This window comes from Acomys russatus, chromosome 3 (assembly GCF_903995435.1).
Source record: "Acomys russatus chromosome 3, mAcoRus1.1, whole genome shotgun sequence".
NCBI classification, from domain to species: Eukaryota; Metazoa; Chordata; class Mammalia; order Rodentia; family Muridae; genus Acomys; species Acomys russatus.
Window position 1 is genome coordinate 48,326,772 of NC_067139.1, and position 114,868 is coordinate 48,441,639.

The window sequence follows — 114,868 nt, forward strand, 5'->3', positions numbered from 1 at the left end:
CACCACATCAGACCAGAATAGTGCTGGAAGGATACCACTGATGCTCATGAAGATTAAAAAAAAAAAATGCCCAGGTACCACCAATCACATCACTGGCAATCCAAAGTATTAGTTATAATAATATGGTTATTATTCTAAGCTAGTAACCTTCGGAGCCACTTGGAACCCAGAAATATATAATCAGAAATTTTAAAAATACATTTTATTTACCCTTAAATAAAGTTTAATTAAACTCCTTACCCATATTTAAAAGATGTGTATCTCATATACAATAAGGTAGGTATCTGTCCAGCTCCTTTTGCCTAATGAAATTCTAAAATTCCTGGCCTTTTTGCCAGGGCTCAGCCCTAAGGTAGTTTTCTTCAGCACAGTTATTTCACAAAGCATAATAAAAAATCAATCCATTCATATTGTGAGTAATTAGGTCCACAAAATGGATTTAGTTCAAAAGATACAAAAGCGTCATACCTGGATCAATGGCTTCTCCATCAAACACAGTCTCATACACAGTGGTTTCCTTTAAAAAATAAAATAAAATAATGTTCACATTGGCAATAAAGTCAACCTGTTATAATTGCTTTTGTCATGTGCTGAAAACATTAAGCAAATGACTTATAATGATTGGTTCTAATTTTCATCAAATTGACATAACCTAGAGTCACCTCAAAAGAGTCTTCATCGTGGGTTTCTAGATCATACTGGGCTATGCCACTTCTGGGAGACTGTGTTCATTCTGTGGGAAGACCCAGTCTGAGAGGGAGCGGCACCACTCCCTGCATTGAGACACTAGGCTGTTAAGAGTGCAGACAACCAGGTGAAGCCTATGCCTCCATGCATCTATTGCTGCTGACTGTGGCTGTGATGTGACTAGCTGCTTCAAGAAGCTCCGGCCAAGCAATGACGGACCACAACCAGGGGTTGTCAGATAAAATGAACTCTTTCTCCCATAAGTTGATTTTTTTTTTTTTTTTGGTCAGAATATTTTATTACAGCAACAGAAATAAGACCAGGACATAATTTCTTGTAAGGTCTCCCATCTTTCTACTCTGTAGAAGAGCACCAGGTTAGGGTCTAAAACTTCCTATCAGTCTTACCTCCTCTTGGCCACACCCCCTACAATGAGCTGTCTGCCATGACCTCTGTTAACTCAGACACCTCCCTTAATGAGAATCTTGTATGAGAGGCATTTAAGTCCACAAAATGGACTTAATTCAAAAGATACAAACACATCATATCTGGATCAATGGCTTCTCCATCAAATATCTCAGAATACCACTAAGTTTGTAAATACTTTAGAGGTAGTGAAGTAAAGTGAAATCATATGGATATTAATCCAAATTGACCAGTATTATAAGAGCAAATGAGGACAAAGACAACAGTCTGTCCTCAAGGCCAAGCAGTCTCGGCAGAACCGTGGGCATCTCACTTCTAGGATTCTGACTAATACATCTCTGTCATTAAGACACCCGATCTGGAAACACCAGAGAACTAATTCAGAAGATTGGACGGCATCAGCCTTCTTACCGAGAAGTGGGGGAGAGGAGCGATGAGATGAGGCAGCCTGTGAAACATGGCCATGGTAGGGATTTCCAGTGTGCATGGGAGGCAAGAGGAGAAAGCTAGGAGATGAAAACTAAAGATGCCTTTACTTGTTCTATGGTGCACTGTGGATCCAAGATCTTGCCCTCCTTGGTATATTCACATGGATAATTCAGTGACTACGCTTTGGCCAGTTTGAAATAGTGTAACTTCTCTGGGGGTTCATTTGCCATCTGCTCAAGAGTCTAAGGTTAGGAATTTACCCAGGTCCATCATATGTATAATGTTCAAATATAGTTTTAAATTCTAAGTAGTATGAAATAATGTTAGATTTACATTTGCCTAGAGTAATTTTACTACAAGCATATATATTTTACATAAATTTTGCCCTCACCAGGTTTCTAAATTTTCAGCTTTAAGTTTTAATCTGAAATACCAGCTTTGCAACACATACTAATTCAACAAAAATGATGACCTGAAATTATTTTATTTCTTTTCTATGATATTTGAAGAGATTTTACCATATGATTACAAGGAAAAAATGTTCAATATGCAATAAAAATAGACAAAAATGCACTTACTGTTAATACCTCTAGTTTTTTGTTTCTTGTTTCTGTGATAATGTTTTTTTCTTTTTGATTTCTATCTCCTGTTTAAAAAAATACAAACAAATGAGTAAAAAAATAAGCAGCAAATATGCGTAGGTAGCATTTTTAAATGATATAATGTGTTACAAAACAACTCAGGGTTGAGGTACTTGCTGAGAGGTTGGTGCCCACATGGTAAAAAGAGAAAACCCAAATCCCTCCAGTTGTCCTGTGACCTCCACCAAAATAAAACTTAAAATAAAGGTGTGGACACTTCAACAATATACACACTAAAACCAAAATGCTCAGTATGGCCCCTCTGTGTGGATAACACACAAATTTTTTATACCATCCATACTTTTAAAATAACACCAAGGATGTTTGGAAAAGGTTTATTAAAACTTTCTATTTTGTAGTGTCCATGCGTGTGTATTTTGTAGTGTGTGTGTGTGTGTGTGTGTGTGTGTGTGTGTGTGTGTGTGTGTTCATTTAAATGAATTCCGTCAGAGTTACACTGATTGCCAACCAAAAGTTGCAGCACCAACTATGGGCCACTTCTTGTCCAGTTGTTGGTTGAAGAAACCTGGAGACCACTGCCACTGCCCTTGGTTGCCTCCACAACTTGATGGTGATGGCGATGCTCACTGCTGAAGTCATCTACACATGGAGAAATCAAGCTGGGACTGACTAGGAAGCCTCTCCCTGCTATCTAGTTCCACAGTACCTGAAGGTGCTATGTAAGCTGCTGGGGGTATGAAGTTGTCACCAGTAGTACTCAGAGGTAACCCTGTGAGCCACAATAACCCCCAGCTTGGCAACGGTGCAATAATCCCACAAGTGTTGTGAGATAAGCAATTAATTGCTTTCTGGTTGCATTCTAGGCCAACTCTACCAAAGGAGAATACCTGGCACTGTAAATCTAGCCTAGACCAAAAGGTCAGGAGCTCCCAGGCCCCGGGAGTGAATCCACTACTACCTTCTGCCAAATGGGACAAACAGTCCTCTATTCCTCTATACCAATAAATTAGTGCAGAGTTTGAACCTTAACAGAGAAGTTTCTTTGTGCAATGGACAGTGAGTGACACAAAAAGATACACAACCCGTCGAAGTAGAGGGAATACTTCTCAGTGGAGTACTCTGCGACAAGTGGAATATTTATATCAAACACTCCTCCCAAGGCTCAGGGACAATCAAGAAAGAGCAGGAAAAAGATGAGAAGAGCTAGAGGTAAGGCAGGACCTAAGCGAAGTCGTGCCTTCTGGACATTACAGGAGCACTGTATGAGCTCACAGCAGCTTTGGCTGCCCAAGCAAGATCTGTACAGGAACAAGCCCCTCCATACTCAAGCATGGGGTGAGGAAGGGGCTCACAAGCCATTGACACTTGATGGCTTCTGGCAAAGGGAGTAGCAGCTGTTGTTTTCGTTTTTAAGAGTGTGGTTCCTGGTAGGTCAGATATTCTCATAGAACATGAAGTAGGAAAGTAGTGGGCAGGTAGGAAGGTGACTCTCAGAAAATTTACAATGAGAAACGGGAATGACTATGATTAAAATATATTTCAAGAAATTCTCAAAAATTAACAAAATATAGTCTTAAAATAAACATTTGAAAAATTTAAATTATATAATTAGCAAATTATTTCTTACCTACAACATATTTTATCCCTCTGTAGAAAAAGAAAATTTGACAAAACACCAGTTAAATTATGGCAATATATATTCAAAGTAAGTTTATTCAATAGTTAACATATGACTATTATCATATCTAGTTTTTTTTTAAGTAATTAAGCGGTTTTCATTATCTGTGTCCATCTGCTTTACTGTACCATTTAAAAAAATAACCTGTGTGGTTAATGAAAACACAATTCTAATTCTAAAGTGTGCGTGTTACTCTGTGTGCACGTGCATGCATGTGTGCATGTGTGTTACTAAGATTGAATCCAAAGCCTTGTTCATGCCAGTTAGATACTTAATCAGTGACTTATTTTTTTTCTTTTTTCTTTTTTTTTTAAATTTTTTTTATTAATTTATTCTTGTTACATCTCAATGTTTATTCCATCCCTTGTATCCTCCCATTCCTCCCCCCCCCCCCGCATTTTCCCATTATTCCCCTCCACTATGACTGTTCCTGAGGGGGATCACCTCCCCCTATATATTCTCATAGGGTATCAAGTCTCTTCTTGGCTACCTGCTGTCCTTCCTCTGAGTGCCACCAAGTCTCCCCCTCCAGGGGACATGGTCAAATGTGAGGCACCATAGTACGTGAGAAAGTCATATCCCACTCTCCACTCAACTGTGGACCATTGGCTAGATCTGGGAAGGGGTTTAAAATTTATATCCCTTCCTTTAATTACCTTTTTATTTTTATAAATGGCCTAACTTATGATGGATTTGAATCTGCAATCCTCATACCTCAGCCTTGAAAAAACCTGGGATTATGGGCCTGCATCCCTAGGCCTGGCTCCACCTTCACTTTTGAAGCTTTGGTATTCTCTATCCTGAAGAATTATATTGGTAAATGGCAACATAAGCAGTTGGTGTTTTCTATCCATTTCTTTAGCCTAGATGAACTTTAAAACCAATCTATTGTGTGGAGAGGGAACTGATACATATTACCTATCTGTGCTTAAATTAACTTCTGGTGATTGTCAAACATCTGTCCATGAACCCACTTTGCCTCAAAATAATATGAGATGTTAGTTTGCTCACAAATTTATTAATTTTAAAAGAATTCTCACAGACAGCACATTCTATAATGGTGCTGCTCTTCTGTTTGGACAGGTTTTGTTTTAGGTGGTGGTGGTTGTTGTTGTTTGGTAGGTTGGTTTTGTAAGATTTATTATTTTATTTTTAATTTGTGGGTAGGTTTCCATGGGCCCTACAAGTCATATTCTTTGTATCTGGAGTTACAAGGGGTTGTCACCTGCCCAAGGTTGGTGCTAAGAACTAAACTTCTAAACTCCAGTCCTCTGCAAGAACAGCAAGAGCTCTTAACTTCTAAGCCACATATTTCTTTGTTCAGTGGGGTGTGTGTGTGTGTGTGTGTGTGTGTGTGTGTGTGTGTGTGTGTGTGTGTTTGTCAAGGTCTTGGGTAGCTAAGGCTAGCCTCAAATTTCCCATGTAGTCATTGCCTTCACATCTTACATGCCACCAAACTAACCTCTGTTGGGTTTGGTGGTTTTTTCTTTTTTTAAACTACAGTATAATTACATAATTTCTTCTTTCCTTTTACTCCCTCAAAGCCTACCAATATGCCTCCTTGTTCTCTTTCAAATTCATAGCCTCCTTTTCATTACATATGTGTATGGGTTTATTTTATATACAACCTGCTCAATACGTATAATGATACTTATCTGTATACATATGTTTTCTGGGCTGAACATTTGCTATTGAATAACCAATTGGTGTGTTCTTCACAAGGGAAAACTATTTCTCGTGCTCTTGGCTTTCCTTAGTTGTCTGTAGTTCTTTGCATAGGACTGAGGCCTCATGAACTTTTGCCCCACCCCCCAACCCAGGATAGCATGTTCCTATCCAGTTCATGAGTCCACACTTGACTAAGACAGCATAATCCCTAAACACATCTAAATATTTGTCCTTATCCCCACAGAGAAGTGTGGTCATCACCCCTCATCAGTGAGGCATCCCTTTGCAGCTGAGAAAGACCATTCCAGAAAACCACAGCCAATCAAGAGGCAGAGCTGTGGACCCCACTGCCAACTCCTGTATCTAAAACTCAGAGATAGTTGCAGAAGTATGAATGTGGAAAAGATTGTAAGAACCCAGGGATCAGGGAGGCTGCTGTAAAACTGTGTCTCCTAGGAACATTGCCACTCACTAAAGAAAGCCACCCAAGTATTTCAGGGTAGAGTGGGTTTGGGAAGTCTCGTAAAAGAGACCATTGAGTTCTGTATCCCCAGTATTGTGCCTCTCTAAAGCACACTTATGCAGAATCACTGACAGTTAAGATTACCAAACTTTAATTCATTTTAATTCTTCATAGCAAAATCTTAGAAAGAAAGGGGGAAAAAAATCACATACTTGGGTTTCGACTTGGAAACTTCCTTGGCCATTTTCTGAGAGCAGTTCTTAATGTTTCCACATCTCCAAAGCAGAAAGCACATCCAAGAAAGCAATCCAGCAAAGAAAATAGCCATCAGCGTGAAGATGAAAGGAATGTACCAGTCACTGTTTTTGTACGTGTTGATAGCGGTGTACACGATGGTCAGACCTTTTCTTTGCTGGAAAATTATTTCAAAGCAGACCATTAGTTCCTGCTTTCAAAGCACATCTGTTTGCACAATGTAGCATCAGTACAGAGCCACCGTCTTAACACAGACAGTGGGATATAGACTCCTACATATGCATAAGAACCTAGGTAACAATGAGAAACATGATACCAGAAAGAAAGCCACCAAATTAAGAATGTAGAGAATAGAGTTGCATGAAATGGCCACTCTGTGATCCAAAGCAAAGCATGTCTCTTCTCTTCACCTGAGTCCTTTGACCTATAAAATTAAGAGACTGAGCTGACTGGCATCCCAGTCCTTTTAGGCTTGTGAGTTCCTGTTATCTACTCCCTTTTGTGCAGCTGGAAGTAACGGTGTGTTCTCAAAACTCAAGTACTCGAAGAAAAAGACTTTTTAATGTGTGTATTAAAGGCCAAAACACAGTAAAATACACTCTAAGTCCTAGAAAATAGGAGCTTTCCCCCTTGAAAGGCTGATACGTCATTATGTAATTCAGCAGAGGCTTCCCCTATCTGCTTTATCAGTGATAAGACACTAAAAATGTCTGCTAAATGTTGTAGAGTTGGAGTGAAGATTAGATAAAATGATGGCTATAAGACATGCAGGGTGATGCCTAGCACATCATAGGTACCTACTATTATGAGAGCATAGTCTTTTAAAGTGTCCATTTGCAGTGGTTTTTAGTGGTTGGAATTCACTGAATACTGTTTCCCTCCTATTGAGCAGGACCTTCAGCTTATTCAGCCAGCAGTTTAGGGTCCTCTACAGGCAGTCTAGGGGTCCTCCATCTGTGTGTGTAATTTTCACTGATTCCTGTGCACATAATATGTTCACAGATGCACAGTGCCCAAGAAAGCCCAGTGGTTGTTTGGGTTAGTGCGAAGGACTAAAGGCATAGAAGGGAGAATGGTGCCCTGATCACTCATTTAGCATTTCTGGCTGACATTTGACTCTGCAGTAAAACATTTACAACACAAAGTGCCAAATCACATTCTGAAACTCTTTACCTCAGAACTGGTTGGAGGAGGTGGTGTGCTGGTTCGTATCACGTAGATATCTATGACGGCAGTTCCTGTCCTGGGATTGATGGCTTTGCCGTGTTTCAGGTTGTCATCAAGCACATGCACCACAAGATGGTACTGCTGCCGCAGGTCAGCTCCAGACTCAAAGTTGAAAGGATTCTTCACAATTAATTTTGGAGTATTCGAACCCTGACTTGGGTCTAATTGAAAATGAAGGTTTTCATTTCCTTTTAAAAAATATAATGGGAAGGTTAGAATTATTTTATAATACATCAAATGGTCTCAAACTACCTTAAAATGATGTTAAAACACAGAATGTCTTCATAGTTGAAAATTTGTATTATACTGTAAATTTCCATATCTACAAATAGCTTATAATAAAGTTGAAGTAAAATAATACATATTAGGTAAAATGTGCTTTAAACTAGGTATATTAGGGTAAGCCTATAATCCCAGCATCTGGGAGGGAAAGGCAAGAGGATCAAGTGTTCAAGGTCATCCCTGGCTAAATAGAGAGTTCAAGGCCAACCTTGGCTACAAAAGACCCTGTCTCCAAAAAAAAAAAAAAATGATATTTAAAGGTTAGCATGATGTTTCTAACCCACACACATGGCCAGCAAATTTCATGTTAATATTTGATTATTCTGATTTTTTCTCTTTCTTTATTTTATTGTTATGTTCAACTTAGCCTAAACTAATTATGTCTTTAAGAAGTTAAGTCTTCTCCAGGGCCTTGTATACCCTATTATAAAGAAGAAGAACATATCTCCCTTTTTTTTATCCACACAGCTTATCATCTAGCGATGGGTGTAAATATCAAACTAGTCTCCATAATCTATCAACAAAGTGTTTGCTGATGTCCACACTCTCATCCTTTCAGATGAGCAGAAGCAGGCTTGAGCTGCGTGAAAAAGATCTTATTGTCATGGCCAAGGTGAATGCAAAGACAGTGTTTTCCTGCGTAGACTTTCTTGCCTTATGATTTTATGTGTTGACAGTACCCAGAGTAGAATGAATAATGAGCTGTCATGAATATGCTCCATATCTATCTTAGCTGGCTCTATGAAACCATTTCTAGGAATAGTGTCTAATACGTGGTTGGTCTCAAATAACCACAAATCTCCTGTAGATGGGAAGCTGGTGACTATAACAGTCATGTGACTCTGGGTAGATCTAATGACAATACAGCCAAACCCATCTAGCCTTGTGAACTGGTAACATCATCATCGTCATCTGGAAAGATGGCATCTGGTCTCAGCTAGTTCCATGGATAGCAAACTTAGTTCCTTGTACTAAAATCTGTAGCATTTTCTCAAATTCTGAGTCTCTTTGAACTCACAGAAGTACTTAAGTCATTCATATGTGCAGACATGAAAGGGTGTTGTGCGGAAACAAAATACTAAAGCTACGAAATAGTGTGGCCTTTAAACACAGCCCCTTCTAGGGTTACATATCATGCCTGACGTTGTATAGCTAATGTCAACTTGACATATGTTCGTGGTTAAAAGAAATAATTAAAGTACCTACCAGAAGCCATTTCAAAGCGCATTTCAAAATCTTGTGAATCTCTGTCGTGACAGTTTAGTTTGAGGCCATTGACGTTTGTCCCAGCAACAACGTTGTCAGGGATAGTTGCTGTATATAGATAGGGTACGCAGACAGGTGCTTCGTCATTCTCATCTTCAATGTCAACAGTGACCTGTCAGTGATGAAGGAAAAAAGAAACATCGCATCCACACGACGAGACTATTTATACACAGGAGCGGAAACAAGCATCTGGATGGGCAGATCACCCAGAATTATTAAGTTAAAAGTCTAAAATGTTCTGAGCTTCCAGACATGTTCTTAGAGATATGGATTCTGGCTGTCAATCACTGGCTGGTGGCTTATTATTGTTGGGTCAGCTGTGACATTCTTTGTCCCCTCTAGGGAGAATTTGGGGCTCATTAGATGAATCACTATGGAAAGTACAGTTATATGAATTATAACAAAAGCAACACTGAAGTATACTGCCTCTGAAGATGAAGTTTGCTGGACTCTTTGAACTGCCCGTGTTCAGTGGAAAACACACCCAGAAGGAGCGTGCTCTAACTTAGCTAAGGACCTCTTCTGTACCATTTCCTCAAGCACAGTGTTTGTCTGACCTTAATTAAGGCTGTTATCAACCTTTTCCTAATTAAAATACCATAAACCAGAAAGCTGTGATTTATATGGAAAAAGATCAAAATATCAAAGGTTTGAAAATGTCAATGATCAAATACCAATCAGCCTACAAAGGTTTCTGCCCACCTCTCTGATGACTAATAATTTTCCAATAACATTAGAAGAGACTCCCTGGTGAGTTTATATCTGCAAGAATTATTTTTTTTAATTTTTATGGAATGTTTTAATAACATAGTTAACTTCTTGGAGGAAATTCTGCATTTCTTAATGTTACTTCTCTAGATTCAATACAGATAAATATATTCAATATGAGAGATTTTTAAATTATATTTTATTTATTTATTTGTATGTTTTTAAAACAGTATCTTTTAATGGGACACATTGCAGGGAATGAGTGCTCAGAATTCATCCTATCTCTTTGAGCTGAGTGACTTCAAATAGGTTCTATAGCATCTAAGCCTTATAAATAAAATGCTTCCTTCTGTGAAAAAAAATTAGTGTCTAAAACTACCTTGAGGTGAGAATGAATTAGATAATTAGAGCTTATCATACACAACACTTGGCCTTCGTTGGGTTCTTAATAAAAATCATATGAAGATGAGGTGATGATGACAAGGATAGACATCTCAATGCTGGAGACTGAAGACCTATCATCTTTTTCTATACTGGGAAGCAAAATTCATTGGCATCACCATTTTGGCACTTGATATATCAAGCTCGTCAAAGGCATATGTGACAATATCTTTCACTTTTTGTAGCCCAAGATGATGTACACAAACACTTAATAAATATTTATTAAGAGGAAGAAAGACTGGACAAATTCTGCTTTACATTCAAGCCAACATAAATTCTTTTTACAAGAAGAAGGTTACTTGAAGTTTCTGGGTTTTCATCTGTAAAATGGGAGTGATAATTGCAAGGTGTGTCATCTTACACTATGCGGAGAAGGTGTTAAGTGTCTATAAGAAAACTAGCCAAGAGACCTCATTTTAAAAGTCACGCCCGTGATAATCATCCTAGGACGGCCTTTGTAATTCCAGCCTCATGGCTGTAACTTTAGCTCTGTGAAAGTCATTCTAGTCATTGATGCAAATAGGCCTTATACTTATCACAGAACAAAAAAAAAAAAAAGACCTACTAACCATACAAGCAGGAGGAAGTACACAAGGAACAACTGATGTGGACTCCTTACAACTGAAGAAGTCCTGACTCTGTGACTCAGTTTCCTCATCTGTAGGATGAATGTGAGAGTAACACTTCCTACTTCACATGTTAAAGTATCCACTACCTCACATCTTGTCCAGAAAGGTTCCTGTTATTCTTTTGGGAACACATATATGCCAGAGAGAGAAAGTAGCCAGATCCTTCTTCCCCATTCAAATTTCCAAAGCTAAGTTCAAACAAAAGTTATTGAACAATTGAGAAGTAGGAAAAAACCCACCAGCTTCTCCATTCACTGCCACTACCATGACCCTATCACTCCAATGTGATCATTAGAATTTAATACATTGCTCAGTCACATAGGCACGAAACCTGTGCCTCTCTACTCACTGTGGTCACTGCAGTGCGTGGATGAGCTCTGTCACAATCCACAGCTTCCACCGTGAGGTTATATTGTCTCACTGTCTCATAGTCTGGCTGAGTGGTGAGTTCAATCATTCCAGACAAAGGGTGAATCCAGAACCTTCGTGCAGCCTGGCTGTCTCCCTTGATTATCTTGTATGTCAGGCAGTTTGGTGGGTGGTCCTCATCAATGGCAGTCACTCGTCCAACTTTGTAGAAGGCTGCCAATGTTTTACAGAGCTCATTTTTCTCACATATGCACATTACTATGAAGGCTTACCATGCATGTGGTTTTTCAAATAACAACCTGAAATTTTCCAAGTGGTAACCTAAATTCTTTTAGGTAATGATAAATGTTTGAAGGCTAAAACTCCACATGATAGCAGATTGATTTACAGAGAATCCCCAGCCACTTGAGACCACTGGTTTCACTCATATGAAACAATTTAAAAATAATTTGTGATGTTAGTAATTGGTTCATCTTAGCATCATGCTAACGTTAGTGGCAGATAATGTTCATGAGCCAGACTCTGAAACTAGAAGACCTTGTTTACAAATCTCAGCCTCTCACCTGCTAACATAACAATGAACAGTTTTATAGATCCCTTGACTTTTTTCTTCTTTGCAAACTAAGTTCAATAACAATATCTACCGTACAGATTTGTGAAGACTGCATGAATTAAAATACATGAAGCACTTGGAGTAACAGTAAAGCCTAGTGTATAGTAAGTGCTAAATAAGAGTTATTTCTTATTTGCACAATTCCTTCACTGAATCTTCCCAGCAGCCTTATGATGGTAGTACTGGTATCTCCATCTTATAGATAAGGAATTGAGACCCTGTGATGTTGGTTTGCCCAAAACCAATGGTATAGAGTCGGGCTCAACCTGTGTCTGCTATTTCTACAGTCAGATTTTAAAATTACTTCACAATACTTCCAGCTAATAGTTTTCACAAATAATCTTTCAGAAGAATGGTAATTACATTACATTAGTTACATTCATATGCCCAAATTCTTTGCCCTTCCTGTGTTCACACTATAGCCATGCAGGCAACCATAGCACTCTGGCTTGTAACTTGCTTTGATCAAGGAGATATTAGTGAACCTGGTGTAGACAAAGGTATTAGAAGCATTTGTGAGATTCAATGGACTTTCCTTTGATACATAGTGCATGTGCACATACATGCGCATACACACACACACCTGTTAGCCTATGAAAGTCATTCTATTATAACTCTTCCTTCACTCTAAGAACATACTCAGGTTAGCCTGAGGATGAAAGGATGAGGGAGAGGCCAAAGCCCTTCCTTTAGTCATCCAAGCCAAACCAGAACAGAGCTGTAAAAACCAGCTGACTCTCAGATAATCCAATTCTCGGATATCTGAGCTGGAAAATGTTTATTGCTATGTTACTCTCATTTGTATGGGATTCATTACAAAGCGCACTTATGGCAATAGATTTTGATTATGGCAGGCTACTCTTCAATCATCTTATACTTCAGTCAGAAGCTCTGATGCATGCTTATACATCGCTCATCAACATGTGCATGGGTGTTTCCACTGAGCAGTGATGAAGAGGAAAGCATATCATGTGCCATCCCCATCACTCTCAACCTCAAAGAAAATTTTCTTGTCTGGCATGTTCCTTTAATCAAGATTCATCTCTTGTAGCAAATTATTAAGTAGGCAGTGAACACAGCTTATGATATGAACAACAGAAGAAGCACATTCACAGCAAAGAAGATTTCTTATTTTATGGCAGTTCCAGAAGAGAATGAATCTATTTTTTGAGTGAGAGTATAGCTTTTTAATGGGGTATCGCAATGCAGAAGAGAGAACCAGTAAAGCTAATCTCTGTCTTACAAACCTGGAAAGTGACGGGACCATTTCCACATTTAACACCTGGGTAGGTTCAGTGCAAAGTCTATTCTTTTGAAGGTGTAAAATCAAACTTTCAATAAACTCTAAATATTATCTTGGGCATCTTTAGCTGAATTTTAAGTAGAAAAATTATGAAACTCTGAATGCTGCCAAATCTCATCAAAACATACTGGAAATGAAACACATTCTCCCTTGTGACGCGCAAGTCAGCTGATTCAATTTCCATGTTTCTTTTAAGTCACTACTGATAAAAGGGCTCTTTTGCCTACACCTACTTTGCTCCATAGACTTTTTGTCAGTTTATCACATATCATTTTTCACTTTAAATATTATAAATATCCATACTTACAATTTTTCATGTAATTTACTAGATAAATTTGAATCGCCTGTGCTAATTAACTCACTATTTGGGGAGGTGCACTTTTTCTATTAATGTAGGTTTTCATTTTGTTTTGTTTGGTTTTGAGCTGGCCTGGAACTGACTGGAAACCAGGCTGGCCTCAAACTCACAGAGATCCACCTGCCTCTGCCTCTCAAGTACTGGGACAATAGGCAAGTCCTACCATGACCTGCTCCTTAATGTTGTGTTAAATATCCTCCAGGTCTATAGATATTCTCAGGGGAGTTTGTGTTCAAAGCAGTTATACATTATCAGCTTTCTCCTAAGGGTAGCTTGAGTTGTGGAGGTTTTGTCTCTTCAGAAAATACCTGTATATATCTACATATCTATATCTAGATGACAGATTGATGATAGATAGATAGATAGAGAGATAGATAGATAGATAGGGGCCAAGAATTTGAAAAAAGAGCAAGAGGAAATATCTGGGGGGTCTAGAGAGAAGAAAAGGCAGGGAGACATTATGTAATTATATTATAAAAAATAATTCAAGACTATGAAACAAAACAAACAAAATCCAAATGCTCTAATTCCATTCAGCTTGTAAACCCTAATAAGGAAGACCAAGCTCTGCTTTTTTTGTTGCTGTTTCAAAAAACAAAAACAAAACAAAACAAGAAGGAAGCAGTTTGAGCACCTGAAAACTGCTGGCACTCAGGGGACATTAGTAGTATAACTACCATTGACAGTGGAAACATGGCTGTTTGACATCAGTAATCCAGGTACAGGAGCTACTGGGCTGGAAAGATGGCTCAGCAATTAAGAGCACACATTGTGCTTGCAAAGGGTCCAGATTCCATTCCCAGAACCCATGGTTGGTGGTTCACATTGCCTGTAACTCTAGATTCAGAAGATCAATCACTTCTGGCTTCTGTGATCTCCTATACCCGTGTACACATTCCTGCACAGACACATAATTAAAAATAATGTAAATATTTTAAAAGAACTCTGATATGTGACAACTAACATACATTGTATGGCCAACATTCAGTGGATGTGAGTCTATACACAAGCCTCATTCCAGCTCTATGGTATAGTTATTACCATTATTTTATAGGTGAGAACTCAAAAGTACAGGATTTTGGCTCTAGTTCATTTCTACAAAGATCTAGAAAACCTGGGTTTGTATTCTTAGCAACACACACACACACACACACACACACACACACACACACACACTCTTACATACAGAGATAGATAGATGATAGATAGATAGATAGATAGATAGATAGATAGATAGATAGATAGGAATGGAAGAGGAGACATGGAGTTTCCTATAGATCATTACTGACATAAGCTAAAGAAAGGCATGCCAACTGCTCAGGGACATCAAAGCTATGAGATGAGACCTGAGGCTTTGAGGCTGTTATTCAGCTTGTCGGGCAGTCCCAGAGCTTCAGTGGTGCTGTACACAGAATGCCTGCAGGGGCCCCTGCTGGTTAGTGTGTCCCCAGAAGCAGATCCTTCCTGGAGCACAGATCCTGTGCCTTCCCCTAAGCACTCCTGAGGCATGCCTTCAAACACTATGCACTTACTGACTGTTCCAAATCTCAAGACTCTTTTCCCACGGCAAAGATATTTGGAGTGTTCAGAACTTTGCTCTGGCCTGCTCCAATAGCTAACATTTTAGAAAAATTGCTGATTTTTCTACTTAAGTACAAAAAATAAAAAACAAAAACAAAATAATGAAGGAGTGGAGTTTTAAGAGAATAAAGTCTGGGTTCTTTTGATGAAGTACTTATGACAAATGAAAACTACACCCTTAAATACATCAAGATACAGCTCTTCCATAAGTAAGATTCTGGCATCACTATACCAAACAGCTTGGAGAGTTTATTTTGGATATTTACATGTTAGGAAGTAAATAATTGTATTTGTCAAGAAATGAGAAAGCTTTACTACTACAAATATCTTTATACTACAAAAACTTGCTCCTATGCATTTACAACAGAACAGAACCCTCAAAGGTACAAGAGAAGCAAGTTGCAGAGACAGTTTAAAGCCAGTTTCCTTTGACTCTGGCATTTATTGTCATTCTGCCACTCCAGGACATGCTTACAAAACAGTCTAACTTGATTTCATGGCACAGTCAGTTCTATCACTTGTATTTGGGTCAAGCCTGGGGACTCACTATCCAGAGATTCTAAGAAAGGAATGTGTTCCCATCTTAGATGCCAGAATCACAACTGTAACCACCGCTGTATTTTCCAAATAGAATGAGGCTAACCATATATCCTAACTCATATCTAATTTAGAACTGGGAGAAAACCTTAGCCATAGCCTTGACTTTGGACCCAAAACCATGACCCCAGTTGTTTGTGAGATAACCACATGCTTCTACTTCTTGACAATTACTCATGTTTTTGGTGAGGAATGAAGTAAAGTCCGTAATGTGCATTTGTCCACCACAAAAACAAATCCTAAAACTGACATCAAAGCTTAAAGTAGGCTTTGAGAAATCATCAGGATGATATTCTGAGAACATCACCAGTGAAAATAAACTTCCATGGAGGTCTCATGTCCCACAATGCCCTTACACCTGCTGTTCGGTAAATGCACATGCTCCTTTTCCATTGGTCATTGGTCACTGGTAGGTGTTTCCTTGTGGAGGCTTTAATGTTAAAGAAATGAGAACATTCTTACCTCCTGACGTTTCTGGAACTGAAAATGCATAGTGTGAGGTTTGAAATTTGGGGCTGAAATCATTTTCAGGAGCAATCTCCACAAGGATGGTCACAGTCACTGTAAAATTGAGCAGTAAATTAGTGCTTTTTGTTGTTTTACTCTACAAACAACTGTAACATGTCCCCAATTACAGAATTGGCAAGGGTTATGAATCCACAACAGGAGTCTCTCTACCTCCAAATGATTGGCATTCCCACATTCTGTGTTCTTAGGGGACCACTTGGAATGTGAAATGCCCCTCCCCCCAAAACTCATGTGTTTCAACACTTGGTTCCCAGCTGATGGTGCCATTTGGGAAGGCTGTAAAGCCTTTAGGATGAGGGTTTTCCTTGGAGGAAGGAGGTGGGGCTGGTTTTATAACCTGACTCCTCTTTCTGTTTTGTCTTTGCTACCTGATTGTGGATGCAGTGTAACTGCTGCCGTCCACTCTTTCTGCCACACTTACTATCGTCAAGTGGATGATATCCCTTCAAACTGTGAGCTGGTCTTCCCTTATGTTTTTTCTTGTCAATTAGTTGTGACAGCAACAAGAAACATAAGTCAAAACCCACATGAATTCCATGACAGGCAAAACAGTTTAGCAAAAAGTTCTAAAGTATCATATTTTATATTTTTTTATATAATACAGACATGTGTGAAGTATGATATATGTTTATGTATATTACATCTTTTCTATAAGAAAGTATATCGCAAATTTTATTGGAACAATTATTCCATTGGTTCATTGAGGTGGTTTTCAAATCATTCTGTGATGTCTTGCACTATGCTTTTAAAACTTGAGAGAAATGGAAAGAGTTTCAGAAATTCCATGTTTAATGATTGGAATTAACATAAATTCTGTGGCCTTAAATTAGCTTTCATTTCTAGGAAGCTCAATTTCCTCATCAGTCAATCAAATCAGTGTCCATCTCGTACATCATAGTATGAATATGAAGTCAAAGGAAATTATGGTCAAGAAAAATTTCAAATGATAGCAGGTTAAGATAAAAGAAGTCGCTACTGGTCAGCCAGATTGCTCAGTATCCCATCCCAATGACTTAAGTTCAGTCTCCAAGTCTCACACGATGGAATGTAAGAACCAATGCCAACAAGTTGTTTTCTGACCTGCATGTGCATACTATGGCACTCTCCACACACCCAGTGAAATAATTAAGTGTGGTATAAAATAAATTAAGGATTTGTTACAATTTTTTTCCCATTGCCTGTAAAAAAAAAAAAAAAAAAAGAACTCTGTATTTTGGCAAGCTAAGGTAGCCTATTAGAGAGTTGTTCAAAAGAAATATTTTTTAAGATTTATTTATTTATTATTTATAAATGTTCTGCCCACATGTGTTCCTGCTGGCCAGAAGAGGACATCAGATCTCATTATAAATGATTATGAGCCACCATGTGGTTACTGGGAATTGAACTCAGGACCTTTGGGAGAATAGTGCTCTTAACCTCTGAGCCATCTCTCAGGCCCCAAGAGAAATATTTTGATATTAAAGCATAAAAGAAAACAACTTGAAAACCAGGAAATATTTTAAAGTAAAGTTAGAACATCATGAGCAAGACACTAACTGGGATGTTGGTATTACTACCACAGTTTCACAGGAAAGAGACTGAGATAAACAGAATTAAATTTATGGTCTCATGTTACAAAGGTAAAAGTTCAGGGAGTAGATGCCAGAGCAAGCTGTATTGACTATTAACATCTCTGAGATATTAATGTGCCAACTACGAAGTCCTAAACTAAATAAAAATTAAGGTTTTATGGCAAGACCCTAGGGGCTCCTTCTCTGCTAGTGTTTATGTTGAATCTGCAGGCAAGCCTTCTTCCCAGACTTGTTTACTCAGTGAAGTCTCCTACAGCGGGTTATCTACAGCACTCATGCTCAGAAGACTTCTGCTTCATTGCTTCTTCTAAAGTTCTGAGATGTACGTCAGATAGTAAAATTTAATCTGAGATTTATATGAATATTTTCCGGGAATTCTCTGGCATCCTTCACCTTCTAGCATATTCTACTATACGCTAGCATTTTCAAGGACAGTGTCTACAACTCTCATCATAGTCTCCACAGTATCCATGATTCCTAAGAAGGTTTAAAGAGTACTGTTCCACAAAAACAAATGCTTTGCTTTACAACTCTATATTTCTTTCAATAAATCCACTTATATGTTGCAGAGCAGGGGCTGTTTACAGCTCTGCCATACTAAGGTTTTTATTGCGTCCATAAAGACTCCAAATTGTGTGAATTGGCTGGCCTATAAAAATAGAGGGAACCAAACATGCAATGTTGCAAGCATATTTTATGAGCAATTATTGTGAATATTTTGGCATGTAAAGACTACAGAAGATATGTAACTAAGAAAGATGTTTTCTCTCTTCCCAGTTCAGGAAAGGTTCAAATCTTTTGAGATAGGCAAGTTATTTAACTACAAGGGAAAAAATCCATCCTAAAAGGTCACTTTGGACTATATGATAGTGACTTATGATGCTCTACCAATATCTTCAAAAAAAAATCTTCAAGAATACTTCTGGGGCCGGGCATGGTGGCAGCACTCGGGAGGCAGAGGCAGGCAGATCGCTGTGAGTTCGAAGCCAGCCAGGTCTACAAAGCGAGTCCAGGACAACCAAGATAACACAGAGAGACTCTGTCTCAAAAAACCAAAAAACAAATAAATAAGTAAAAAGAATGCTTCTGAGTGAGATATCATAGTTTGGTTCTTATCCCCAGCATAGCACATCTTCAGGTATCTGTGTAAGTCTATTTACTTTTCTGATCACTGTAATAAAGATACTCAAAAGAAGCCATTTAATGGAGAAAGCATTTGACTCTTGGTTAAATCTGGGAAGGCGTGGCAGGAGAAAGTGGTGGCAGGAGGATGTGCTAGCAAGAGGAAGTAATGAACACTTGCTCATGTCTCAGGAATTCAGGAAACAGAAAGACAGCAGGAAGTGGTGTTGCAGTTATTTTATCCATATGGCCTAATAATGCTTATTATTAGGCCTGTAATTATTATTATGGCAGTATTTTCTAACTCCCTAGCAATCAATCAAGACATGGGCACCCATTACATTTTAAAATAGCCTTAGTTAACCTGAAGCAGGGCAGATATTAATCCCCTAAACTACCTCCCATAGTGAGGCAGGTATGGAATCTCTGCCCCAATCCCATGCCATCTGCTTCTAAAATTTCTATCAAGCTACCTCCCATCCATAATCCCATATACTTGCTAATGTTCTTCATCTGGGCCAAATTCTCCATGCATGCCAGCCATGGGCTTCTCCTCCACCTAATCCATGGTGCAGCCTCCTCCTTCTCTCCTCTCCTCTGGTCTCTCTTCCTCCCAAGATTCTCTCTGTCTCCCCAAGCCCTGGAACCTTAGCCAAGCCTATCTCATTTGCCCTGCCCAGATATAATGGCCTTTTATTGGTCAAACACGTTAGGCTCTTAGGAAAAGTACAGGTGGGGCAGAGACAAAAAGCACTAATCAGCATCAAAACACACCAGACCAACCTCCAACAGAGCAGGGTTAAGACATGACTTCCAGGACCCACCCCCAATGAGTCCAGCAAGAGCCACTTGGCAGAAGTTCCATAACCTCCCAAAGCAGTGTCACCATCTGGGGATCAAGTGTTCAAACACAATCCTATGAGGAACATTTCATCTTCAGTCACAGCAAATCCTTTACAATTCTTTTATCAGTGAGTCAAGAAGGATTGAAAGCATCCTAAATATATTGATGACAGTTCAAGGTTAAGTTCCATTTGATTAAAAAAACACACAAATTTCTTCTATAAGTCCACCCTTCTGCATTCACAAAAGACAAAATACTTTCTTATTTGTCTCAGATAGAAAATTAGAATCCGTTCAACCCAATGATCAAGGCAACCACCAGCAATGATTCAGAGTTCTTACAAGAGAAAAAAGAAACAATTGAACATCACCTTTATCCCTAAAAACTTGAGTTTTCTCCCATAACTTTTGATTTATCCATAATTGCAACAACTGCAAAGCCATTTCAACACAGTGATTTCCATGTATAAGAGAGACTTGGTATTATCGGCAAATGTAACCTAAAAAGTCTGAGGATATTTCTTCCCAGAAAAGTCTCTATAGCCAAAAAAAAGGGGAGTCTGTAACTGCTCTGCTGATGTGTAGTTGTGGAGCAAGCACCCACCCAGACCCTGTAGGAAGCTTGCTGTATGTTTTCATTTGCACAAGAGTAAATGAAGAGAAATAGTTATCAGGCAGTTTACTTGGCACCCCAACTCCTAATCACTCTGCCCTGGATCCTCTGTGCTTCCAAAGAATAGCAGCTCACAATCTGCAAAACTACAACTATCAAATCTCCAAATGCCAAAAAGTTTATAATCGTGCAGTCTTGGTAAGACATATCTCCCTGCCCCTAAGGCTCCTTTACCATAGGCTGGCACAAAATTATGGGGAAATTATGACAAGACCTTGGGTGAGAGAGCAGCAGCCATGCCCTGCACGTTCTTCAAGTTCATGAGCTGTAGAACTTAGCAAGTAGCCCATTAATTGCATCAATAACAGCTTTAGATCATGCAATATCCTTCAAGTAAAAAAAAATGTTTTTAAACAACCAACTACCTATATGTTTGGGCTTCCTGTTGTCTGTTATCAAAGCTCTTTCCAAGTCTGAGGTATTTGGTATTATTTACCATAAGTAATCAAATAAATGTTAAATACTATCAAGAATCAAAACTTGAACTCACACAGCATGCTTTTTCCAATACCAACATCTCTAACCTGACCAGGATATGAGTTGCATATTATTAAGGTGCTGCGAAGAGATGCAAAGGCTTCCCAGTGATGGAAACTTCTGCCACCAGTCTATCTCATTCCCCAATGTGATTAATGCTGATAGCACACTGAGCAACCTTGAAAAGTCTGTGGTGGTTACCTGTGTGAGATGGATGTAGGTCATCAAATACGGAAATCATCATTTCATAGATATGTCCAGCCGCAACCACCTCTGGGCTTTCATAATCCAGCTCTTTGGTAACCTTATAGAACAACACTATTTCAGAAAAAACATCCCAAATTTTTTTCATCTGGTGTGTGTGTGTGTGTGTGTGTGTGTGTGTGTGTGTGCACCCACATCCATGCATACACACACACACACATGCATGTGCGCTATGGATTGTGTATAGTGGTCAGAGGACAACTTGCAAAAGTCAATTCTTTCCACATTGCAGATACCTGGGATGGAACTTAAATAGCTAGGCAGGCACCTTTACGCAGTGAGCCACCTCACTGACACTGAACTAAAACTTTTAATGTACATGTTTAAAAAGTCAGTCTGGAAAAGTTGAGTGTATGGCCATTCTTATTTGACAAGGAATAACATCTCAGAATGCATGAGTTGGAGAAGGGCTGATAAATATATATATGAGCATTTCAGTGAAACAACAGGACACCACAGATCACTTTCCAGAGTAGCATACTTTTGGAGGAAATATTCCAGCATAGAAGAAAATATAGATTATAATGTACATTGTATGCTAATTATGCTGCCATGGACAAAGGATCTAAATATACTCAGTGAATGTTGTATGAAAAATTATGATAAGAAGGTAAGCTATTCTGGGTCAGGAGAGATGGCCCACTGGCTGTCCATTGGCTAGATCAGAGTAGGGATTCGATGTTTACTCCTTGTATTGTTCTTGACCATCTGCCCTTGGTGGGGAGGCCTGGTGGCACTCAAAGAAAGGATAAGCAGACTACAAGATGAGACTTGATAGTCTATGACCATATAGTGGGAGAGGAGGTCCCCCTCGGTCATAGACCTAGGGGAGGGGAATAAGGTGAAAGAGCGAGGGAGGGAGGAACGAGAGGATACAAGTGATGGGATAACAATGTAGTTGTAATCTGAATAAATTAATTAAATAAAAATAAATTTTTTTAAAAGAGCACTGGCTGATCTTCTAAGGGTCCTCATTTCAACTCCCAGCTTCCACATAGCGGTTCATAACCATCTATAACTCTAGTCTCATGGGCTTCGATTTGCTATTCTGGTGTGCATTTATAAAACACTCATATATATAAAACACACCAATAAGCAAATAAAATGCAAGATACTCCTATTACAAGATATCACTTCAAAATATTTTTGAATACTAATTAGGTTTTAGTTAGAGCTATAGATGTTAGGACTCAGACAGTAATATGGGCCCATATCTGAAACTTGAGAAAGTCTAATACAATGCTATGAGCATGAAACCTTCGTTTGGCAAAAAAAAAATGAATAAATCCATATAGCACCAAGAATTTCAGGGTTCAGAAAAAGTGTCTATTTTCAGAACGCCAGTATATGACTCCTTTATCATTCAGGGAATTACGCTGAGTACCCTCTGTGAACCAAGCACCATAGCAAAATTTGGTTCACAAATGATAACCATTTGACAATAGTTGTAAATCTTATGACCTAATAGGATCAGCAACCAAATAGACCATTGTACATGTAAAATAAATGTTTTTACAGGTGGCATGCAACCTGCATGATTATGGTGGTAACTCTTAGGAATAAGTGCCTTTTAATACTTACATGATAAATATGCAAACACTGAAGTCAGGTAGAGGTGGGTGATGGCTGTAGTGATTCATTCGGCGATAGAGCAAGCATATATGAAGGTTTGGGTCTTAGAATAGTGCTTACAAATCCTCCATCTTTACGCAAACTTCATTTTAAAGATGGCACTTTGGGTTTGCATTGCAAAGTGAATATCAATCCAGTATGCACCTGGTTCTGTGCTCAAGTGTCCAAAGTTTACACTCATGTAAGAACTTACCTTGTAGCTGTAAACTTTGTCAAGAAAATTTGGGGTCAGGGTAAGAGAAAGGGTTCATCTGTGGGTTTCTTAGATATAATCTTCTGGATAAGGACAGGTAGGGAAAGGGTAGTTGGTGATACTGGGCAGGGAGGTTAGGATCTAAGGATGTTATCATGGACTGGCACTCTGAAATAAATGGCATGGAAATTGGGAGTTAAAAAAAAGAATTTTTTTCTAAGGCAGAATCATGTGTAGAAAAAAAAACCCTACATTTTAATGCTCTGCCAGTAGAAAGTTTGACCCTCTAGAAGAAGAGTTGGCTTCAGTTACTTCCAGTGCCAGGAGACCAAGCCATTGTCACATATGCCATCATACAGAGTCACCTCTAAGGACACCAGAGGAGTTTTTAGCTTCTGATTTTCCCAGTTAAATAGGAAGTGACTTGGTTGTTGCTCACTATAAAAAGGAGAAAACGATAGCAGGAACAAGATAAAGACTTGCCAAGACAGCGGAGGAACCCAGAATCCTCCTCTATTGTGTCAGGACTCCTCCTTTGGAACTTAGTAGCATCATTCCATTGGCCATGACATTACTCCATTTCCTTGAGAAAGCTTCCTGAAATGCCTTCCACCCGGGCTCACCTGAATGAAATTTTTGGCATTTGACACTTGCTCAAATAGTTGTCCAGAACCTACTGGGCCAAAGCTCGGAGAATAATGAATTGTGTCAGGAGGTTTGTCAAGGTCATGACATGAGAGCTTTGCAACTACTGTGTCTTCCGCAATCTTCTCTTTGCCCGTGTACCTGTTTAATTGTTCAAAAAGAAAAATCACTTTAGATAGGCATATTCTCTTACAACGTGATGTTTTCCCCTTAAACATCCACTACTTTCTATGAGGTTTATATTGTGTACTGTTAATCCTGGAGCAGATAGGCCCTCCTTAGAGCATCGTTTGGGGGACCATTCCCGAAGAGTGTAATCTGGTATAGCTACTGTGTGTAAATAAGTACAGAAGCTCCTCAAAAAATTTAAAATAGAACTCCTAGGTGACCCAGATATACTGCCTCTGAGCATATACCCAAAGACCTCTGCATCCTATCACGGAGATTCTTCAATATCCATATTTACTGCTCTCGTCACAATAGCTAGGAAATGAAAGCAACCTCAATGTTCAGTGACTAATGGATGAATAATAAAATGTGGTACATATACATGGCGGAATTTTATTCAGTTGTAAATAAAAATAAAATTATGTAAGTTTCAGGAAAATAGAATGGTGTGAAAATTATTATATTAAGTGAGGTCATGCAGTCTTAGAAAGACGAATATTCTCTTTCATCTGAGGCTGCTAGCTGCTGATTCTTATACGGGAGAGTGAGTGTAGGTGTAAGTCACCAATAGAGAGAGGAAGCAGGAGAGGCAGCACTAGGTCTTAGGAAAGAGAGGGAAAATACTAGAATTGGAAAAAGTGTGCTCTCAGGCAGATGGCCAGGGCGTAGGAGAGGAGAGGAAGGACAGAATAGCCCCATGGGAAGAAATACAAACCTCTTACCCACATATCAAAACCCCAAAGTCCTACAGCTCGGAATATTTTCATCACTCTCTTAACATCAAATCCTGACCCTGCATGAAATATTTTGCATCAAGACTTTGTCCATGTTGTCAGATCATTTTTCTTCCATTTACAGTGATTTGAATATGGAGACCTACTATCTTTCCACTTAGAAAGTCACACAATAGATTTTGCATGAGCCATGTTACATTTTAAAAGTTAATCAAGTTTTTTAAAAAGCCATGATTTTTTTTTTTTTTTGATCAAGGACAAAATCTTTGTGTTTGTGCTGTGTGTGCAGGCACATGTGGGTATTCAGGTGCATGTGATAACATGTGGGTATTCAGGTGCCTGTGATAACAGGCACACATGTGTGCCTGTATGTGAAGGCCAAAGGACTATCTTGGGTATTGTTCTTTGGGTACTGTCCACTATTTTGTATGGTTTGTTGTTGTTGTTGTTTTGTTCTGTTTTGTTTCTTCCTTAGTCTTGAACTTGCTAAGTAAGCTAGGCTGCCTGGTCAGTGGACCCCAGGGACCTGCCTGTCTCTGCATCTCCAGTGCTAAGACTCCAAACGCTTCGTACAACACACGGCTGTTTTATGTGTGTCATGGTGCTGAAGTCAAGTCTTTGTGCTTACAAAGCAACCATTTTACTGAGACATTCCCTCACCCCCAGAACAACATCTTCAAACATAAACCTATTCCATGGTGAAGGTCCCTGGTGACAACCACAGACCTATAAAGAGGACCTTTATGAAAGAGCATCCTCTCAGCACTGTGCTGAAATAGTCCCAGAATTTAACCCATTGATTCTTCACAATCATTCTTCAAAGAGTTCTACTGCCATGCCATTTTACAAAGTAAAACAGAAGGGCTTCAGTTAATAACAGTAGGAGTGGAGTCATTATGATCTCATCTCACTTTCAGATCCTGGAAACACAACTTTCAGTCACAAACAGGACCAGCAGGCCATCTCTGAGAAACATTTCTGAGTGACCAGGATTCAACTTGATGATCCACCACATGTCAGAGTGAACAAAAAAAAAAAAAAAAAAAAAAAAAAAATGACAGCCTTTTCTTCTCCCTGCCCACTCTGAATTCTTGCTTCTGCCTACTGCCTGCTCACCTAATCAGATACTGATCACAGAACGGAGGGTTGTCGTTAATGCCACGAATGTAGGTAGCCACTGGAATTGCTGTGCACCTCTGGTCACCATCACATGCCTTAAGAGAGAAGAACAGAGCACTTGCAAACCCAGTTTTCTCCACATCCAGACGAGTGGTTGTGACCACGACCCCCTTCTCTGTAACAAAAGAGCACATCCTGCTAAGACCGGACCAGACTGTGATTTTTAAAACTACTTCATTACATGTGCAGTGACAGAAAGAGAAAGTAAAAATTCTGCCCTGTTCTCTAGAATTAAGGAGCTGATTCAAAGTGCATGCATAGCATTAAATCATTTATCACTAAAATGTGCTATTAATCATATTATGTTAATGGGTAGGAAAACAAAATTGTGTTGGCTTGGGATAGGGTAGACTCTAGAAGAGATCCTTATTCTAGGACTTGAAGGTTGCATAACAGAAGGAAATGTCAGCAAGCGGGAGATGATTCCCTGCAGAGAGAACTACAGATGAAACACTGTTATAACATAGTTTGTTTTTCATAGTCATCCATCGCGTAAGTACAGCAAGTATTTACTGAGTGCCGTTCATACTATACTCAGTGTGGTGCCACAAAACCTCCATACTTATGGATTTTATATTCTAAGCTTGGCTACAGCCCTCCAACATGTGTAGAAAAACAAGAAGCTCAAATGGTATGTTATTATGGAAAGGAGTGTTATAATGTGATTTTTTTTTTTACAGATAATACTGTCTAATGATCAGGGGCTTAAGAAATACAAGGGAGAGTTCTCAAGGCAGACAGCGTACTTGCTGGCTCAGAGTACCAGGCAAAGAAAGAAAAATTGGGGTAGCATGGGGGTGCTGAGGGAAGGCAGTGGTCATTGATAACAAGCCAGGGGCCACAGAAACAGGACCTCAGTGGGGCCAAATTTCAAGTGTAAGCAGCAAATGGAGAGGATTTTTGAACAAAGAATAAATATGGCCTAGTTTGAGTATTCAAAAAATCACTAGTGTCTCTGTGGAGATGCTTAGCAGCTAACTGTAAAAGAGGCAGCCCTTCTCAGAGATCAGGACAGAATCTGAGATCAGAACGTGAGTGAAATCAAGTTCTTTGGGAGGCAATTCGAGCCAATGTGACATGTGGAAGAAAAGCGGGGGGGGGGGGTGGAAATCCCAATAAAAATTCATCATCAAGCCAGTTACCACGGACAGCAACAAGAGCCTCACATCACTGATGAGTTCTGTGAGCCAGAGTAGATCATACTAAGAATTATCCTATAGCAGGGAAAATCATTGTAGAAGTGCTACACCAAGTCCTGAATACCAGGCTTTCTCCAAGTCCAGCCTGGGACTTGTAGGAGAGAAAAGGGAATGAAGCTGTCAGATCCTAAGCAAGATCAAGCTGGGGCACACAGATGCCGACAGCTGGAACCAAGCTTACTGTCTGAGTAGCACAATGACAGTATCTGCTTCGATGGATAACCTGTGTATGTGCTAAAGATAGCCCAACACTGTGCTTCTTGACTCAGCAACCCCAGCTTAAACACTACACAATTTGCGCCCCTCCCCCAGACTGCACGACTGCATGAGGAGTAAAAGACTAACTCTACCAAATCAAATCAGGTTCTCCCTCACAAACATTGGGTCCTAAAGTAGAATAGCATTGAGTTAGGTCTAAGAATAAAGGCTAAAAATGCATATAAACTGTAGAGTTCATCACAGCAGTAACAGTCATGAGGACATGCATCGGCCATAGCATCACTCAACAGACATTCCCAAAGTGTCTAAGAGTTGTTTCATGATGGGCTTTAGCCTCTCTACCTCCCCTCCAGAAACTAGGGGTGGGGGTGGAGGGGGGTCGAGGTAGGCATACAACTGCTCAGGGCAGGACAGTTTTCAACCTACCTTTGTCTACTGCAAAATAATCATCCACTGTATCTAGTTGAAAGGTTAGATCTCCCAGGTTATCTTCATCAGCTGCCTGGCACATTGCAATCATCTTCCCAACTGGAATTTCTTCATCCAGTGTGATGTTGACTTCATGATACAGAGTTGAGTTTGTGGAGGTAACGCTCGAGACCCCATTTTCAATACTGAATAAGCTTGTTTTAAAAGAAAGGTTAATTAGCATGGCTCCGACTTGTTATCATCTCCAGCCTGGGGTGGTAAAGGCACAGCAGACTGGACAGTGTGGTGACACGATAGAAATCGTTTGCAACAGAAATATTCATGACACGCACTGATTGCTTCGCTACAGTTCACACAGCATCCTAAGGCTTACCATGGGTTACCCACTCTTCTCTAAGGGTGCTTGCCTAGGAAGTAAGGACCATGTCTGTCTGTTTTATAGATGTGAAAAGTGAGAACTGAAGAAAGTACATAACTTTCAAAAGTCAATGTCAAGGTGGTTAAGAGAGGGCTAGACTACTCTCCTCCTTTGCTCTAGAACTGTGAGCATGATCACAGTGCTGTTAACCTTCTGGTAAGAGCCAGTTTTATAGGGCTGCTGACCCTCAGTCTGCATCTATAAACTCCCTGATTGTAACAGTGGCCAGAATCTCCCTAAAGAGAAGTAAGAGCTAAGCCAGCAACTCTGATATTATGAATACTGCGTGAATAACACCTTATTTTATTGCAATTTCAATATGCCTTATACAATAAAACTACCTTCACCTTCAGTTTTAAGTAAACCTTTTCATTGGACTCTTTTATCTTATGTGGTTGTTTATACAATGCTTGCTATGTTCATTCTCAGCTAAAAAGAAGGAGAAAACAATGGACGGGAAGACTATGTTTTCAAGGTCAAATCAAATAATAAGTTGTACTTTCTTACCTGCAGGCAAGAGTGGGATCTTTATTGTTGACATTGATGAGGAAAATCTTTAGATTTCCAGTTGCAAACAATCCTCCCGGATCAACCACTTTAATAACCAGTGAAAAACTAAAGGCACAGCCACAAGAAAAGACAGTTAGGACTTCCTGATAAATAGCAGGCATCCACAGCAGTAGACTCTATCAGATGTAACTGACCAGCTACAGCAATTGACTCCTCTGGTTAAGATGTCAGTCCAAGCAGTTATTTTAGCCATTGGAAATGAATGACACTTTGCAAAGAATGAAATGATTCAAATCACCTGATAAAAGGGCCCTAATGTTTAAAAAGTTTGTCAAGCGCAGGCTTTAGCAGAACACTTACTAAAAGTGGAACAGTACAGAGATTAGCGTGGCCCTGCATTGCAGACAGATGACATGCAAAATCCTCAAGTGTTTTTCTTTGTAAAGTTTGTTAATTCATATAAATAGGTGAGGGTGGGGGCCTAGGAAAATACTCTAGCATTTGTAGCAAACAGGTCACTAATAGCAGTGGGTTTGTACCCTCAAAAAAGTGGTTTCTTTTATTAAAAATCTAACAGGTGTGGTGAGACACACTTGCCATCTTGCTAACCAGGCAGGAGGCATGGCGATCCTAAGGGAGACTTAAACATACAATTTTTAAAAAGGAAGAAGCCTTCCAAACAAATTAATCATTGTAAGAAACATCAGGCTGATTATACATTTAATGAGTTTTTATTTCACAAGATGGGGGAGTTGAAGAAAATGAAAGTTTCTTTACTCAGTAACAATGGCTTTCATCCCTAAACTGTGATCGCCTTGCAATCATGGCTTCTAACTTGCCCAGTGCTGTTCAGATTGGATCCCAACAAACTCCAGCTCCAGGTAAACTGAGAGAGTTACTTTCTGGAAAAAAACCAACTCTATTTTAACTTGAAATATATCTGTAATTGACACTAAAATGACCATTTTCTTTCTCCATGCCAATGTACAACCACTTCTCAATATCTTATTTCATAATTTCTCTTACAAAAAGTTAAATGAGGTATGAAAAAATGCTACCAAAAACCAAAAATCCAATCTACCTAAAAAGATAAAGACATTTTAAAAAGCAATTCTAAACTAGGAACACCTCTAATCCCAGCAATCAGGGAGGCAGAGGCAGGTGGATCGCTGTGAGCTTGAGGCCAGCCTGGTCTACAAAGTGAGTCCAGGACAGCCAAGACTATACAGAGAAACCCTGTCTCAAAAGGAGAGAAGAAAGGAAGAAAGAGGGAGGAGAGAGGGAGGGAGTGTGAGAGGGAGGGAGGGAGGGTGCACTAAGGAGGGGAATACGTGGCCATCTTAGCCAAGAGGCCATTAATGCTCTCATTCTGCAATCAGAGCTTCAGTTTTCTACTCTTGGTTCCTCTGGTTTCAGAGATAATAAAGAGAAAAAAATAAAGCTTTCATTTTCACTTAGCCAGAAAAAAATTTCATTTTACAAACTTTAATTATTTTGCATGTGCTAACAACTCTTAAGACTTAGAAATATCTAGGGTATTTTGGTTTGGGTTTAGGACAGTCTCCTGTAACCTAGGCTGGCCTTGAACTCACTATGTATTCAAAAATGTTCTTGAAATTTGATCTTCCTGTCTCTGCTCCCTAGTCCTGAGATTATGGGTGTAGCCCAGCAATCCTGGTTGATGCAGAGCTAGGGCTCCAAGACCCCTTGTATGCTAGGGGAAAAGTCTAGCAACTGAAGTACATCCCCAATGCAAGACTGACAATTATCTTAGTGATCCGTCTGTGGACTCTGAATCTCCTTCAGTGGGACCTGGCCTATATAATGTGTTGGCAGCCACTCTGTGCTGTGCCTTTGCTATCCGAGATGCTGCTCAGGACATCTTCCATTCTCATCTCTCATTGTAGTAAAGCATCACTTATGAAAGGCAGGAAAAATTTTATTAGAATGCCTTGAGAGTCCACTTTGATAAAAAAAATATATATATAACTGAATGGGGTAGCCATTAAATCATTATAAAAATAAAAAGTAACTTCTGCCAGTGGTCACCTGCTTAGCTGATACAGAGGGCATAAGGAAATGGCAGTGACCTAATTTTTCAAGGGTGCTGATTATCCCATTAGAAAGCTGTCCTACATTACAGGTACCCAGAGAGGCAACGTGCCCACTTCTACGGCAGGGTACAAATAAAACTACCAAAATAACCTTCATGCTTCATGGTGATGAAAGCAAGTTACACAGGGAGGCCCCACAGACACCTAAGGAGCAGTGGTGCAATTACAAAGGGGTGCTAATTTCATTTTTAAAACAGTACCAAGAACAACTTCATGTGCGAATGAGGGGAATTTTTTTCAAACGGGAAACTATAGCTAAAGCACCCATATCTCCAGAGAAAACCCAGCACAGCATCACCTTCTCATGCCCCTCTCAAAATCCAAAGCTGTTGCTGTGGAAATCGCCCCAGTGTGGTCGATGGTGAAGCCGGAGCTCTCCGGGGAAATGAAATACTGTTTGTTGGATAGAAAAGAGAAAATAAAGTGTCACAGATGCACAACTGACTCCCTGGTGAGGTTCTTCAACCTCTAAGAACCAATGCTGAAATCCTGGTCTACTCTGTGTGGCTCATCTACCACGGGTCCCATGTTATAGATGCTCAGAAGATACTGGCAGCTGGATGATGGTGGTAGTGGTGGAGGTGGTGGTGGTGGTGGTGGTAGTGATGGTGGTGGTCATGATCACCATCATGATCATGATAAAACTATTCTATTCAACTGACTTTAGATCAGATAACATGCTCTTAAATGCTAAAAAGAACAAATCAAACCTTTCTGATCTCTACATTCTGCATATTACCTGAGTATTTCTTATATACTCAGGTAAAGAGAGTTACGTCAGAAAATGCATGGCAAATGTTTAATGAACTGTGAGATAATCTGTATGGGTAATGAGCATAGGTTTGGGGTGCTGGGGGTGAACCAAGGAGCTATGAAATCCTCAACATCTGCTCAGTTGATTTTGCCTGTGCAGGTACAGACAATGAATGTTTTATCAAGTCTCCCCATGCCTTGCTGACTTTTGACCTCATCTTCTGTTCACCTGTTTTGTTATGTGCTTCAAATACACTGGCATTAGAGTCTCGGCATCCTAGGTCATGGGCGCTGATGTTATCCTATTTCACAAACAGAAAATCCAAGGCTTGAGAAATTCCAGTGGCTTAACCTTAACCCTGCATCCCTAAAAAAAGCTCCTTCCCAATGGAGCAGATGAGGCCAGGCTTCCTAAGATAGGTGAGAGTCAACTTATAGAAAAAGCCAGGAGCACAAAAGAAAAATCCACAAAAGCCTTAATATGAGGGATTAATTATACCAAGTGCTACTGACTTAATCATTGTACATTCCCAGGGATAATTTAATAGCGAAAATTAAACCCAGAAGGACTGCAAAGCAGACTAAAAATCATTTGGAGAAATTAGTGACCTTTACATTGATTGATTTTCTGATGAATCACCATATTCTGACTAATTTCAATTCATACCTTTCATGCCTACCCATCTAAATAAGACTGAGCTGGTTGTTTCCACCTCTGTAGAAGGGTGAGGTACATTAACATGCAGGAATGGCAGGCAAATTCATCACATACTTACTTTTAGGGCAAATACAGGTATAATGATTTCTGACTCACAAGGGAATGACAGCAGATGGCTGGAAACTGAATGGCCTAAGAAGCTTACCAACACTGTCTGCCTATATACAAATACATATGCTTTTTAAGAAGACATCCACATTTCTGTTGGGAGCTACTCAAAATTTGCTATTTCAAATTTAATTTACGTGTTCCTTGCGTGTCAACATTTACAAAACACACACACACACACACACACACACACACATATACACACACACACACAGACATACACACAGACACACACACATTGGAAAGTTGTGCTTGGTATGGCTGATTTTTCACAAAATAAAGTACTCTTCAAAAAAATATCTTGATGGTGCTGATATGAGCAACCTGATGTTCAGGGGATGCTGGAAATGGTGGTTGCTAAGCAGCAGCAAGAGCAATCACTAGGAAAGCCGCCTAGATGAAGAATGCCTTGAACAGGAATGCCGTCTAAGGGATGGGAAATTAACTCTCTGGGGCTAGGCAAATTATATTCATTGTCCTGGGTCTTTTCCTTACCAGGATTTAGTCTGTAGTTGCCACATATTTGTGGAAAATTATTTGGCCATAAAGTACCATCAGCCTCCCCACTCTCAGATTCCAAGGTGTGGGGACATATTACAGGACCTGGGGGGCGGGGTGCAGAGTAGGGCGCGAGCCTTCAGTCTACCTGAACGGACTTATTCAGAATCCACTTTACTCCCTTCTTCAAAAGACTTGTTTACGACTGTTTGTTCTCAAGGTAGCTTGGGAATTAGAAAAGTCAGAACCAAAGTTCAGGAAGAGTTAGAGGCTCCAGTGCTTCCAAAGCAGGTCATGGGCTATGGCTGGAGCTTCCCACACCTTGCATATTAGTCAAATAACAGTAACTGTGTGAATAGGTAGCACAGGGAGAGTAAGAAGGGGAAAGAGGCAAATAATGAAGTGAAACAAGGCTAACTGTTGTGGGAATGGAAAGGCCAGTTAAAGGAGTATTTACGGAGAAGGACAATTAGCATTACTTTTGAAAGCTACATAGAAACTTTCCACAGTAGACGCTTCCTCATAGACATCCACACGCATACATGGGTTTTGTTACTTATAATGGGGGGAAGGCAATTCTTTTTCCAGACACCATAGACCACCAAATAAAACTCCCAATGCCATGTGTAGGCTCTGTGTACTCTAGAGTTACTCACTGGGACGTCCTGCAGACCCTCCAAACACTGTAGGCTAGTGCTGTTGTTCTTCATTAGCATGCAGAACTTAATGGAAAGACTTTATTACTAAAGACACTGCACACTTTAGTCCTGGAGAAATCAAGATGGTACCTACCAGAAAGCTTCATCCCTACTGGCTAGCTTTTATAGTGATAGAAAGTACCATTCAGGCTCCTGGGGGAGAAAAGTAACTAATAATCTTACCCAGCTGGGGATGCTGTGAGCTACACTAATAACTGCACTGGCAAGATATGCCCATTGGTGCAATCATGGCATGAATGTTATGCGAGTAACCAACCACTTTCTTATTGGGTTTGAGGCTAGCATCACTAGATGGAATTCATGCCTGTTACTGTTAACTAGACCAAAGACCTAAAGCTGTGTGTGTCATAAGCTCTAGGAGATGGTTTACTTCTATTATTATGCTAAATGGATATTGTATATTGAGATTGCTCTTATGTAGTTTATTTTCTTTCTGAGACAGGGTTTCTCTTGCAGTCCTGGCTGTCCTGGACTTGCTTTGTAGACCAGGCTGGCCTCAAACTCAGAGATCCATCTGCCTCTGCCTCCTGAGGGCTGGGATTAAAGGTCTGCACCACCACGCCCAGCCTATGTACTTATCTTTATGCCAATATATTAGTGCCGCTCTGAACCCTCATCAGAGAAGTGTTTTTTTCATTAATGATTAATACATAAATTTACAATTGGTCAACATTCAGAGAATTCGTGCTCAATTGCTTATCCCTAAATACGACATTTATGTCATACCTCCTTCCAAAGTTCAGGAATTATCATGGAAGAAAGGGCAGAAAGATTAAAGAGCCAGAGATAGCCAGAGATGCAGCCAGACAGTCAGCATCACTGCACACATGAATTCACAGAAGCTGAGACTGCCTGCATAAGACTTGTACACAACCAAGCTAGACAAAATCCTGGCATTGGATAAAGGAGGAGCTCCTGAAGCCCCACCCCTGTCTGAGGAACCCCACCCCTATCTGAGAAGCCCCACCCCTATCTGAGGAGCTTTTGGCAATTGATGGCTGCTGAAAGAAGGAGACAGTGAGATTTCAGAAATGGAGTGCCTGGTGAGCTGCCCAAGCTGCAGCAAATGGCCCTATATCTATGAACACACTGTTAGCATTAAGTAGAATCAGTTGCTTAAAAAAGAAAATGAGGTGATTTTTATTTGTTGTTTGTTTCTTGTCTGTTGTCTGTCTACTGTGGGGCATGTGGCATGAAGCTCCCTTGGGAAAAAAAAATGATTTTTCATTTACAAGTGGCTATCAATTGGAAATAGCTTCCGGGTTAGGAGTTGGGGCATGCGTCCACTTCTTTCATCTCTAGGATATCATCTGATGCAGACCTGTGCAGGATCTGTGAATATTGCCATAGTCTATATGAGTTCATTTATGCACCAGTCCTGTCATGTCTAGTAGGCCTTGATTCCTTGGTGTCCTCCATCCCCTCTGGCTCTTACACTCTTTCTGCCTCCTCTTCTGCAGGGTTCCCTGAGCTCCAAGGGGAGGGATTTGTTGGAGACATCCCATTCTTAGGGCTGACTATTTCAAGGTTTCTCATTTTCTCCACATGTCTGGCTTTGGGTTTCTGTACCTGTTCACATCTGCTGCAAGAGAGAGCTTCTCTGATAATGGCTGAGCAAAGCCATCTATGAACATAGCAAAATGACCTCAGGAGTCATTTTATTGCTATATTCCTTTAGCAGAATGGTAGTAGTTGTTTTTCCCCTTGGTCCCTAGCCTAGTTATTCTTAGGTTCTTGCCTAGGTTCTTATCCAAGCAGCGTTGAGTATGGGCTATATCTCATGGAATGGGCCTTAACTTAAATTGGATATTGGTTGGTTTATTCCCACAAGCTTTGGGGCACTATTTCCCGAGTGTGTTTTGCAGAAAGGACACTCTTATAGCCTGAAAGGTTTGTGACTAGGTTGGTGTTTACTTTTCCCCTTTGGTAGCATGCAGAGTACCTTGCAGCAACATGAACACTAGTCTGTATGGGGTGAAGATTCTATGTACTCTCCATTCTCCATGTTCAGTGAACTGTATAGATGTTGTCTTCAGCAATTGGGCCTTACAATAAGTTGGTGAAGAGGCACCAATAACTTTGGCAATAGCCTGGACTGTTTGGTGGGGGCTCAAATGAGACCCTTTTAGACAATAACTCAACTAGCTGTAACCCATTTCCAGTACTAGAAGCTTCATTTGGTGACAAGATTGTCCAGCTGGAGCTTTGTCTATCCTGATATTTGGCAATTTTATCCCGGTCGCCTTTGTATATACACATATTCTATAAGGCTTCCAATGTATCAGGGATCTATATGATGTCTCAAATGGGCCTTAGTTCTGGATATCCCTCCCATATTCTCTCTCTCACCCCCCTTCCTCCTTTTCCTCCTCCCTGTTTGATCCTCCATTCCAGTCCACACTCCATCCATCCATAACTATGTATTCTATTTCCCCTTCCTAGGGAGACCCAGCCCTCTCCCCATAGTCCCTTACTCTCTACATAACCTCTGGAGTTCTACAGTCATAGCTTGCTTATCAGTGAGCTAACTGCTAACATCCACATATAAGTAAATACATACCATAGTTGTCTTTCTGGGTCTGATTTCTCTTGCTCACAATTTGTTCTAGTCCCATCTATTTACCTACAATTTTTATCTTTTATTTTAATAGCCAAGTAATAGTCCATCATGTAAATTTACCACACTTTCTTTATCCATACATCCCATGAAGAACAGATAGGTTGTTTCTAATTCCTGGCTATTATGAATAAAGCAGCCATAAACATGGCTGAACACATGTCTCATTGAGTATATTCATTTGGATATATGCCCAAGAGTGGCATATCTGTGTCTTGAGGTAGATCAGTCCCCATCTTTCTGATGAACCCCTAGGCTGATTTCCATAGTGGTTGTACAAGTTTACTCTCCCATCAGCTATGACTAAGTGTTCCCCTTACTCCACACTCTCACTATCATGAGCTATCATTTGTTTTATTGATCTTGGCCATTTTATTCGTGTAAAGTGAAATCTCAAAGCAGTTTTGAATGTCACTTCCTTGACCACTAAGGATGTTGAACATTTGTTCAAGTGCTTTAAGCCATTTCAGTTTACTGTTTGGGGAGTTCCCTGCTTAGATTTGTACCTCATTTTAAAATTGGGTTATTTATTTTCTTGAAGTCCAGTTTTTTAGTTCCGTATTTATTCTGGATATCATTCCTCTATCAGATATGTAGTTGATAAAAATCTTTTCCTATTCTATAGGCTACTGATTTGCATGAATCACAATGTCCTGTGATATACATGCCTTTCAGTTTCATGAGTTGTTTCATGTTCATTGTTGGTCTTAGTGCCTGTGCTAATGGTGTTTTATTCAGAAAAATCTTCTCTTGTGCCAATGAGTTCAAGATTATTCCCCTCTTTCTTTTCTGTAATGTTCTATATATCTGGCCTTATGTTGAGGTGTTTTGATCCACTCAGAGTTGGGTTTTGTGCAGAATGATAAGTAAGGATCTGTTTGCCTTCTTCTACATACAGTCACCAAGTCTGACCAGCACCATTTGTTAAAGATGCTTTCTTTTTTCTAGTGTGTATTTTTGGCTTCTTTGTCAAAAAAAAAAAATCAGGTATTCATAGATGGTAGATATATGTGTGGGTCTTCAATTTTATTCCATTGATCATCATGTGTGGCTTTTTATAAACACAGTACCATGCAGTGTTTATTACTATAGCTCTATAGTACTTGGAACCAGAGATGGTGATACATCCAGCATGTTTTTTTGGTTGATTGGTTGATTTGGTTTGGTTTCCATATGAAGCTGATAATTTTTCCTTTCAAGGTTTATGAAGAATTGTGTTGAGATTTTCATGGGGATTGCATTGAATATATAGGTTGGCTTTAGTAGGATGGGCAATTTTTATGTTAATTGTACTGATTCATGAGCATAGGTGATCTTTCTATCTTTTCATTTTTTTCTTTAAAAACTTGAATCTTTTATCATATATTTCACCCGCTTGTTTAAAGTTACCCCAAAATATTTTATGTGGTTTAGGATTATTGTGAAGGTGTTGTTTCCCTGATTTCTTTCTCAGTTTGTTTGCTACATTGAATATAAAAAGGCTGTTGATTTAAAGTGTTTATCAGCTGTAGTTTTCTGCTGAAATTTTTAGGTCATTCATGTATGCTATCGTATCATGTGCAAACTTTGACTTCTTCCCTTTCTACTTGCATCCCTTCAATTTCCTTCACTTGTTTTTTTGCTCTAGCTAAGATGTCAAGTGCTATAAGAAAAGGTCTGGGCCCTAGCCCAAGGGACATGTCCCAGGAAAGTGGGATAGATGTGAGGACATCCTCTTGGGACTCTAGGTGAGAGAAGTATGGGAGAATGGGGAAATAGAAGGATCCAGAGGGTGGTAGAAACCTACAAGTAGAACATTATGATGGACAGATCTGGGCCCAGGGGTTCTGCACAAACTATGGCACCAATCAAGGACAATACGTGTAGTAAACATTGAACCCCTACCCAGATCTAGCCAAGGGACAGGACATTCTCTACAGATGAGTGAAGAGTGGGGACTGACTTTCACATAAACTCTGGTGCCCCATATTTGACCACGTCTCCTTGATGGGGAAGCCCGGTGGCACTCGGGGGAAGGATAACAGGCTATCAAGAAGAGACTTTATACCCTATAATCATATACAAGAGGAGGAGGTCCCCCTCAGTCACAGTCATAGGGGAGAGGAGTAGAGTGAAAGTGGGAGAGAGGGAGGAATGTGAGGATAGAAGGGATGGGCTAACAATTGAAATGTAATATGAATGGATTAATAAAAGAAAAGGTCTGTGGAGAGTGGACAATGTTGTCTTGTTCATGATTTTAGTGGAATTGCTTTGGGTTTCTGTCCATTTAAGTTGACTAAGGGCTTGCTGTATACTAACTTTATGATGTTTACATGTCTCTTTTATCCCTAATCTCTCCAGGGCCTTTTCTACATCTAATGAGATGACCATGTGGGGTTTTTTCTTTCAGTTTGTTTATATAGTGGATTACACTGATCAATTTACTTATTTGAGCCATCCCTGCCTCTCTGGGATGAATCCTATTTGATCATGGTGAGTGATCCTTTTCATGTTTTCTAGGTTCAGGAGCTTATTGAGTAACTTTGCATTTATGTTCATAAAGAAAATTTGTCTGTAATTTTTTTTCTTTGTTGAGACTTTATGTGGTTTAGGTGTCAGGGTAATTGTGTCCTCATAAAAATAGTTGAGATATATTTCTTCTGTTTCTATTTTGTGGAGTAATTTGAGGAGGGTTGGAACTAACTTGAAGTTCTAGTAGAATTCTATGCTAAAACCATCTGGCCCTAGGCATTTTCTTTTTAGGAGACTTTACATGACTGTTTCTATTTTGCTACGGGTGACAGATCTATTTAAATTGCTTATCTGATCTTGATTTAATAATGTTAAGGGATTTATATGAAGAAAGCTATCCATTTCTTTTAGATTTTCCAATTTGGTGGAATACAGGGTTATAAAGTATGTCCTTATGGCTGTCATCACTGTCTGTTGTTATGTCTCCCTTTCATCTTTCATGTTGTGAATTTGGACCTTTTCTCTCCACCTTTCAGTTAATTTGGTTAAAAGTTTGTCAATCTTATTGATTTTCTCAAGAACGAACTTTTTGTTTCATTGATTCCTTGTACTATTTTTTTGTTTGTTTGCCTCTATTTTGTTGATTTTGTCCCTGAGTTTGATTATTTCTTGCTATCTACTCCTTTGGGGTATTACTTTTCCTTTTGTTCTAGAGCTTTTATGTGTGCTATTAATACACTAATATGAAAGCTCTGCAAGGTTCTGTTGTTGTTGTTGTTGTTGTTATTGATGATGATGATGGTGATAATGATGATGATGTTGTTGTTGTTGTTGTTTCCTTTCTTGGTTTTCAAGACAGGGTTTCTTTGTGTAACCCTGGCTATCCTGGAACTAACTCTGTAGACCATGCTTGCCTCGAATTCAATGTTTGGTCAGCCTTGTCCTCCAAATTGCTGTGATTAAAAATATATGCCACCATTACCTGGCTCCAGGTTTTTTTTCTTTTTTTTAACATATACATTTATATTATACAATAAACTACATACAGCAAGAAGAACCATGAAACAATCAGGAATTATATTGTTACATTCATGGGGTTTTGGCTATTTGTATTTAGCAACCTTGAAGAAAACATCTTTTCTATCTTGGTGAGTCTAAAATTCTGAATGTAAATCAATATCTATTAATTTAAAGCATCTATCTAGACCTAAAAATATCTTGACCTCTAAACAACTAAGCTAAATTGTAAAAGTAAACTATCTTGTCTTCAACCCCATCAGAGATTTGAGAACGAATAAAAAGTAATTACCCAAGTAAACCGGAAGTGCAGGTTAGCAGCTAACAAAAGGAAAAAAATGACAAAGAGAGTTTGCTGCCTAAACAGTCACCCAAAACTCTCTATAACATTTTTAACCACCTTTGATGTGCCCAACAAGTTTAGCTATGCTGTGTTTTCATTTCAATTTAACTCCTGAAAGTCTGACGTATTTAATTCTGTCTTGTCCCATTTTTAATTCAGTAAAGAGTTATTCAGTCTCCATGAGTTTGTAAGATTTCTGTTGTTTCTGTTGTTGATGATCTTCAGCTTTAATTCATGGTGGTCAGGCATGATGCAGGGGGTTATTTCAACTTTCCTGTATCTGTTGAGACTTGCTTTGTGTCCAAGCATATGGCCAATTGTGGAGAACTCAGTGAAAAGTACAGTCTTTTGTATTTGGCGGAAATGTTCTGTCAGTATCTGGTAGGTCCAGTTGGTTTATAACATCTGTTAGCTCCAGTATTTCTATGTGTAGCTCAGTCTGAATGACATGCCTGTAGAGTGACGTATCGAAATCTCCCACTATCGCTAGATGAGGCTAGATATATGACTTAAGCTATGGTAGTATTTCTTTTTATGAAGTTTTTTGCCTTTTTGTTTGGTGCATAAATGTTAAAAAAAAAACTGCAATATAGGGCTGAAGAGATGGCTCAGAGGTTAAGAGCACTGACTGCTCTTCCAGAGTCCTGAGTTGAATTCCCAGCAACCACATGGTGGTTCACAACCATCTGTGATGAGATCTGGTGCCTTCTTGTGACAGGCAGAGTACTGTATAAATAATAAGTATTTTTTAAGTCCTATTTCTCTTCATAGATTTTTTTCCTTTGATTTTTTTTTCCTCTGAAGTCTATTTCTTTAGCTATTTTTTTATTTCTTTATTTATTTTACGTATATGAGTTCTCTATCAGCATGTATACCCACAGGCCAGAAGAGACCATCAGATCACATTACACATGGTTGTGAGCCACCATGTGGTTACTAGGAATTGAACTCAGGGTCTCTGGAAGAGCAGACAATGCTCTTAACCTCTGAGCCATCTCTCTGGCCCCCTTCTTTAGCTATTATAATGGCTACACCAACTTGTCTTTTGGTTCCAATCCTTGGAATATTTCTTCCATCCATTTACCCTGAGATGATGTTTGTCCTTTACGTCAAGGTGTGTTTCCAAGATGCAACAGAAGGATAAATCTTGTTTTCATATCAAGTTTTTTAGCCTGTGTCTTTTTATTGAAGAATTGCCAATATGCTGAGAGTTATTGATTCACGGTGTTTGTTGATTTCCCTTATTTTGTTATTGTGATGTGGGTTTTCCCCTCTTCTTCTTCTTCTTCTTTTTTTTTTTTTTTATTTTATTTGCTTGTCTGATATTGTTTATTCTTTTTCTTAGGCATGGCTATCCTCTTTATGTTGAAGTTTTCCTTCTAGCACTGTCTCATAGCATTGAATAGGGCTTGCTGCTGTTGTTGTTGTTGATGATGTTGTTGTTGTTGTTATCTTGAATATATTGTGATTTCTAGTTTGGGGTTTTTTTTTTTTTTTTTTAGGATTCCTGTGTATGTGAAAACGTGCATGTGCATGCATCTATGTTTCTTATGCTTTTTCTTTGGTTCTTGTTCTTGTTTGGCTGTTTTGTTACATTTCAAATAGTTTGGGTTTTATCTCATTTTATTTTATTATTACTCCTTAGATGCATGTTTTGTTTTGCTTTGTTTTGTTTTAACAAGAGGTAGAAAGGGTGTTGATCCATTTGGGAGGAGAGGTGGGAAGTAAATGGGAGTAGAAGGGGAAGAAGAAATCATAACCAGAAAATATTGCATGAAAAAAATCTATTGTCATTAAGATAAAAAAAAGAGTTGTTAGGAAGGAAAAGTGGTGGAGAGACCTGAGAGGAATTAGAAGGAAAATAATGGGGTAGATTTGATCAAATTACATAAAATGTAGGTGAGATGCTCAAACAACAAAAATAAGAGAATAGAGAAAGAGGAAAACCAAGATTACCGTTTTCATAAAACAATGTTAACATTAGCTAACGTTTGTGGAGTAGTCTCTGACAAGTCATCAGTAATGTCCAACCTTTTGACACTGTGACATGGCAATGCACTCTACAAATCTGTTGGATCTCACTCACAAGTATCCGGGGACACATGCTGCCCCCAGGCCACAAATTAGACACACTAAGACAACCCTTCATATGTACCATCTAGTTTAATTCTCATTATAACTCTGAGATAAGTATTATTAATAATTGTTTTACAGTTAAAGAAAGTTAAGTTTCAGAGGAATTGTAAGACTTGCCTAGAGACATAGAGCCAGAAATCAGAAAGTCCAAATCCTAACACATACTACGTAAATTCAGGGTGGGCTGATGTGCTAACATACGGTGCTTCGTTTGGTAGACTGAGCCAGAGAAGTAAATTCTGGGGAAGGATCAATACAGACATGATTTCACCAGGGTGGCTTTGAACCTGGCCTCCTCTTGCCTCAGTCTACTGAGCATGGCGGCTGAAGACGTGTGCTTCCTTGACATTTTGCCCTGAGCATCTTCTGAAACAGGGGTTCTATGTTTACTCTTGGAAGTCTTGGGGTTTTACAGGCATGGTTTTATTTCCTCTGGAGTACACTCACTTCATAAGCAATAGCAATACTTTTTCAGTATGTTTCCAGGAGCACATAAGACCCTCCTTCTTAATGCTTCTGTGCGCTTGCCATGCATCGTCCCAATAACCGAGTGTTCTATATCACGTCTGGTTTGGTATCTTGACCTGGTGTGTGTCTTAGGGGTTTCCCAGAAACAGATCCTGAGATGGAAAAGAGTATGTAAATGTGTATGTACATGATTTAGCACTGCCTGAAATCTGTGAATCCCAAAGAAAGGGAATGGGTACCCAGGGCACCGTGCCATCTCAGAGTCCTTTGGAGGCAATTCAGCCTGGTCCTTTCCCAGAGTGCTTGGGACTGTCTCCATCCAAAAATGAAAGGGCAAACCTTTTCCATGGTGAAAGGTTCACCCTAGGAGATATGAATTTCCAGGTGTCGTGTCCTGTTATAGCCACAAAAACATCTTCCTTCTAAGCAATGGAAGCTAAATCCTATTGTGATCAGAGAGTGGGTGAAACACAGAAAAGTTGCAGAAGCTATCCAAAGAGATTGGGAGGAGCACAGTTACAGTCCGCTACAATCCTTGAAATGTCCTTTGTTACAGACGCAGAAATCCTACTAGGAAGTAGGGTTAGCTCTTACATTTTGAAACCAATTACTTTATACCTAGCTGACATTTAATTCTGTCCTATGTTCTCTAATAACTATGAGGGGGGAACAACTCTGTTTTAACTTGAAATAGTCTGTAACTGTAATAATTAGTGTGTGACCAATCAACTTGTCCAGAATCTAGGACTCATCTGGAAAATGAGCCTCTAGACAAGCCTTGATTATAATAATTAGGTGGAAATATTACCCACTGTGGGTGATACCATTCCCTCTGCAGGGCTATGTAAGTGGAGAAGGGGAGCTGGGAGGCAGCATGCATGCATTTACTGTTCTCTTGACCTCCCTGCCATGATGGACAGTAACCTGGAATTATAAGCTAAAATAAACTCTTTCACCCTTAAGTTCGTTTCGTTGAGTTTTTGTCATAACAACAGGAAATCAGAACACAAAACAAAACCAACAGACAGCAACAACAAAAGAAAGATAGGGCTGCCTGAAACATTGTATAGAGAAAAAGGTTAGACCAAGCGGGGGGGGGGGAGTATATTATGTTTAATTAGTGATGTCTCCTGCCAGCAAGTGAAAAACACCACAAAATAATCAGAGAATGACGATGTGTAAAGCGCCATTAGAACTCCTTGAGAGACTAAAGATGTCTAAGGTGCCATTTGAATGCCTGGGGAGACCTATACAGTGCCTATGCCTACTGCCAGAGATTTGGGTTCCATTGGGCTAAGAAAGAGATCTGGCTTCTGCATTTGTTGAAAGCTTCCCACTTGATCCTATCGCAATCATCAAACTGTTGATTTATCATACTGTAGCCTAGTTGACCCCACAATTACTTCCCAAAAGTAATTATTGTATTTTAATTTTTAGTTTCATAAAAATTTCTTTTAAACATAGGTGGTTTCGATTCTTTCATCTTTTGGGGCCTTCCATACAGTGTTGACTTTAAGCAGGTCAATCATGAGTGGTTCTTCATTTGCCTCGTATACATAGACTTAAATCGTTATTACACCTTTTTATAGATAAATCATTGCCATATCTTCCTTTCTCTTTACTTTACATATCCTTCAAATAGTCACACTCAGGCAACTGTGTCTTTATAAGATGAAGCTTTAGTTTATAAAAAAAAATCATCAAAATCTATACATTTGCAATTGATATGACAAGCTGATAATAATTTATTGTGCAATTGTTTGGTGTTTATTGCTTATTGCAAAATGACATTAAGCAATGGTGCAACTGCTGGCTATAGTATGTTACAATCTGCCATCTGGTGGAGGATGGTAAAAGATGTGCAATCGTGAAGTAAATACTGAGCCAAAATTGTATTAAGAACATGATTATGGCTTTCTCCAATCATCTGCCTTTCATATGGAAGATTAAAGATTTTTTTCTAGATAATTAAAGCTTTTCCTAAAAATCACTTTCCCCCAATCACACAGTTATTTCAAGCAAAATTGTGTTTTAGCTTGAATAATTCAGATAATTGTCTCCATTCTCAAATTCATTTGGCTATTATAGTCTTATGTTAAATATTTCATCACAAATCAGAACTTTCTGAGAATACTTTATTATGTGACTCCATTCCCCCACTCACTCCACCCCTCAATGGCTTTGTATCACAAGGAAACAAAGTTCTAAGGTGTCATTAGTTACTGAGTACAACTTAAAAATTAATTTTTCCAGTGATTTTGTAAACACTTCCTTGAAGTCTATTATGAATGAAGATCCAGGCCCATGCCTGTGTCTGTGAAATGAAAACAAACACAGCCAATCAATATTGCAGGAATATTGATATGTCTATGCCACCACAAATCAGTGAGATGGAAACAAGTCATGTCTTTACTGTGTATGGTATGATTTCAATGATAGTCTCATGTATTTGAACACTTAGTCTCAGCTAGTGGCACTGCTTGAAGAGAGTTATAGAAGGAACCTTCAGGAGGTAGACCATCACTAGGGGCTTTAGGGCCTTAGACCCTTGACCTACTTCCTGTGTGTGGATAAAATGTGATCATGCCAACGTCTTCCCCACATGGAGGAATCTCAGTGGCTAGGACCATAAGCCACAGTAAGCCATCTCCTCCTTAAGTTGATTTTGGTCATGGTATTTTATTTTTATTTTATAGAAAAGTCACTAATACACTATGTTGATTGGCAGTGGGCTTCTTTTCAATAAATGTGAGCACATTTATGTAGATGAGCACCATCCAAGCAAACATCAAAGTGTGTTTGTTGATTTTCTTTTCTCTTGTTGGCTGTTGGTTTTGTATAGGTAAAATGTTGCCAGATGTTTATTTTTCTATGAGTAATCCTAAAGTATAGTTTGCTTCATAGCTACCCTTGCAGCAGCTGTTCCCTCCCTCCACATCTCTCTCTTAACCCTCACAACCTCCACATCTCTCTCTTAACCCTCACAACAGCACTTCTGAAGGAGTTCCCAACACACTTCCTGCTCCTAACGATATGGCTTCCCTGATTCTTCCTTCAGTGTCAATAGCTAGCTATTCTAAATTTCCCAGGATACCATTCAAAGCACAAGCATTGGGACAAGCTATCCCCATTCGTCCCCACCTAAGTGATGATCAAATCATTTTTTTGTCACACATGCAGCAGTCACCAGCCCAACCCTTATCACCAAGACAATTGTTCAATGCAACTGATCCACCAGAGCCCGCATGTACCCCTGAGAACTCAGCCTTTCATTAGGAGACCTCCGTCCTCTCTGACTGTTCCTTTCACCTTTCTATTTCTCAATAGACTTGAAGAATTCTTTGTACGCAGATGTCTTCTCTACCATCCCCAAAGTTCCAGAGTTCCTAGCACCACGTCTCCCTCTCTACCCTCTGTCTCTGATCTTTTTGCCTATGTTACTGAGGAAAATGGAAGGAGTTCTGGAGGAGTATTTTAAATTACTATTGTTTTTTAAAGCCATGAGCTATTTCCCTGTGTAATAGTTCAGGTCTCTCCCTCTGCAATACTTGGCATCACCTGATTAAACTGAGGAATATAGTGGCTCTTTCTGATGCCAGATTGTCTGCATGTGACAAGGAGATTCTGTCTTCTTCCTTCATGGAGCAAGTTCTCTCTTTAGATGATGGTCTTGCACTTGTTAGTACCCAATAACTAAATCTTAAATTGCCAAGACAGAGAAAACAGCACCAGCATTTAGGGACAATTTTGCACCTGGCCTCTTTGGCTATGTATTCATATTGCTCTTCCACCCTGCCCGGGTGCCTTTGTCCACTGCCACAGCCCTGATTCTAGCAAGCATCATTCTTCCTGTTTGCATTATTAATTTTCTCTCTCCTTTTCTGAATTATCTTCTTCAGCACAGAACCTGGTAATAGTTTTCATTTTTCAAAAATGAAAGTTTCTCCTGGCTCCACGTTTTCCCCCCATTCCTTCTACTCTACATCTTAGGGAAATTATTTTGAAATTTCTTTTTGCTGGTTGTTCCTACCTTCTTCCCCTCTTCTTCCCTCAGGGTGTCCCCAGTCACACTTTCACTCCAGCTACTCCACTGAGCAAAATTCCTTGGTGAGATGGTTAATTTTGAGAGTTGCCATGCAAACAGTGTCCGTGAGGGAGTTTCCAGGCCAGGTTAATTGGTATCAGAAGACCCTACATGTAGGCAGCACCATTCAAAGGGTGAGGTGTTTCACTGACTAAAAGGAAGGAAGCAGGCTATTCGGGCAACTCAGTGGATAAGCATTCTTGCCACCAAGTGTGTTAACCTAAGTTCGATCCCTGAAGCCCACGTGGAAGAGGGAACTTTCAGAAGATGTCCTCTGATCTCCAACACACGCACTATACCATGCACGTATGCATGAGCTTGTGTGAGCAAGTTCGAGGGCACCTGTGCGCGCGTGTGCTTGCGCGCACACACATACACACATACACTCAACCAATACATAAAGTAGCTGAGTTCTGAGGCCTTGCATTGCTGCAGGGACTTGACCGGTCTTGGACAGCAAAAGAATGAAAATAAGATAAACAGACGGACACACTGACAGAAAAGCTAGGGGCTGGTGGACTGTGCTGCACGGTAGAGATATTGATAATAATTCTTTCAATTTTTCAGCTTTTTCAATCTTTCTGTGTGTTCAAAATTTTTATAATAAAACATTGGGACAACCTATAAAATCAAGCAATTTCCTACCACTCCAACTGTTAATATCCTAGACTGTCATTCTCTCTCCTCATGACTGTTATTGCTGTTACCTCAAGTGGTTTCCCAGCTTGTATTTTTGTCTTATATAGTTCTTTTTTATTCATACAGAGGCTTTTTTGTTGTTTCTTATGTAAATTTATAGCATGAATTCCTCCCATCCAAAGAGAACCCCACACCAAGCAAAAGAAAACATGAAGTCCTTTCTTGTATTTCAGAGGGCTCCTGTAAGCTGATGCTTAACTGCACCTCAGCAGCAGCACTCCCCCCTCCCCCCACACACCCACTTTACAGTCATACTGGTGTGTTTCTGTGTTTCTAGTGTCTGAGCAATGCTGAGCTGCTGCTTCTTTGGGACTTCTGTTACCTTCATCTGCAATATTCTACCCAAGCTCTATGCCTGGTGCACGTATGCACTATCACAAAATTATATTCACCTTTCCTCCCACATCTATTACTCTTTTTCCTTTGCCTCCTCCCCATAGACTTACTGTTGATAAAATGTAGACCAATGTATACAAAACAGGCATTTCATAATTACATGCACAATAAAAACTTGAAGAGAATTCAAGAGTGTCTTAACTGTGTTTTGCAGTAAATATCTTTTCATACATGTTGAAAGTTATGGATGATATCAAAACATCTGAAGCTCTTTTCTTGGAAAATATTTCATTTAAAGGCCTTTTCTGATGTTTTATTTAAGCATATCATAGATACCAAGGTACTGTTATCAGTAAGCTGCACTTAATCTCTGCTTTTATAGAGCCTGTAACTTCATGAAAGGCATTTTTTTTTTTCAATTGGCAGTACATAGTTAGGGCTATGAAAAGGCAGGGAAAAACTATTTCTTTTTGTTGCAGTGCCTCAGACTAAAAGGTAAAAGTTCTGAATCATTTCTATTCTACAGTAATTTCTGAAGAGCAAATGACAGTTTGGGATTATTTTCATTTCTTTTTTCCTGTGTTTCCCTCTTTTTCTTTTGAGGCAGGGTCTTTTCAGTGCAGCCATATTGGCTTTGAATTCTAGATACTCCAGTAAAGTTATGAAATTACAGGCTTGAGCCACCATTCCCAGATCTTAAAGATAGCTTTAGTATTTGTCAACATGGGAATAACAGAAAGTTTGAAGCTTTAAAATTATAAATATTTTTTTACAGAGCAATGTAAAGCAAGAGTTCTGTGGCTGCTGATGGTTTGGTTTGCCCAGAAAGCATCAAGAAAGGGAACAAAATGGCCACCACGCTGCCTTTGCACACTCTGTACAGACACTACCGACTCTGAGAGGCAAAGACACTAACGGAGAGGCCTTGGTACCTGCTTCCAGTAGAGCTAAAGCCAAAGACTACTGAAAGTAGGCAGTTCACCTCACCCCTCCTCTGCTCCAAACAGCCCAGTGTAGGCAAAGGGCTCTGAGGAGAGAATTCAGGGCTTAGACATGAAACCCAGCACCAGGCCCATCACAGGCCCATCAAAGGACTGTTCCCACCATATATCATTCTACCTCGCTGGCTCACAGAGGCAACTCTGGAAGCACCCTGAAACCAAGCAAATACTTGTGCCTCAGTGAGACAGACTTGCATTTTGGCCTTACATTCAGTTAGTGCTACCGGCATCACAGGCCCCAACCATATTTTTAAGACTGTGGGGGGCTGGAGAGATGGCTCAGCGATTAAGAGCACTGTCTGTTCTTCCCAAGGTCCCGAGTTCAATTCCCAGCAACCACACGGTGGCTCACAACCATCTTTAATGAGATCTGGTGCTCTCTTCCCGCCTACAGTTGTACAAACTGGCAAACATCATATATATAATAAGTAAATATTTAAAAAAAAAAAAAGACTGTGGGACACTGCAACTATGAGACTTGGGTATCCTAGGCTACAAAGTACTACCACCCAATGCTACCCATACCTAGAGCAGCATAGCATAGTTCAAGACCCCTTTTCCTAGAAACAAGACTAGTAATTAAACTGGAACTTAGTGCTGGGGTGGTAAGATCTAACACTAAGAAGATCCTAGTTGCCCATCATTAGGCCTGCCAGTGGAGTATCTGAAACAGCTCTAAAGCCAAGGGAAGACATATGGTGTGGATAGGTCAGATTTCCACTCCAGCTACCAACACCTGGAGTTGGTTCCAGCTATCTGGAACTGCAAGTCTGCCCCAGCAATAGAAAGTTTCTAGCAGCACAGAACTCAGCCCTCATAAAAGTTAAGCTAGGTTGGCAGACCGTGAGCTCAGGGTGTGATACAGCTTGCCGCTGCGTTGGTGGTCATAACTCAAACATAGGTGGCTCGAGCCGGTATGCCCAAAGGTATCTGCCCAGAGGCACTCACATTCACAGGCCAGTAAACGTAGAGGAGGAATCTGCAACTACTCTGGAGGCAGAAAGAGGCTTACGGGAGTGCTCAACCAACAAGAGTGTTTAGGATAAGCATGAACTTAGGTTGTCTGTGGATACTCGAAGTTGTGAAGAAAACCTCACTACACTGAGGAGTTTCTGGTTTCCACAGGAGTGCCTTCATTTCACTACTTTGCATATGAGTTTTTTGCTAAATTGACTTCCCTCATTTTCAACCATGGTGGCTTCCATTTGAGCTCCCAGTAATCACAAGGTAAAGCATGTAGCCTAGGCCTCAGCCAATCGTTATATTGTATTCTGTCTTGCCACACCAATTGGCAAGGGATGAGATGATGGGCCAGTTAGAGCCAATTAGATATACTACGTCCTGAGATCCTATAGAGGAAGCTTTCATGGGTCAAGCCTGTTACCAGGCTCTTGGGCCTTGATTCCCATCAACTTTCTTTCTTTCCTTCTTCTTTACTTTCTTTCTTTTTTCCTTCCTTCCTGCCTCCCTTTGTTTTGTTTTGTTTCGTTTTTTCTTTGTTTGTTTAGTTGGTTGGTTTGGTTTGGTTTTTTGAGACAGAGTTTCTCTGTATAGCTCTAGCTGTCCTGGAACTCACTCTGTAAACCAGGCTCGGCTAGAACTCAGAGATTTGCCTCTGTCTCCAAAGTGCTGGGATTAAAAGTATGTGCCACCACAGATGGCCATTCATCATTTTTGTCAAGTTTTCTATGAAATGCAACCATAAGCGTCCTTACTTGCAAATATCTAAGGTCCATGTAAGAAAAAAAAAAACCTGTTTACTAATTTTGCCTGAAATGCATGAATAGTAATGGCCTGACCTCATACTTCCAACAGCTGACTACATTTGAGTTATTTAATGTATGTTTTCTCCTATTTGTGAAACATAAATTTTTTAAATATAGATGCTATTCAAAAGATATGGCCCCTTTTCCCCCCAAAATGATTGTACTTTATAACAATTCATTCAAAGCAGAATAGTAAAGCAAAAATTTACATATTCTAGTTTCTAATGCAACGGACTCATCTTTTCTCCCCTTTAATGTTTGTTTTACAGCTGTGCTATAAAATAGAAGTATGTAATTAAAATGTTCAGACCCATAATTAAATGCTTGGCTACAGTATAATTGTTGAGTCTTTTGATGATTCCATCACTAATTACGCCCCCTTTGGATTTCCGAATATCACTTTCTCATAAAAATCTGATCATTGTTAGCTTTCAGTCAATACACTTGACTGAATGGGAAATATTGTTTATTTCCACATATAATCTGCAGGCTACATTGAGTCATCACATTTAGCAAAGATGCAAAAATAATTGAGCTATGAAGTACACTTTTGGCAATTGCAGAATGGCATGACTCTTTTCCAATGACTGTAATGAAACTTTCAGAAATTATTGCTTATTTGGGACTTTTAAGTATCTCCAATAAGTTATTAGAACTTGGGCTTAGTAGAGTACTTTCTAATATCTGAAAGACAATAAAAGCATTCAGAACAGAGCTGGAGAGATGGCTCAGTGGTTAAGAGCACTGTCTGCTCTTCCAGAGGTCCTGAGTTCACTTCCCAGAAACCACATGGTGGCTCACATCAAGCTATAATGGGATCTAATGCCCTCTTCTGGCATCCAGGTGTGTATGCAGATAGAGCACTCATATATATATAAAATAAATACATAAGTAAATCTTTAAATAAATTCAGAATACCACTATAGATTCTAATATATATGCCCTGAGATTTGTCAACTTGCGTTAATTGAATCTTATTGGTGAAAGGGGCCCTATCACATTCCACTGTCATTTTTTCTAACCTCTACTTACTCTCATCTCTTATCATCTTAGAGCCTGGATATATTTTCCCCCAAATCTCATTGGCTGTTTCCATGAACACACTAGGCAGGATTCAGAGTTACCCTTTGGGTCACACATTTGTTCCACCATTCAGAAGGGCAAAGACCCAATAAATGCTGAATAAGATGTGCTCTCTCATATTTCTTATTCCAAAGCATTAATATTGTTCTAGCCAAGATTTTATTAAGCAGAATGGAATGAAGACAATATGCTCAGACTTTCAAACTAACTTGATGTAATAACCAAGGCAGGAACGTCCTGATCCCCAGCAGCAGTACTGCCAGCGCCATGTTACTGGGAAAGGTAAGGTCTCATGAGCTGAGGTGGGCGAGGTCTGTGTGGTGAGCACAGTGTGTGAGGTAGAGCAGCAGGGTGGAGCTGAGGAAAACCCGTCCAGCATCTAGGCAATCTCCAACAACCATGACCACGTGTCGCCTCCAGCCTTACGGTCAAATATGTGTAATAGTGACAAGATATTGTGTGCTTACAGCATATGGAAAGTAAAATGAGAGCTAGATGAAGGTGTGATGCGGGTACTCTGGTATATGAATGGTAGGTACATGAAAACAGGAGGGTTCTCTACGGCAAATTTTAATTACCCTACGATGAAATCGTGAACATGGTTTAGGGCTTTGGCTACCTTGGGGTTGCAATTAGTACAGCATCTCCATCCTTACCTGGTCCTAGGAAGGTGTCTCTTTTCTCCAGCCTTTTGCTTTTTACCAATTTGAGTTTTTATATGTAAAATAGGTTTCGTGTAGACAACATATAATTGAGCCTTTACTTTTCTTTCTCTTTTTCTTTTTAATATAGAATGCGTCATGAATTTGCATGCCTTCCTTGCACAGGGGCCAGCTAATCTCTGTATCTTTCCGATTTTAGTATATGTGCTGCCAAAGTGAGCACAAGCCTTCAGTTTTCTCAAGTCACCCTGACAATCTCTTTGAATTTTTATGTTACTTGAATTAATATTTAAAACTTTCCTAATTGTTTTCCATGAGTTATATTTGTTCTTTTTCCTTCTTTATCATTTTGAGTATTTTCTATTACTTTATTTTTCTCCCGTAGTGCGTCAGTTACAAGATTTTTTTTTTTTAGTCGTTTATTCTGAGTTTCCAATATACATTTCAACTAATCTACAAGCAGTTATGAATGATACTGTATCGCTTTATAGGTGGTTCAGGCAGCTGATAACTGAGCATTCCTCATTCTTCCCGCGTGCACTATAGGGCAGTGTCTTTTATTTCACTGTCCATATGTTATACGCACACAATATCTGTCACTGTTAGATGTATCTCTTATGTAAAAGAAGAATGGAAAGTGCCTATATTCTCCATTTGTTTCTCTTCTTTGACCTTCTTTATGAAGATCTGGGTTCTGATGTGTGTCACTTCTCTCCTCCTGATTTGATGTGTGTCGTTTCTCTCTTCCTGACAAGCGTCCGTGTATACAAATTCTTCAGCAGTTTATGAAGAGTAGACGTGTTAATAGCGAATGTCTGCTTTCATTTGTTTTATGACGTCATTTCTACTTTTAAAAAATTAAATAGATATGTGTCTTTCATCATTAGTATAGTTTAAGTATGTGTATTTTAAGGAATTCAGCTTGATGACTGCATACAAATTTCTTGTTTGTCATGTTTTTTTTTTTTTTCCTTAAAACTTGAAATATTTCATTTTGGTTTCTCTTTATTTGCATGTTTCTATTTTTCCTTTCTTCCCCTAACATAATATTTTTATTAATTATTTGGTAATTTCACACAAGGCATCCTAATGACACTTGCTTTTTCCATTTCTCTCCGGTCCACCCTCTCACCCTTGTGCTCCCCCCATCCAAAACCACCAAGTTGCCCATATACTCATTGGAGCCAAGCTAGGCCCCTTAAAGAAAACTGAATCTCCAACCTCTCCCCACTCAAACCATCAACTAAGAAAAGCTACACTGCAGTGTCTTTAGCAGAGTTATTAAAGACTCTCTTCAATGGCTTCCTGTCTGGACTGTTCCTTAGGGGAGGGGCAGAGGTTATCACAGAAGCCAACTCTCCAGCTCTGTAATTTTTATCTTTAGTCTTCTTCAGGTATGGTGAAGGGTCTCTTCACCCCATCATTTCTTTATGCTTGGTTTTCTGAGCCTTGAATATGTCTAGAAGTATGTGTATATACATTCATGTACATACATAAACATATATAAACATGAATGTTTATTCCAGATAGTAAAAAATTAAAAAAAAAAAAACTCCATTAAAATCTCCCTTTTCTCATCTGGAGAGGGAAGCTTTACATGGACAAAAGCCTGAGCTTTTTTGTTTTGTGTTTTCAAGATAATCCTCCTTCACCCTCCTAGACACATAAGGTGTTCTTTCCTGGTATCCACTGTGACAAACTGGTGGCGTTCCTTGATTTAAAAATCCATGACAGTATGTTCCTGCCCAAAGCTGCTCCCATGTTTGAATTCACTCAGCCTCTAATAATTCATATGTGTCTCCCTAAAAGGCTCTGGCCTTCCACCCCAGGCAGCCTGAACTGGGCTGGAATATTCTAGACTTCTTAATCCCTCCAGGTCTTAGGATAGCAGCTTGCCCAGATGGGCTCAAGAAAAATGATGAGTTGTTGTTGTTGTTGAGACTTTCTTATAACGATGAGTAGTCCCACTATTTCTGTGTCTGAGAGTATTCGCTGCATCATAACATCAGAAATCCTTAATATAGACCCTAGGCCGTGGTGGCAAAGCAGGAGGAAGCCAGATCCTGGAGTTCAGGTGGGCACGAATGCAGGCAAAATCCAGCTTCTCTGCACTAGCATTTGGTCTGAAAACAATATCCTCACCCAAATTCACTTTCAGCATTATAGCAGTGCCAGGGACAAGTCACATTACGTCTGCTTTTAGAGTAAGATGGGATATAATCTTCCTATTCTGTGAGATGCTAGCTGAACATTACATAACATGGCAACACATGATATGCTCGTAGACGATGGACAAATAATTAAAACAGAACTTACTAAACAACTGAACATAGATTAGACAACTCCTATGAGCATTTCATAGCCTGCACATTATGTATTTTAAAAAGCTATGTAGACAACAGATCTAAGATCCGGCGGTCACGTGATCTTTTGCCTCTCTCGTGGTGCATGAGATAGAGTTTGTGCATTATGAAATACCCAATACACTTTGGGAACTGCTAGTCATCTAGGAAACAAGAGGATTTAGAGCAGAATTTAATGGGTTTGCATTAATTTTACAGCTTCCTTTTCAAGCAAATGTCCTTGTCTATGAATTAAAGACATGATGTTTTCACTATCAGTTCATTAGGTTATAGCATAGCAAATAACTGGGTCTACTTTAATGACAGCATGGGGATTCAATCATGTAAACACATGCCTATCGTGATAGTTATTAATGTCATTATCATTATCTGTCAGGCCTCACAAAGCGTGGCCAAGTCTTCTGCACATTAGAGCTAGTTTATCTCTGAGCCAATATAAAGGTTCAAACAACTGAAGGTGGTTATTCAGTCATAGCAGTGAAGTAGCACATCTGGTCCACTCTATTGTGTCAAAGGATATGTGTAGGAGTGTGTCTGAACGGAAGTTTCCACAGCCTTTGTCACTACTGAAATGTCATTCCATGTTTGGTAAAATTCACAAAGAGCATGGTATGGGCCTTCCGAATGTGTTCCAAGAACCAGTTCTTTTCTGAGGAAAGTATAGGGCCAGGACCAGAAGTATTTAATCTGTATGAGCAAGCAACTGGGAGTCCATCATTTGAAATTAATCACTTGTGTTAATTGGTTAGTAAGACATTTGGATTGCATGTTAGAGTCACAGCTAAAACCTATTGGGCTGTCACATATTTTCCATACTAAAATGTCAACATGGTGGGTGAGCAATCATGAAAGAAGCCCAAGGAAACAATTGCTGTATGCTCTCTGCTTCCTGTGTGGCTGCAGTTGCTAGGTGCTGGATTTAATACTATAATCTGGAATGTGTTAATTTGGAGCAATATGCATGATTAGGTTGTTTAATTGCATGTTGTAAAGGAAACTGTGACCTTTCTAGTCCCATCCTGGAGGTGGCATTGTGCCTGGGAGGAGGAAGAGACGAATGTATGTGGGGGATCTTGACAAACATAGTGTTCCATTGTAATTTAAAGCCACGTGGACCCTATCCCAGATGTGAGTGGCCATCTACTATGTAAATAAAATTTTATAAAACTCAGTTGCCTTGAAGAAGAATCCAGACCCTTGCAAATTTCAAAAATACAGTATCAGCATGAATAAGCATCTCACTTTCTAGCCAGTTTGGAAAAGAGATACAGCATTAAAATTTTAAAACATGTTATTCTTGCCTATCAACCCATTAGTCAAAAGCATGCTGGCTTAGTGCTGTAGTCACTTCATGTGGCTTCAAAAATTAAAACACTATTATAAATCCTGCAATTTAGAAAATGTTGCACATATTAAAAACTACTTTCATATTCTTTGTGATGACTGATTGTAATGAGAGAGCCATACACGAGAATTTAAGGTAGGCATGTGGCATTTCCACACTTGGACAGTTGAAATCGCAGAGCAGAAGTGGATAGCGCTCTCCATTGGTACAGTCCAACCATAAGCTGCAGGCTTCTCATTCCAAGTGTCTGCACTCTACAGGGTATTATGAGGCTTGAGGACAAGTCCGAATGTTTTGAAATTCACATGAATCTTAGGAAGCTGGGCTTGTTTTTCTACAGTGTGCACTAAGATCCCTAAGAATGAAATGAAATATCTTTTCTTTAAAAGGATTCTAAGGGTTAGGCTAGGATTGACTACACAGACCTGGATGACTAGAAAGGAAACAATTATCTAGATAACTTCAACCACTTTCACCAGAAATATCCCACTAATTCAAACAAACGTGTGTTTTGGACTTAACTGGGGGTTATAAATAACTTGATTGTTTTATGCCTTTATATTTAAATGCAATTATATTTAAACTACCAAGCATTAATAGGCTTATTCCAAAAGACAAATTACCTCCAACACAGCATCTTCTGGGTCCTTGGCCGATGTTTTGTAAATGATGGTGCCCTGGGCAGTATCTTCTGTGATGTAAATCTCAGTAACTGCCAAAAAAAAAGTACAGTAGATGTGATTCTGTGCATCTCACCAGTATTAAGTTCCCAAACACCTCATTCAACTATTTGTGAATAAAGCATAACAGGAGGTGGATGTAATTAAAATATGTCATGTGCAAGTATGAAAATGCTATAATGAGACTCAGAACAGATAAATACCTTATACAGTGACTCCAGTTAAGCCAGTAGTAACAATAATGATGATGAGAAACAACATTGTATTGTCTAGATCAGTCATGCATATAGGAAGAAGATTTATAATTTTGAATAACAATAATATTAGATAAGTTTAATACTTATCAGTAGCTAAGCACTTAACATCATTGGTGGTTTTTATCAATCTAGTTCTAAGGCTATTGAACCAACACATCATTGTTTCAATTTTTGTTTTCTCCTTATGTGTTCCCTATTTCCATAGTTGATGGGAAGGATGTTAGGGGTTACAACCATGACCTCACACATGCTAAGCACATGGTCTATCGCTGAGCCACATGCCCAGATGCTACAAGTTTTAGCATAGTCATAGGAAGTGCAAGCTTGCACACTTAAGAATCTTTGGGGGAATTAACAAAGCTGAGAAACGTGAGACTCTTGAACCCAGAAGGGAATATTCATACCCATTGCTTCCCCATCTTATGGAGAAAGCAAAATTTCTGGGTACCAGGGAGGTCTTCAAGGCTTATTTGGACCTATACTTCCAACACATAACTCTGTGGATTACCTACAAGTACTCTGGCACCTGGCGCATTGTTTGAGAAGTCAAAAGAGCATGATTTGCTCATGACTCTATGCAAGGCTTCATCACATGTTTGGGGAAGAGAAAGAAGGGACATAAACAGGTATGGAGCACTGATTGTGTGCACACATTTGGTACTTCCAAACACCATATGCACTGGCCAGGAGAGCTGTCTGTTTTCTTAACACAAACTAGAGTTATCTGAAAGGAGGAAACCTCAATTGAAAAAAGGCCTCCATAAATCTGGCTGTAGGGCATTTTCTTAGTTACTGATTGATGGGGAAGGGCCCAATCTACTGTGGGTGGTGTCAACCCTGGGCTGGTGGTCCTGGGTTCTATAAAAGAGCAGGCTGAGCAAGCCATGGGGAGTAGCCAGTAAGCATCACCCTTCCATGGCCTCTGCATCAGTTCCTGCTTCCAGGTTCCTGCCCTCTTTGAGTTCCTGCCATGGCTTCCTTTGATGATAGACTACAATGCAGAAGTATAAGCCAAATAAATTCTTTCCTCCCCAACTTGATTTTTGGTCATGGTGTTGTATCACAGCAATAGTAACCCTAAGACATGTGTCAAGGCAGGATTGATATCTCAGCTGAATCAATGATTTTTTTGTTACTTTTTTTCTTGCTATGACTAAATTCCTGGAAACAAGAAATATAAGGAAAGATGGATTTGTTTGGGCTGATCTGTATAATGAAATTAATAAGGCAAGATTTTCTTTAACCTAGCTAGCTCCCAAATTATTAACCCAAAGAGACTATGATTTATTTTATAAGCTTTGAAACACTAGAGTTGGACAGATATCAACCCTTTAAGCTATTTTGCTATTTCCCAGCTACATATTTCAAGTTACTTGCTAATAAATTGTCCTGTCTGGACTGGATCTGCTCCATCAGGCCATCCATCTTTTTCTTTCTCCTATCTCCCACATCTCCCCCTAATGGTCGTTCATGGAACCATTCCCCAGCCCTGGAATCGAAGCTCCGCCTACCTCTATGCTGCCTGCTTACAGGATCCAGCCTTTATTTTAACCAATCAAAGAGTATTGAGGATCAAAGTTTACTCAACAAAGGCCTACAATGTACCCATCTGTGCAGCAACCAGATCCTGAGGTTCAGAATTCAGCATTTGTATACACAGTCCTAGACCAACTCCCAACACTGATGATTTAGGGGGATGCAGTCTATCTTGGGTGGAAGGGATAGGAGCAGGAGACTCTAGAGCAATGGAAGTGTTCCATGAGAACACATTGCTGCCTCACTTCTCCATGGACAGGAAACAGAGCGGCTTTGAAGGAAACCTTAAGGCCCACCCTCAAGTGATCTGCTTCCCCTAGCAAGGCTCCACCTCCCAAAGGTTCATGACCTCCCAAACCAGTGCCACCAGCTTGGGACTATTGTTGAACTACATGAGTCTGTGGGGAATAGTTCCCATCTAAGTCAACGATGAAGAGACTGAGGTTCACGCAAGACAAGTAACTCAGTTCAGTTTGTCACCATGCCTACATCGGAACCATTTTATGTTGTAGTTGGAACAGGCTGGATATTTCCACAAGGAAGAGTTAAATATTTGACTTCAGAGAATTACAAAGAGGGGCAACCCTGAGAGATGGTGAGAGAGCAAGGAACCTCACTAGATGTGTCCTGAAGCATCTTGTCTAACAACTAGACAAAATTAAGATATTGATTTTGGTAACTATGACGAAACAAATACATGGATAGTTTCCAGTACCGAGCAAATCACTTCACCTAAGTCTATTTTCTGCACATTGGGATTAAGGGAATAGACGAATTTACCTCTAGTGCTATGAATGTTAAACAAAACACTCCACTTAAGGCTTTTAGGATGGTACCTGGACATAGTCAGGCTCCCAAACCTATCTGCTATTTAGTGGGGGGGGGGGGGGGGGGTAGGGTGCAGGGGCATATACATGTCATGTGTATAGTGCTCAGGGAACAACTTTCAGGAGTCAGTTCTCTACTTCAATTGTGGGTTCCAATGGTCAAACTCTGGTCACCAGGCTTGCATTATAAATACATTTGCCGGCTGAGCCATCACACCAGCCCAACTGTTGTTAATTATCAATCTCATTTAGCCTTATAGCCAGAGCACCATGAAAGCACTTAAGACATAGGAAGCCAGGCATGATGGTGTACACTTGTAATCCCAGTACTTGCAGAAGCAGAGGCAAGTGGCTCTCTGTGTGTTCAAGGCCAGCCTGGTCTACAAAGTGAGTCCTGAACAGGCAAGGCTACACAGAGAAAACAAGTAAAAAGATACAGGAAATAGGACCTACATCTATATCCATAGGGCTTTGTTTTCCCAAAACAGACCCTTGGTACCTTGATCTTCCTGGGCAAGAGACCCAATGAAAACAGGTGGCTCATTCACATCTTCAATCTGGACAAAAATGGTCTGGGATGTTGTTGCCCCATGGTTGTCTTTGCCATATATTGTCAAGGAATAGAGTGATACAGCCTCAAAGTCCAGCTTGGGTACTCCAGTGATAAATAGCTAAAATGTAAAAAAGAAAAAGAAAAAGAAAAAAAGAAAAAAAAAAGCACAATAATGAAGGATTAAACAATTGGTTTCATATATATAGCAAAAAAAAGGATAAAGGTATCTATGCAATGTGCTAAATAAATCAGAGTGTGATCCTTTTTACCGTACTGTATTCAAAGTAAGTCTTCATTTGCAGGTATTTTTTTTCTATGACATTATCTCATAATCTAACTGCTTTTATTGCTGGAGCTAGTCTATAATTTTTTTATTTGTTTAATTGGTTTGGAATTGATTTTTTTTGTTTTGTTTTGTTTTAGTTAGTTGGTTAGTTAGCTTTTTGAGACATGGACTCATGCTAGAGCAAGACACCCTTAAATTATTTCATAGCAATCCTCCCATCTCAGCCCTTCAAGGTCTAAGATTACAGCTGTGAGCCGCCACACCTGACAATTCGGTTTTGTTTTGAGACAAAGCCAAAGGGGACCTCACCACATAGTCTAGACTTGATCAAATTCATGATTCTCCATCCTCAGCCCTGAGTACTGGGATTAAAAGCATGCACTTCTACATCTAGTAAGGATATAACTTTAATAATGTGGACACATTTCTTGTGTTCTTAATATGTATATCCTAGCTGAGAATTGGATTATAAATGCATCTATTATAGCACAGATATTAGGCATCAACTATTTCTTATGGCCTAAGCAGCAGCAAGGAAACTTTACATACATTATCTCACAGAGTCGTTTCATCAGCCTGAGTGAGGTAATATGATCACTGTTCATCTCATTTTACAGAAAACAAAGCAGAATTGAAGAAAGTCAGGTAACCTCCCCAGGTTCATATTGCTGGTAACCAAAGGAGCCACAGAGGAAAGCAGGCTCATCCATCTACCTCGTGATCATAGAAACAGCAGCAAGAAAGATCAGCAAGATTACAGAGACGGCATAATTTTGCTAGTTGGCCTTATAGAGGAACCGAACGGAAATCAAGTACAAGATAGCCCTTTACACCACATTCCAAGTGGAAGCAAATTTGAAAGGCTGGCAATCCAAGGCTTGGTAAAGGTATCCCAAGTCCTATTAACACTTCTCTTGTCCTTCCAGAACATGTGCCCATAGCAGCTAGAGAGATCCTTTTCAAGCATTAGTCGATTTTGTCTCTTTTCTGCCACACTCTGCAGTTGCTTCTTTTGTTTGTGATGCTTGCCCTATGACTTTGCAGTTCCTATGGCTTGGACATGTGACTTGCTTCAGCCAATAGCCTATGAGTTGACATGAGTCTAAAACTGTACACATGGGCTCCAGCTTATCTTCTCGCTTTTCTTTTGCACTGATGAACTATACTTCTGCTAATCACTGTTCTTAGGGGCTTGAGAGAACCACAGCCAGGAGGCAAGCCAGCCTAGGGCGGCTCAACTGGGAGGCTCTGAAGAGGTTAATATACCGAGTCCTCTTTTAGGTCGCAGGGGCCAATGCAGAAGGACCAGGGATATATATCTTTGCAGTATATTTGAATAATCCTGATCTTAGGGAACCCAAATCTCCTATACTGAACAATATGCCTGTTTGAATTGTACCCCAGTGGGAGAACTAGCTTTATTAGATGTATCTAATAGGTAGCACTTCCCAACGTATCTCCCAGACCCCACAAGCTCTGTCCTTATTGCAGGCAGATTCCTCACCACACTCACAGTTCAGATCTGGTCACATTAACCCCTCAGTTCCTTCTCCTAGTCTTTCTACAGGGCCTTTGCACAGGACCTGGAATGGCCTCTCCTTCATTTATTCAATTCCTGCCCATTCTGCAGAAAAATCTACTTCAGGGAAACCCAAATAGATCATATGTCCTTGTTTGGTACTCTCACCTATCTGAGAATTTGTACTTCATCGCTCAGGTCATATTTACAATTTTATGCCTGTGTGTATTTACTTAATGAACATGTTCGAGCAAGTAGATGCAGTGAAAATGAGGCGTTACCATGCACCTGACTAGACCCTCAATAAGTACCTGTAAAACAGGTGTGCTTTGTTAGTCTCAAGGAATTTTAGAATATATGACACATCACAGGGACTCAAAGAGTGGAATATTAAATTAACTAAAAACACATAAGAGGGCGGGGCATCTATAATTCCTACACTTGGAAAGCCAAGAAAAGAAGACCAGGAGTTCAAGGCCAACCTTAAGTATATAATCTCAAAAGGTTAAACACTACACTACACACACACACACACACACACACACACACACACACACACACACATACACACACGAAACAAAACAAGCCGGAGAAGATAGTCACATCTAGATCTGTCGAGGCATGCTAGCACCATCTGCCTCCACACTTACATCCCACTGATGTGAGGATCGACGAGACAGCACAAAAGGATGCACCGTGGGGCTGGCATTCAGAATAACAGGATCTCCAAGCAGAGAAGAGTGAGGCGAGAGAGACACAGTGACTGTAGCGACCCGTGTGTGATCAGAGGCATTTTCAAGGAGGGGGACGGCATTCTCCACAACAAAATTTGGAACAGCTTGAACACCTTAGAGAAAACACAAAAGTACACTTTATAAAGATTTCTGCGAGCCAGATGTGGTGGCACATACCTGTAACCCCAGCACTCGGGGAGGCAGTAGCAGGTGCATATCTGTGAGTTCGAGGCCAGCCTTCTCTACAAAGTGAGTCCAGGACAGCCAAGGCTACAGAGAAACCCTGTCTCGGGGAAAGAAAAATAGTTTTCTTCATGGTTTCCCAACCTTTTCCATGTGTGAAACCCAAGAGGAAAAGTGAAGTACACACTGAATGCATTTGGCTTGGTTGGAGTGTTGAGCATCTGAGATCGTTTGTTACTCACAAGCTCACAGGTTATCTTATAACAACTATTGCCAACTTTATTTTGCACTGAAGAAAGTTAAAGACACAGAAATGTCTTTATGTGACAGAGTCAAGCAACTGCAGAGCTAAAATTTTAACCCCACTTTTGCCAGATTAATATCCCATGATCTTCAATGACTGAAACTATTTTATAAAACAGAGTAAACTCCAGACAAGTAAGAAAGTTACACAAGTTAGAAAGTCCAGTTCTCAGACTGCCAATTTGGGGGATGCACCTATCTACAAAGTGATAGCAGTAGTTCTTAGAGTCCAGGAGGGGACTGATTAAGGGGGCACTTTTAAATTTCACATACTCTTTAACTCAGGCTTGAGTCTTGCCTCTTACTAGCTATAGGAAGCTATAGGAACACTTCGGCAAGCAGCACATACTTTCTAAAGCTGGAAACCAGTGCTGTCACATCAGAGGACAAGTCTTTGTCTGAGCCTCACGGACGTCCAGTCACTATTACTTAAGAGAGATGCTATATGGGCCACTGGTCATTATTCTCAATATATATTTCCCATTCAAAGCCATAGCAGTTGTAAATTTCATCTTACAACAACTCACATTTAATTAGACACTGTGTGAAAGGGTGGTGACTATAGTTCTCCAAGTGCCCTTGTTTTCTATGAGTATCATCCACCCTGAAGTGTTGAAGAATTACTTAACACTCAAACTCACATTGCATTCAGAGCAAAGGGCAACTACACATTCAACTGGCCTGCTTTGCTTTTCCCTTTCCCTCTTTCCTTGTTTTTGTTTGGTTTTTTTTTTTGTTTGTTTGTTTGTTTTGTTTTGTTTTGTTTTGTTTTCCTTAATTTCAGCTGCCTCTTGTCTTTAGCTAAGGTAGACTCTGGCTAGATGCTCAGAACTTCTTTGAAAAATGAAGAGTAAGTTGGCACCTTGAAAAACAAACAAACAAACCATCACCCATTCACTCTTAGAATTACCATTTCAGGGCCAACCACTGAGGACCTCATGGAGCCACATCTCACAGGTAGCACTGCCCATCTGCCCACCCAGCCCACATCATCACCAGAGAACTGTGTAAGATCTGTGCACCACATACAGCTAGTACCATGCACCACACAATGCCAGATCCTACCACCTGAAGACCCCCTTGGAGCCAAGCACCTTATACAGGCAGCACAGCCCACCCTGCAGACCCCCATCATGACTACATCCCTCCCACAGGCCTCCTGACTACACACCCAAGATCCCTGCATCTGCAGTTCCCGACCCTGGGTTGAACAGAACTCATTCCACACAGAGCAGCTAGGCTCAGAGACTCACAGGAGAAGAGAGAAGTCCAGCAGGGAGTAGCTGCCCTTTGAATACTGTTCAGACAGTGAATAGAGGATGCTCGAAAGACCAGGGATAGACCCTGAAATCCTCTACACATGCTCCACATAAGAAGATAATGTCTTGGGGCCTGGAGAGATGCCTCAGCGGTTAAGAGCACTGTCTGCTCTTCCAGAGGTCCTGAGTTCAATTGCCAGCAACCACATGGTGGGACACACCCATCTATACTAGGATCTGGTGCCTTCTTCTGGCCTGCAGGTGTAGATGCAGATAGAACACTCATACACATAAAATAAATAAAATACTTTTTTAAAAAAGAAGACAAGGTCTCAAGACATCAGAAGAACGCCTGAACATTGTACAGGTCTACCCATAAAGAGAAAAGATGATCTGAGCAAAAGAAACACACAACTAACACACTAACACACTACTCTTTTTGGTTTTCCGAGACAAGGTTTCTCTGTGTAGACTTGGCTGTCCTGGACTAACTTTGTAGACCAGGCTAGCCTTGAACTCACAGCAATCTGCCTGCCTCTGCCTCCCACGTGCTGGGATTAAAGGCTTGTGCCACCACTGCCCATTTACACACTACTTTAGATGCATAGGTTCTAGCACAGAAATAAAAATAAATGAAAAACAATACAGCATGTCACCCTTAAAAGTTACTAATCTCATAGTAATAAATCCTATTGAAAATGACCGGGAGCATGTTACAAAGAATAATGCTAACTATGAACAATCAATGCAAAGAATATCCTCAAAAAAGAGCTGGATTAAGTAAGGGAGCCACCCCAAGATATGAAAATTATTTCTATAAAGAGAATTGAACAGAGTGTGGTGGTGCATGCCTTTAATCCCAGCACTCAGGGAGTCAGAGGCAGCAGGATCACTATGAGTTCAAGGCCAGCTTGGTCTACAGAGTCCAAGACAGGCAAGGCTACACAGAGAAATCCTGCCTTGAAAAACCAAAAAGGAGAGAGAGAGAGAGAGAGAGAGAGAGAGAGAGAGAGAGAGAGAGAGAGAGAGAGAGAGAGAATGTCCACACACTCCAAGATTCACTCAGGGAAGAGGCATTAAGCAGATGCTATCAGTACATACAAAGTCCATTTTAGATTTTATTATTTCAGTGTGCGGAGACGCAACTGCCATCTGCCTGCCTCTGTACCTTTTTGCTTGATGGTGTTCTCTGGCACTGAAGTGCTGGAGTCTTAATGCACCAGCACTCCAAAGAGGCCTTTCCTTGACTCTTGTAATTTCTGAGTCTGATGCTAAGGGTTCAGAGCTCTCTGCAGCCATCAGGGTTTCAGCATTCTCTCTCCTGTGGCTCTTCTGCTTTCAAGTACATACTTGAGGACACATTCAGTCCTTCATCTCAAGCTCTTTTTCTGGAAAATTCCAAGCCAGAGGTTTGTCTATAGATTTTTCCTCAGGATATTTCAAAGCCCAATTTAGACCTTTTTCTCTATGGTAAAAATATGCGCTCTTAAAGGTGTATGTATGCTAGCAGTATGTGGGGGTAGGGTGGGTGGGCAGTGGTGGTTTAGTAGTGTTTGGAGCTTGTGACAGAATGGTCCCTTTGCCCTAGCAACATTTTCCACCTTCCAGTCCCCACGCTACACAATATCCTGTTATGGCACAACAAACTTTGAAGTTGTAATTAAACTGAAGATTGTAGGAAGAAGTTGTCTTGGACTGCTTGTGTGAGCTTGTTCCTTCTTAAAGATTCTTAAAGTGTAAGAGGGAAGCAAAAGATGGGGGGAAAATGGTAAACAGTGAGAAAGATAAGTCACTGGTGGCTTTTATAATAGAGACAAGGGACATGAACAACCTCCAGAAGCCAGAAAAGGAAGAGAGGTGAACCTATTCCGGAGCCTCCAGCAGGAGTACAGCTCAGTCAAATTTTTCATTTTAGCCCCGTGAGACACGTCAGACATCTAACCACACATGTATGATGTTTTCAGGTACCATGGCACTGGTGACAAACTAGGGCAACAACAATAGAAAATAAATGCATTCATTATTTATATTACATTAAAAACAATTAATGAGTGCAATTTACAGGACTGAGCTCCCCACAGCAGAGATGACGGTGTGCTAAAACCAAGCTCACGTGTCATCACTGCCTTCCTGACAGTCATCCATCAGCCTTACATTTTATTTTGAACAAAAAATCTGGTGTATCTGCTAACCTCTGAAACCCCAGAATAAAGTCAAGTTCACCTACTAGGCCCGTACCCCAGGAGGTAGGGCTGGGAAGACAACTCAGCGAAGACTTGAGTTCTATTCTCTAGAATCCAAGTAAAGCCACCATTATATAAACTGTGCTTAATCTACAGCTTGTCTATAATCTTGACATTCCTGAAGAGAGGTGAGAGGCAGAGACAGGAGAATCCCAGAAGCTAGCAGTGAAGCCATCCTGGCTTATGTAGCAGCAAACAGCAAGCACTCCCTGCCGCCAAAAAGGTTGAAGTTGAGATGCAACACCAGAGGTTGTCCTGACTTCCACATGCCTACTATAGGCAAACACTTGTAATGCAAAAAAAAAAAAAAAAAAAAAAAAAAAGGAATAAAAATGTTAAATCCCATAGAGTAGACCTTACTTTATCTGCCTGACCTCATATTTGATTGCCCTGACTCCGCTCACTCTGTTCCTCTCTAGTCCTCATACAAACCAAGGAGGTCCAAAGTGCATCCTTCCAGGATATTACAACTCGTCCATCCTTTTGTCTTTGATAAGGACTCGCTGCACCTGAGATCTTCTCAGGACAAAGGAGCGTATTCCACCCCACAGCCACCTCCTCTTACAATTCCACAGACTGATTGTTTTCTGTCTGACTTTTACCTCTACTACAAAAGCTTCAGGAGTCAGAGAGTGTTACTTGTTTACTCTCTGCTGTACATCCAGCTTTAAGAGCAGTAGTAGTCTTGCCCGTAGTAGCTACTCAGTTAATCCTTGTTAACTGAATGAGTAACAGAGTAAATAAAATGACTCTCCCTTGCTAATTACGTAGATTATATGCGACACTGAATGCATTTGAAAGCACGTCAGTTAATTGGGTCAGATTTTTATGGTTCAATTCTACAGGTTGGGCCATGTAGCTAGTTGCTTATTTTTGCATCTAATAATGCCTCGTTGACTGTTGCAGTGATGAGTTAATTGATTTTTTACTTTTTTTGTTCTCAGACAGGGTTTCTTTGTGAAGCCTTGGCTGTCCTAGACTCGCTCTGTAGACCAGGCTGGCCTCAAACACATAGGAATCCACCTGCCTCTGCCTCCTGAGTGCTGAAATTAAAGGCATGCGCCACCACACCCAGCTGATTTTTAACTTTTTAAAAGTATATTTTGTGACAAAAACAAAAAACAAAAGCAAAAAACAAGAAGTTGGTTTCACTGTAAAAGCAATGGGAAAAGCAGCTCCATTCCTTGTCAGACATCAGGGATTGGTGGGGACTGTAATAAACTGAAAGTAACAGGAGTGGCTACTGCTCAGCTCAGTAGGGATGCAGGTCCTGCTTTTAGGTGAATTTAGAAACTGATTTCTAAAATATGAAGATATGGAAAATATTATATAAAGTATATGTGTATACACACACATACATATATATGTACGTGTACCACAAGAGCCCTGGGTCAATCACAGTATTCCACACATTTTTAAAATGTCCTGCCAGGGAAGAGAATAATGACATAGGGTCACTGTCTTGGCCAAGAGGCTGAGCCTGAGGACTGTGGGTTGGAGGACAGTGTGAGCTACAGAATGAGACCCTGTCTCACAAATTAAAACAGAGATGCACATTTTTAATCCAGCACTCAGGAATCAGAGGCAGGTGGATTTCAGTGAGTTCAAGGCCACGTTAGCCTACATAGTAAGTTCTAGACTCACCAGGGCCATACAATGAGGCACTGCCGAGAGAAAGAAAGACAAACTTACATAAAAAATTTCTAGGCTGGACATGGTGTCACATGCCTTTAATCCCAGCACTCAGGAGGCAGAGGCAGGTGGATCTCTGTGAGTCTGAGGCCAGCCTGGTCTAAAAAATGAGTCCAGGACAGCAAAGGCAACACAGAGAAACACTGTCTCAAAACAAATTTTTGTCTAGGATTAAAACGCTATCCAACATGTAGTTTAATGTTTTCTAATAATCACATCATTGAAAAATTTTTAAACGGTAAAAAAACTTCCTTTAAGATGATTTTATTTGCCAGGCATGGTGGCACACGCCTTTAATCCCAGCACTCTAAAGGCAGAGGCAGGAGGATCACTGTGAGTTTGAGGCCAGCCTGTTCTACAAATGGAGTCCAGGACAGCCAGGACTACAAGAGAAACCCTGTCTCAAAAAACAAAACAAACAAACAAACAAAAACACAAAAAGCAAAACGAAGCAAAAAGATGATTTTACTTGATCCAAAGTACTTAAAATACCATTTCAATATGAATCTTTTAAATAAAGTATTAGTAAGACATGCTACATGCTTTTTCATGTAAAATAGACTTTGTATTACTTTAACCAACAAGAAAATATATAAAATAAAGTAAAACTTAAATCACCTACATTTTCTTCTCTATCTTCCCAACTTCTGTGTCTTTCTACCTGTAATCTCCAAAGCAATCTCTGCTAAGCTTAGTCCATGTGTCTCTGCACTCTCTGTGCCTGCCTACCTAAGAGCCAGACAGATCGGTGAGGGGTGCTTCCATGTGTACCTCTAAAGTACTCACCCTCCATTCTATAGGACTCATTTTGCCTGTGTGTCAGAGTATGTGGCTGTGACACTGTGGCACAGACATAGTACCAGCTACTCTGATTGTCTGCTAACAACACTTCCCCTAGTTCTTGACATTACAAATTGCCTGCATATGTCTTTTCTGCCATGCAGTTCTGTAAGTAAGCTGTCCACAAGGTGAAGTTCACCTCTGAGGGTCCAGATTTCAGATAGTAGTAAAATGGAGAACTGTCTCCCAGAGAAATTGCCCTGGTTCCCGTTCATAAACTGCATCTGTGAAAATATTTTGGTAAGTAGATTATCCAATGTGGTGCAAGTATGGAGCACTTGAGTTCAAAAGACCCACCCCTCCAAGAAAGTGGTTGGGCAAGTGAAAAAGAGCCAACTGGAAGGCAATCCAACTGTGGTTGGCATACACCTTTAATCCCAACACTTGAGAGGCAGAGGCAGGTGGATCTCTGTGAGTTCAAGGCCAGCCTGGTCTACAAAGAGAGTCTAGGACAGTCAAGGCTACACAGAGAAACCCTGTCTCAAAAAAACTTTAAAGCAAAACAAAACAAAAGAGCTCAAAGTTGGAAACACTAACCTGAGGCAGCAAGCACTACGAAGAAGAAATGGAAAGAGAGCATGATTGGCTCGTGGGTTCTGGCCGCTTCAGAGACACTGTGTTCCAATCCCTGTGTTGGCGGACTTCTTCGGAGATGTTCACGTTCTCGATGTGGAGTCACCTTATTGAGACCACTGTCGCTAGGCACCAGTAAACACTTCCTAATCTGTAAGGCGACACCTTTGCTCTGTAAGGCTCAGGTTCCACCAAAGGGATTTACTTAAGCTAGGTGGAGAAACCTCTGATTCAGAGTGTTAGAACGGGGTGGGGGTGGGGTGGAGGTGGGGTGTTTGGGATGGAGGGGGATGGAGGGGGATGGAGGGTAGAGGTGGGTGCTTGGAGTGGGGATGGGGGCGGGATGGCCAGCATTAGTGGAAACTTTTCAAGAAATGACCTCACTAGGCTCATTAAGATTCAAAAGAATTTGTTTACTGGTGACTCCGCCCCTCCTTGTCCTGTCCTGATTGATGAGTTCATTACACACACACACACACACACACACACACACACACACACACACACATCCCACCCTAACTTAAACTCAAGAGCCAGAGTTGCAGATTTGCATACGGCTTCTGAGTTGCTAACAGACCAGATTAGGGACGAAACGCAAAATCAGCCACTTTCTGTCCAAGAGCCATCCAGTGTTACCAAATTCAAGTTGAAACCTGAGATGGAAGTACCAACTCTAAGACCTCAGACTGCAAACACCTGGCTGCTAGGAGTGGTAATATAAAAATATCCGGAAAAGGCACCAAGAGTCCTCCAAGCTAACTGTTGGCTGTGGATCATATTTCTATACTTAAAGCTTCTCAAAAATGTGTGGTTCAGTAACATGTGATATTTTGCCAGAGTTCCCACCCCTCCCTATTACACCCCATTGTGTGCCCCAAATCCATGCCAGGTTCCTGCAGGGATTCCTGTTTGCAATCTCTGATTTAGGGCTTTCAATCAATTGCTATCTCTATAGGATCAACTGTTGCTATGGTTACTGAAATAGGATTATGCAATCTCAGTTGTGTTCAACAGAGGATGATGTTGAGAGCAAGGAATGCTGAGTTTGAACCAGACTTTGGTCTGCTGTAGACAGCTCATTGGTTTTCAGAGGGACATCTACAAATGCCCCAGGACATGCTCACACAGGGATGGTTCCAAGCCATGCACTGTAGGGCTGTTGAAAAGAAAACAAGGTTTGTGGGAAAGCTTGAATTTGTACTCTTGTCTCCAGCTCTGCTGAATATCCCTTAGTGAGACTACTATGCTCTTGGTTCCTAGTTGTGCGCCTTAGCCTTTGATGGCTGACCATCATGACAGCTTCAAACCTCTGTGCTCTTATACCTACACTTGGCCTACTGTAACACACTAACTTCCTAGCCACACCCACTCCATAAATGTTCTCTGACTCTGAACACCTGTCTGGAGCCCTCCCATCACCATGTAGGGGCCTGAACCAATCACCTCCCAGATGCATTTTCCAGCGGTGTGGCTATCCCTCTTCAGTGCATCTTCTGAGAAGTAAGAAGTAATTTTTAAGTCATCTGCACAACGTCCTTTGGCCCCTACATTCCAGCCACACTGGTCTTTCTGCTCACACATGTACATAGTTGATGTCCACCTCCCAATTCTTGCTTAAATGGTGATTTATTTTTCTAAACTCCTCTCTCAAGTCTTAGCATAGTGTGTCACCTTTTTGCATGAAATATCTCATCTCAAATGTTAACCTCTCTAAGAGGCCTTCCTTGGTCCCTTGATAACCTTTTCTATAGCGGCTTTCCAGTTTTATCTTAGCATCATTTTTCAGTTCCAGAAACAATCTGCTTATAAATGTGCCTAGAGTGTGAGTTCCTCTTCAAGAAGTGTAAATCCTAGCAAGAATTCTAAGTAATTTCTTTCCAGACTGGATCCCATTGCCCAGAATAAGTATGCATGGCCTAGTTCCTTATAAACCCTGCTGAATTCCCTTCCCCTGCTCTGAAGATCAAGCTGAGCCAGCTTTAAGTTGGTTTATAGTGCTTAGCTGGTTTGGCCCAGACTGTTTCTTTAGCGTCTCAAGTTTAGCTTTAGCTTACTTCAAAACTGCTACCTTGTCTCTCATCTCACCTGAAACATGAAGGTCTTCACACAGCTGACTATCTCCTTGCTCAACTTTCAGGCCCAATGACCACGCCCTGCCCCCCTGAGGATGCTCCCATCCAGTGTTGCCTTTCACCTTTGTCATGTACCCTATCATCATCCCTTTCTTACTTTTTAAATAGCACTTACTACATTTCCTGAGGTGAAATTGTTTTTTCATTGTCTTTGTTGTCAGGAACTTTAAACTAGTTCACCGTGTGTGTGTGTGTGTGTGTGTGTGTGTGTGTGTGTGTGTGTGTGTGTGTGTGTGTTTCACTGCAGTGTCCCTGGTGCCCAGAACAATGCCTAGCAACCTCAAATATTTGTTGAGGACTATAAAGCAGACTCCACCTTGATGGGAGGAGTCATTGATTATTCCTATTTTAAACACAAGAAAATTCTGAGGCCCAGAGAGTTTTTTCCTTCCCTTTCCTATGGTCTTGGAGCTTATTAGGTATAAAACTGGGATTTAAACCTAGCCTGACTTCAAAACTGCTCTCTATGTGTGTCCCATTCTTTTTTCCTGGGTATTATATGTTTCAGGATTGTTCTGTGACCTACCAGAAGTCACAAACACAACTGTTTTGGCCTATTTCACACAGGCACACTTGCACACAGAGAGACATGTGCAAGCATGAACATGCACTCACATGAATAAAAATACCTCTCTCCTCCTGACATAAAACTAATCCGAGAGAAACTGAATCCAACAAAATGAAGATCCAATACCTGTCATAATGTGGAAAATCCCGGTTAAAGGAATTTCTCACTTGAGTATATTCATTCTCATATCTACGATTCTTGCCACGATCATCCTGAGTGAGTTAACCCAGATCCAGAAAGATACACATGGTCTGTGCTCACATATAATTGGATACTAATCCAATATGGATGGCCTCTGAGAGTCTTCATTTAGTGGGGGATTGGAATAGATGCTGGGACTTTGTATTGGGACTCCAGGTGAGAGAGGTATGGAAGAATGGGGAAATGGAAGGACCCAGAGAGTCCTGGAACCCTACAAGAAGACCATCAAGGCTGGTGGATCTGAACCCAGGGGGGTCTGCTCAAACTATCGTACCAACCAAGGACAATGCATGCAGTAAACCTAGACCCCCCTATTCACAAATAATGGATGGACAGCACATTCTCCACAGCTGTGTGGAGAGCAAGGACTGACTCTGACATGAACTATGGTGCCCCGTATTTGACCACTTCCCCTTGGTGGGGAGGCCTGGTGGCACTCAGAAGTAGGGTAAGCAGGCTACCAGGATGAGACCTGATAGGCTCTAATCATATGGTGGAGGAGTAGGCCCTGTCTGTCACAGGCCTAGGGGAGGCGAATAGGGTGAAAGAGGGAGGAAGGGGTAATGGGAAGGCACAAGTGAAGAGATAACAATTTAGATGTAATTGAAATAAATTATTTAAATAAACAAATTAAAAAAATAAAAAGAAAGAAAACCAAACCTGGACAGAGCTCCAACCCACGTGACCAAACTATCTCAGTGTAGTACACGGCCCTACTGTGTTGGCTAGGGTTATCTGCTTCCTGAGACATCTTCCCATGAGTCATTTCTTGTTAAGGCTGAGTTTCTACTTCATGAATCTCCTAAAGCTATGACACCTGTATCATTCTCATTTGAGAGATTAGAAAATAAGCACAAACAAGTGAAAGTGACAAGTGATGTGACTCTAGCCACACCATCAGGCTGGCCCCAGAGCCCGGATGTACTATCTGGACACACCATCATAGAACCTCAATGTTATGCATTTTATTCCTCCTTTCGTACTTCCTGCTGAGCTTTGACCCCAGAACTTTGGGGGTGTTAGGCATGGGCTTCGTCCTAAGTCATATTCCCAGCCTCTTGCTTCATCTAAAACTCTTCTCCAAAATATTGAACCATACTAGATCCCCTGAACCAAAATTATCAGCATTATTTGAGAATGTTAGACTAGGCCATTATGATGTCCTATCTCAAATGTACTGAGTTGAAAGGTGCATTTAAATAAGACGTCCAACTAAATGCTATGCACATTGGTGATATGAGTTACTGATGGATACAAAGAAGGAAAGAGAGTTATAGGCTCAATTTTCTTATCCAATATATTTTATTAACAACTTATTAACCGAGTGTACATCGCTTATAACCCTACTAACCAAAGCAATAGGAAAAGAGGATTAAGGAACACTATAACAAAACCATAAGGATTATCAGTTCTGAATAATGATTCTCCTGGCGTAATCAGCATGATTTCTTCTGCTGGAACCTGGAGTAACCAGAACCCGGAACCTCAGCAGGAGCCAGAGCCCCAAAGCCTTCCCTCGAGTGGTTCTCTCTAGGAGCGTCTTGAAGGAGCGATGAACAGCCAAAACTATCCGAAGTCTCCAAAAGCCCCGCCTCCAATTCTGGGCTCATTTATATATCTCCTCCCAGAATCTGGTCACAGGATTTTTTCAGCTGGCAACAATCAAGCTCCTGCATGAGGTGGTTGGTCTTCTAGTGGATTAACCTCACCTGTTCTCTCACAAAACCGTTCTGATCCCACACTTGGGATCCTAAAAAACAGGTTTATCTCTCCTTCAGAGAGTAATCTATATAGGTTTCTTCAGCGTTCCAGAGGAGGCTTCATTTTTTGCATATATATTTTATATATATATTATATATATCAGTCTAAAATTTTATGTATTTATTATGTATATAGTGCTCTGCTTGGTTGTACCCCTGCAGGCAAGAAGAGGGCATCAGATCACATTATATATGGTTGTGACCCACCATGTGGTTGCTGGGAACTGAGCTCAGGATCTCTGGAAGAGCAGTCGGTGCTCTTAGCCGCTGAGCCATCTCTCCAGCCCTATATATACATATTTTTTAATTTGTTCACTTTACATCCCGATTGTAGCCTTCCTCATTGCCTCCCTGTCCCATCCTCCCTTTTTCATACCCCATCCCCATCCCCTAGTCCTCAAAAAGAAGAGCCCTCCTCCCCTAACATCTGACCTCAGCCTATCAAGTCTCTTCTGGATTGCCACATCCTCTTCCTCTGCGGCAAGGGGAAGTGGTCAACGTGTGGAGGCCAGAGTCCATGTCAGAAGTAGTCCCTACTCCCCATATTATGGGACCCAAAAGGAGACTGTGCTGCCTATCGACTACATCTGAGCAGAGGGTCTAGGTCCCCACCATGAGTAAAGGCTTCACCTTTAAGCACCCAGTCCTGTAGAACTCGATAACTCAGGGGGCCAATGAGCGATGAGACTAGCGTATAGCCTAGTGTCTGCTGCCACCTTGTGGTAAAATTCTCACCTAGGTAGGATTTGTTCTTAAGCAGTAAATAAATGCCGAAGTAATGTGCAAATGGTTGAGGTGCTGGATTTTTTAGCCTCGTGCTTTTAAAGGCTTCAACAGGAACTCAAGATTTAATGGAATAGTCGTTTCCGTGACTACTGAGGCAGCCAAGCAGCAGCTGGCCTCCGCGGGCATGCCCCTTGGGCCAGCGTTCACCTGCTTGAAAGATCTAAGAGAAAAGCGCAAACCCTCGAGCCCCTTCCTCCCTTACAGCACACACACGTGGATAGCCAAGTATGATTATCAATTACGATGCGCCTTTTTGTTCTGAGTGTTCCTTCTCTGTGTAGTATTTCACAAGATGCTGTGGAATTTCCCACACTCCTGTCACATGCATCACTGCAAGGCTCTGAAGGAAAACACATCCAGTCGCACAAGTGAAACTAAGGACAGTCCAAAATTTTGCTCCAAACATCCAAAAATTAGACAGTACTCTCAGTCATGGGATGATTTTTTTTTTTAAAGAAGTTTTTTGTTTTTTGTTTTTTGTTTTTTTAGCTCAAGAGCTAAAGACATTCAAAACGGCAGTCACAGCTGAAACTGACAGCAATGGAGCAAGCTCAGCTGTGTGGCTCTGAGCCCCTAAAGCTTGCCTTTGGGAAGATTGGCCAGTACCAAAGAATTCAGCAACCCAAAAGGAAAAGCGGCTCATTCCGAGGGAAGGGGATAGACGGGTATGTAACAAAGACAAATTTCCTTTCCCTTGGTACCTCCGGGGCTTTTCATTAAACAAGATTCATTGTGATGACTAGAGAAGGTGGTGTGACCTTTTAAACATTATAATTTTAGAATCTAGGCTGTCCGTGTTCCAAGGAAGAGGGGTACTGCGTCAGGCAGGGATGCAGAATGCTGTCAAAGTCCTGTTTTGCAGTTATTAAAACCTCAACTGTAACAGGGCAAAGGCTTTTCTTTCCACCTGAATTTGAGTTTTACTGTGTCATATGAGATTAATGTCAGTATTAAGTACATACTTTTTGCCAGTTTCAATATTTTAGTCTTCTCACAGCCCATACCAATAAATACGCAATTTTGAAGATGTATTAATGCTAAAATAACTTCTGCTGCTGAACTGTGTCCTAATTCTGTTTCATCATTGAACACTCTTCAATGAAACATCAAAACAGCCTTAGACCTGGTATTTCTTGCCAAAGGCAACACCATAAAGAGAGGCATATGCTACTGGGAACATGCCATGTTTTAATTTTGAAATTCAGTTTGGCAATTTGGTCTCTAATGTATCTGGGCATTTTTTTCATAGTAGACCCATGAGCCACAGCTCAGAGAAATGCAAACGAAGTGTTTGTCTGAGATGCTGGGGTGTCCCAGATCAAACTTCTAAACGTGGATATGTATCAGGTGAAATATTGCAGAGATGTTCACTTCCACTAAGAAATCAGTGTTTGGGGCTGGAGATATGGCTCAGTGGTTAAGAGCACTGTCTGCTCTTCCAAAGGACCCGTGTTCAATTCCCAGCCACCATATGGCAGCTCACAACTGTCTGTAACTCCAGTTCCAATGCCTCTGATACCCCCACGCTAAAATAAAATTAAATAAATTATTTTTTTAAAAAAAGAAATCAGTGTTTAAGGAAGAAATGATGTGAGCAAATAAATTCATTCCTAACAAGCAAGAACCAAACCAAGGAACCAAAATAAAACAAAATAATTTTTTTTTTAAAAAGGAGAGTTCCTTTCTGTGACAGACATGACAGGAGTTCCCAAGTCCTGGAGCAAGTGAGTTTCTCTAATGTGGTATAAACCAGTGCTGGGTCGGGGAAAGAAGACACAACGTGGTTTGTCTGTTGCTTCCGAGGCTCATTCTCTCTGTAACAGCTCAGGCTGGCTTTGTGCTCAGTCCTCTTGCATTAGTCTCCCGAGTGCTGAGGTTATAGCTTTGTGCCACCACTGCCTGCTTAAAGCAAACTGAGCAGTTGCATGGATGGCATTCAGGATCCATGGCCATTCTGAAATGTATTTCTAGTTTGTGTGAGAGTGGCTATGTACATATTTGTGACCATGTGAGTTATTAAAACATTCAAGCTCCTAAGAGTCTTGGAGGGTTCACAGAAGGTTGATACCAGCTGACAAGTCATCTTTGGGCAAGTAAGGAAATGGAACATTTTCTTCAGGATACTTTATTGCCACCTACAAGAAATGTATTACAACAGCTATGCACAGCCATTAGGATTTGGTGTGAATGGTGACCCCAGAAGCTGCTAATGTACATCTGAGGCCTTGCTCCCAGAAGGAAGGAGGCTAACCCATGAGGCTGCCTTCTTTTCACCCTGAGAATGTGTGTCCTCACTTGATCCTCAGGCTAACAAACTCTGACAAATGTTGAGGGCTTATTAGGATCCAGGTATATAAATTATTTCCTTTTATTCTCAGATTTCTAGTAAGAGTATGCCCATTTTCAGATGAGAAAACTGAATCTTGTAAAAATTAAATAACATGTGCAAGGTTGTGCAGTCAGCAGGTGTTGTTCTGAGTGAGACCAATGGCATCAAACCCCGGTGACCACATACCCACTAGTATCTCTTGCTGGCATGATTTTCTCTGAGGCTGATGGAGCACTGTCTGGCTGGAGGATAATAACACACTATGGGGGCCCCTGAGGTACAGTAGGTAGTATGTGAAGAACATCTCAGTGGTCATGAATTTATTTTAAGCCAAGTTAGAGTCATGCGTGACGTGCACCATGACAAACATAGTATCATGCACGCAGCATAGCAAAGTAATCACGTCATGCTACAGCTGCGATTTCACGCTTGGGGAAGGAAGATGTATGATCACACAAAAGCTATCATTTATAGTTTTGTTCATAATAGCAGCCAAATGGAAACAATTAGAATGTTCTTCGATGAGTGGATGGTTAAACACGGCACAGTAAATCCATATTGTGGTATATCACTCAGCAATGAAAACAAAAAGAAAAGAAAAGAAAAAAGAAAGGAAACGTTGACCCCAGAGAATTATATTAACAAAGCACATACACCCCAAGGCTGAGGGTAAGGATTGCTAATACAGCATTTGTCTAGTATTCCACGGCCTGGAGCCCATCCCCCTGTCCCACAAAAAGAAAACAAAAAACAGAAACAAACAAATGTTAGAGGCTTGAAATGCCATACACTGCATTGACCCATTTTGATGACATTCTTGAAGGACTAGTAAGCAGGCAACTGGAGAACATGTGAGCGTGTGTTCATGTGGGTGTGCAGGTGCCTGCTAGCTAGTATGGAGGCCAGAGGGGGACATACTTGTCTTCCCCTATTGCTTTCTGCTGTATTCCCTTGAAGCAAGGTCTCTCATATCCCGGGACTTGCTGTTGTTCTGCTAGTCGGCCCTGCTGGCCTTCCTGTGTCCTTTCCCCCACCAAACATTTTATGCATGTTCTAGGAATCTGAATTTAGGTCCCCATGTTTGCACAGCAAATACTTTACTGACTGAGCCACGTCTCTGGCCAATTTTTTTTTTTACATCCTTAATGAATTTTTGTTTGTTTGTTTGTTTGCTTGCTTGCTTAGATGGCATAGAGCTGTGTCTACCAATTCAGCTAGGCAAAATGTGTTGGTCCCCAAAGAGGAACCAGTGAATGAAAGTGCCTTGGGGTTTCATAAAAATCAAAACAACCAGAAAAGAAACCTGATGAAGAGAATGAGGAGTGTTCTTGGGAAAATGCTGTCCTGCAAGGGCGGAAGCCAGCCAGCCAGTGGTGGCACCGAGAGCTCCGTGGAGCAGAAGGAAGCTGCCCTCGACAACGCACAGGGCCTACTGCCCAGATTCGTCAAGGAGCTTCCGTCTCCCAGGTTATTCACCAAGCCAAGGATGAGAAAGCTCTCACAGAATGGTAACCAATGGCAACTTAGCCTAAGTATCCAAGAGAATCAGTAAAATGAGGATGGGCTGCAGTGTGGATGTTGAATGTCCCCAAGAGCCATATATTGGCTTGTCCTAGTGGGTGTTATTGTCAGGAAGGAGTGGGGTTGATGGGGATTTCCATAGTGACTGGAGACATGCCCTACAGGGGAACATGGCACCAAACCAACCCCACTCATTAGTCACCCTCTTTTAGTTCTGGGTCATAATGTGCAGCTTTGCCCCGTTTCTCACTACCTACCATTGTTGTTTGTCACCCCAAAAGAGGCCTAAAAGCACTGGATCTGTTGGATCATGGCTGGAAAAGCTTTGACCTGAATCCAAAGAACTGTTTCTCTACCTAGGCTAATTACTTTGTTATGGTGACAAAGAGTTAACTTTCTCCTCGGAGTATGGCAGGCTGAAGAGCTTGTCTGAAATGCAGAATCACTGGCTCCACCTGCGTCTACTGCGTAAGAATCTATACTTATCCCGGCATTCAGGAGGCAGAGGCAGGTGGATCGTTGTGAGTTCAAGGCCAGCCTTTTCTACAAAGCGAGTACAGGACAGCCAAGGCTACACAGAGAAACCCTGTCTTAAAAAAAAAAAAAGCCCCAAAAAACAAAAAACAAAACAAAAAAAAGCAACAAAAATCTATACTTTACCAGGATCCACATCAGTTGGTATATATATATATATGTATATATCTCTCCACATCAGTTGATACACACACACACACACACACATATATAATTTGACATATATATATACAGTTTGAGAAAAATAGATGATATTGTCTTTAAGGTTCCTGAGTCTGGTTAATAAGTTGTCTACTCACTCTAAACTCACTTTTGTTGTATGTTTGTTTGTTTGCTTTTTCAGACAGTATTTCTCTGTGTGTCCCTGGCTGTGCTGGAACTAGTTCTATAGACCAGGCTGGCCTTGATCCCACAGAGATCTGTCTGGCTCTGCCTCAAAAAATGCTGGGATTAAAGGCATGTGCCACCACCTCTCAGCTCCTAAACTCACTTAATTTAAACGTCTGTGCACACAGATGCATAAATGGATTTTTGTGTCACTTCTAGGGACGTGAGCACAGCTGCCCTAGTCCCAGCAGCAGCGGTTGCACAGAGAATGGGAGAATGGTGTTTATAACTGTCAAGACACAAAGCAGGCTTGATTTTCATTTCTACAAGTTTTAACTTTATGTGTACGAGTGTTTTGTTTTGCCTGCATATATGTTTGTGTTCCACATGCTTGCTTGGTGCTCCACAGAGGCCAGACAAGGGCATTAGATCCCCTGGGATTTACAGATAGTTGTGAGCTACCCAGGTCCTCTGAAAGGTAGCCAGCCAGTGCCCTTAACCACTGAGACATCACTCTAGCCCCATCATTTGTATAATCTTAAAAACGTATTTATTTCTTTTTATTATTTGACAACTTCATGAATGAACATAATGGTTTTGGGTGATTTTTTTTTTTTTTTTTTACCCCCACTATCTTATTTCACTCTCCAGCTCCACTTCCCACAAGCTGGGCATGGAAAGTGGATCTTTGTGAGTTCAAGGCAAACCTGATCTACATCTTGAATCCAGCCAGGGCTATTACACAGAGAAACCCTGCTTCAAAAAACCAATCTATCAGGATGTAGCCTAAACATTATCACCCTGTCCTTTTTTGCAGCTGGAAGGCAATTGTTTTTCTCTACTGAACTTCACAATATTAAACGCTACTTAATAAAAAGAACTACTGTTGGGCAGTGGAGGCTCATGCCTTTAATCCCAGCATTTGGGAGGCAGCAACAGGTAGAACTCTGTGAGTTCAAGGCCAGCCTGGGCTACAGGTCAAATTCCAGGAGAGTCAAGGATACACAGAGGAACCTGGTCTCAAAAATAGAACAGAACACAACAAAACAAAACCAAAATAAACAAAAAGCCACAAAACCAACCAACCAAACACACTGTTAACTGCCTGATATGTGCCTCTCACAGAATCATCTGTCAAGTAGTCAGTGGAACAGTCATGGTCTCTGCTCTCATGTAGCCTCTGTGTCTTTTCCCCCAGGGCTGTGGGGATTGTCCTCACACTCACGCAGCAAGCACCCTGCGGACAGCTGTCTTCCTAGTCCTTCATTTATCTTTCTGAAATATTTGTTTTAGTGATAATTGTGATATCAGTTTTCAACTGAAACCAATTTCATTTTGCCTAGCAAGAATAACAGATCTGTGTGTGTGTGTGTGTGTGTGTGTGTGTGTGGTGTGGTGTGTATGTGTGTGTTTAGCTTACGATGAAATGGGTTTCACTGTGGCATTTACACACACAGACACACACACACATACACACACACACACACACACACAGACACACACCCTTTGTTTTTAGTTACGTCTTCACTACCTTCTGACTTCTAACTTGTTACTTTGCTGCTAATGCTTCCCCTTCGTAGACACAGCATGTAAGTCCCGCTGCACTCTTTTGTCCCTGCTTCCTCCTCCCAGTAGACATCTTCCTCCCATCTTCATTCTTCTTCCATGGTGTGTGTGTGTGTGTGTGTGTGTGTGTGTGTGTGTATGTGCGCGCGCACGCACGTGTACATGCATGCATACGTGGATCTCTGTACTTCCTCTCATATTTTACAAATGAAGGAAATTGAGTATTATTTGTCTTTCCAAAGCCGGCTGATTTCACTTAGCATTATGATTTCCAGTTTCATTCATTTTCCTGTGAATATCCCGTTCTCACCCTTTCTTGTGACTGAATAAGACCTCAGTGTGTTAGGCACCCTCTTTTCCTTATATGTTGATCTGTTGGCGACATCTGATTCCATCTCTTGCCTATTATGAATACTGCAGCAATGAACACGGACGTGTAAGCATCTCTGTGGAAAGTGCCCAGGTATGATATTGCTGGAGCATAGTATGGTTCTGTGGCTAGTTTCTGGAGGAGTCTTCATCCTCATTTCTAGAATGTTTGAAACAGTTTGCATCCCACCAACTGTGTCTACTGTTCCTCTTTTTCTATGGCTTCCCTATCATTTAGCCTTTTTATTTGCCATTTCTGATCTAAGGGAGATGAAATGTACATTTCCCTAATGGCTAAGGATGTTCAATACTTTTTCCAATATTTATTGGACATTCTTTTCTTTCATTTCTTTTTTCTCTTTTCTTTTCTTTTTCTTTCTTTCTTTTTTTCTGGCCTTGAACTCACTGAGGTTCTTTTGTCTCTGCCTACTGAGTACCAGGGTTAAAGGCATATACCACCATGTCCAGCACTGGACATTTCCTTGCTTTTGAGAACTACTTATTCCACTGTTTAGTCCTCTTGTTGATTGAATGATTTCCTTTATTAATGTTTAATTTTGGAGGCCACCCCCCACCCCGTCTCACTATATAGCCAAGGCTGGCCTGAAACTAACTCTGTCCAACAGCCTAGCTCTAACATCACACAGACCCACCTGCCTCAGGCTGCCAAGTGCAAGGACTAAAGGCACAAGCCACCTTTCCTATAATGGCTGAAGTTCTTTATAGAGTTTATTTTAATATAATATTAATCTCTGATGTGTAGCTGTAAATATTATTTCCCATTCTGTGGACCATCTCTTCATCCTTCTGATTGGTGGGACTGCCTTGCTAGGCAACAGGGGAAGAGGACACACTCAGTCCTGATGCAACTTGATGAGCTGGGGTGGATGGAAAGGGGAGCTCCCTTTTTCTGATGAATAGAGGAGAGAGGATGGGGAGCGAGAGAGAAGGTGAGGAGGGATGGGGCTACGACCAGGATATAAAGCAAAATGTAAAAAATTAGCATCAGGGCTGGGCACTCATCTGGGAGGCAGAGGCAAGCAGATCTCTGTGAGTTCAAGGCCAGCCTGGTCTACAAATTGAGTCCAGGATAACCAAAGGTGACACAGAGAAACCCTGTCTCAAAACAAAAGAAAGCAAAAACAAAATTAGCATCCGCCTATTTTAAAGATACAGAGTTGTGCACCGCAGGTTCCATTGTCTAAGGATACATTCGCTGCCCACTGACTTCTTAGAGTCAACAGAAAGGAGGAGCAGAGGAATACTGAGGAAAGAGCCAGGTGCAGAAGTTTGATGAAGCTACGTGGCCGTCTCCGCACAGCCAATCATCTACAGAGAGTGCTACTTAGTGATTATACCACTCAAGTTGAGAATGTTACTCAAAGCGTTATCAAGTCCGATGTTTTTTTATAAAGATATGAATCAAAACGTGAAGTTTCTCTTTTTCTTTTTTTTTGGTTTTTGAGACAGGGTTTCTCTGTGTAGCCTTGACTGTCCTGGACTCGCTCCATAAACCATGCTGTCCTCGAACTCACAGCGATCTGCCTGCCTCTGTCTCCCGAGAGCTGGGATTAAAGGCATGCGCCACCACCGCCCGGCCAAAATGTGAAGTTTCAAAATGACTTTCTGTCATGAAATTGTCAGATTTGGAAAGCCGCGTTCTGGTTCTCAGCATCAGTTCTGCTTCTTGCCTGGTAGCCAGTGTGCTCTCATCCTTGCTAGTCATCAGCCAGGTGAGAGCGGTGCTTAAGCCCAGTGTAGTGTTTAGTTAGAAGCAGGTGTTTTAGTTTGAGGTGAAGCACATACTCTCTTGCTTTGTTTTGTTGATGCTTTCATCCCTCTACTAAGCAAGTTTCCATTGTGTTCCCATTAATTTTAATTAAACCTTTTAATTTCATGCAAGCTCATTGGTCAATTTTTGTGATTTTCTCCCACACTAATGGAGTTGTTCTCAGGAAGACCTTCCCTATGGCAACAGCTTGAAGTGTTTTGCACGTTTTCTGCAGCAGTTGAGAGTTTGGGATCTTACATAATCTGTTGTGTATGGCGAGAGCTACAGATTTGGTTCCACTGTTTTGAAGGTAGATATCCATTTTGTTGAAGAGCTGTGTTGGTTTTGGGTGGATGTTCTTGACTCTTCTAGTAGGTATTTGGCTATAGCTGTGTGGGTAACTTCTGTTCTTCTGTGTGTATGTGACTGCTCTTGTGCCATACAGTGCTGTACTGTTTTGTCAGTATGGATCTATATAGTATAGGTTGAGATAAGGTATTAGTATAACTTCAGCTTTCTCTTTCTGCTTAACAATGCTATTTGGGGTTGTTTGTATTTCTATATGAATGTTTGGATAGTCTTGTCCTGTCTGTGAAGAATGCTGTCAGAATTTTAGGAGTTGTGTTGAATCTGTAGACTATTTTCAGTAATAGGGACATTTTCAAAATACTAATTCTAAAAATTCATAAGCCTGTTTGATGGCTGTTCTTGGTTGTCAACTGGACAACCTCTGGAATTAACTAACACCCAAGCGGCTGGTTTTACCTGTGAGAAAGATTTTTATAATTTAAATCATTTCAAATGGAAAGATCCCTTTTAGTATGCCTTTACTCCCAGCACTTGGGAGGCAGAGGCAGGCAGATCTATGTGAGTTCTAGGCCAGCTTGGTATACAAAGGGAGTCCAGAACAGCCAAGAAACCCTGGAGTGTTTTTTGTTTGTTTGGTTTGGTTTTTGTTTTTGTTTTTTTAAGATGGTTTCTCAACACTGCCCTTAGAGTTATGTAGGATGATAAAACAGAATTCTTTTTAACTGCTTACTTGTTGATAAAATTACAATTATGAAGTCTCAGCAAAATCTATAATGTTTAGATGCTTTGTGAGGACTGTAGGGCCTATCATAAGGAGGGCTGCCCATCTCCTTTCAGCAGGGTTGCCTAGTTTAGCTTTTGAATTAGACTTCTGCTTCCACTCCCCACCTCAATGGGGCATCTGGGCCTGGAACTCATGTTCAGCTTGGCTTAGATTTAAAATATATATATATATCCCCAGCCATTCTCAGAGCACTTTTAAGTTGTTTTGTGAATTTCTTAAATGTTCCTCTCTGTCTTTGGAATACAACATACTTTTTCATTTTCCAGCTCTTTTCCTTCACTGGGTCACATGGAGACAGCTTCTAGTTTGCCATTTTTTAAAAAGATTTATTTATTTATTATGTATACAGTGTTCTGCCTATATATATACTTGTGTGACAGAAAAGGGCAACAGATCTCACTAGTGATGGTTATGAGCCACCATGTGGTTGCTGGGAATTGAACTCAGGACCTTTAGAAGAACAGCTAGTGCTCTTAACCTCTGAGCCATCTCTCCAGGCCCTACTTGGCCATTTAAAGAGTCTGTAGTATCATTTATTTCATGAACTTTTAATATTTGTATTTTTTATCTTATGCAAATGGATGCCTTGCCTGCATATGTCAGTACACTGCATGTGTGTACCTGGTACCTGCAGAGGCCAGAAGAGGGTATCAGATCCCCTGGAAGTGAAGTTGTAAGCTTCCACACAGATTCTGGGAATTGAACCCATGTCATCTGGAAGAAGAGCCAGTGTTTCTAACAACTGAGCCCCCTCCCCCCAGGCCCCTATTCATTACAGAAGTAGAAAGATGGTTCAGTAGTTTATGAATATATACTGTTTTTCAGACTTGAGTTCAGCATGAAACAGCCTGTAATTGCAGGCCCAGAGGAAGTGATGTCCTCTCTGTCCTCTACGGGCCCCGGCACTCATGTGCACATATTCATACCACCCCCCCCCCCACATACATAATTAAATCTTTTAGAAATGCATTACGTGTGTGTGTGTGTGTGTGTGTGTGTGTGTGTGTGTGTGTGTGTGTGGTCATGTGGAGATCAGAGGACAACTTATTGAAGTTGGTTCTCTTTCTACAATGTGGGGCCTGAGGATTGAACTCATGTCTGCTGGCAAGTGCCTTTTCTTACCATCTCACTTGTCCTCTGGTAGCATTTTAAATTTGCCATTATGTCTAGTGAGTTGAGATTGAATTGATATAAGAAAATAATCAATAATGCTCCTACTTTGAGATGGAGAGCTGGCTCGGTAGCTGACAGCACTTGCCTCTTTGCAGAAGACCCAGGGGCAGCTCTTAGCACGCACATGGAGGCTCACAACAGTCTGTATCCAGTTCCAAGGCAACTGATGCCCTGTTTGGGTCTCAGCAAACGCTACCCACTCAGTGCACTCTCACACATACAACAAACAAATGCTTTTTACTTTTTAAAGGAAAGGCTGCTAGATAAGGGAGATCCATTTTGATGGTGTGTGAGTGACGGAGTCTTGGTTGCATTTCGGGAGAACAAATGCAAAGTTTGTTTCATTACTTTGATTTAACCCTCGTAGTTGAAGGTTCCTTTTCCTAATTCCATCATGGCCAAAGTGAAAGCCAGGGAGGACAAAGTTAAGTGTCCAAAACGGTTATCACCATCCCAAGACTCTGGCCACAAGGGACAACTATGTGCAGAAGAAATCCTAACACCAGAAAAGCAAATCTGCCTTTTAGTTTCAATCCCAAGAAAGGAAGGTTTCCAAGGCAGAATAGCAGCATATAACGTCATCTTTCCAGAATTATTTTGCCAAGGAAGATTGTGGTTTTTGGAGACAGGGTTTCTCTGTGTAGCCTTGGCTGTCCCAGACTCGCTCTGTAGACTAGGCTGGCCTCGAACTCACAGGGATCTGCCTGCCTCTGCCCCCCTCCGCCCCCAGCGCTGGGATTAAAGGCGTGTGCCACCACAGCCCGGGTAGAAGACTATGTTTACAACTGTGATCCTCATATATTCCTTCCTCCTCCTCAAGCAACTATACAGCTAGATGTTGTAGAAGCAGAAACAGAAGAGGTAACTGAAGGAGACGGGCTCCTCCGAGCCAAGAGAACTACCAAGCGATTATCTGTGACGTCACTTCCTTCGGGGCTGCAGAAGGTAAAGTGCTAGGGTCAACTTGCCAAAATCAAGTTGCCTTTCACCGTCACTCACCCATGGTCATCCCATGCGCTTGTTGTTTGTGAGCTTCCACTGAGAATTTAAGGCACAATTTGGGTATTTTCCGGATCAGATCTACTTCTGAGCTCAAATTGTTCAGTCCTACTGAAGTCTGGCCTACACTAGAGTCTGGAGCTTTGTGCAGACTGACTGAACTGTTCCAAAGTCTCGGCTACACACTAGGAATGTGGCTGATCCAGATGCTGTGTGGACCGGGGTGCTGCCCGACAGCAGCTTCTGCAAAGGCATCACCGTCCCTCTTATAAAGTGGTTAGTACTCGCACATGCCATTTGAGAGTGAAACGTAGCCAGAGTGAGTAGATACCTGAATTAGTGTTATTTAATTTTAATTAAAATCAAAAGCATGCTGTAATCCCAGCAGTCAGGGAGGCACTGGCAGGCAGATCTCTGTGAGTTCAAGGCCAGCCTGGTCTACAAATTGAGTCCAGGAAAGCCAGGGCTACACAGAGAATCCCTGTCTCAAAAAACAAACAAAAAAAACCCAACCAATCAACCAAACAAACAAACAAACAAACAAACAAAAAAACCAAAACCAAGCAAACAACAAAACAATATCAAAAACGAGTTAATTCAAATGGCTACATTTACAGCATTGTCACAGCTAGATGATTCAGGCATGTCCAACCTGTAGACCACATGCTGAATGCAGCCTAAATAGATAAACATTTAACTTTGTAAACTTAGAGCATTGAGTTTTGTGTGTGATTTTTCTTTCTGTACAAGGAATTTACCAGCGGCACATTGGTGAACACACACATGCATGCCTATGGAAGCCAGAGAACTGCTGCTACTTACTTCAGGAACTGTTGTTCATTTTGCTCTGAGATTCCCAGGCCAGCAGGCCTAGGTCTCCTGCCTGTGTGTTTCCACAGTGCTGGCTATCAGAGTGTACCGCAAAGCCTGATTTTTGTTGTTGTTGTTTTGTTTTGTTTTTTTAAAAACCTGAGCTCTCAGGATTGAGTTGAGGGCCTCAAACATGCAGAGCAAGCACTCCACCTACCAAACTCTCTCCCCAGGCCCAGGTTATAGATTGATTTGTAGCTTAGTTGCTTGGTTTTAAAGTATAAATCTTTGTAGGTGATACCTCAGTGTAAAAAGATTGGATGGGTCTGAGTCTAAACCAAAGACACCTTTTTAATTTTGTTTATTTTGGTTTTTTGAGACAAGGTTTCTCTGTGTAGCCCTGACTGTCCTAGAACTCAGTGATCTGCCTGCCTTTGCTCCCTGAGTGCTGGAATGAAACCACCTCTGGCCTATTTTAATTACATGTTTATTTTTTGTGAGGGAAGGGCTGTGCAGACCAGCTGGGTATGGAAGCCTGAGAACAGCTTGCCTTAGCTGGCTTCTCTCCTTTCACTACGTTGGTCTTGGGGGTCCTGCCGAATGGCCTCAGGTTTGGTGGTGCCTTTACCCGTAGATCCATCTAGCTGACCTTTACCTCAGGAATGTATAGGACTAAGGTGCTCAGGTTAGGGACCAGCATTTTTTTTTTTTTTTAAATCTTACAGGGTCTCACTATACATTCCCAGCTGGTCCTGAACTCAGTATGTAGACCAGGCTGGTTTCGAACTCGCAGAGACCTGCCTGCTTTTTGCCCCCTGAGTTCTGCAATGGAAAGCGTTTGCCACTGGTCCAGCTTTGTTTTGGTTTTGGTTTTCGTGTGGTTCGGAGGACAGGATCTCATTATGTTGCCCTGGCTGGTTTCAAATTCTCAGCATCCACAATCTCCCTGTCTCAGTCCCAAGTGGCAGACTGTGGCATGGAAATGGTTATAATTCCTTAATCTAGGTGGTAATGCTACCTTATTTTAAGGATAATTTGTGGAAATGAGTGGGAAAGTCAGGTTTCCAATAAAGGCTGAGGGTTCCCATTCATATTCTCTTCCAACTTTTCGTTCACTGTGGTTCTGGGAATTGATTTCAGGCCTCATACATAACAAGCATGTACTCTAGTGGCAAGTCAGGCTCCTCCCCCTCCCCAACCCCACTCTTGAATACTGTGTATTAATTGTACTGTGTGATAGCCACTTGCGGCTATATTACTTTAAATTAGATGGAATGAAATGTATAGTTTCTCAGGCTGGGCGGTAGTGGCGCACACCTTTAATCCCAGCCCCCAGGAGACAGAGGCAGGTAGATATCCGTGAGTTCGAGGCCAGCCTGATCTACACAGCGAGTTCTAGGATAGCCAGGTCAGGTCTACACAAAGGAACTGTTTCCAAAAACCAAAAACTAAAGGGGGGAAAATCCGTTACACTTGCCACTGAAATGCTCAATAACCACTTGCAGCTAGCGTCTTTTTGTACTGAACACCACAGGTAAACATTTCTTTCTTTCTTTCTTTCTTTTCTTCCTTCCTTTCTTTTTTTAAAGATTTATTTATAATTTATACAGTATTCTGCTCAAATGTGCACCTGTACACCAGAAAAGGGCACCAGATCTCATTGTAGATGGCTGTGAGCCACCATGTGGTTGCTGGGAATTGAACTCAGGACCCTTGGATGAACAGCCAGTGATCTTAACCTCTGAGCCATCTCCCCAGCCCAGGTAAACATTTCTACCCTGGCAGAAGGGCAGAGAGTTCCATCAAACAATCCTCTTAGCTATCACTGTCAGGTAAAAGCAGTCTTGAATTTTGCTTTTGGCTAGCCGGGTATTTATTGTGCCATTATACAAGATTATCTTTCCCCCACTGCTCTACAGTATCATGGGTTAATAATTTCACCCTCTATTGGACTGCAATTCCTATAAAAGCAAGACCATGTCCATCAGATCTTTCCTGTAATCCCCTGTAAAACCAGGAATAGCCTACAACACAAAGCAAACTCTTCTTGTCTTTTCCAATGACCTGCTTTTTCCCTGACACTGTCTATCCTTTCAGAGCCCAATAATCTCATCTCTCTGCACCCCACAGAACTCTTCAAAGAGAGCCCTAGGCACCCAGGAGCTACATGGGGTGCGGAGAATGTGAATTTCAACTGTGGTACCTGGCAGACAAGCACTTTGTGAGAGAATGCCCAGGGGTGATGCCAGTGCAGACCCTGACAGGCATTTCTTAATGGGATGTTTTGCATTTTGACAATAGGCACCATATTCATCAAAAAAGAAAGCACGCTTTCCAGCACTTAAAAAGAAGAAACAGAGCATGGAAGACATCCTCCGGAAATCAGAGCTGACAGTAGGAAAGCTTCAGATGCAGGTACTAGGCAAAGACTTTACCTTTCTGTTTCAGAAGCACCAGAGACCAGGGTTAATGTCTTGCCCTGCAAGACAGCTCCAAGCAGGGCCTAATTAACAATTACCATTAAGAAATACTGTCAGTGGGGGGCCTCTGAGAGTGGGTAAGGGACTGCTAAGGGGACCAAGGATGATACCCAGTGCATAATAAAGACTAAACGAATTCCATTAACACAAGGCACATACAGGCTTGAGAAGAAATGAGGTCTTCTTAACCCCTGTGTGGTAAATCTGTTTTCAAGCTCTGTTTGCTATGAGCTGAATTAGAATACTACTTTGGCATGCTTAGGGAAAAAAAAAAAAAATCACCATTTCTTTGCTTTTAGCAGTTTCATTTCTTTGTATCTGTCTATCATAGGTGGATGACCTCATAGAAAGAGTGACTGACAGATCCATGAAGCTGTTGGCTCAAAGGCACGCTGAGCTTCAGCAGTGTGAGTTTCTAGGGGCAGAGATCCTTCAGTCCTCAAAGCAGTTCCAAAGGCTTTCCAAGAGAGCCACAAGTAGGTGTAAGCTGCGGAGGGCATGCCTCTCATGCCCCTGCTGCTGCTGCTGAGCCTGCCGCACACACGGTGACAGACAGCTGCTGAACACACACACACACACACACACACACACACACACACACGCACGCACACGCACACGCACACACGCAAACACATGTGCTGTGTACGCACATATGTACGCATGCTCGCAAAATAAGTAGTTTTAAGCATGATTCCTAAAGAACAAGACAGTAGAGAGGAAGCATTTACTAACCACATTTCTCAAGTGTCAGAGCTGGAGAAAAGCAATGCAGAGGGATCAACCTCATACACCAGTGATTCTTAATAGTGCCCAAACTTCCTCTACAATAAACAAAACACCCAAGTACTGATCATGGCCCCTCTAAAGCCGACTCATGGACTCCTTCTAAAGTGCTAACACCTTCCAGAAATCTACTCACCTGGTTTGATAAGGCAAGTGTTACTGGCTACCTAAAGTTTTGAAAGAACACAAAGATGAAACTTGAGGCATTTTATTAAATGTTTTCAGATGCTGAATTCTATATTCAAGGCTAAAAATGCATTTAAAAATATGCATACATGGAACGCTCTTCCTTTGTGTGAAGAAATACAAACAAGACAAGAATATTTAAAAGCAAAGGATTTCACCGCTGAAGCTGAAATATCCCATAAGCACAGCACACTGAGCCCAGGAAGCCCGTGCAGCCATTTGCCATCCCTAGGGATGGCGACAGGCAGTTGTCTATGGCTTAGGATCTGCTTCCATGGCGCTTTCCTGAGCTTCGTCCACCTCTGACAGCTTGTCATCATCTGTAGTTAAGAAGATATAAACATCTTTTAATCCAGCACTCAGAAGGTAGAGGCAGGTGGATTGCTGTGAGTTTAAGGCCAGCCTGGTCTTCAAAGCGACTCCAGGATAGCCAACCCTACACAGAGAAACCCTGTCTTGGGAAAAAACAAACAAACAAACAAATAACAACAACAACAAAAAAGAAGACACAAACCTGCTGGGGGATGGTCTGAAGTATTTTGATGCTAATTACTGCTTGGTGTCTGTGTGACCCACCTTTTGCTTAATAAAAAGCCATCCCACCTGGGCAGGGCAAAGGAGATAGGTGGGGCTAAGAGGGAGGAATTCTGGGAAGAAGGATCTTCACCAGGAGAAGGAGAAAAAGCTGAAGTGAAGAGAGGAAGGCCACCATGGGTTAGATGGAGGAAAAGCACATGGCCAGCGTGGATGGAGAATCCAGCCCAGATAGAGAACATTAACACGTATATGGGATTATAGCTCAGAGATAGCTTGATAAAAGTTATTGGAAGCAGATGGCATGAGATCGAGGCAGGAATCCCATGGGAGGTAATTTAGAGGATTGATATCTGCCCTGCCTCAGGTTAAGTAAAGCTATTTTAAAATATAACAAGTGTCTGTGTCTTAATTGATCGCTAGCCGGGGCTACAGGTAATACAAATAATTTAAAAAGCAATACAAACCTCATTCCATGTTGCCTGTGTTTTGTGCCTAGCGCATGCATGATAATGGTTTTATTTCGTATTAGCAAATACATTTAAAACAAGATGGCAAAATGGCAAGTTATGGCTGCAAATGGCTCGCATCATTGTTCGGTTTTAAAATCTTGACTTGAGCCCAGCCATGGGGCTCAACAGGCAAAGGGACGTCTTGTTAACGCTAATGACCTAAGCTCGCTCCTGGGATCCACGTGCTGGAAAAAGAGAACTGATTTTTACCTGTCCTCTTGCCTCCATAGGCATGCCAGGATTATATGTGCAACCTCCCTCCCCCTGAACACACACACCCACAAACCCACACAGAGAGGAATAAATATGATGCATGTGGCTAGTCTTACATATTACTAAGAATGTGCAATTTGTGTGATAGATTTCATTAAAAACAAACAAACAAACAAACAAACCAAAATCTAGGTCTTGTTTTTTTTCCTTCTAAACAATCAGACATCAGAGAACACAGAAAATTTTAGTTGGTTATAGTTACAAGAAAGACCAAGTATTCAATTTTTCAAAGTACTGCATTTCCTAGGCATGCCTGCAGCCTAACATACCAATGACTTGCATGTATACAGAAAGTTGAATGAATGTTTTCTGATGCCACTGGACATAGCACTGGAGTCTGGAGAGACTCTCTTACCAAGGTATTCCCAAATCATTTACAATCTTCCTAAGCAGTAATTTTGAAATGTTTTTTTACTTACTCTCCAATGTCTGCTGAAGTTCGTGGATGGTACTAAGAAGAACGTGAAATTGTTTCCGTCTCAATTCCAGCTGTGTTAACAAGAAAACATCTTATAAAGTTTGTCTTTAAACACACACACACACAAAAACACACATAGAAGCGAGCACATATATTCAAATACCTTATCTTCAACGCTTTCTTTAATATGTGAGAGATGCTCTAATTCTTTGCCCAGAGCCTCTAGCTCCCTGGAGGGAAAAAACAAAACAATGTTATATTTTGCTACTTAAGGGATGAAAATTTATAAATTTAATATTTTGGCTACTAAGTAATATTCTGAAAATAAAGAGGTTTTGAGAGATGGCTCAGAACTTAAGAGCACTTGCTCCTCCTTCAAAGGAGCACTCCTGATGTGGCTCACAGCTGTCTGTCGGTACCTTCAGTCACAGGTATCTGACGCCCTCTTCTGTCCTCCACAGGCACCAGGCATGCAAGTGGTACATACACATGCATGAAAGGAGAAAGAATATAACACTCCTATGGTAAGAGTTTGAAACTGAGGGTCATTTCCTATCTCCTAAATTGTGCTATATTTATTACAACTATACTTTTAGATACAAATTTTAAAATAACAAAAAACCATAATTACATAGAATAAAACCCATGTCACATCAATCCCAAGTTTTTCTTTTAGTAAAGAAAGTAGCTCTGCCTATTACTCCAAATGTCCATGAACCTGACTCGCAGTCTTCTATCCATATTTGCTCTTCTCCTCTACTTCCTGCTCAGATACCCACTGCATCACTGTGATTACTTTTAGATACATGTTTGTATCTCTGAATAGCACACAGTATAGAATATTTGAGAGGGAGCTTCTAATTTTCATAAATGATATATGTATCAGGAATAATTTGAAATTCATTAAGTGTATTTTTTTTACTATTTATGTTTTGAGCTGTTTTAAAAATGTGTCTAAGCCAGCATGTGGTGCGTGGCTTTAATTCCAACACTCCAGGAGGCAGAGGCAGGTAGATCTCTAAGTTCAAGGCTACAGAGAAACCCTGTTTTGAACACCCTGACACCCCCCAAGCCCCCCCTGCAGTGGAAGTGTATCTAGAGTAGTTGTCTGTATTGGTATTTAGTGTTCTGTTACAGCAATCAAATAAGTATGTAGAAGAATTTTAATTCAAAACATGGCTGCTCTGGCAAGAGATCACATCCAAAGACCTTCTAGGTCTGTGTGGTCTAGCTGGAATACACACACACCTTTAATCCCAGAAGACAGGCAAGCAGATCTCTGAGCTCAAGGCCAGCCTGGACTAGAACAAGTTTCAGGTAAAGAAAAGCTTAGGTCCAGGAGTGGTGGTACATGCCTTTAATCCCAGCACTCAGACAGAGTCAAGCAGATCCCTGAATTCTAGTCAGTGCTGTTCAGGCAGTTTGGTTGAGTCAGTAAGTTGAGAGACAGTGCAGAGGAGCTGAGTTTGTGGAGTTCAGTTTATGGAATTCAGGGACAGTTTTACTGAAAGAGTTTTACAGAGAGGGATTGAAGAGAAAACAAGTTAGACACAAAGAAATACAGAATGAGCCAGAGAATGAGAAGGAGCCAGAACATCAGAACAGATTGCTACAGTTAGTTGAGGCCAAGCAGAACAATTCAGTGAGAAACTGAGAGAAGCCAGATTGAATTAGTCAGCTTGGAGAGGAGTTTGAGCCAGATCAGCTGAGTTGAACCAGCCAGCTAGAGTTCAGAAAAGAGCTAGAAAGGGTGAGCTTATTCAGTAGTATGTCTTGGAGGATGAAAGCATTCTAGGCCTAGATTAGATTGTGTGGAAGCTAGAAGCTTCCAGGACTAGGCCTCCTAGGTTAGCATACAGAGGCAGCTCATCCCTCAGAGGCGACAATTACATCACACGAATAAAAGTAATTTTAACAAAAGTATACATATTTCCTTTTGAGGCATGAAATATATGCACTTATTCTTATAGGTAGTAACACTGGAGAAAGAAAAGGACTGAATCAGGCAGCGTGGGAACATGTAATACTGAGAATATGCCCTTTCTTCTGACCTGTGCTGTGTTGAAGGATGTGTTGTAGCTCGCCAGCATTGTGCACATAGGCTAGTCCTGAAAAACCCTCTTCTAGTATTTCTGAGGAAAAACTTACCTCAGTGTCTCATGCCTGTCTGGGTGATGCTGGATCACTTTTGCCAAAGCATCATATTCTGAAGGAAAAGGAAATATTTGCCAATTAAGGAGCTTTTTGAATCTGGATTATCAAAACAAAACATAACTCTTATTTACTTTCCTAAAAGTGGTAGCACACGCCTTTGTTCCCAGCACTCGGGAGGCTGAGGGAGAGGTCAGTGGACCTCTGTTCCAGGCTAGTCTGGTTTACAAAGCAAGTTCCAGGACAGCCAGGGCTGTTACACAGAGAAACCCTGTCTAGAAAAACCAAACCAAACCAAAAGAACAACAAGATATGGAGAGCACTGTCAATTCCCTTAACTCAGTCATGAACACAATCATATGTGACTTCAACTATGCTCCAAACAGGGATTCTAGCTCTCACTTTTGGTTTTCCATTCATGGGACAGAATACAAGAGGTTGGCAGCAGCATAGATGAACGTAGTAGCAACACCAAATGCCTCATATGGAAAAGGATCTTATTAACTGATTTTCACCACATTCACCAAAACAAACAACAGACAAGCAAACAAACACTGAGGAAAACACATCCTTCTAAGCCAGTTTCATGAACCCTACACCCTGTGAATCTAAGCCATAAATCCTCACAATCACCAAATAACTAACATTTTCTATTTCTGTTTAGTTTGTCACATCACTGTCATAGTCGTGGCAACCACTCACCCACCCATCCATCCATCCACCAATCCATCCATCCATCTGGAGGTTAAGTTTCCATGCGACCCAGGCTCCCCTAGATTTTGTAACCCTCTAGCTGTAGCCAGGTGATGGAGCTCAAGTACTCCCACTCACAGTTTAAACACTTGTCTTTATTTTTACTTTTTCCAACGTAAGTAATGGGAGGAACAATGTTCTTGCTATTAAAAATGTTTGGGGCTGGAGAGATGGCTCAGCATTTAAGAGTATACACTGCTGTTTAACAGAACCCACATTCAGTTCCCAGCACTCATATGCAGCTTAAAACTGCCTCAGCTCCAGGGGTCAGATGGCCACTTCTGGTCTCCATAGGCACTTGGACAGACACATGTACAAAATTAAGATTATTTTCAAATATTTTATGAAACAGATGAAGGAGATCCAAACTTAAAAGAGATTAGAATAGTACTAAACTTTAGCCTGTCTTTGAAAACGTTTACATTTATTTACTTTACTTTTACTTTGACGTGTGTGGCAGTAGTTTGGCTTACTGGCGGTTCAGTTCTCTCCTTCTACCATGTGCGTCTTGGGGCTCACACTCAGGTAGCCATGCTTAGTGGCAATTGCTTTTGCCACTGGGCCAACGTGCTGTCCTCTAAACTTTAACTTTTCTATTAGTTAATTTTGTGGGTAATGGTTGCTTGCTTTATAAATACCAAAAGGTTAAAAATCTTTTCCATTTTTAAAAAAGTAACTTCATTAAACTAGCAAATAAATACCTCAGCCTGTCACACAATAAACCTTTGTGGATTCACTGTAATACTGCTTAGGGAAAAGGATCTACGGATAGTAGAAAACACCGAGAAATACTTGCACAACCAATAAAATTCAGCCAAATGAAATCTTTTTCAGCATACCTTTCCTTCTCTAATTTAAGTAAGAGTTTTAAGAATAAATATAATTGCTAATTATTTTTTATAAACTGACTCATGTTGCAGATTTTACCTTTCACTATTAAAAACTCCATGGAAATTGTAGTTAGCAATAAGCTATTTGTACACCAAATCCTTCAAATCTTACCTTGTCGATTTTTTCGTATTCGTTTTGCTTGAAGAATTTGCTTTTTACACTCTGCAATTTTTTCGTGTGCTCCAGCAATACTACATTCTATACAAAAAGGTGGTTTTAAGAAGGTAGTTATAATGTATAATCTTTGTTTTTTAATAGAAGTTCCACTGGTAACACAATAGACAATGGCATTCTAAACTCTATCTCCAACACAAAGTGCCCCACCTCATTACACGACACTGCGCTGCTGCTGACAGCGACAGAGCCTTTATCCCACTCTCATCACTCATACTGTTTTACCACAATACAAATACTATCAGATAGTTTTTCCTTTAAACCACAAAAATATAATTCTAGAAAGAAACATTATGTTTACCTATTTCTTTGTATATTTTCTCATAATTTTCCATTTCTCTGAGATTCATATCATACACCAGCAAAGTTTTGCCCATTGAAAATTCACACTGAGACAGAGTGCTCAGCATACGTTGGTACTGGCTATATCTAATGAAAAAGAGAAAGAATAAAAAAATATAAATGAAACCAAGTTCTGACAGAATTGTTTATTTTACTTAAAATAGCTTAGAACATCCACCTTCACCATTTTCGTTGCTAGTCTCCATGTATGTGACTTTATAAGCTGCTCTGGCTACAAAGGCAAGATAAGACTACTGCTCTCATTAATGTAGGCTCAGGCCAAACAATTTGTCTAACTATTTAAATCACCTGTAACAGTATTTTGATTAAGAATTTTCTGCAGAATTCTGTTCTTACAACTTTCCTACTCTATACAGTCACTTAAGCAGAAAGTAAACCCGGGAAAAAATTCATAAGATTAATGTGTAATTGTTTTGCAGTAACTTAAACTTTCACTTAGAGATACTTAGCAAATACTAATTTGTTAAAAGTAATCAAATTAATTATTAAGCCCAAGTTTAATCTTTATTTCTTTTACTATTGTGATTTTTGCATATTATACAAACATAAAGGAGGCTTCCAAAGAGAAGGGACAGGAACAAAAACACCTTCAGCTTGATAAGAAGTGGCTGCACTAGGCACTGTTTAACATGGCCTTAGTAGAGCTGCGCCAGGGCCCTGGTGCGGACACTACAACGGAGACAGGTACCCCTCCTCTTGGGATCCGGAGTTGCACCACTTAATGAAGCTCTTCACGAGGAGGTTAATCCTACGGTCATCACCAGCACCATCGCCATCTATTAGAAGACGCTTCCGGATGACTTCGTCTGGAGGGAAACGGTAAACAAGAATTAAAACCAACATTTGGTTTCTGGGCAAACTCTCAAGACAACCAGTATTACTATTCATTTGCTCATTTAAAGGAAAAGTACTGAACTTTAAGTACATTTAATGCCACCAGTTGAGGCACCACTTAACAGCAAGAGAGTAAAATGGTAAATTTTAAGTGATTGTCTATGGCATGTCTGCCACTGTCCTAGGCGCCGAGGTCACAGGTGAAGCTCTTCCCTCAGCATTGGGATTCTAGCTTAAAAACTTTGTACTTTGTCATGTTACTATGCTCCTCAAAATATTTACTAACAAAATCATTTGTTTGCTGTTTTGACTTACATTTCTACTAGTGTATACTCCTTGTGTAAAATAATGTCTTATTGTGCTTTAGTCCTCTGCCTCCCATTACTTTTAATTTCCCCCGCCTGATGGGCCTTTTTATCTTCTGAAACAGATACACACCTCTATGTTCTTTCAATACATACTGCATGTTAAAACTATTTTCTCCATAATCTTAATTTCCTACAAAGATCACACACACACACACACACACACACACACACACACACACACACACAGAAATTTCATTATTAGAGCCAACTCAATGTTTATCTTTCTCCTAGATTTTTAAAATAAATATTCTTTCTCTGCCACTCTTTCTTGAGACCATTTATATATAAAGGCATGTTTCAGTAGTTTTATTGGAATTGTGGTGTTTGTGAGCATTAGTGTCACTAAGGTGCTGATTCAATTAGACACTGCATTTTAATAGACCTTTTAAAATTTGTCCTTGTATCCCAACATCTTTGCCTAGTTTTAAATATATACTCTTTAAAGAATGTTGAATAGAGTACTGAGCTTTTAAATAAAACATAGTAATTTAGTGAAGCAATAAAAAGGAAACTATACTTTTTAAATTATAAAGTAATATCCAAAACGTAAGTTTGTTAGTTGGCAGTCACAGAGAAATAAGATGTCTTTAATTGTGGGGCACGTGGACCACACCACCAGGGAAACCAGCATGGAACTAGAAAGAGGCTGGGAGTATCCAAAGTGCCAAAATCTCAGTCTTGAGACTGGCAGGAGTAAGGATTGCTCCCTGTTCTGTGCCTGCATCTGGTGCAGTCTCGACCAATCCCCGACCTCTGCAATTCTCAGTCTCATAGCTTAGTACCTGGAACTCCTCTCTATGCAAATAAAGAATTCCCACCATCTCAGCCCAGCCAACGGTAGGTATGCAACTACCCTGAAAGTCCCTTCCCACCTCCCAGATTCATAAAGACCTTGTTCATCCTGGATAAAGAACACAAGCTTTTCACTGAAACAACAACAACAGAACTGGCATTCTATGGGTTGAGAAGAAAAGCTAAGTAACTGTGAAGAGCACCACTTTTGAAAAACACCTGTCTAAACCAATGGAAGCCAGGATGGCACAGATCTCTATCTACGTGAGAGGCACTAATAGCAGAGAAAGGAAGTTTCCTAGCATGCAGTAACAGTATCAAGTTACAAGAAGAATGACTAGTTAGAAAAAAGGGAAAGATTCAGGAAGTAATTTAATTTAATTGTTAAATGCTCTAAAGGAACAATGTCTTTTTTTTTAAAAGACAGTGCAGGCTGGCCTGGAACTCACTACGCAACCTCTGCCTTTCACATGGTAGAATGACAGGTGTCAGCCACTATACCTGACTTCGGTAACTCATTTTTGCCCCAATGCAAAATGAAAATAGAACATAAAAGCAGTGCAAAATGATGAGTAGGACAAATGGGGTCCAAACCAGCCTGTTTGGCAGTCCTGAGCTAGTGTTCTTACTAGCACTAAATAATGCTGGGCCATAACCAGAAAGGCAAATGGAAATGGCAAAACCCACTTCCATCTACCCGATCATAACTCAGTAATAAAAGTGCCGACCAATGTTCAGAAGCTGTACTTAACACACTGCTACACATGTAGGGGCACGGATATAGTTAACAATGCTTGGAATGGACACCTCCCTCCCCACAAGCCTAGAATTTTGTTTTTCCCTTTGAGCTTTGAGACAGGATCTTTCTATACAGTTCTGAAACTCTGTAGCAGAGGCTGGGATTACAGGTGTGCACCACCATGCACAACAGATGTAAAGAGATGTTTTTAGCAGTGTTGTTTGTAGTATAAAGACTGCAAACCCAAACCCTGAGGCGTGTTAAATTATGATGCACTCATAAGATCCAGCCAAAACAACCTCTTTAGATAATTAAAGTAACTTCTGAGAAGCAGAGTGTATTGTTCAATGTATAGTTAAAAAATGTTTTAAAAAGTGCATGTGTACATGTATGCATGAATTCAGAGACTATCTCTGAAGGGATTCACAGGTAATGGACAATATTATAGACTGTTTCTGTTAAGTGGGCTACAGATAGAGATGAAAATGATTTTCTTAGATACCATTTTATCTTGTTTGTTTGTTTTCTGGGCTTTTATTTTCTTTGTAATGAAATGCATTATGTTTTGAATGCAAATATAAAGGATGAATAATTCCTGGAGAGCCTGCATGAACCAACAGCAAAGTCCCTGACAACAGCTCCTGTATGTATGCCCAAGTGTTTCAAAGCAGGCGCAGTGGAGATGGGCCCAGTGTAGGACAGCCTTAGACAGACCCACTCAGAACGGGTGTTCTGAAAAGCTGCTCAAGCTACAGATTCACCTGGCCACTGAACTTTATTTTAAAAATACTGTTTTCAAGCTCTAATTCCACACAATTTGAAGAGATTGAGATAAATACAACATAGTCCTTAAAGAGAATAAAATACAGGTTTATTTTTTTATTTATTTATATTTTTACTATGAGCACAGGCTCAGGTGCGTGCACATGCATGCGCACACACACACATTTTGAGACCATGATGGCTTCACACTCCCAGCATTTGAAGTGTTGAGAGGAAAGGCATGGCTGGGGGCTGGAGATAGCTCGGTGCTAAAGAATGCATACCCTATGAGCATATACAGGGGGAAGAGGTCCCCCTTAGTCACAGTCATAGCGGAGGGGAGTAAGGGGAAAATGGGAGGGAGGGAGGAATCAGAGGATACAAGGGATGGGATAACAACTGAGATGTAATATTAAATTAATAAAAACTATTTTTTTAAAAAAAGAATGCACACTGCTCTTCCGGAGGCCCCCAGTTCAGTCCTCAGCACCCAAGTCTGACAATGTGCCACACCTGTCTCCCACCTCCAGGGCTCTATCACCTCCAATCTCCTCCAGCGCCTACACTCCGCGTGCATGAGCTCATGCACACACACACGCACTGGACGAAGTAAAAAGATAAATCTGAAGGTGTGTGCTAACTAACATGCATGACAACTTTGACTTTTTAAAAAATATATTTATATACATGAGTGTTCTATTTGCATGTATGACAGATGAGGACATCAAATCCCATGAGCCACCATGTGGCTGCTGGGAATTGAACTCAGGACCTCTGGAAGAACAGACAGTGCCCTTAACTGTTGAGCCATCTCTCCAGGCCACAACTTTGATTTTTAAAGTAAGACAAAAAGGGCATCCATTTTGTTCAATAATCTGGAAGTACTGATGCTGTTCAGACATTTTGCTCTTCTCTTCCCAATTCTTCTCAAGCCCTACCTTCTCCCTGGATGCCGGGGCTTCCTCCTGGAATGTTAAAGTAAGTGCAGTAGGGAACAGAGAGGGACTAACTACCACCATACCTCGTATCTTAAGTCTGGCAACTAAAAATATTTAAACTATGCTTTGTCATCATGCCAGTTACACACTGTGTATCTTTACAGATTAATATAGTACTCCTATTTGTAAAGTTCTTGGAAAATGTCCACAAGCAACATAAGCCAAATCAACAGCCCAAACCAACTAGATCTCCTTGGGTAGCTCAGACTAGCTTGGAACTCACAGCAATTCTGTCTCAGCCTCCTACTTGCTGTTACAGGTGTGAGACACCATGATTGATTACTGACTTCAAGATCTTTTCCGCCCTTTAAGGCAGGGTCTCTCTGTGTAGTCTTGGCTGCCCTGGAACTTGTTATGTAGACTAGTGTTGAACTCACGGAGATCATTCCGCCTTTGTTCTGGAATGCTGGGATTAAAGGCGTGAGCTACCACACCCAGCCTGACTTCAATAGTTTAAAATTGGGTTCCTGATACCTACAGAGGCCTTCTAAAGAGCACTGCCTCAATTAAACACTAACAATGACTAGCACTTATTTTTATTATCATAGCAAGAAATTACTTGTACAAAAGGTGTGAGCATTTGTGCACAAGGCATAAGAGTTGATTCTGAGGATAGGAAGTCTTTTACTTTCCCAGTAGCAATAGCACTACTGAGGTGGCATACAGTTTTGGGAACAATCAGAGGAGGTGGGATCTTAGTGGCTCTTTATAAGTATTTCTCAAATTTCTAACATAGGTTTCACTCAGGTATAACAGCTATAGTTGAATTAAGCAATATGACATTATTTATACACCTTAACACTGAGGTGATAAAACACATCCCAGATGTTTTTAAGTGGGTGAACAAGTTAAATAAAAATTTAAGAACATGATGGCGCACTGTCACGCTGGAATGAGGAAATGCTTTGGTTTTTTGAGACACGGTTTCTCCATGTAGCCTTGGTTGTCCTGGACTTGCTTTGTAGAGCAGGCTGGCCTCAAACTCAGAGATATCTGCCTACCTCTGCCTCTGCAGTGCTGGGATTGAAGGTGTGCACCAAGGGCCACTGGAGCCTGGCTTAGGAAACACATTTTGATATGGAGATAAATTAAGATACAAGACAAAGAAATGTATAGTATGTTGTCATTCAAATACAAATTTACATTTGCTTGCATTTGCATAGCTACCCTATAATGATATAAAAGAGCAAATGAAAGGCTTATCAAAAGAGGGGACAATAAAAAACAGTAAGTGGAGGACAGAGTAGAGGCAGAGGAAAATACAGTTTGGTTTGCTTACCAGAAAAATATTCAAAATCTGCTAGCTATTCTGTTTAACAAGGCAAGAATGCTGAAATCCTCCCAGTTCATGCCACACCAGCAGGCAGAAAGCTGTGAGCTGTAGCAGAGGTGGAGGAACAGGCACCTTAGGACTCAGAAGACAGGATGTAGGAAGACAGGGTGCTCCAACAATACAAACGCTAATTCACAGGTATATTTCCGGAGGATTTGTTGGTAGGCAATTGAACTGTTTAAATCATACAGGCGAGCTTTCTAGTAGGAGCAAACGGAAGACAATATACAAAAATTGAATGCAACTGGGAAAAGCCACAAGCAAGGTCCCTAGACAGGAGGCTGCCAAGCCATGTGCAGTTATGAACTACATGCCGGCCACAGGAGGAGATTCAGGGGCACTGGAAGGCAGGTTAGGACTGAGCACACTTGGGTGAGGAACCCACAGGCCAGCTTGAGTGGGAAGGGGTACAACTTGCCTGGCCTTGGAGAGCCTTGCTATCTAGGCAGACTCACACCCTTCTCACACTTCCTCTCTATCCCTCTTTCAGTACATTTCCTCACAGTTCCGCCCAAGAAATCAAAACTTGGAGACAATGGTTTTTGTTGTGTACCCCATGTTTGCTTTATGTGTGAGTACATGAGATCAACACAGAACTTCAGCTGTAAAATAAGAATAAAAATCTCTGGTTTGTAGGACTGTTGAGAAGCCTCTTGAAAATAAAAGTGAAAGGCCACAATGCCTGTCAAAGGAAACTCCCTAAACATATTATCCTTTTCTTCATGTTAAATTTTAACCCACAACTTGCAAGCAACATCCTAAGAATGTTACGAGTGAATTAAGATATTTATCTATCTATATATAGTTGTGTATCTATGCAGATACATATTATGTATTCAAAAAATTTCCCAGTTGTGATTGTTTTTCTCAAACTTACATCAAGGTCACAGAATTCTTTCTTAAGTTTTGTAAGGACAGTTAGTACCTAGAAAACTGGACAAATTAGAATTACTACTTTCACACGCCTTGTAGGGAGCCTTCTCTAACACGGTACATTTCCAGTTTGCCAATAGCTCCTCTTTTTTAGAATTCCTAATACAAATGAGAATTTTTTTATTTTTAGCAACATCTCACAATTTAGGTCTACACTGAACATACCTAAAACACTTCTAACTTACACGTTCCCATAGTTGGTGCCTTCTGTAAGTAGTCTGATTGCCTGCACTAATCTCATCAGGCCTTGGAGCCATTCTATAAAAACAAACAAGCAAAGGAGGCTTAGATACTATTTTATTGATAATAATTTGAGGAGAAACTATGACCAAATAAAGATAATGTTTACATAAATTCCTATTAGATTTATCATTACATTACCACCACTCATGAGTTATTAAGATGAATTACATGTGGCCCATTTGTTGCATTCCTCATGTCAGAACTCCTGTCCCCACCCTTCATGAGGTTTAAAATCATTAGTGTGATTTTTTAAGGTTAACAGTCTCAAGAATATACATAGAAGGGAGACAGATGAATAAACAAGGTAGTGTGACTCTTCTGTGTAAATGCTGCCCTCATTTAAGATACTTATGTCCAGTTTAAACAAGCTGTTGATGGTAAAACCAAAAGTAAGTGGGAAAGAAAAATTTAAGCTAGACATGCCTAAAACTCCAGGACTTAGGAAGCTAAAGCAGGAAGATTAGGCAATAGTATAATTTAAGGATAAAGCTTTGTTTTGAAAAACTGTCTTAGCTCAAGAGAAATTACTTACTAGTTGAACTAGTCCAGAGCCAATGGAGCAGACTGGCATCGGTAAACAAAAATATGTACACTGGGCCACTGGAATTCAATGTATCAGCAGCTGCTGCCCCTTCTACAGTGTTTCCTCTCACTGAGATGTGTACTGCCTTAGCTAGTAAATTATATAGTTATTCAATTTCAAAGTGCTTTACATGAATTATCACACTGTATCCTATATAGTCTGCGCTATTATATTCCATTTACAAATGGCCAGTGTTATTGTTGCTTTCACCAAAAAATATATACAATTACATTATTATATAGTTCCATTATTCTGTCTTATTGTTTATGAGCATATTAAATAAAATCACTTTAAATTTTAATAAGTATAAGACTATAAAAGCTGTTATAGCCAAACAGCTCTATTAAATGGAGTGTAGAGCCACATCTTAACCATTTTCTCACTTCCCATGTGTTGCTCTAGATAGCAACATATCTACTTAATGTTCCCTGTACTACCAAAGGGGTTCTAACACAGTTTAAGACCCTTTAAATTATCACCTACAACATATAATCTGTTAGAATAACAGTGATATACCTTAACTAGTTTTCAGTTGACCCAAACCCTGTTAAACTAACAGTGATATACCTTAACTAGTTTTCAGTTGACCCAAACCCAGGAAAGGCTTTGCCAGGAACGAGCTGCCTGACTAAATCATTAACTTCCCTGACCCCCTACTTATTTTCTCATCTATAAATGACAGTGCTAGGGATATAGCTTAGCTTAATGGTAGAGTGCTTGCTTAGTGCAGTCCCTAACACACACACACACACACACACACACACACACACACACACACACACACACACACACACACACTCACTACTTCCAGACATCTATCTCACCACTTTCACCTCCTTCTGTACCTAGCACCTCATATTTGTTAATTGCTTACTTAGTATTCAGTTCAATTTTCTTACCCCAAAGCAAGACAAGAAAAGGCAATGAGTACAGATACAGCTCTCAATAGGGAAGTAGAAAAGAGGTAAATAAAGCAACTTCTGTATTTAAAAATATTTACTGAACAATTGTATGTCTTTGGTTCAGTAAAAAGTTCCTCTAACTTTTACTGCATTTCATCTCCAAAACAGCCTTCTGAGACTTTATGAATTAGTATCTTCATTTACAGAAAACAAAACTGAGTCTCAAAGAAGTTAGGTAACCTCCAGAAGGCCAGAAACTTGTAACTGTAAGGGGGGGATTCCTGTAGCCTTCAAGGATTAGGGGCTCGAGGTGGTAAGCCTATAACACATCACTCCTTCCCTTCTTACCTGATGAAATGCACCACCCCTCTGGAGCAAGGCACAACACCATGCAAAGTTCATCTCTGACACCCCACATCCTGATGTTCTCCCTGAACATCAGGGAGATCCCCTTAGTTGGAGTGTTGTCATACTAATCAATGGGCCCATTACCTTTCACTCGCACCACTGCAGCAGACATATTAGCTGGGCTCAAAGAGGCCTAAGCAGTCCAGCTGTTCTGCCAAAGACACTGGGCTCAATCCCCAGTACCTATATACCAGTTCACAACTGCCTCTGCCTTCTGCATTCGACAGGCAGGAGACACACATGGTACACAAGCATACATGCAGGTAACACACACACACACACACACACACACACACACACACAGCTAAAACTGTAGAGCCAGTGGGCATGGTTTACTCTGGACAAGTTACTTAATTTCTTTGGGTACCAGTTTCATCTATAAAATGGAGTTAGCTAGAACTCTGTGCACCATATGCAGCAAGTATAATATAAATGTTAGTGAAGAGGAGAGTTCAGCAATTTCCTTCCTAGTCCCTCAATATTTTCCACAGAGTAGACTGGGTTTGTGAGTTTTAAATGCAACTCTGGGGTCCAGGGTGTAGATGCGGATGAGAATGTAGAACAGTTTTCTAATGAACAGGACCACAGGCTCTGCCCTCAGTATTGTAAATAAATACATCAATTAATTTATTAAAAAAAAGCAAATCTTATCACACCACACTAATTTTTAAAACTTTCAGTGGCCTGATATGGTGATACCCACCTTTAGTTGTAGCACTCAGGAGGCAGAAACAGAGGTAATTTGAGTTCCAGGCCAGGCTGATCTACATAGCACATTCCAAGACAGCCAGGACTCCACCTTGTCTCAAAAAAATCCAAATCCCAGCCAGGGTAGGGACACAAACGCCTGTAATCCCAGTACTCCAGAGGCAGAGGTAGGTGGAGCTCTGTGAGTTCAAGGCCCGCCTGGTCTTACAAAGGTAGTCTAGACCAGGACAGCCAAGGCTATACAGAGAAACCCTGAGGGGGTGGGGGTGGGGGATCCAAATCCTAACCCAAAAAAACCTTTCAGTGGCTTTCCCTGGTCTTGAAATTCATGGTTGCAAACGTTTTCTAAATTCAAGCTAATTAATTAGCATCTGACATCTTTCATTTCTTTGGTCATGTTGGGTTTTGTACAAGTGGTTGGTCACTTGTAATTCCAGTCCTAAAGCACCTATTTATCCTTCAAGGAAAGGGGGAAAGCAAGTGCTTTCAAGATTTCTAAATACCTACTGAATAAATGAAACTGGAACAAGACAAGGTTAAATAAAATGCCTGCACCAAGTTCCAGGGGGCCTCTTCTATCCCACACCTAGGCACTTCCTCGACCAGTCCTCAAATTTGGGCCTATCGTTGTGCCATTTTCTGGATGTCAGCCTTTCCACCGGTATCTGCAGCTACTGGTCACCAGGTCACTTATCTCCAAGCCACTGAGCTCTTTCTACCGCAGTGGCTACCTTTTAAGTTCTGGTTCTCAGTGTCCATCGCGTGCATCCTTCCTCCAAATGTCCCCTCATTTCTACTCTCAGTCCACGCTCCATCACTCCCAATCCACCCTTCCCAACATGCCCTCCTTTTGTCGCCGTGGTCTAAGGCGCCGGCTTCCTCCCCTGTGGGCGCCCTACCTTGTAAGTCGCCCAGATACACTTCCCGACCGGCCCTCCATACACCCCTAGTCCTTTTCGAGGCCGACCCCAGCTCCGGGTGGTCCTCGCTCCACCGTACTCCCAGCTCCGGGGCTCGCGGGGTCCCGCCGCACTGCCCGTGGGCCCGACCCAGCCCGGCCCGGGATGCCCCCCAGGCGGCCCCTTCCGCACACTGCATCTCCCGGGCTCCCCGCCGCGCGCCGCCCCGGGAGCCCCCACCCCAGACGGCCCGGATCCCGGCGCTGCCCCGCGTCCCCGCACCCCGCGGCGGCCTCACCGTCAGTCACGGCTCCCATGGCGTGCGCGGCGGCGGCGGCAGCGGCGGCGGCAGCGGCGGCGCGAGCTGAGGCGGCGGTTGGCGGCGGAGGTCAAACTCCCACAATGCAGCCGGGTAAACAGTCATGGAGGAGGAGGCGGCGGCGCCCGCGGCCGCCCTCTCCGACTCCTGAGTCGCGCCGCGCCGCCGCCGCCGCCGCCGCGGGACCCGCGCTGCCCGCGCTCGCCGCGCCCCCGGGGCGCGGAGCGGCCGGCGGGTGAAGGGCGAGGCGGGCGGCCGGCGGCGGCTGGGCCCGCGGACCCCTGTCGTCCCGCCCGCCCGGCCCGCGCCCACAGGCCGCCCTGGAGGCCGCGGCCAGCCGTCAGGTGAGCTCGGGGCTGCGCGCGTTCCGGGTGTACCGCGCCGGCTGTCCCAGGTGACCGCCGCCCCCTCGGCGGCCGGGACACGCCCGCTCCGGTGGGATAGGGGCGCGGCGACTGCTGCCGCGGTGGCGCCCACGAGCGCCGCGGCGGATCTCGAACCCGGGTCCGTGAGGCGGGCGCCGCAAGCCCTCTCTCTTCCTGAGCCCTGGCAGGTGCCGGGAAAGGCTGCTGTAAGGACTTTGCTCAGGACCAGGAGCTTAGTGCTTGCGGTCCTCACCCCTCACCCTGTTCTCCCACAGTGCTGGAATCCAGATGGGGTGCCTTCATTTTCATATTATCTTTGCTTTTCAAAGAATGCTTCTTAAAGGGAAGTAGAAAGTAGGTGGTGTCCCAGGGGGAGGTGGCTGTGCCTTGAAAAACATTGCTTGCTGGTGTGGAGTACAGATTTCCATACCACACCGCAGGTTATATTGTCATCTCTTCTGAAAAATCACTTCGGTTCAACTTTGATGAGAGTCCTAAGTGGAACCATGTAGGTGATGAGAGACTGACACAGCTGATCTGATAGAGTTTGACTTTGGTACTCGGGTTTTCATTGCTTTCCAGTTCTGTGATCCCAAGTCCCTTGCATCTTCCAGAATCCTGTGTAAAGCGGTTCAGATTTCCTTTCTTAAGTGGGATCCATGCTTCTGTCCTGTGTTCTCTGAGTTTTCCAGCAGAAAACTTGGGATCGTTCAGTGTTATGATAGGCTTTTAACCTGTATGCGGAACTATGTGTCTGTCAAATACATTATTGACTTTTGTCAGGAAGGCAGACATTACCTTGAATGAAGATTTTGTGGCATGACTGACCTCTTCTAAATGCTGAGGCTGCCCCCCTAACCTGACCTTTCGAGAGGGTATTGGCCTTGGACTTTGAACCCTGTTCATTTCCTTGATTAGGAGTGAGGATAGTATTAACCTTAAATTCAGCAGGGCTATGGTAGCCACAGCTTTACTCCAATCTGGGCTGGCAGGTCTGTGAGTTGACTCCAATCTGGGTCTGAATATGAAGATTTTAGCCAGCCAGGGCCATATAGGTGCCCCCATGCCCCAAAGGACAACAACAAAGTTCCAAACCAAACAAAAAACAAGTAAATCCACCAAACAAATAAGTAGCGTCAAACATTGTGAATGGAATATCACCTAATGGGTGGGGAGGTTTCTTGTTTACATGGAAACTGTCAAATAGTGAAAGGCTACTTTTAAAGAACATTTCTTGATCTTATCAGCATCTTGCTGACTTTGAAACAGTATCTCGTGACGTCAAATAACTGTTAATGTTTTCTTAGGAAAATAGCATTGCCTCATGACTTAAGCTTCTGTAAGCTTCTCTGTCAGACCAGTCCTGGCCAGACCCCTTCCGTAAGTTTATTTGATAGCTCACAGTTTTCTAGAAAAAAAAAAAAAATTAAAGTAATAAGACAATAAGTAACTGAAAAGACCTGGACTCTACTTGAAATTAAACATTCCTGAACATTCTTGGCTCAGATGATAGGAGACCAAGTGGTAGGAAATATCAAAGCTGCTTGAAGTCTCTGGAGATTCCTTCAAACCATATAATTTAATTCATTATTGTACTGACAAGAATCTATGAGTTGAAAATCTGTGATTTCTGTTTATTATATGATGTACATTGAGAGAATGGCTTGCAGTGAATTTCAGATCTTCTCATTTCTTGACCTGTGTCTGATAGTAAACTAGGGTGGGCCCAAACTCTATTTCTTACTCATAGTTTTTCTTTTTTTTTCTTTCTCTCTTTTCTTATTTTCCCAGTGTGTGTGTGTGTCTGTGTGTGTCTTGACAGGCAGAAACACAGAATTGGGAAGTAATTTGCTTAAGCTACCAAAAAGCCGACTTGAACTTGTAGATCTTACTTTTAGTAGTTTACTCCAGGCATTAGTTCCTTTCTTTTTGAGAAGGTGAGATACTAGCTAAGAAAGTTAGTGTATTTATTTAACACTTGCCTTTTGAAAATATAAAGACTGATGAGAGAGCTGACAGTTTGGTCAGCCTCCTTGGTGTGGATGCTAGAGTTTCTGTTGCTGTGATTAGCACCTCATGACCACCTGCCCAGCAGTGGTGCTACCCACCGTGAGATGGACCGTCGCACGTCAGTCTTCAGGAAGAAATTGTACCGCAGACTTGTCTACAGGCCAATCTTTCGTAGGCATTTCTCAGTCAGATTCCTTCCTCCTAGTTAGGTCGAGGTTTATATCAAGTTGATTAAAAACGAACCAGCTTTCACACTTGGTTTGTGAAAAGAAAAATAGAAGTAGGCATTTCTACAGTTTGCCTTCAGAGAAAGAGTTATCTTGTCTGTAGACCTTTACGAGTCTACACGTATCATCCAGTTCTTTAAAAAAATTTTTTTTTGATTTGTTCATTTTATGTTTGTTTGCCTACGTGTGTGTGTGTGTGTGTGTGTGTGTGTGTGTGTGTGTGTGTGTGTGTGTGTGTGTGTGTGTACTACGACTACCATGTGTGTGCTTGGTGACCTGTGGAGCTCAGAAGAGGCCATTGGATGCCCTGGAACTAGAGTTACAGATGGCTGTGAGCCGCCATGTGGATAATGAACCAGGCCCTTTGCGAGACCAACAAGTGCTTTCAGCTGCTGAGCAGCCCCCCCAAAACCCCTATCAAGCAGTTTTTGATCCCCTCTACAGTTGTAACTCATGCTTTTTGTTTTATGTGTACTTTTATGCAGAGAAGATACAAAGTTGAAATAGATCTAGGATTTAAAAAAAGATTCATCCTTTTTACTAAATAAAATGGAATACAATCATTCAAGTGCTTCCTTCAATATTCATATATATGCATATAATGTGTTTTCATCAACTCCACTCCCCTTCCCTCTTGTCCAGCCCCCTTTTTCCTCCAATTTCATATTTGCTCTCTCTGTTTTTCTGTCTCTCTCTCTCTCTGTGTTTCTGTCTCTGTCTCTTTCTGTCTCAGTTAAATATTATTTTGATTGCATATGCATGGGTGTTTTGCCAGCATGTATGTCTGTGCATGCTGTGCATGTCTGATGTCCACAGAGGACAGACGAGGGTATTAGACCCCCTGGGGCTGGAGTTACAGATGTTTATGATATATGGGGTACCATGAATCAAATGTGGGTCCCCTGGAAGAGTAGCCAGTGCCCTTATTCACTGAGCCGTCTCTCCAGCCCTCCAGCCCTCATTTTGAGAAATGCAAACTCAGTTCATTTAGTTCTTCCTGTGTGTCTATGGGTGTGCAGCCATCTACTGAGCATGGGTAGCCTCTCAGGCCTCTCATCTCTGAAGGAAACTGACATCCCCTCTCCAAACAGCCATCAGGTGCCAATAACTCCTCGCCTAGAGGTGGCAGTTCATAAACCTCTTCCCCGTTCTTCTCCGGATGGCCTGATCTTGTACATTTGCTTTCTGTGGCTCTTAAAATTTTTCCACACACACCCTTTCTAGTTGTTCCTTAAGCCTTAGGGTAGAGATACAGATGTCCCATTTAGACATCTGAGCACACCACAGTCTCTTATGTGCACATCAACTGGTTTTAAGTCTCTGTACTAACCACCATGTGCTGCAAAAGGATGGTTCTCTGAAGAGTGTTGAGAGATACACAAATCTGTGAGTGTAAAGATAAGAACTGCAGGGGCAGTTTATTATTATGAACACATAGCAGAATAATAGTATTGGGTTCTCGTCTAGAGCCTTTCTCCTTAGATGCTACATATTTTTGTCCCAGTTATCATTAACAGGTATAGGGTCCATATTGTGGAACAGGCTTTAAATCCAGCAAGAAATTGGTTGGCTACTCCCAGAGTAGACATATTTTATCAGGGTAGTCATTATTGTAGCTCTTATAGCTGGTAAAGACTGTTGGTGATTTTTCTCCCCCTATGTTCTATGTGTCAGGTGTGTGGCATCTTCAGCAATAGGGGTCTTACCATCAGCTTCTGAAGGATAACAAGAACTGTGTTAATATTCTACAATTTGGGGGGTTGGGACTCCATTGGAACTCACAGACCAACATCTCAGAAAAAAGTAACTCATTCCTGGCTCTGGGCTTTGATTTGATAACCTGAGCTATCTGGGGGAATGGATTGTTGTCCCTTCCCACCTCCTTTGCCTGTTAGTAGGTGACTCCCGTTAACCTCTGTGTGTGTGTGTGTGTACATATATGTACACGTATGTATGTATGTATGTATGTATGTATGTATGTATGTATGTATTTTAGGATGCTTCTACAAAGGTATTTAGTGTTATCCTTCCCTCTTATACCCTAGCTTCCCATCCCTGCGCCTGTTGCATTATTCCCCTTTCTCCTTCCTTCCCACCATTGCTCCAGCCCCCTTCTTTGAAACTTTGCCTTTTCCACGATCCCTTACTATTTCCTGCCGTCTTTGCGTAGTCCAGTTTAAATACATATAGCTAAAGATTCAAAGCTAGCATCCTCATAGGAGATAGAACAATGTGTGATACTTGTCTTTCTCAGTCTGGGTTACCTCAGAATAATTACGTCTACTTTCATCTATTTAGCTGCAAATTTCAAAAATTCAATCATCTTTATAGCTGAATAGAATTCCATTGTGTAAAATACTACGTTTTCATTGTCTGTTTATCCATTGCTGGACACCCAGGCTCTTTCTGCTCTTTTGCTATAGTGTGTAGAGCAGCGTTGAACATGGGTGAGTTCTCTGTAGTAGCATATGAAGTCCCTGGGAAGCTGCCCAGGATGGTATCGCCAGATCATGTGGTGAATTTGTTTCTAGGTTTCTGAGGAGCCACCACACCAATTCCATAGTGGCTGCACTAGATGGCACTTCAACCAGCAGCAACTATTACTCTTTTCTGACTTACACAGAAAACAATTATTTCTAAGACCAAAACCCAACAAACCCAATCTTTGTTCTGCATACTTTTAGAAATTGTCTCCTGTCTGATGGTGTGGTGTTCAAGGTGCAAGGCACTTCCATTTTGTTCCGTGGCAAAACTTTGACAGTTTGTTGGTAAACCAGATATACACATAAGGCAAGCCAGCCTGACATGTGTTCTGCTTCACTGTGACAGTCTTTATGATAGCTAAAGATTTGTGCTACGTAAACTGCAACTGAATAAACAGTTGAACTTCACGCTAGCCTTTAAAATAAATGGTTCATGTAACTCCGTTCTTTTATTCTGCTGTAGCAATTTTGCAATTTGCCTGGGAGATAATGACACTGAGGAAATGCATTTGTGCCTTTGTTTGGCAGCAGAACCTGGTCGGAAAAACACAGCTTCTGAGTTCAATCAGAATGAAGTTCAAGCTTGTTTTTTTTTTCTACTTTCTATGCCTCCTTTCTTGCTGGCCTTCTAATTTTCCATCTGGATGTTGCCTACCTAAGTAGAGGTATTCTGAGAGCTAGAAGGTCTCTGCATGAAGTTCTGAGCACATTGATTAGCAGACAAGATAAGTTTACAAATATAAATATGTACAGTTGTAGGATATGCTTATAATATACATTATTTCCACACAGCTTAGGTATTATCATACAAAATGCCTTTTCAAAATCAACTTTTCAAAAATGGGAGAGGAGTGAGTGAGTGTTCCTCATATTGTAGAATATTGGGCGGGGGGGGGGGTTGTGCTTTGGAAGTGCTGTGTTTGACAGCACAGAAGATGGGCTGTTGCACAGGGAGCTGCTTTTTCTGTGAGGGACATACTTTTTAACATTTGTTTTTTCATTTGTAGTTTAAATACAAAATAATCTAAGTTAAAAATTGGAAATGTGCCTCTAGTTCATCACCCCTAAAACGTGTGTCATCACCTTACAAGGTCCCCAAGGAGTTTATGGTAGAAGGCACACCTGTAACTTCAATTGCGCAGTGTGATCCTTTGTGATGTGAAGGAAATTAAGGATCTCACACATGGTAAGCAACTATTCCAGCACTGGGTTGCACTTCCAGCTCCCTTGGTCCTTAAAAAACCCTCTGACTTGGTATCTAGGTTGATTTTCTTTATAGGGAAAACAAGTGTGACGGAACTGGGTTATATTGTCCTTCAGTGTTGAAGGAGGCAGGGGCATTATAAGTCAAAAGAATTTGAGGTGTATGAATGAGCTATCCCAATACCTAGGGCCTGCCGTGGTGGTACATGCCTTTAGTCCTAGCCGTAGAGGCAGAGGCAGAGGCAGGGAAGTTCCAGGCCAGTCTGGTCTACATAGTTCCAGGACAGCCAGGGCTATGTAGAGAGACAAAACAAAGCAATGCCTTACCTTTACAGATAAATTTACTTCTGCTGTTTGTGTTACCTTCAGCTGTTCTCATCCCTGTAGAGCATTTGTGTCTGCTGCTTCTGTGCAGGGTAATATTTATCAGTGTTGGTTTTCAACTGGAATTGGTGCTTGACTCTCATTTCCTGAAATCTCTGATGTGTTTACCTTGGGCCAGTGTGGACCAGAATTCTTAAATGGAGAAGATGGTCATTAAGTAGGCTGTCAGGCCCAGAAGACCTGGCTCTTTCCTAGGGCCTGAGGTGTGCTGCAGGGGGTAGACATTTTGGGAGATGTGGCAGCAATCTTTAGAAAATATATCAGACTCCATTTCAAAGGACATCTTAGATCATCATTCTCTCACTGGCATTCTGAAATATCTTTTTTTTGTTGTTTTTTGTTTTTCAAGACAGGGTTCTCTGTGTAGGCTTGGCTGTCCTGGACTCGCTTTGTAGACTTGGCTGACTTCAAACTCACAGAGATCCGCCTGTCTCTGCCTCCCTGAGTGCTGTGATTAAAGGCGTGTGCCACCACACCAGGCTTATCCTGCTTTCTTTTAAAGATTTTTTAATTATAATTTTTAAATTTATTTTGTGTGCAAGTGAGCAAGCCATAGTGTGCATGTGGAGATCAGAGGACAACTAGCAGAAATTACTTTTCCTGGGGACCAAACTCAGGATGTCAGGCTGGTGGTAAATACCTTTACGCACACCTTGCCAGCCTCTCATCCTAGTTTCTATTCAGGAAGTTGTTTTACGTCTTGTTGCCATAGCTGGCACTCCAGCATCTATAGGACCTGTCAGAACTTGCTTATTGCTTGTGCCAT

The 114,868-nt window shown here is 41.0% G+C and overlaps 3 protein-coding genes and 1 non-coding gene across 6 annotated transcripts; 1 reads left to right on the forward strand and 3 right to left on the reverse strand.

The window, feature by feature from the left end:
* Positions 1-439: 439 nt before the first annotated feature.
* LOC127187072 (cadherin-related family member 3-like) lies at positions 440-71,355 on the reverse strand. Its single transcript, XM_051143317.1, has 18 exons — positions 71,238-71,355; positions 61,976-62,172; positions 59,467-59,638; positions 56,291-56,379; positions 30,799-30,893; positions 28,384-28,491; positions 27,456-27,652; positions 25,549-25,726; positions 23,509-23,671; positions 20,998-21,100; positions 16,045-16,143; positions 11,111-11,343; positions 8,924-9,095; positions 7,382-7,623; positions 6,166-6,365; positions 3,772-3,791; positions 2,121-2,188; positions 440-517 (listed from the first exon to the last, which is right to left on the reverse strand). The coding sequence occupies exons 1-18, from the start codon at positions 71,353-71,355 to the stop codon at positions 440-442; spliced, it is 2,532 nt and encodes an 843-aa protein (XP_050999274.1).
* Positions 52,080-52,182, reverse strand: LOC127187337 (U6 spliceosomal RNA). The gene has a single exon (XR_007830482.1). It is a non-coding gene; the product is annotated as a U6 spliceosomal RNA (small nuclear RNA).
* Positions 71,356-75,118: 3,763 nt separating the features above from the next.
* On the forward strand, positions 75,119-90,125 carry C3H3orf49 (chromosome 3 C3orf49 homolog). The gene is made up of 5 exons (XM_051139875.1): positions 75,119-75,264; positions 78,114-78,436; positions 86,103-86,227; positions 89,393-89,506; positions 89,903-90,125. The coding sequence occupies exons 1-5, from the start codon at positions 75,140-75,142 to the stop codon at positions 90,098-90,100; spliced, it is 885 nt and encodes a 294-aa protein (XP_050995832.1). The 5' UTR covers positions 75,119-75,139; the 3' UTR covers positions 90,101-90,125.
* Positions 90,126-90,521: 396 nt separating this feature from the next.
* Positions 90,522-107,489, reverse strand: Thoc7 (THO complex subunit 7). Of its 3 annotated transcripts, none has more exons than XM_051139893.1 (8): positions 107,410-107,489; positions 97,298-97,415; positions 96,548-96,675; positions 96,184-96,270; positions 94,426-94,483; positions 92,441-92,507; positions 92,279-92,348; positions 90,522-90,860 (listed from the first exon to the last, which is right to left on the reverse strand). In XM_051139893.1, exons 1-8 carry the CDS (start codon positions 107,426-107,428, stop codon positions 90,793-90,795), a joined length of 615 nt encoding a protein of 204 aa, XP_050995850.1. In that variant the 5' UTR covers positions 107,429-107,489; the 3' UTR covers positions 90,522-90,792. The 3 variants fall into 3 exon arrangements, with proteins under 3 accessions (XP_050995850.1, XP_050995842.1, XP_050995860.1); XM_051139885.1 differs by lacking the exon at positions 107,410-107,489 and adding an exon at positions 107,112-107,275; XM_051139903.1 differs by lacking the exon at positions 107,410-107,489 and adding an exon at positions 102,382-102,662.
* Positions 107,490-114,868: the final 7,379 nt, after the last annotated feature.

What these genes read in the sequence shown, in the direction of transcription:
- LOC127187072 (XM_051143317.1), bottom strand. Translation starts at nt 71,355, where the DNA reads ATGACAAAGGTGAAAGGCAACACTGGATGGGAGCATCCTCAGGGGGGC. An exon ending in TCTTGCCCAGGAAGATCAAG is followed by an intron (nt 56,380 to 59,466) that starts GTACCAAGGGTC and finishes TTTTTTTGGCAG; the next exon opens with TTACTGAGATTTACATCACA. An exon ending in AAAAACTAGAGGTATTAACA is followed by an intron (nt 518 to 2,120) that starts GTAAGTGCATTT and finishes TATTTTTTAAAG; the next exon opens with GAAACCACTGTGTATGAGAC.
- C3H3orf49 (XM_051139875.1), top strand. Translation starts at nt 75,140, where the DNA reads ATGGAGCAAGCTCAGCTGTGTGGCTCTGAGCCCCTAAAGCTTGCCTTT. An exon ending in CGAGGGAAGGGGATAGACGG is followed by an intron (nt 75,265 to 78,113) that starts GTATGTAACAAA and finishes TTGCTTGCTTAG; the next exon opens with ATGGCATAGAGCTGTGTCTA. An exon ending in TAGGAAAGCTTCAGATGCAG is followed by an intron (nt 89,507 to 89,902) that starts GTACTAGGCAAA and finishes TGTCTATCATAG; the next exon opens with GTGGATGACCTCATAGAAAG.
- Thoc7 (XM_051139893.1), bottom strand. An exon ending in AATACGAAAAAATCGACAAG is followed by an intron (nt 94,484 to 96,183) that starts GTAAGATTTGAA and finishes CTTTTCCTTCAG; the next exon opens with AATATGATGCTTTGGCAAAA. An exon ending in GACAGGCATGAGACACTGAG is followed by an intron (nt 92,508 to 94,425) that starts GTAAGTTTTTCC and finishes TTTTCCCTCCAG; the next exon opens with GGAGCTAGAGGCTCTGGGCA.